At 56.2% G+C, this 137593-nt stretch overlaps 5 protein-coding genes across 7 annotated transcripts in view; 4 read left to right on the top strand and 1 right to left on the bottom strand.

The window, feature by feature from the left end:
• The first annotated feature begins 19285 nt into the window (after positions 1 to 19285).
• RPL38 (ribosomal protein L38) lies at positions 19286 to 24153 on the top strand. Its single transcript, XM_086687934.1, has 5 exons — positions 19286 to 19383; positions 19576 to 19614; positions 19786 to 19846; positions 23230 to 23352; positions 24079 to 24153. The coding sequence occupies exons 2-5, from the start codon at positions 19612 to 19614 to the stop codon at positions 24102 to 24104; spliced, it is 213 nt and encodes a 70-aa protein (XP_086544060.1). The 5' UTR covers positions 19286 to 19383; positions 19576 to 19611; the 3' UTR covers positions 24105 to 24153.
• Positions 24154 to 29225: 5072 nt separating this feature from the next.
• Positions 29226 to 67104, top strand: TTYH2 (tweety family member 2). 2 transcript variants are annotated; one of them, XM_086687936.1, is made up of 14 exons: positions 29226 to 29390; positions 36318 to 36490; positions 41035 to 41146; positions 45987 to 46207; positions 50708 to 50803; positions 51373 to 51445; positions 55897 to 55966; positions 56221 to 56276; positions 56572 to 56664; positions 56958 to 57050; positions 58814 to 58956; positions 59641 to 59826; positions 60335 to 60413; positions 65149 to 67104. In XM_086687936.1, the coding sequence occupies exons 1-14, from the start codon at positions 29262 to 29264 to the stop codon at positions 65227 to 65229; spliced, it is 1605 nt and encodes a 534-aa protein (XP_086544062.1). In that variant the 5' UTR covers positions 29226 to 29261; the 3' UTR covers positions 65230 to 67104. The 2 variants fall into 2 exon arrangements, with proteins under 2 accessions (XP_086544062.1, XP_086544061.1); XM_086687935.1 differs by lacking the exon at positions 29226 to 29390 and adding an exon at positions 35734 to 36046.
• An 8942-nt stretch (positions 67105 to 76046) lies between these two features.
• DNAI2 (dynein axonemal intermediate chain 2) lies at positions 76047 to 104170 on the top strand. 2 transcript variants are annotated; one of them, XM_086687937.1, is made up of 13 exons: positions 76047 to 76168; positions 81918 to 82111; positions 84332 to 84493; positions 85429 to 85550; positions 88797 to 88939; positions 89901 to 90014; positions 93435 to 93574; positions 94677 to 94799; positions 96822 to 97045; positions 99987 to 100122; positions 100646 to 100792; positions 101549 to 101773; positions 103453 to 104170. In XM_086687937.1, exons 2-13 carry the CDS (start codon positions 81929 to 81931, stop codon positions 103537 to 103539), a joined length of 1806 nt encoding a protein of 601 aa, XP_086544063.1. In that variant the 5' UTR covers positions 76047 to 76168; positions 81918 to 81928; the 3' UTR covers positions 103540 to 104170. The 2 variants fall into 2 exon arrangements, with proteins under 2 accessions (XP_086544063.1, XP_086544064.1); XM_086687938.1 differs by lacking the exon at positions 101549 to 101773.
• A 5479-nt stretch (positions 104171 to 109649) lies between these two features.
• Positions 109650 to 136627, top strand: KIF19 (kinesin family member 19). Its single transcript, XM_086687939.1, has 20 exons — positions 109650 to 110012; positions 111692 to 111772; positions 123101 to 123211; positions 123838 to 123925; positions 124210 to 124346; positions 125887 to 126012; positions 126361 to 126555; positions 127863 to 128009; positions 129200 to 129322; positions 130752 to 130917; positions 131647 to 131821; positions 131956 to 132154; positions 132775 to 133045; positions 133158 to 133279; positions 133758 to 133891; positions 134133 to 134238; positions 134432 to 134528; positions 135024 to 135418; positions 135603 to 135762; positions 136000 to 136627. The coding sequence occupies exons 1-20, from the start codon at positions 109974 to 109976 to the stop codon at positions 136128 to 136130; spliced, it is 3003 nt and encodes a 1000-aa protein (XP_086544065.1). The 5' UTR covers positions 109650 to 109973; the 3' UTR covers positions 136131 to 136627.
• Positions 136628 to 137178: 551 nt separating this feature from the next.
• The window catches only part of BTBD17 (BTB domain containing 17), a 4570-nt gene continuing 4155 nt past the window's right edge, over positions 137179 to 137593 (bottom strand). The window contains exon 3 of the mRNA XM_086687942.1: positions 137179 to 137593. This exon is cut by the window's right edge and continues 914 nt beyond it. Within this exon, the coding sequence (XP_086544068.1) occupies positions 137433 to 137593 (161 nt within the window). The 3' untranslated portion in view covers positions 137179 to 137432.

Raw genomic sequence — 137593 nt, forward strand, 5'->3', positions numbered from 1 at the left:
CAGGGTAGGGCTTCGGGGAGCTTCTTCCTAATAACAAGGAGCTTCAAAAAGAACTGCTTCTGAGGGCAGCTGCTTCTGGAATTGCTCAGGAGCTCGGGGCCAGAAAACAGACACCGTGGATCTGAGAGTTATTAAGCACTGGGCCGACCGAGCTCGGCACCAAGGAATACAAACGTGTTCTGCCGGCTTCTCTCTTCTGTGCTTCAGGCTCCGCCGCTGAGCCCCTCCGCAGGTGGCCTCTGGTTCTGGCTGCCTGCAGAAGGGGCACAGCTCGTTGATTCCGCCACAGCCGGAGAGGGTCTCTGGCGCCCCGCCCCTCCCCTCGCCTCCCTCCCCCAGATCCTTACTTAGAAAGATGCAAATACTCCCTGTCCATTAGGGGGATAATTTCGACAGATGCCCGCAGGGCGAGGGCCCCAAGCCTCCTCCCGCCCACGCCCCAACCCCCGCAGACTGTGAAGTCTGATGTGAGGTTCTGTGGAGGGGACCCAAGACAGCAAGGTGTCCTGGAGCCATCGCTAGCCCGCCTGCCCCCTGAAGAAGGGAGCCCCCTCCCCAGCCTCTGGCCATGCCTTCAGAGCATGAGGTTGAATCTCATCAACAAGAAATTTGAAGCCATTAAAATACAATAAAAGAGAAATTAAATGTAATCGCTCTGTAAATTATAACTAATTGAAACATCAATTGTAATTTTTATGATCTGCATTCGGAGTGAGTGATGTTCTGAGCCACGGAATAAAAGTTAAATGATGGCGGGGTGTCCTGAAATGCCCTCCCCCACCCCCAGCCTCCGCCCTTCTCTCCCTTCTCTTCCAGACCCTACCCCCAAGCACTCTTCCAGAAGCTTCCCTGGTGTAACTGCTCCTCACGCCCCCGGAGACCTCAACTTGCTCTTGTTTGGAATATTTCCTTTTCTTTTTTGATTTTTTTTTTAATGCTTATTTATTTTTGAGAGAGAGAAAGAGACAGAGTGCGAGCAGGGGAGGGGCAGAGGGAGAGAGGGAGACGCAGAATCCGAAGCAGGCTCCAGGCTCTGAGCTCTCAGCACAGAGCCCGACGCAGGGCTCAAACTCACGAACCGCGAGATCATGACCTGAACCCAAGGCGGACACTTAACCGACTGAGCCACCCAGGCGCCCCTGGAATAGTTTCTATGTAGGGCCCCAACAGGCGGCCATGATTCCCAGGAAACCCAAGAAGGACTGGGTCTCCTGTGTGCTCCCTGTCCCCATATTTGGACCAAAACCCCAGGTCCCACCCAACACACGACCGGTAGCCAGAGCCTAAGCATGGAAGTTAGGAGAGAATGCCTAGAAGCCACAGATGCCCCCAGAACCTCCTTTGTGCCAGCCACACAAAGCAGACTCAGGAGTCTGGAGGAACTGTAGGGTCATCTGGTCCACCCCCCTGCCTCCCTCCCAGTTGGGTCCTGGGGTTGTTCAGCACCAGCTCCAGCTCCCCTCCCACAGATCCGCCCAGGCGCGGCCGTGACAGGGAAAATGTGGGTGACCCTCCACGAGCACAGGAGCCCACCATACATATTCAGGGGGCTCTTCCTGCCTGATCCCCTCTGCAGACTTGCCCCCCTCCATCGGCTGCCCGCTGTCCACTCTGCGTGCGGGCACAGGAGAGAGCGCAGCGTGCAGACACACGGCCGACAGCCCTGCATCTGCCACAGCGTGGCTGTGGGACTCGCACGAGCCACTCAGCTTCCCTCAAAGACTGGGCTAGAGACAGTAGCAGCCACCCAGAGGCTTGGGGTCATTGTGACAGCGTTTGTAAAGCCCTTAGCACAGAGCCGAGCCTGGAGCAGACACCTGTAACTCCAGCAACCGTCGTTTATTGCCATCATTATTCACCCTGGCTCCAGATGCTTCCGTTCTGCTCAGGGACCAGCAGACCAGGTGGAGGGCGGGCAGGCAGCCTTGACTGTGGGCGCTGCCCTCACCTTCTCGTGGCTGCAGGCTCCTCTGGATTCAGCAGTGCTGCGGGAGCCCCCTCGGGGCAAAGAGACAAGCCCCCGGTCTCTGCTTCTGCAGGCAGCCTGGCTTGCCTTCTGCATGACGGAGGGAAGACGGTCTCTGGGGTGGCCAACTCCCAGCTGCCTCCCCCCCCCAAAAAAGCCTTTTCTTACAGAGCTTTGTTCCGAGGTGTTTGAGGGCAGGTGTAGAGGCCAGGACACTCTGTGCCCCATTGCTCATGAGCTGAGTCATGAGAACTGCCCATGGCAGAGCAGACACTGGCTGATGACCGCAATGCTGCGCTCACCGCTGGAAGTCGGGGACCCAGGCCCCCGCCATTACTCCCACTGGAATGAATCAGGGTCTCTCCTCTGCTTGGCTGGAAGTCAGTTGCCTCATCTGAACGTGAACTAGCCCAGTGCCTCTCAGCTACAGGCAGTGAAGGACCAGTTTTTCAGTTGCCAACCAGTGGTGGGTCGGTGATTTAAAACAAAATATTTTAAGATGTAATTCACCATGAAGTTTGCTCTTTCAAGGTGTGCATTTCAGTGGTTTTTAGTATATTCACAAGGGTGTGCAACCATCACCACTGCCTAATTCCAGAGTGTTTTTGTCAGCCCAAAAGAAAGCCCGCCCTCATTAAGCAGTCGCCCCCCTCACCCCCAGCCCCCAGTACCCACTAACCTATTTTCTGTCTCTAGACATTTGTCGATTCTAGACTTTTTACCAAACTGGAATCATACACTTTTTGGGTCTGACTTCTTTCACGTAGCACAATATTTTCAAGCTTCATCCATGCTGTAGCTGGTATCAGTGTTTCTTCCTTTGTATGGCGGAGAATATTCCGTGGTATGAACAGACCACATTTTTTGTATCCGTTCTTCAGCTGATGGACATTTAGGTTGCTTCCCTTTTTTGGCTCTTGTGGATAATGTTGCAATGAACATCATGTGCAATGCATATTTTCAGTTCCCTTGGAGATATATATGTGTATATATATATATATATATATATATACAGCATCATATGGGAGTTTTAAACAAAGAGGTCATATGTTTCACTTTCTTAGGAACTGCCAAACTGTTTTCCAAAGTGGCTGTGCCATTCCTACTCTGTACAAATACTATAAACATGAATTGTTAGCAAAATGACATTTAAATAACACGAAAAGAAGCCTGATTTTTATTACTATTAGATCCACAGACATAAAATTACCTTGTCAATTGCTATGGAAGTTTCTAAATGCTTCCCCTTGATTTCTGCACTTACTTGGTGGAGGACAGGGAAAGAGCAGCTCTGGGACCCCCACAGCACGCAGACCACACCCTCCCTCATGGCTTCTGCAGCTTTGTCTCATGCCCATGCGGCCCCCAGGTGTCCTGGTGGCCCCCTCCTCATGGTACTTAAGGTCTAAGCCAGAATATTTCATTTATTTATTTATTTATTTTTTGCAGTGGGGAGGGGCAGAGAGAGAGAGAGAGAGAGAGGGAGGGAGGGAGAGTAAGAATCCCAAGCAGGTTCTGCGATATCATCGCAGACCCCAAGGTGGGGTTTCAAACCCACAAACCATGAGATCATGACCTGAGCCAAAATCAAGAGTCGGACGTTTGACCAACCGCGCCACTCAGGCACCCTCAGAACATTTCTTAGAGTGGAAGAAGAGCTGCTAGTTATTAAGCCAGAACACTAGACATGAAACAGAGCTGCCCTGGGCAAATGAGGATGTGTGGTCACCCCATCAAGGAAACCATCCGAGGCCACAGCGAGGGTCTGTGGAAAGGACGTGGGGAAAGGAAGAGACAAGAAAATGGCGGACGCTGAAGGCGCCTAGAGCAATGGGCCCCTCACTCAGGCGCAACTGCTCCTCTACAGGCCTTTGGTCTGGTCGTCCTCCTCCAAACCCTTGCTGCCTCCATCACTGTGTGGAATGTGTCCCTCCTCCTGAGCAATGTCACCAAGGCCTACCTCCCCAGCAGAGACCCTCCTTGGGTCTCACCTGCACAGTTGCTGAGGGCTTGAATGTGGAGCCGGGGTCCTGAAAGTCACGGCCAAGTCTTCTGAGTCATGGAGAGCCCAATCAAAGAGAAGAGGGGAGGCCCCTGTGAGCCCTCCCTTCCGAAGGGGGGGGGGGCGGTGAGTGGATCGCGTACTTCAGCATCTGTTAGAACTGAGTTTTTCACCTTTGTACCACCGCGCCCAAGCTAGTGAGCACCTCGAGAGCTGGTCATATGCACGAAGGAAAGAAACCCTGAGGTCCCTGCAACAGCCAGTTAGACGTTCTAGAAGCTGGAGATTCTTAGGCCTCTCGGGAGCTACAGGGGGTCAGTCAGTCAGTCTGGAAGTCATCTTTTCCTACTGAAAACTGGAGAAAAGAGCAATGAAAAGCAAAAAACCGTAAAGCCAGGGGCTCCCTGCGTTCCCAGGTTACAGAATGGCAGGGTCTCCCTGGGGCTGAGATTTGTGGTTCTTGGTTAAATGCCGGCGTTTAATGGGCTTGCTAGGGAAAAATATTTTTTAGTGAGCGGTAAATGTCTCCCTGGTGCCTGGTGGCAGTAATTACATCCATGGGACAATCTCTCCTTAACATGCTCTTAGCTGGCAGGTAGTGGGGGGGGGGGGGGGGCCTCTGGACTGAGGGACTGGATCTGGAAGCCGTGCCAGAGGGCTCCTCCCTGAGGAACTGGAGGGAGACCCAGGTTGGCCCACACAGGGAGGATGATGGTGGCCTGGGGAACCAGAGCTTGGGGCAGCCACGGTGGGGGGTGTGCTTAGGTGTGTGAATGCTTCCAGTTAGATTATTCAGTCATTCAACAAACCTTAACTAAGTAGCTAATAGCACAGGTTATGTGCCAGGCACAGTGCTAAGTAAACACTTTATAGGCATTATTTAATTTAATATGAAAAAATACTTTAGGGGCACCTGGGTGTCTCTGTCGGTTAAGCACCAACTTCGGCTCAGGTCACGATCTCATGGTTCGTGAGTTCGAGCTCTGTGTCGGGCTCTGCGCTGACGGCTCAGAGCCTGGAGCCTGCTTCGGATTCTGTGTCTCCCTCTTTCTCTCAAAAATAAACATTAAAAATTTTTAAAAAAAGATTTTTTTTTACATTTATTCATTTTTGAGAGAGAGAGAGAGACAGAATGTGAGCAGGGGAGGGGCAGAGAGAAAGACACAGAATCCGAAGCAGGCTCCAGGCTCCCAGCGGTCAGCACAGAGCCCAACATGGGGCTCGAACCCACAAACCGCAAGATCATAACCTGAGCCAAAGTCAGACGCTCAACCAACTAAGCCACCCAGGCGCCCAACATTAAAAATTTTTTTTAGGGGCGCCTGGGTGGCGCAGTCGGTTAAGCGTCCGACTTCAGCCAGGTCACGATCTCGCGGTCCGTGAGTTCGAGCCCCGCGTCGGGCTCTGGGCTGATGGCTCGGAGCCTGGAGCCTGTTTCAGATTCTGTGTCTCCCTCTCTCTCTGCCCCTCACCCGTTCATGCTCTGTCTCTCTCTGTCCCAAAAATAAATAAACGTTGAAAAAAAAAATTTTTTTTTAAAGAAAAAATATTTTACAACTATATGCAGCAAATATCATTACTATCACCCCCTTACAAAGGAAGGAGCTGTCTCAGAGGAATTAAAGATTCCAGATGAAAGATACAGAAGACAGAGAGATAAGTAAGACAGTCTCTCCCTGGATGAGGTTAACTTCAAGGGCAGGGTGGGCCAGACTGAACAGAAACCAGATTTTTCTACTCTTTTTATTGAATTACAAAGTACACGCATAAGACACACAGATCCTAAGTGCAGAGCACTTTTCACCAAAGAGACAGCTCTATGAACCCACAGGAGCCCAGAAGCCCCCTCTTGACCTTTCTGTCACTACCTTCTCCAAAGGTCACCAGTGTCTGAACCTTTGTCATCATGTATTAGTATTTCCTGAACAATTAGATTTTGTAGGGGATGTTGAATGGTGTGGAAACCATACGCATATATATATATATATATATATATATATATATATACACACACACACACACACACACACACTCTGGAGGGACACAGCACACAGCGTATGGCACAGAGAAGATTCCAGAGGAGGTGATGTCTGAACCAAGTCTTGAAAAAGGGTGTGCGTGTGACCACCCACTCCTGTTGGCTCCAAATCTCTTACCTCCGGTTACTGATCTCCTTTCTGTTCCACAAAAAGAGAGGAGTTCAAAAAGGATTTGAGGGTTCCTCAACCCCCACACTACCCACTGACAATTTGAGCCAGATCCCTCGTGATGGGAGCTGTCCTGCGCCCTGTATGCTGCTTAGCACCATCCCTGGTTCTATCCTGGTTCTACTACACGCAAGTAGAAAGAAACCCTCCTCCCAAATCGGGATGCCCAGAAATGTCTACAGTCCTTGCCCAGTGCTCCTGGAGGAAGGGGACAGCGCCAGCCACTCCTCGTTGAGAACACATGGGTGAGGACAGGGAGAACTGTCCAGGGGCCAGCAGGAGCTGGGAATAAGGGACCTAGTGTGAGCTCTCAGGATTGTGCCTGGATGGCTGCAAGGAGATAAAGAAGCTTAGCTTAGCTCAGGGGGTCCCAGCACTGGTCTGCATCTCCCAGCAACCACAGGGCACCCGGGAATTCGCAGGGGGTCAGCCCTGGAAGCAAATGTCCCAGAGCTGGCAGCGAGCCAAAGGCAGGATTTTCTCCCTGCTCCAGGGAGATAAGAAGAAGCCGGCCACTCCGAGCAGCCTTCCCGCTGCTGGGATCGGATTTCAATTACAGCGATTAGCACCGTTTATTTAGACTCCGCATACAATCTACTGTGCATACAATCTACTGCGCTTTATGGGGAGTTTAAAGACAGCAAGGAGGGACGTGGGGGGGAGGGGAGACGATTCAGCCCAAATTGAAAAAGTCCTTCTGTAATTACGAGATTGGAGAATATCCGTGGAGGAGATCAATAATGGGAACTCTAAGTGGCACTGTTTGCCGAGATTACGGTTTGTGAATCGCTCCTTCTTGGATTTTAATTTCCTCTCTCATTGTCACGTCGCCTTGAGCAGTGATTCCAGCCTCGTCTCCCAGCTTGGGAGAGGCGGGCCATGGAGCTGAAGCAAAGCAGGGTCCATCCAGGCGTATCTGACCCTCTGTATGAATTTTTTATGGTTGTTTTACAAAATTACCACAAATTTAGTGGCTTAGAACAACACACAGGCATTATCTCACAGTTTCTGTGGGTCAGCAGTCTGATCATGGTTTGGCTTGGGGGCTCACCAGGCTGCACTCGAGGTGTTGGCTGGGACTGGGGTCCCCTCTGAGGCTGAGTCCTCTATTCAGACACATGGAGTTCTTGGCACAATTCATTTCCTTACAGCTGTAGAAGCCTGTCAGCTTGCTTCCTCAAAAGTAGCAAGAAAGCAAGCCTCGGATTTTCAGTCACCTGATTAGGTCAGGTCCACCCAGGATAATCTCCGTTTTCATAAACCTAAAGTTAGCTGTTTAGAGACCTTAATTACATCTGCAAAATACCTTCACCTTTGCCATATTCTATGGGTTAGAAGCAAGTTCTAGGTCCTAGCCACACTCTAGGAAAGAGGATTATACAACGGTGCAGGTCAATAGAGTCATTTTAGAATTCTGCCATCCACACCACCCCCCCCCCCCAGCAGAGCCAGGAGACAATTCCCAGAACCAGGCCATGGGACCACGTCCCGTCCTGAGCCAGCCTCACATCTACAGGCCACCCCCCCTCCAGTCCCAGCCTGAAGGACTGCCCCACAAACAACCCAGCAGCCAGCTGTGACCAACTGAGAGCCTTCCCACATGGGAGAGGAAGTGGAAAAAACAACCAGCGATCTGACACAATCTGACTCCCTGTCCAGTGCTCTTTGCTCCAGACCAGAGTTACACTCACTGGTCTCTGGTCTTCTCCATGTCCCAAGCCCTGGCAAGGATTCTTGGCTGCCTTGACCCAGCTGGCCTTGGCCAGCTACTTTCCTTCTTCCCAGGATGCTGAGCACAGGGTCGTGACGCAAGCAGGTCCTCCAGGCTGGAGGAGGGGAGGAGCCCAGGATTCAGGAGCCCAGTCACCATTCTAACAATTACCATGCCATACTATTCCTCACATGCCTCCGTCCTCCTTCAAGGTCTAGACTTAGATGTCACCCTGGATTCATGCTCAGCGCTAGCTTCCGTGGTCTGTGTTGTGCTGGTTTGCTCTTTATCTTTACGTTGGAATCTCTCTTTCACAGCGGTGCACATATTACTTAGGATTAGATTCAGCCGATCGTTGAAACCTAAAATAACAGGAAAAAGGGTTGGAAGTTAATTTCTCTTTCCCATTGCAGTCTGGAGGTTAGCAGCCCAGGGATGGTCTAGAAGCTCTGTTCTGCACAGTCTTCAAAAGACTTGCCCTCCTTCTGACATGTTGCTCCAAGCTGGCTGGCTCCCAAGTCTAAGAAGGCTGCCCCAGCTCCAGCCATCACCTCCATAGTTCAACCAACAGGAAGGAGGAACAGAAGGAGAGAGGCAGGGAAAAAGCATGGCTCCTCCCTTTACACCACTTCTCCACATACCCCATTGACTACGAGGTAGTCACATGGCCACAGATAACTACAAAGAGTGGTGGAATGTGCAGTTTTTATTCTGGATAGGCCTATATGATGGAAGAAGGGGATGTGGATGTGGGGATCTCTGGAAATCTCTGTTCTAATATCTCTGTCTTGTGTATGTGACTTAAGGGATGCGATATTTCATTTGCATCCAAATCCTTCCCCACCCTTTCAATAGCCTGGCCACGATTCCGTATCCATTGATCAATTCATCAAACGCATTATGCATGCATTCTTTCCCTTGCTCCTCTATCTACTCCTGTATTCACTGTTCCATCCACTCGTTCATCTGTCAAGAAGCTCTCTCCGCACGGCTTGCACGGTGCCGGGCATGTGGTCCATATTCAGGATATGGAGAGGATAACACACACCCTTGCATTCAGGTTGCTTACAAACCAGCAGGGAAAGCAACCAAGAAAATGTAGCATTTTAGCATCTTGACATGGGTGCTATGAGAATGGGCAAAGGTTGCCATGCGGACACCGTGGGCCCTGAGCCACACGGAACTGCGTGAAAGATTTCCAGGGGGAGGTGACCTACCATCTGAGTCTTGGGAAAACAGGGGAAGCAAAGGAGCATGAAGGGTGTTCCAGAAGGCGGTAGCATAGAGCAAAGCTGGCCCCTGTCCAAGGTGCTGACCACAGGCCCAGCCAGGAACCCCGTTTGGAGGTGAGGTCAAGCCACAACTCCCCCGCTCTGGACCAGCACTCCGGGTGGGCAGGTGGGAAGGCAGTGGGGCGGCACTTAGCTACATACTCATTTTCGTAATGACCTTCCCGTCTCCCCTCTCTGTCTCGCCTGTCAGTCTGTGACCATTAAATTCCTCATTAGCAAACGAGATTTGGATGGGCTCATTAAGATGAGGGATGGCCCCAAGGTGCGGCCGGCTGGGGGTGACTTAGAGCTCCTCTTTATTAGAAAATAATGCACCTCACATTCTGTGCACCCCTTCCCAAGCCTCATACCGGGCTCAGACTCCCTGGGGTTATTCGGGGGACCAGTTTAAAGAGAGGCACCCCATATAGCTGCTGATTCACACACACCTGCGGTCACCCAATCAGGGCCTGGGCTTCTGCCACTTCATCCGGAAGTTCAGGCTCCCGAATGTGGCATTCAGAACCCTTCCTGACTGTGTATCCATCCACCTCTCCTGTCCTCCCACATGTCCCCTGCATTCAGGCAATGGCACAGGACCTGACATGGCCCCTGCTGGAACCAGCTTGTGAAAGCGGCTTGCTGCATATTGAGACGTCGACATCACACAGACAGCTCGAAACCAGCCACGGCAGGAGTATTTACACCACAGGAATCGGCAAATGCTACAAATTAAGAGTTCTGTTGTCATCGTTAGAAAGCCGGGTTTTAAACATTTGCCAGCATACCCCTGTCAGAAGGTCGCTGGCCATGTCTTGAGTCCCTCCCCATCTTTGCATGCCCTGTCCCCTCTGCTGGGGTCTCCTCCTCTCCCCAGGAAGCTTCCTGACTCTCTTCTTTGTCTGCTGAGATCCCAGGCACTTGCTGAGGCCCCCAGGAAGGCGGCCAGTCCCCTCTTCTCTTCTTCTCTGTTCCTGCAGTAAAGGCATCACATGTGCCCACCAGGACCTCTACCTTAAAGATCATTCAGTTTCCGGGGCTCTGGAGTGGCTCAGTCAGGTAAGCGGTCGACTTCAGTTCAGGTCACGATCTCGAGGTTCATGAGTTCGAGCCCCACATCAGGATCTGTGCTGACAGCTCGGAGTCTGGCGCCTGCTTCAGATTCTGTGTCTCCCTCTGTCTCTGCCCCTCCCCCACTCACACTCTGTCTCTCTCGCTTTCTCAAAAATAAATAAACATTTAAAAGAAATTTTTTTAAGGATCATTCAGTTGCCAAAAATGGAAACGTGGGGAGGGGACCTCACAGTACCCCGGGGAAGAAAGTTCTGCTGCTCTTATGGGCACTAGCACCCAACAGCCGCTCTTCCTCCCGGGGCCACCCCACCTCTGACTTCTGCTCACACACATATGCACGGCTTCCCCCCAAAGAAGTGCCCTTTGCAGACTCATTTGCACGAAATCCCAGATCAACCCATCATCAACTAGAGCCTCTAGGTTCTGGTCCCAAAGCCAGAAGTGTCCCAGTTTAGTCCAATCATCTGAGGCCATGGGTGCAGTCATGCGGTCATGGGGAGCAGGGCACAGCCACCCTCACCTCCTCAGCAGGAGCTGCAGGGCTCGCTCTGAGAAGGGCAAAGGGCAGAGAGTCCATCTCCCAGGCTGGGGGTCTAGGACTGTGAGGACAAAAAACACGTCTGTGCCTCTCTAGACCCCCAGTCCCAGTGCAGACGAGGTGCTCGGTAAATATTTGCAGGTTAAATGAATTGTCTCACAGTTTTGGCCTGTCTTCAGCCACCTGTGGCCCAGGTGGTCCCTGGACAGGGAGGCAAAAGGCTTTCAACGGGAGAACATTCCATGCCCAAGAAACGAGGCAACCTCTGGCTCTCTAATTACCAACTATGTGACCTTGGGCAAGTAGCCTAACCTCTCTGTGCTTCATCAGTAAAAGGGAGGTTGGAATCCTGCCTCACTGAGCACTGTTGTAAGGATTCCAGGAGATGATCTTCTTGGACCAGCTGGGATGGCAACTGACACACAGTGGGCAGTCAACACAGAGGTAACATTTGTCACCTGGTCTACTGAAGCCACGGTGAGGGTTCCTCACGGCTCTCCCACCAGGCTTCTTCTCCAGGTCTGATGTGACTCTAGTCAACCACACACACGCTGAGGCTCTTCCAATCCCACCCAGGCCTCTGCTCTTAGAAGACTAAATCCAAGGGTTGGACCACATCGACCACAGACTGTGGCCACTCCAACCCTTTCCTTGGAGGTCTGGGCTGAAGACTTCAACCGCTGTGATGAACAAACCAACTGCACCTGTCTTGCTCCATTAATAGATCAGCCTATCGGGCAGGGGCCGAGAAATTCTAAACAGGAAGGTAGGAAAGAAGTGGCCAGGGGCCGGGGCATGACCAGCCAGCATCCAGCCTGCCCTCCACCTCCACCCCACCTTCTGTTGCCTCCCGTCCCTCAGCCCCTGAGGCTGCCTCTTTCCAGAGGCCACGGGCTACATCTAAGGGGAGTAGTGACAGAAGGAAGGAACAGCCATGTCCCCTCCGTGGGTAAGCACCAGGTGGGGTGGGGGGAGAAGAGAGGAAGCAGTCAGCACAGAAGGTATAGACTGTGAACAGCAGCCACGCCCCCTGTGGGAAGCCCCCTTCCTGGAGTTTCAGCCAGGCAGGAGGTTGGTCGGGGCCCCTTCTGCCTCTATCCTTCCTCTTCTAAAGATACTGTAATTCAGGCCACAGGAAGTGGTGTGGCTGCAGGGAGCCTCTGGGGAGATGACTGTGGCAAAGGTCTCTCACCATGGGGACCCCTGCCTGTTCTCAGGCATGCCACTTCCCCGAGCCCTTGGGATCGAGTATAGGTTTGTACAGATTGGTTTTCCCAGCTCACACACGGCAGAGAAGGATCCAGGAAGGAGACGGGAATAGTGATCCAGTTCCCACCCCAACTGTGGGGCTGCTGGCCTGCAGCAGTCCTCGCGTCCCCATCCCCCAACTCTAGCTCCCTCTGGGGGACTCTCACGTGCTCAAAGGCAGGCACCTGCACACATGCACCTGGTGCTCAGACACGAGCTGCCCGCAGGCCCCTGGAGCCCCTGCTTCCAGCCGCGCTGCAGCCTTGAGCGTTCTCTGTAATCTTGGGAGGCATTGCAGCTCCCATAATTGCTTTTGGAAACGCGGTCACCAGTTTAATTGGTAGTACTTGTCCTGGGTGATGTAACACCATGAAGCTTCGGGCCTGTCTCTCTGGAAGCGCAGGCGACTTGCATGGCTGTGTGTGCATGCTGGTGCACGCGCATGCAAGATGCGGGCGGGCGGGCTCACATGCACAGGATGATCGCCAGCCGGAGCATGTCTGCGCCGGTCGACAGGCACATTAACCTGGAGACCTGGCCTGGCTTTGGGGCGTCAGGGAATGTAGGGGCTGTTTGGATGGTGAACAGGATAGAAGAGAGCCATCTGAGCCCTGGGGGACCTCTGCCTTGCGACCACAAAAGAGACAGACAGTGACAAGGCCACATGAGGTCGTAAGGCCACCCCAGGGTGGAGCGGGGTCCTCTGTGGGAAGGATTAGCGGGCGGAGTATCTTCCGCTGTCTCTGAGGCCACACCTCCACCCTGCTCCGTGCCCCAAGGGAGACCGCCATGGACCTGTTGGGGTGCCCTGGTGGGAGACTGGAGACAGGGACGGAAGGAGGGCCAGGAGGAGGACAGACACTGAGCTCAAGAGACCGTCTCCAGCTCTCCCTGAGAGGTTGCTGTGGCTGAAGCTTCAGCTGGAGGGCTGAGCCTATCAGTCATGCAGCCCCCTCCCTCCGCACAGCCCCCTCCCTCCTGGCTCCCTCCCGGTTCCCTGCACCTGCCCACACCTTCGAAACCATTTCTTTTACTAAAATTATCCTCCAATCGCCCATTCTTGCTGTGCCTGTTCCCTGTCAGGACCTAGAAGGATGAAAGGTGGAAGGATTGGAGGGTGAGGCCGAGGTTGGGGGCCGAGGCAGTGGTGGGAAGTGAGTGGTTCTTTCCCAGAGCCAGCACTCTCCCCTCACTGGGGGCTGGCTCTGGCTTTCTTTTCTGTCAGCCCTCCCTGGAAAGATGGGTCCTGGGAGGGGGTGGTGGGGAGGATGTGCGGTGGGTGGCCGGGGACAGGCAAAGGCGGTGGGTGCTTGGCCCACTAGCTCATGTCCTTCCAGGAGCCTCCACAGCAGCTGGCCAGCTCCGGGAAGGATGTGGGGACATCCTCCGGCTTCCCCATAGGCTTGCCATCCAGGGGCTAGAAGGATGGGCTGAAGCAGGGACAGAGAAGGGAGGTGGACACAGGCAGGGGATGCTAAGAGGAAGCCAGAGCTTCTTGGGAGGGAGCAGTTAAGTAGCAAAGAGCTGCCCCCTGCCCCTGCCCCTGCAGCTCCTGCAATGCCACCCCCAATGCACAGGACCCCCACATGCACACACCCCAGGTTACAAGGGTATCATCGGGGTCATTCTGCCTCCCCCACCCCCCTCCCCCCATCCCTGTCTCCATTAACACCTCTAATCCAAGAGGCCTGCTCGCGATCCCTCCCCAGGGACTCCCACCTGGCAGAGGGGACCCCAGACCCAGGACCCCACTGCCGAGGGAAGGGTCTGCTGTCACTCTCCCCCAAGATGCTCCCTGGGCCTCGGGATTTATGGACTTTCATTTTCCCAGATCCTCAGTCGCATCCCTTCCTTCCCTCTGGTCTGCCGGGGTGTTTATCTCCCACCCCTTCAGCCCCCTCTCCCCCTCCCCTGGTTTTTAATTTGGAGCATCCGTCTGGAGCATTCTGAGATGGGGACGTCTGCAGTGTGAGCACGCTGAACTGCTGACAGCTCCATCGATTTTCTCTCTCCCGCTGCATAATGCAAGATATATACAAGCTGATAGGCTGGCCCCTGTCCCTTACTTGGAAGGGACTGCGCCCTTTCTCTCTCTCACTCCAACGTCCCCTCACCCCTGCCCACGTTGATATATAAGAGCGGTGCTTGTCTTTTACACTCTAGATGGATTCCCCTCCGCCCGATATTATTTTCCTCACTGGTGGACGACGTCCAATCCATCCTTTTTATGGTAGCAGATTGGACACCGTGGAAGCAGTTCACGGACTGAGAGGGGCCGGTGGAGGGAGGCAGGGGCGGTGAGGAGGTGTCATCAGCTGGTGCTCCCACCGAAGAAGCCCAGGCATGTGCCCTCTGCCTGCCCGCCCCCTCCCAGCGCTGGGGAGGGAGGACCCCGCCACTCGGGCTGACCAGCTCTTCTCCAGGTTGTGGCTGTGCATATCCACCCACAATTCCCGCCCTGGACTCGCATTCAATTAACAGTTACAGGGCCAGCTGCTGGGCTAAGCGTTTTCCGCTCCTCGTTCGTCGTATCTTCTGGTTTCTCATAAGCAGGGCAACCGCAAGACGGTTGCACAGCCTATGCACAATTGGCACAGTGGCCCAGAAGCCTTGGAAGGAGCAAATAATATCCCTGTTTGATAGAGACAGGCTCAGAGATGCCACTGAGGCTCAACGTCTCCCAGCCAGACACGGGCTCTGCCCTGAGATTGTCAGTCTCCAGAAACAGTTTTCTTCCCATCCTTTGTCACAGTGCCTCCTCCAGGAAGACCTCTCAGATTGCTGCCACCCAGTCTGACTGCTTCTTCCTTCCAGCCCCCCTGGAACACATTTGCCTTGAGGGTTTGCACATTCTGGCAGGCTGCTCCCAGGGTGCTGGGTGGGTTTTCTCCCTTGTGAATCGGGCATCATGGTTACTTCCTCCTGGAGGATTTTCCCTGGGCCTGCCCGCCCTCCCCAGCCTGGATCAGTCCCCTGCGGTCCCCATCGGGTCCCACAGTGAGAGGCACTACTTACTGTACACACAGCCCTGATGCGTCACTGACTCCCCTGCTAGTCTGGGAGTTCCTTGAGATGGGGATAGAGATTGAAAGGATCTGGTGTCTGTGTTGTCACAGCTGTGCGGGGTGGGGGCGCTGGCACAAAACTCGAGCGGCACAGACTTGTCCTGAAAGGTGTTGCTGGGACAGAGAAAGCGCTGACGCGGTGCCTGGTTAACGGCGGCCTCTCTAAAAACAGCTGGAGTCCATTTACTCCATCAACGAGCTCTCTGGGCAGGTGGTTGTTCGCCCTCTTACAGGCCCTTGCAGGTGCAGTTGGGGGGCGGGGGCTTTTCTCCCACCCCACCCTCCCCCACACCAGGCCTGCTGAGGGTCTGGCATCCGGTGGGTAGGGGGCGGGGGGCTGCTAACCATCCTACAACGTTCAGAGCGACTCCTGCCCGGGAAGCTCCTGCCCCAGCCCCGAAGGTCGGAGGTCGGTAGTGCCCAGTTGGAGAAACCCCATTCCAGCCTGACCAGTCATGCTTTGTGGCTTCTAACTCAGGGGCCCTGAGGTTCTCTCCAGCTGGGGAGGGCAGACTGGAGGAGGGGAGTCACCCATATTCCTTTAGTCTCACCATCCTGGGTCCCCCCAAAAAGCACCGGTCCCAACACCGGCCCTGGACTCTTTCCCTCCGTCCCATCCTTTTCCCAGGGAACCACGTTCAGCCAGAGACACGGCAGACTCTCCCCTCCTGAAAACACGCAGGGTGTATCTTATTTTTCATTTTTAAAATTTATTTATTTTTCTTTTGAGAGAGACAGAGACAGCATGAGCGAGGAAGGAGCAGGGAGAGGGAGAAGGAGAGGCGGGGAGAGAGAGAGAGAGAGACAGAGAGAGAGAGAGAGAGAGAGAGAGAATCCACACTGTCAGGGCAGAGCCTGATGCAAGACTCGAACCCACGAACCCTGAGATCATGACCTGAGCTGAAAACCAAGAGTCAGATGCTTAACAGACTGCACCCCTGGGTGCCCCCTGCAGCGTTTAATAAACAACTTCCTTCCGAGGTGGCTTGAAGGCCAAAGGTGCAGGCCACGCGCACAGGCCTCTCGGAGACTTAAACGAGATAGCACATCCGGAAGCACCTGTGCCTTCAGGGACAAATACCACACTTGTCCCTTCATACCCGTCCTGGGAGCCCGGATTTCAGAAGGCAGCAAGGGGCTGTTCCCTCACGTTCCATTTCCAGTCATGGCCTTGGCACGCCCACTGGCGGTTGTGACACTACACCCACGGGCAGGGGGTGGCTTCCAGACCTCCTGGAGCGAGTGGGGATAACAGGAATTCAGCTGTCATTTCAGTTATCCCAGGAAGCTTCGCAGCAGCCCCATGAGGAAAGAGAGAGGTAGGTGACCCCCCACACATCGCGTTTGAAGCAAGTAAGTGAAGGAGGCAAGCCTGGAACCGGCCACAGGCCATTGTGCCCTGATGCCTACGGTGGGCAAGCCCAGGGTGCCAGGCAGACCCACAGAGCAGCTTGGGGTGCCACTCCTCTACCCCTGCCCCCCCTCATGTAGACCATGAGCTCCCCCACTGGAGGGGGCCCCGCAAAGGCCCGAGTGGAAGCCTGGTTGGCCATCTCACCACTTGGTATCACCCTTGGTTCTCTGGACGTGAACCCCACCAGCCTTTCCCTGCTGACACACTGACTTCCTGCCCCTCCCAGTGGGTCCAGATCACCCATTCCCTGCAGGTCTGAAAGGATCTGGAGCCTGAGGTGTGGCTTTCCAGAGGGAGAGGACGGAAAGCTGTCTGGCTCCCCAAGGGTGCAGGGGAGACTGAAATGAGACCACCAGAGGGCTTGCCTCCCCCCAGCACCCCCTCCAACCTCTTCTCCCCACCCCCACCCCCAGACCGTAACTGCCACACTGAACTATTTCCAGAAACCAAGCTACGCCGGACCACGGAAGCCTAGCTCTCACGTCTGGGGGTCTTTATCTCCTGCAGGGCCTGTGCTGCAGAGCTTCTTGTGCTGCGTGGGTCTCAGCACCACCAGGGAGGATTCTGTCAAGTGCGGCACCGGCCCCCCACTCAGAGATGCAGACTTTGCTGTCCCACGACCATCTGGGGTCATCTGCCCGTGAAGCATGACGAACGTGCCTCTAGGCTCCTGGCCTCACCTTCCAGGAGCTGCTGTTTATTTTCCTAGTTGTGCCCCTTGGGGAGCTGGAGGGAACTTCAGGTACTTGAGCCAATCTGCCTTCGTGCTTTGTAAATACACCTCTATGTTCTCTTATTATACAGTTTAAGAGGGTGAGCACCTGTCTCTCTGGGACAGCCCCTCCCCTGTCCCCTATCCCCTACCCCTGTCCTGTAGGTCCTGTAGTGGAGAGAAACACCAGGCATTCACGCAAGAAATATTTTGTGGGCCTACTATGCGCCGAGCGCTGCTTTGTCCTAATTAATTCCCCCCTCCCTCCCTTCCCTCATTCGCACTCCATTTAGTGAGTGGTCTCGGAGGACAGAATCCTCCCTGGTGGTGCCGACACCCACGCAACACGGGAAACTCCACAAGGGGCCCAGGGTGGACCCCGCGGGAGGTGACGCTCACAGTCGGAGACCCCTGTGAGGTCAGCAGGGGCCACCCACCGTGCATGTATATACTGAATCTTGAGACTTATCAAATGACGCCGAGCCCCACTCTGGTCTTCAAAGAAAAGACGGCGCAAATGTCTCGAAAGGTTAACGCTGTCACACAGTCTATCAGGAGTGTGTCTGCTGTGCCAGTGACAAGTGACAGGGGTCAGAGGTGAAGAGTCCTGCCGGGCAGGACTTAGTAACAGAGGGGGCAGCGCAGACAAGACCTGGAGCCAGGAGGTGCCAGTTGGTTGGGCTGAAAAACCGGTTGCTTGCGGCTGAGCGGTGGGGGACAAAAGACCAGAAAGTCACCACCAGCCTGGGATGGAGGAGGGCTGGCAAAGTCAGGCTGAGGCACTCGGGGGTGTTTTTCTCAGGTCAGAGCTGAGGCTCCCATGATTCCCAGGCTGGACCCCAACCTTCAGACCATCTAAAATGAGGCTCCTGCCAATTAAGGTGTCCTACTAATAATACCCAGATGCCTCTGTATACACATAGTTTGGCTTCTTTTAAAATGCTCCCTAGCACAGTTGGAGCCCTTTGTGATTTCCCAGGGGCAAGGACTGTCGGTTTATCCTCCCCTGTGTTCCCTGGGAAGATGCTCAAGCTGGGCTTGTCTAACAGAAGGCAGGGAGGGAGGGACGGTCGGACGGATGGAGGAGAGTAAGTTCAAAGTAAAGTTCACGGCGAAGTACTCCTTCGCTTCAGGTGGGCTGCTCTATAATAACGAGCAGGCTGCAATTACATCCTGTCCTGCGGTTGTTAAATTGGGGGGAAACAAAATGTAATCAAATGTAGACATTTGTAGAGAGGTTGAAAATAGACGACAAGCGGAGGATAAAAATAAAATCGATACCCTCAGGCTTCCCATAGCCTGCCTGAAAAGACGTTGTGTGAGAGCTGAGGGTAAAGGCCTGCGGAGAAAACGAGGTCAGGCATGGGCTGGAGGCTGGGAGGAAGCAAAGGGGCAAAGGAAACGCTGCCTGCCCAGAGCTGCCCGCCCATTTCAGGGGCACCGCCTCCGAAAGCTGCGGCCAGGAGTCTGGGCTTGGGATCCGACCACCGTGGGTTCGAGTCCTGGCTTCACCTCTCTCCAAAAGGACAAACCTTCATTCGCCCCGTGGGAAAAACTGGGGTAACGACGAGAGCCACCTGTCACAGGTGCGCCTGGGGATCAGGGTTTCGCACAGGGGATGCCCCATGTTATGCGCCATCAATGTCAGCTACTGGAAGTATTAATTTACCCTTATTGTACACCAGTTCTTAAAGGAATTGGAAGCAGCATGACGGATTAGGCGTCCACAGGGAAGGCGATCAGACAGAAATGTGAGAAATCCCTAGAAAGTTCTAAAATGTACATAAGAGGATCCCCTTACTTAAATAGGAAAATCTCTGCGTAGATGCCCAACGCACAGATCGAATGAAAGTAGTCGATAATAAGTGTCCGGTCTTTCAACCGGATCTGAAAGAAAGCCTAACAAAGCCTAGGTGGGGGACTGCGGATGGGGAAGGTAAAGAGAGTGAAGGGAGGAGGGGGGCGGCCCACTTTATTCCTCGATCTGCACTATTAATATAGGCCAGAAGGGGGCAGAGATGCTGCAACGGGAAGGACAAACGCCTATGTAATTCTTGACCCTTTGCAGACACCGTACCCAGTTTCCTTCGGGGGAGGGTTTAACTGCCAGGAAACGGAAGTCTCGCTCTTTTCCGGCCTCCCTTCTTGCTGCTCGCCGCGAGTGTCTCCTGGGCGGTAAGCGGGGCTCTGGCGGGTAATCCGGGGTAATCCACGACCGGGGGAGAGCTGAGGAACCCGGGTGTGGATCGAGGGTGCGGGGGAGGAGGATGGAGTGCGACGGGGTCGGCATTTCGGGGTGGGGGAGAGAAGCGGGGGTCGTCGCGCCTCCCCGCGCCCCTTTGACGCTAACGCTTGTCTTCTCCGCAGCTGCCAGCCGCGCGCTCGCCTGCGTCCCTCGTAACCATGGTGAGTACGGCCCCTGCCGGGACCTTCCCGGGGAGGCGGCGGGGCCCCCGGGGCGGGCGGGCGGGAGCGCCTGAGCAGGGGTTTCCGATCCCCGCCAGGGACTGGTGGCGATGGTTAAGTCACAGCCAGAAAAAGCGTGTCTGTGCAGCTCATTGCCCGTTTGTGTTGCAGCCTCGCAAGATTGAAGAAATCAAGGACTTTCTGCTCACGGCCAGGCGAAAGGATGCCAAGTGTAAGTGGTCTCCCTGACCGGGCGGGAGGAGCGAGCGGGGGCGGGCGGGCTCGCGGGGCGACCCCTACCCCGAGCGCCGTCCCCCGGTGTGTCCCCGGGGAGGCTGTTCCCGTGAGCGCCCGGCCGCCGGGGAGCGGCGGTTCTGGCGTGCTTTCCGGAGGAAGACCTCGTTGGGCAGTGCGTTCCCTGCTCTGCCTGATGGTGAACGCTTTCAGAGCCGTGCTTAGTTCAGAACAAGGTGTGCGTTCCGAGCAGAAGCCTTGCTGGGTGGAGGTCGGGAAAGGCGGGTTTCCGGACCCTGACTCCAGCGCGGCACGTTGGGCTGGGGGCCCGCAGCGGTCAGGGTCCTGGCCCCGCGCCCAGGGAACCGCACGAAGTCGTCGGACTTGGTTTCCCGGCGTGTAAAGCAGGGAAAGGAAGCGGTGCGTCCGAAAGCTACAACAGCAAGCTTCGGATTGGTGAGGTCGCGGCCCGGGTGCCCAGTTCTCGGCGTTCGCACCACGCGTGGGAGGGAGTTCCGTTCTCGCTTTGTTGTCGCGCCGGAGGTTTGGGGGCTTGTGCTTAACGCGGGGTAGATGTAGAGTTCGTACCTTGGAGGGAGGGTGCTTTATATTTAGAGCGAGCGAAGAAGAGCGAATCTTAAGCAGGCTCCACGCTGAGCACAGAGCCCAACTCGGGGCTCGATCTCATGACCCTGGGATCATGACTTGAGCCTTTGGTAGCCGCTCAGGAGCCCCCTTGGGGTTTTTTATTGGGGGGGGGGGGGTTGTTTGTTTTTTAGCCCAGAGTCGTCTTCCTGCTACATCAAATACTCCTTAAAGCTTCCTTTTCCACTCAGACGTGTCATTAAGAGAACACGAGATGCTCTGAACGTGGCCTGGCGTCCTGCTGACCTGTTGACGTGGTTCAGGACCTGGTTGTCCTGTCTGGTGCTCTGTCCTTGGAGGGATGGAAGCGCACGTGGGTTCACAGTGTTGGGGGAGGGGGGTCCCATCTGTGTCCTTGTTACCTTTGCGCCTCTGGTACTTCTTGAGATGGTGGCCATCTGTGGGAACAAGTACCATCTGGTAGGGATGTCTGTCTGGTGGTTCTGGGGACCACAGGTGACCGCGTGTGTGTCGTGTGCTGTCGTGCTTAGAGAGGTTGTCTTGACGGTTTCGTTCAGACCAGGAGTGGTCACACTGCCTGCCTGAGTCGCATCCCAGCTCTGTCGGTAAGTGGCCGTCCTCAGCAGATTAGACACAGCACCCCCCTTTCCTTCAGTTGAAGATGGGACAATAGCATCTGTCCCGTGGGATTGGTGCAAGGATCACATCAAAGGGTCCTTTAGAGACCTCAGCATTTTGAAGAAGCGGCCCCAAATCCGTCAGATTGGTTTGCGTTTTAATTTGGGAGCGTGGTTTTCCTGTGGCCTGTGAGGTCGGGGTTGCTGCCCTGCAGACATAATAGGGTGTTCAGTGTCGGTTCAGTACATTTTTTAAAAACTGAATTTATAAATATGTGTAACATAAAGCTTATTTTTATTTTTTTTTAAGGTTATTTAGTTACTTGGAGAGCAAGCTTACGCACGAGTGGGGGCGGGGCAGAGAGAGACAATCCCAAGGAGGCTCTGAGCTGTCTGTGCAGAGCCTGATGCAGGGCTTGATGTCAAGAACCATGAGATCATGGCCTGAGCCCAAATCAAGAGTCAGACACTCAACCGAAAGACCCAGCCAGGCGCTCCCATAAAACCTGCTTTTAAGTGTGTAGTTCACTGGCCCGGAGAACGTGCTCGCTGCATCTTCAGAACTCTTGATCTTGTAAGACTGAAACTACGCTCTTGAAACAGTAACTCCCCGTCCTCTCTCTCCAGTCGCCGGCAGCCACCATTCTGCCTGCTTCGTGGACTGTTCTAGATTCCTCCTGTAGGTGAAATCAGCGGTGTTTGTCCTCTTGTGACTGGCTTGCCTCGTGTAGCGTAGGGTCTTCATGGCTCATCCACGTTGTCGCGTTTGTCAGAATTGCCTTTTTAAGGCTGAATGCTCGTCATACGGACGTGCCCCGTTTGGTTTCTTCGTCTGTCAGTGGGCATTCGGTGTGTCGTCTGGCTGTTTTGAATGCTGTTGCCTTGGACACAAAGGAGGCATAAAGTCTCCTGTTTCTGCTCTCGGTCCTTCGGGGTGCAGGACGGTGCCCAGAACAGAACTTCCGCACACTCTCATGACGTTGAGTAAACGTCTCTTCTTTAAGAGATGCACGGGTCTTCCCCGCACACGTTGAGCCTAATGTGTAGACATACAGCAGCTGCTAGGGGCAGTGCGGTGCCTTCGCTTTAAAGGGGACGTTAAGGTAGCAAAATAGGTTGGTTTGAATGAATACCCAGTTTTCTGGATTTACTAAAACATAAGCTGAGGCGGCCACTGCCTTGGGCGGGCTGAAGGGCTTCTTCCTGTGCCATGTCTTACTTCTCCGGCAGTTACTGGCAGAGACGGAGTTGTGGGTTGTGAGTCCGAGTTAATCTTGCGCTGCTTCTGCGGGGGCTGAGTGCTTGTGTAAGGTCAGGTATGGGGCTGAGACGCCAGAGCCCTGTGCATTCCCCAGCCAGCGGACTCCTGATCGATACTGATAATCCACTGAAACGATAATAACGAATTCTGGGGAGAGTCTGGGCTGTTTCTAAAGTTACGGTGGGGAGTTTTGATGGGCATGTGAAATGGCCGTAACATACGGGGAAGTGAGTGGCCTCCAGAGCAGACCACGCCATCCACAGACCACAAAACTTAGACCTTGCAGCGCTGAGTTTGAGTTACACCTGGGACTCCTTGTTGTCTGTGCTCTGGTCCTGGGAGAGAATTTGGCAGTAGGAAAGAGGCCGGAAAAGGAGTTTCATGAATTTAAGAAAAGCTTTAGCATGTAACTCACTGTGTAGGTGATGGGATCCTGAAGCAAGCAGTTCCCATTGGCCCAGGGGATGTCCTCTCTGGAAGGGAACTGAAGGGAAATGTAGTGGCTTTTGTTTTGAGAGAGAGAGAGAGAGCGCTCCTGGGTACAAGAGGGAGGGACAGAATCCCAAGCAGCCTCCCCGCTTAGTGCAGAGCCCACAGGGTTCAATCTCGTGAACCTGAGATCTTGAGAGCCAGAGTCAAGAGCTGGGACGCTTAACCGGCTGAGTCACCCAGGTGCCCCGGGAAATACAGGTTTCTGACAACTGTTTAAATACTGAAGTCTTAGAGGACCTCTTGTTTTCTCTTTCAGCAGAGGCACGGTACAGGGAGGAGAGCACAGCCCTGTCCGTGGTTGCAGTCCAGAGTGCCCCTTTCTGCATAAATACAAAGCAGGTGCGCTGCATGACATCTCTTTTCTGTGACACAGTTTTTAATTGCTCATTCTGGTCTGTTTGGTAGCCGTCAAGATCAAGAAAAATAAGGATAATGTGAAGTTCAAAGTCCGATGCAGCAGATACCTTTACACTTTGGTCATCACAGACAAAGAGAAGGCAGAGAAACTGAAGCAGTCCCTGCCCCCAGGTGAGTGAGTTTGGAATCGGCTGGGGGGTGGGGGGGGTAAGACCAGAAATGTGGAAGGTGCACGTGTCTCCATCTTGTTCCTTGAGTTGTCCCCAGATTTAGGAAAGTGCACGTGTGGCTTGTCCTAAGTATCTGCTTTTGCTGTTGGTCACGCAAGGAGTGAATGGTCGTGGTCCCCAGTGTCCATCCCATACCAGGAATCGTTTCCTTGGCCAGAGGGCAGTTTGTTTTGTTCCCGTTCGTGCTTTGCTAACGGAGTGTGGGGCACTGGTCCGTTCTCCCCACAGCCCTGCAAGGTGGCTATGGTACAGTGGTGCAGGTCGGGAAACTAACTGCTATAGGCCGTGAGCATAGGTTGGACAGGGCCCTTCCTGCTGGTGGGAGGACCGAGGGCCATGGGGGACACGGCCCGGAGCACAGTGCTCCCAAAGTCTGCCTGTTGACCATGAGAAGTTAACCGATAGGGCCTAGCTTTGTAAGCACCTCTTGAGACTTCTTCATGGAGGCTGTGAGGAGTGTGTTTTATTTATTATTATTATTACTATTATTATTATTATTACCATCGTCGTCAAACACTATTATTTTAAGCAGAACCACCTCGGTATGCTTAATTTCTGAGTTTTGTTAACCCTCTTTAGTTTTAAGTACAAAATCCAGACAAGCAAGAGTAACTCAAAATACAATGTATGTTTTGGGTGGCTCACTTGTGTATCTCTTTTCTCCTAGGTTTGGCAGTAAAGGAGCTGAAATGAACCCGGCACACTGATTGGAACTGTATTAAAGTTTTAAAAATTCCTAAAATGTCCTTTGTCTTTGAGAGCAGGAAGGGAAATATTACTTGGTCACAGGTCTTGGTGGGAACAGGCTGGGGGGTCCCGGTTGCTACCTACTTGGTGTCCCTCATCTTTGGCCGTGATCCCAGTGGACGAATAGAACCATCCTCTTTTTAGCCTAAGTTTGAAAATAAATAGATGGAAATAGATGGAAGAGCCAGGTATTTGTGGAAGTAAGCCAGCGTGCCCTCGTGGGATTTAGAAGTCATTTGGGTAAAGTGAGCTTCCTGATAATGAAAATGGTAGTTACAAGGTGGAGTTGATTAGCCGTCTTAGAAGTGCGGAGCCGGCCCATCTTCCCAGCAGGGCTGCGTTCAGATCCACTGGTGCTGTGGAAGGTCTCCCTCGACGCAAGGTAGGCATGAGGCTTTCATCAGACTGAAACACTTGTTTCCGAAGTGCTCCCGCTCAGGGTAAAGTGGAGCGGAAAGGAAGAACGTTGCGGGTGTAATGAGATCGTTGCCGCGAACAGAGGAATGTTAGTCTATGAAATGGGCCAAGCTTTCCAGGGAAGAGGGAACAGGAAACAAGATCCTGGGACTGAAAGACAGTCTGATAAACCCAGTTGATGGTTAGAGGGGAGGAGCCGGGGTTCCTGCCGCAAAGATCTGACCCTGGGCCTTACGGCAGTGGGGTGCACATCGAGTTCACAGGGGTGGGGGGGCATGAATGGGGCCCACTGCTCAGACAGGCCTGTAAGGGTATTCCCAGCGTGAGCAGTGCAGGCCCCAGCCAGCCTGGGCTCCTTGGGGATTAAATCCCAAGTTCTACCACTTGCCAATTAGCGTGATCTTGAGAAATCACCTCACTGAGCACCGTGTGCTGGTAACCAGTCCCAGGGAACTGCAAACCTGTCTGCCCACTGCACCTCGATCTCACAGTCACCGTGGACAAGTCCAGCAGGGATAGGACTGCTTTCAGAGAAGAGGCCGGGAGATGGCTTTGACAGTAGGCGGCAGTGTCCTGTGGTCAGCAGGTGTCTCCCTGTGCCACTGCAGGGCAGTGAGCCTCCGAGGATCCCCTCCCCTCTCAGGACAGTGGGGTTGGGCAGGTGCTGTAGGATGCACATATTTCAAGCAGAAAAAACATTGAGGCCGACCAGCAAAGTGCCTCCACGCGAGGTCCCTGGTAAGAGTTGTGTGGGCTCCCGTGTGCAAGGCCCATGCAGGGCTGGGTGGGGTTTGCGAGACCGCCTTTCCCAGCGTTGCCTGAGTTTCCATATCGTTAAGGCAAATAACTATTGACGCTTCCGTGGTTTATTGTAAGGGGAAAGGAGCAAATAGTAAAAGGTTTGGGACCCTATCTGGCACCTGGCCATTTTGAGATGAATGAGGGCCATATCTGGATAGGCCACAAGGTGGCGACACGCTACAGCAAATGAGCGGTCTCCAGTGCCTAGTGTCTCGAGTTGGTTGACCAGATCAAATCCATTCCCAAGCAGCTAAGTGCCTGAATTCATTAATTTTTTTTTTTTTTCCTTTTCCCTATAGAAACTCTAAAGCCGTAAGGGAGTTCTTGAGTCTAGTCGTGAGCGGGTTTCTTCCAGGAGGGGTCCACAGGCGCTCCGTGATCATTGACCAACCCAGAATGGAGCACCTTCCGTGGCTTCCAGTCTTCTCCATTCTTTGGGTGTTCGAGATTCCCAGGAAGAGGGCGGGCTTGCCACTTGGGCTCCCTTTGTCCCAGCACATTGTCCAGAGACCAGCCCCAGCTCCTAGGAGACAAGCCCCGTGGGCATTTGTCTGGCCTCGGAGTCTAGAGGAGGCACCCTTTCCTGCCGTGGATCTCCGCGCTGGGTTTTGCCTCAGAGCCATTTGGGGCACTTTTTCTAAATTCGCCATGATGGCCAAGGCCAACTGCAGAGATTCTCATTCGGCTGGTTTGAGGCCTAGGTGTGTTCCAAGCCCTCGGGTGGCCAGGGTCACCCGCTGCGTCGCTGAGGTCAGCTTGTAGGCTCGGGTGAGCCCATTCGTGTTGCACAGCAGATGAACGGCCAGGTGCGGGCCACGGCTGCCGGTTTGGAATGGGCGCGGGGGCTGTTCTCACGTCAACTCCATGAAGAGTTCCTGTTCCTGTTCTGCGGTTTTGCTTCACAGGCTAGCCTGCCTAGGTCAGCAGGCCCCTGGAGAAGAAGCTAGAAGGATCGCAGTTGATCACTGTCTAGCTGGGTGCAGACTGGCCCAGCAGGTTTGGGTGTTCCAGGCTGCACCCAAGTGGCTGCAGGGATGGCCCTGAGGGCGAGCTTTTGTAGTTTGTCAGGTGTGTGCAGGCCCGCCCCTTGCCCCGCCCCCTCCCTCTGGGGCCCAAGCCTCCACTCTGGCAGGAAGGTCCTGTACCGCGTTCAAGGTCAATTCCCCCAAGGTGAGAGGGGCCAGGAGGCAGACCCCTCCCACTTGAGGTCTCTGGCTTCTCTCCTAGAGCACTTAGAGTTCGCTGCTGTGATCTAATCTTCTGGAGAAATGCCAAATCCTCAAGCCTCCAAGGTGTTCCGGAGGCAGGGTCAGCAGCTAGAGCCTTCTGTGCTATTGACCGAGAGGAATGGGAGGGCAGCCGTGCAGGTGGCACCGGGCGGAGTGAGTTCCAAGGCCACATCCTCTTGTCTGCACCTGCCCTGGGCCCTGGGAAATCGCTCCAAGTATGTTTTCCTCTGCAAGCAGCTATGGCCACATCAGAGACCAGAATCCATGTGTGAAATGGCCCTTGTGTATCTCTCCCCATTTTTTTTTTTAAATAAAGGTATTTATTATTTTTTTTAATGTTTATTTTTGAGACAGAGACAGAGCATGAATGGGAGAGGGTCAGAGAAACAGAATCTGAAGCAGGCTCCAGGCTCTGAGCTGTCAGCACAGAGCCCGACGTGGGGCTCGAGCTCATGGACTGCGAGATCATGACCTGAGCTGAAGTCGGATGCTCAACCGACTGAGCCACCCAGGTGCCCCTAAAGGTATTTATTTTAAAGTAAAGCTTATTGAGGTGTAATTTACAGTGAGATTCACTTTTTTAGTGTGCAAGTCTATGAATTTTGACAAACGTTTATAGTGGCATAACCATCACTGCGATCCATATTTCCATCACCTGGAAACGTTCCCTCTTACCCACTCCCCCGCCCCGGTGGGGCAATCAGCCCTGATCTGTTCTCTGTCCCTGCAGTTCCCCAGTCTCTCCTTGCCACCACCCCCCCCCCAGAGGACTCTGGGATTGTCCCCTTCCACACCCTTACACCGGATATTGGCTCAGAACCCTCCCCCAGGACACCCCAAGTTAACAAGTCCCCCCTTCCCAACACCAGACTCTTGAGAGCACTGATCACTGAGTGGGGTGAAGGCCACCTCTCCTCCCCTAGTAAACTCGAGACCCCACGCAGAGAGGAACACGGGTGTTTCATCCATCACCGTATCCGCTAGAACAGAGAAGGGGCTCAAAGTTTGTTAAATTCATGAAAACCCCTATGAGAAAGGCGTGGGTCCGCAGCCTCCTGTGGCCCCCTGGGCGCCTCCTCTTTGGGCGTGCGTAGATGAGATGGCCACAGCCAGGCTCCGGGGACCGTCCCCTGACTACAGATCCGCATGCCCTCTCTGGCCCCTGGCCCTTTGATAGGGGTCACGGTAGGGACGTCGGTGGTCCACCAACCTCTAGCAGCCACGCTTTCAGGGCACCCAGCCCCCCAGCCAGAAACTCAGGAGTCTCTCGAGTCCCCTTCTTCACCCCTGTCTCTGGCCCCCTTACGACCACTCACAAGACCGTGTCCCAGCCCGACCCGTCCTTAACTCCTCCGCTCCCACTGAAACCCCGGCGGCCCTCCACCCTGACCTCATCCTCGCCTCAAGCCTCACCTCTCCTCCCCCGCCCCTGGCGTCCTGCGGTCACACCACACTGTTTGCAGTTCCAGAACCGGGCTTCTCACACCTGGGCCGCTGTGAGTGCTCGGCATTCTCAGGGCCAGGCGACCACGAGAGGCTTCCGCGGATCTCCGACTACCACCAACCCCGTCCGTGTCTGCTGACTCTGCTCCCCTTTGCTTTCCCCCGCAGCCCCCTCTAAGACGGCGGTCTGCAGATTTCTGTGTGCACCATTAGCAGCCACACCCTGGAGCGCAGTGCCCTCGGCCAAGGGTTTCCATCGGCCCTGTTCAGTGCCTGTGGTGCCTGGCACATAGTAGGTGCTCAGTAAATACATGCTGTTGACGGTTTTGTGTCCTCCCGCCCCCCCCTCCCCCAGATGTCCAGCCCTTCCCTCCCTCCTGGTCAGCTCGAGGATCCCTTCCTCCAGGACCTCCTTCCGCCTGCCCCAAAGAATCAAGCTGCTCTTCCCAGGCCCCAGTGTTTCCAAAGCCGCGTCAAGTCAGTTGTTTGGGCAGATGGCTGGGGGCTCCCAGGACAGAGCCACATCTCAGTCCGCGTGGTTTACAAAACGGATGCTCCATAAATGATGGGGAGTGAATTTAGAACTAGTGACCCAGGGGCAGACTGTTGTTCCCCGAGGCCCCAGTCTGTCAGCTTACTTAACTCTCCTCTGGAAGCCCTAGGAATGGCTGCGTCGACTCTCGGGCCGGGACGCACTGCTCGCGGTACTCCCTGACGCTCCACATCCTGGTTTGATAATAAGTGATGAGAACCCAGGGACCTGGAGACTGCTGTTAAGAAACAGGAGCGGGGCGCCCGGGTGGCTCTGTCGGTTGAGCCTGGGACTCTTGATTTCAATTCAGGTCATGATTGTAGAGTGTGTGCTAGCAGCTTGGAGCCTGCTTGGGATTCTCTCTCTCCCCCTCTCTGTCTCCCCCCGCCCCCCTCCAAATAAATAAATTAAAAAAAACAACAGGAGTGCTTGGGTGATGTTTTCACTTCTCCTTCCACCTCTTTGGCCCTCGGGGCCAGGACAGAAACCACAGAAGGAAAAGGCTGCTGACTGCCGGGCCGACCCCCTGCAGCCCGAGGGCGCGCCCAGGGCGAGGGTCGAGCCCGGGAGGAGCTAGGCGGGGCGGGGCCTGCACTGGGGCGGGGCCGGGGCGGGGCCGGGGCGGGGCGTCCCGGGCGGGGTAGCGGCGGCCGCAGCAGGCGGGCGCACTCGGGTCGAGCCATGCTGGCCGCGCGCGTGGAGTACGTCGCGCCCTGGTGGGTGGCGTGGCTGCACAGCGTCCCGCACCTGGGCCTGCGCCTGCAGCCGGTGAACAGCACATTCAACCCCCGCGATGAGAGTTACCGGGAGGTGAGTTCGCGCCGCCGGGACCCGGGTCACGGCCGGCGCCCCAAGCCCCCGCGGCACCCCTTCCCCCTCCCGGCCCGCCGCGCTCCATACGCCTCTCCGACCCGCCCCCACTCTCCCCCCGCAGCCTCGTCACCCCTCTCCCTTTCTCCCCCGGGACGCTTGGCCACGGCCTTCCCGTCTGGGAACCTCGTGGGCCGGGGAAACTGGAAAGATGGGAGTTATGCCCGGGATGGGATACGGGGAGGAAGGGCGCGGCGGCTGCGCGCGGGGGAAGGGGCCGAGCGCGGGGGATTGGGTATTTGTGGCGGTACCCGGGCAGCTCCTGAGCGAGCTCCGGGGATGCCAGAGGCGCCTCGGGCTTTTCCTCCGTCTGCGGTTCCAAGACGGGCGCTCTCTTTCCGGGTGTGTGTGGCCTGGGAGAAGTTTGGGCAGAAACTGGTCTCCCCGAGTTCAGCTCCGCAGCGCCCCTCCCTCCCCAGCCCTGCCTGCGGGGCGGGAGCCGCTGCCGACACCTCTGCCTGGGCCCCTCTTGGACGTCTGCAGGGCTGGGGGAGGCGGCTGAGTGGGCAGCTGGGGGTGATTTCCCTCCAAGGCCCTGGATTTCTGGGGTCTTGACTTCGTGGCCGGCCACTCCCCTCATCCTCGCGTTCTGCCCTTTCTCCGCTCGGCCGGCCCTCCCCTCTGCCGTTTCTGTACTGCCCTAGGGGGAGGGGCTCCCCAGACCTCCAGGCCCTGGCGGAGCTGCACATTTCTCCCAGCCTTCTGGGTCTGGCCAAGGCCACCCCGGCCTCCCGTGGCCCAGCTGAGTCAATTCACTGTTGGGTCAAAGATTCCGGCTGAAAAGCCCAGGACGGGACCCATCTTGGGACTTTGACCCCTGGTGGCCTTTGCCTGCAGAGTGTCAGGTTCTCAGGCGTGATCTGCCAGTGTGGGGCAGGTCGGGGCAGAGCGGGGCCTCTGCTGGGTCTAGAGAGGCTGAGCGGGAGGCTGAGCCTGGAGTCAGCTGTTCGCCTGTTCCCCCACCAGGCCTTTCTCCTGCAGGGCCCCGGGGATCCTGATCTGGCAGGGTGTGCAGTGCCCCCGTGGTGACGGGAGTCTAATAATAACGCCTAGTGTCCCTGTCGCCCTCAGGCCCTGGGCACATGGGGCCTGCCCTTCCAGAAAGAGGAGGCTATCAGGACCCCTTCCTGCTAAGACAGTTGGGCGGGTTAGCCAGGCTCCCTCCTAATATGTTTTTGCCCCTCCCTCTCCCGGAGCCCAGCCTGTGGAAGTCAGCCTTCCCTGAGAATGTGGCCGCCTGGGGATAGCTCCAGGGAATCTTCCGCTCCCAATGAATGCATGAAAAGAGGCGGATATGATTTCTGAGACAGCTGTGTTGTTGGGTGTGTGTGTGTGTGTGTGTGTGTTCGTGTGTTCGTGTTCGTTGCTGTGTCCCAAATCCTGCGCCCAGATCCTGCACCCAGGGTCTCCAACCATAATTTTATTCTCTCCACGGGAAGAAATCTAAACTGGCTGGGACAAGAAGCCCTGGGGGCAGGGGTAGGGTACTCTCCCTCCCCCTCCCCCACTACGACCCCAGAGACAGTGCCTGTCCAGCCAGCATCTGTGGCTGGCAGGGCCTGAACCTCCCCGACCCCACCGAGTCCCGTGGACAGGTGGCTGCTGAGCCAGCGGGACCCACTCACAGCCCCCTGCCCCTCTCGTCCCAGGGTTTAGACCCTGGCACACCGAACTGGGCATCAAATGACTCCCAGTGATGAGCGGCCCTCCTGGCCCTTCTCCTGAGGGCACCGAGTGCGAGGTGGGTGTGAGTGGCCAGGATGGGAAGTGTGGCTCGGGGCGTTATTTTAGGTGGCTCATACTTGGCTGAGTTCCTCAGTTGTCTGACCGTGGGTCTCTCCTGGAAGTCCCTTTCCTCCCAAGTGCCAGGTCAGTTACCACGGATCGGGCACCTTCTGCTGTCAGTCATCTGAGTGCTCCACAAACTAGATTGGGGCCAGGGCTGTGCTGGGCATGGGGTCACGTGATCGCCAAGGCCGCCAGGGCTTCTGGGCCAGGGCTTCTGGGCATCAGGCTACCGCAGCTGAGTAGGTGGGGCTGGGGCTCTGCCATCCAGCTGTCTGGGTTGGAATCCCAGTTTTATCACTTACCGTGTGTCATAGCAGGTGTCTGTCCGTCTCTGAGCCTCCCTTCCCTCATCTGTAAGTACCGAATGAGACGTTGCATGAGACGCACTTAGTACATAGAGGGACGTAGTGGGACCCAGTGATACAAATCATTAGATGGGCTGGGGGCTCAGTAACGTGTCCAAGGGCAATACTCCTCTCGGGCGACAGAGCACTGCATCCGGCTGTGTCTCTTTTCCAGAACAAGCTACTTGGGTTCCTTCCTTCAGCTGTGCCTTCACCACCCCACCCCCACCCCCCAGTGCAGGGAGACCAGATGAAGTGTCTTAGTAAAGTTCCAGATGCCGTGCAAATGTTCGCAGTGGCCACGGTCAACATGCAAGAGCCACACGTGTGCTTCCTGTTCCACCTTTCCTTTCCCTGCTTCTGTAGACCGGGTGTCCTTTCCAGATGTGCATGGTGAGGTGGAGGAGAGGTTTTCAACTTTTTGCGTTTAGACCGAGAGGTTTGCAACGTTTTGCATTTAGACGTGGATTTCCACATGTTAATTTTGGATGGTGCTTCAGTTCCTAGGCTCCCCAGAGAGTCCCAAGTGTGTGACCTCAGGCCAGGGGTGGGGACAGCGTGGGGGCCGGACCCAGAACTACAGGGCTTCCCCCCACCCCCTTCCTTGGGGGCAGCTCTCAGGAGGAAAGGCCCGGCTGGGAGCCGGGGAGCCAAAGTTGGAATGAGGAAGCCCCATTCATTCAGTCTGAACACTGAGTCATGGTCATGGGACAATCACGCTGCGCCCCCCTCCCCTGCTGGTGGTGGGGGGGCTTAACCCTTCCCTCCAGTGCTGCAGCTCCCCTCCCTCCGGCCTCACCCTCCGCCCCCGAGGCTCGCTCACTTTCTAGCTGTCTCCTGACCTCTTGGGGTGAGGGGGACCCAGGCTGTCGCCCCTTCCCCTGCCTAGTGCAGAAGCCCCTCGTGGTCCGCGTTCCCAGAGTACAGATCAGTCAGTGCCGCCTCAACTTGGGTCCTGGGTTCGTGCTCTGGGTTTCTCATTACAGAGTGACAAACCAGAACTAATTGAAATCACTTTGAGGGGGGAGAGACAGGAGCCCCGAGCCCTGCTGTGGAGCTGCTGTGGGCTGGTGTTGGGCAGAGTGGGGAGGTGGGAGCTGCCGGGCACTGTGGAGGTGGGACTGATGTGGGAAACTACTTTCCAGGCTCTGTGAGAGCGGGGGACTTGTGAGCAGAGCTCCCAGGTCCCTTTGGAAGGGAGGTTTGCTCTCCCCCACCCCCACTGCCACCGCACATAGGGACTTGCAGTGTTAATTAGGGGCAGGAACATAATTGTCTATCCCAGGGTGGCAGGTGACACCCAGGCGGCTGTGGGGTTCTGCTGGTTAGGCTTCCGCTCCTTCTTCCCTCCAGCTCCTCCTTCCTCCTCTTCTCCCTTCCCCAACTTCCTCCTTTCCTTCCCTGCCCTCCCCGCCGTCGCACCCTATCCCCCCAGCACCCAGAGAGACGTCTGGAGGTGAACTGCTAACCAAAGGGCCCCCCTGCATTTGGGTTTCCCAGGCCTGGCCTCTCCCAGGCTGGGCCGCATCACCGGGAACCCACTTGAGGCAGCTGCCCAGCTTGGGAGGCCCTGCCCCCGGAACTGGGCTCACAGGGGGCAGGGGGCTCTGAGAGCATGACCTAGGGGAGCCAGCACACAGACTAAGGGCAGCAGCTGGCTGTGGTTTGCAGAGACTGAAATGGCACCAGCCCATGTCTAGACTACCGCTTAGAGGTCCTCCCTTGCTGGGTGGGGACGCATGGCAGAGTGGTGGCTTTGCCTGTGTAGGGAGAGGTTGGGAAGGGGGCCGGCCAGGAGGCCAGCTAGAAGTCAAGGGTAGCTGGGAGGAGGTCTGGATGTGAACCGCTCTCTGAGGTATACAAAAGGTCTGTTGGGGTTTTGTATATACAAAAGGTCTGTTGGGGTTCCTTTTTTTTTTTTCCCCGGTAGGAACAACTTAAAGGAAAGTGCACACTCTTAAGTGTGCACCTCAATACGTGTATGTGATACCATCCTGAGAGAGTATTCCCACCTCCCCAGGGCTCCCTCACACTCCTTCCCAGTCCATACCCTCCCAAAGGGAATTACTGTTCCCACTTGTCACTATAGATAGGTACGCTTCTCTAGGGTGCCTGGGTGGCTCAGTTGGTTGAGCATCTGACTCTTGATTCCGGCTCAGGTCATGACCCCAGGGTCGCGGGATCGAGCCCCATGCTGAGTGTGGAGCCTGCTTGAGATTCTCCCTCTCCTTCTCCCCGCCCCCGCCCTTCCCTCTCTCTCCCTCTGCCCTTTCCCCGCTTGCTCACACACAGGCACATGCACTTTTTCTCTCTCTAAAAAAATAATAATAATAAAAACATAGGTGGGTTTCTTCGACGTTGAACTTTATGTCTGCCGTTTTGCCTGGCCTGTCTCCCCCACCGCTGTGCCCGTGAGATCACCGTCCGGCCGTGTGTGTAGCCGCACCTTTCTTCCCATGGCCGCGTACTATTCCAGCGTATGACTATAGCACGTCGCACATGTATCTGTTTTCTTGTTGGTGGACGTTTGCATTGTTTCCGCCCTTGGGCTGTTACCACTGCGGTGAACGTTCCTGTCTGTATCCTGTGGGGACACAAGCCCTCTTTTCTGTAAAGTAAATATCCTAGAGGGGAATTGCTGGGTTGTGGGCATATGCTCGTTGTGCAGTGGTTTGCAGATTGGTCAGGGGATCCCTGGGTTTTAGCAGAGGGGCCTCGGGGGCCTGCGAGAGGGTGGCCAGGACAAAGCGTGGCTTTTCGGTCCACTCCTCGGTGAGAGGAGGCCCTGAATAGCGGGGCTCCGCTAAGCAAGCGTGTTTGAAGCAAACATTAAGCTGCTGGAAGAGGTTTGAGAAAAGTCTGTCGGTGCTCATCAGTGCTCCCAGACTTGAGCGGGATACAGATCTCCTGGGACCGTCCCTAGATGCCGTTCTGACTCACTAGGGTCCAGAATGAGGCTTGAGACCCTGCATTTCTAACAAGATTCTGCATTCTAAGAGAGGTCCATGTTGAGCGGGTCAGTGAACTTCACTTTGAGTAGTGAGCCTCTAACATCCAGTCTTCCTTGGCCCCCTTCACCTTGGCCCGGGGCTGCAGGACCCTCCAGTGAGGACGAATGGGCTAGGGGCAGGAAGGGGGTCTCTCCTTTCTACTGTCTCACCTGGGTGGGGGCCTCCCGGATCAGTCACGGGACAGGCGGTGCCCGGCCACACCTTGAGGACTGCAGGGACCTTTCTGCAGGGGTGATGTGTTCAGACCCACTGGGCCTTCCCAGCTGCCTGCAGGTGGGCTTACCGTCCATGCTGCTGAGGGAGGGAGGCGAGCGGAGAGGCGAGTTCCCGCAACACCAGTGATGTATTTTTCCCAGGTGGAGATGAAACCACACTACGCCCTCCACCATCCCCATTCCCAAAAGAGCCATTGCCCCTGCCCGCTTCTGGACCGTCCCCACCACGCTGGCTGTTTGTCCCTAGGCTCAGAAGCCTGCAGGTGCAGGCAACGGGCAGAGCAGGTGGAGTCAGGGTCCCCGAGACCTCACAGGGCCAAGCAGCCAAGCAGAGAAAGACAAGGCGGACCCAGCAGGTGCCTCATTTCTCTGAGCCCCCGCTCCCCTCCCCCCTCACGCCGCCGAAAATGGCCCCCAGCCTGAGGACAGCAGAGCGCAGCTTCTGTGTTTCAGGGTTGTCTCCTATGGGTACGTGGCCCTGCTCAAGTCTGGTCTCCCACCTTAGACCAGGAGGTCCTGGGCTCCCAGCCCAACAGTCCCAGCCCGGACTAGAGGGCAGGGGGCTCCAGACCAGGAACACCCCCCCCCCCCCGGGGGCATGTGGGGAGCAGGGTGAGGCTGTCAGCTCAGGAGCCTGACTTACAGCCAGGTCCGGCCCTGGCTGGCGGCCACCAATCCTGGGGCCATCTGGTGTCCATCTGGCTGAAGCAAGAGACTGGAGGGCAAGGAGGGGAGTGCCTCCGGGCCGCCTGACAGACGGCAGCTCTCTTTGCAGGACCCCGAGGAGCTCGGCTGGCCTGAGACGGGCTTCAGAATCTTGGGCTTTGCTGCTGCCCTTGGCCCCTGGCGGACGTCTATCCCTTTACGGATTTAGTGAAAGGGACCCCCCCGGGTGCATGTTCTGACCTCTCCCCTCCCCCTCCAGCACAGCGCTGGCTTCTGGTTTCTCTGGAGGGACCCCAGCATCTAGAGCAAGGCTCAGAGGAAGCAGATGTACCAGGCGTCCCTTCCTGGCCCTGGCCCAGGTTCCGCTTGGCTTCTGAGACATCCTGCCCAAGCCCTGTGTCCTCCAGGAGACCACAGCCCTCGGACCCCCGGGGATGTCCCCCTCCTTGTCTGTCCCCCAGCCACGCAGCTCAGCACCCGCAGCCCCCACTGCCAGCGGGCGGTTCCTGCCTCGTCTCTTGGACATCTCAGGGCTGCTCATCAGGCAGGGCCTGGTCCCTATCTCCATGCAGGTGCATAAGCCACCAACCTGAGCCCAGCTCCTTCTCCCTCACATCCGCCCCCGCACCCCCCGCCCAGCCCCGGTGCCAGGCCCCGTGTGGACAGGGCGAGAACCTCAACTGTGGGAGGAGGGAGGAAGGGCAGAGGAGGGGATGGGTGACCGACCACGTGCAGTCACGGCTCCTACACTCACAGCCCGAGTGGGAGCTCAGGGCCCCGGGGCAGGGCGCCTTCCGGATCTGCCCTGGGACCAAGTGCTGACCCCAGGCATCTCCCCTATAGTCACTGATGTTCCTGGGGCTGGTGGCCGCCGTCTGCCTGGGCCTGAACCTCATCTTCCTCGCGGCGTACATGGTCTGTGCATGCTGCTGCAGGCGGGACGAGGCCATACAGACCAAGCGGCGCAACTCCTGCTGTGTCACCTGGACGGCGGTGGTGGCCGGCCTCGTCTGCTGGTGAGTGTCCCTGTGTGCACTGGGTGCCGCCTTGCAGACCATGTACCCTCTCCCTCCACCACCAGCCCCTCACCAAACCCCAAGGGGTTCGTCCGCTGTCTGGCCACATCCTCCTGACCGAGTTCCGGGTACCTTGATGGCAGAGCCCTTCACAGGGTGAAGGCGTTTCTTGCGAAGCAGAGGGAATTGGATTCGTGGGGTGGTGATGGGGGTCTCCCTAGTGCACCTCTGTCCTGGTGTAGTCCTGTGCATCGTGGCCGGGCACGTGCCTGCCCCCATCGGCAGCTCCTGGAGCAGTTTGCCAGATGGCATTCCCGGACGGAGGGGGTGTCTGCTGTTTGCATCCCGGTACCCTCCCGGCTGGTCTGTGAGGTCAGAGAAAATTTGGCTGCAGTCTCCATCAATTCCATCTTCTCAAGAGATCAATAGCTCTTAGTGCCTTCTGACGGCGCATGAGGGTTTCTAACTCTGTGCCAGAGCCCGCGCCCCCCGGGCCGTGTCCACACACACCCTGGGTCTGTTTTCGGGAGTTGCTTGTATGTTTCTTGTTTTCGTATCTGCAGAGGTTTTTCCAAAAGCCTCGGATCCACCCTGATATGCTCCTGGGGGTGGTCACCCTCGAGGCGTAGAGACCCTCATTGCCAAGTGTCCATTGTATCCAAGAACCCACAGTGGGACTTAGCTCTCTGCCTCAGCGGCAGGATGAGAGGCGGGCGGGACGCAGTGATCCTGGGCCGTTAGCCTCACTTCTCTACTGTGGTCTCTTCTCCATTAGAACATGGTCACGTCCCGTCCCGCCTGCAGCGTAAGGGTCCTCTAAGCCAAGGAAGGAAGGAACCGGAAGCAGGGTAGCAATGATGCCAACGTACTGAGCACTAGGGCTGGTGGGGGTGGGGGGGGGGGGAGAGCAGGGAACGTGCAGCTGGGTCCTAAATCATAAACTGCCTGAGTCAGGAGTTCAAAGACGAGTCTGACGCCCAGCAGAGAGGAGCTCCCACAAAGTAACCAGAATAAAGGCCGCCTGCTGGAGGGGGGCAGGGGGCAGGAGACAGTGAAGGAAACTGTAGTGCTTACCACACAGCGAGCCCTCTCTGTGAGAACTCAGAGTAAAAAAAAAACAAAAAAACCTCTACAAATGACAGAAGAATACTTTGGAACAGTGAGAATGACTTTACGAGGGTCAATCCCAATAAGCAATAATGACCAGCTGTGGAAGGAAAACTCAGAACAGAAATGTGACATGACTCATCCTTCAAAATTCTACATGCTATTTGCACCAGGCAAGAGCGAGCCGGCGGTGAGCACAGGTGCTAATTCTGCCTTCTGTGGCTCCTGGTCCACTGGGAGAGGCAGAGAATTATACACTTGTTTACAATTACAAACTAAATTGCAAACTAAGAAGTAAGTTCGGAGGAAAGGAACAAGCGTCAAGTTGGATGGCCGACTCGAGTCGGGCATTACTGGGTGATGGACGCCAAGATCCATAGGGTGACCAGGCAAAAGTGGGGGGCAAGGTAGGAGGAGGTACTTCCAGCCAGAAGGAAGAGGAGTGCGTGCAAAGGCCCTGTGGCAAGAGGGAGTACAGGACATTTAAGGAACTGGAAGAAGCCAGTGAGGCTAGAGCAGAGAGAGCAGATGAGGGGGCTGGGGTGGGGGTGCTACGGGGATCTTGGGGAAGAGCAGTAAGTAGAGTGGCTGACAGTCACCTTCACTGGGGTTGTGCTCAGATTGGAAGGAACTGAGGGGTAGAGTCGGGGGGGGTGGGGAGTAGAAAAAGCAGGAGTAGCGGGGTACAAGGTGAGGCTGGGGGGGTTGGGGGGGGAGATGTTGCGTTGAGCTCTGACAGTAAGGATCCTGGAGAAGAGAGGAGATTCAATCCATAGAAGAAAGTACCAGCAGCAGGTTCCCGAAACGTCAAAAGGGATATGAGGAGAGCTCCTTGTGTTTTTCTGTTTGGGAGACAGTAATTTTATAGCTGGGAAAGATAGGCAGGGCCATCATCGCATTTATTCCGTCTCTTTCCTCAAGCAGAATGGTCCACGTGGCCCAGGCAGGACCCATGACACCCGGCGGGAGCTGGGAGGCCCTCGTTAAACAGCCAGGGCCATTTCTGGTCTTGAAGACCAGGTGCCCTCCTGGGCCAGCTCCAATAAATCCGGACTAGGAGAAGGCGGAGAAGTAGAATACCTCCAGTCCCCAAAACAGAGCAAGAGATGGAAAGGTGTTGGCTTCAGGCCAAATCCCCAGAAAACACTAGATCATGACACAGGTGACTAAAGGAGAAAGTTAGAAACGCAAGGGGCAAACAAAAGGTGTTTTTCCGAGCATAATAAAAATTAAAAAAAAAAAATTTTTTTAATGTTTATTTATTTTTTGAGAGATACAGACAGAGCCCAAGGGGAGGGGCAGAGAGAGAGGGAGACACAGAATCGGAAGCAGGCTCCAGGCTCTGAGCCATCAGCCCAGAGCCCGACGCGGGGGCTCGAACTTACGAACCGTGAGATCATGACCTGAGCCGAAGTCGGATGCTGAACCGACTGAGCCCCCCAGGCGCCCCTAAGTGCAGTGAACTGGAATGAAAGCTGGTTGAACATGCAGTTGAATGAACGGAACACACAGCGGGACAGCAAACCGTGGCCAGCGTGTGTGTGTGTGTGTGTGACTCAGAGGAAGCGGTAGGGACTTCGCTGTCAAATAAATGCACGTGCTCAGAGCACACTGACACGGTGGGCGCAGGGTGGGCGCCCCTTACCTGCACTTCTAACAGGCGCTCCAGGTGATTCTGCCCTGTGGTCCATGAGCCACTTTCCGAGAAACACTGAGCTCGTGGCTGAGCCTGCCCTGGGAGGAGGTTTCTGTGAAGTCTTCCCTAGATCTTTGCTCTTTAAGGAGAAAAGAAAACACATAAGTGCGTGCCCATGTGCATTCATCTCCTGCCACCCCCCCCCACAGGTAGTGTTTGTTCTGGGTGAGATCTCGGAGGCTGCACAGTGAACCCCCAGTGGCTCAGGTCGGACGAAGTCCGGCACATGACGTCGGCGAGATGTGAGATGATGTGTCCCGGCTGGAATGTTGGATCAAAACCAACTAGATGCGGTTTCACAAGGACAGATTGAAAGTTCTGCTTTTGCTTAAAACAAAACGAAAATCAGAGCGGCGCTACAGGCAGGAGGGGAGAGCAGGCTTGATCTGGTGGGGGGGGTCGTAGGCGGTGGGGAGAGGGGGGGCTGCCGGGGCTTAGCCCCCCGGGTGCTCGGAAGCAAGCGGACACCTGGCCGTGGGTGCCTCACCCACAGGCCGTGGTTAGGAGCGCCGGTGACCGGTTGGAGGGGTTGAACCTGGTGGACGGTGATGATGTGGGCCGGGGTCTGGAGGGCACGTGTCTGACCTGGAGAGCAGGAGGGAAGAGGTGACACGACACGGAGCCACATTCTGATGCCCAAGGGGCGTCTTGCAGAATTGGAGGCTTTTTCTGGGCCGCCTCCCAGGACAGTCGAGAACCAGCCGGTGCGCGGTGTGAGGATGTGGGCTGCAGCTCCATGTCAGAAGGAACTTTCTACCAGCTGGAAGGTTTCAGTATGGCAGGCGGCCCCATGGGTGCTGTGGGGAAGCAGGGGGAAAGGGTAGAGGATGGTGGGAGGGAGGCCCAGCTCCTGGAGGTTTCAGGAGAGACCTCAGGAGTCCCCCAAGCCTCCCTATGACAGTCACCTGGGGAGCAGCAGAATCCCTAGGGCCAGGCCAGCAACCTTCCCCGCTTTGGAGCTGCTGGATTGAAGACAGCAGTAGTATTCTCTGCCTAAGGGAAATGTACTGTAGAGCTGGTCAGCCAGGCCAGGGACAAGGTGGCCGTGAACCTTCACCCCCATCTCCCTCACCTGCCGGAACTCCCTCCCCTCCCTCCCTGGGGAGGAAAGAGCTCCTTACTCAAAAACCTGCTTTCCACGGCTGTTCACAGCAGCTGTGTTCGTAATCGCCAAAACTTGGATGCAGCCAAGGTACCCTCGCGTAGGTGAATGGGTAAATCCAGACACTGGACTGTCACTCAGCACTAAAAAGAAATGAGCTATCAAGCCATGAAAAGACGTGGAGAAACCTTAAATGCATAGCACTGTGTGAAAGGAGCCAGTCTGAAGCGGATGCAGACTGTTTGATTCCAACCATATGACATTCCGGGAAAGGCAAAGCTGTGGAGACAGTGAAAAGATCAGGGTGGCCGGGGAGGGAGGACGGGATAGGGGGAGCACAGATTTTTAGGGCAGCAAAACCGGTCCGTAGGATACCGTCATGGTGGGTATGTTTGTCCAAACCCACAGAATGTTCCAGACCCAGAGTGGTCCCTAGGGTAAGCTGTGGATGCTGGGTGATAATGACGTGTCCGTGCAGGTGTTCTCAATGGCACGGGGGATGTGGGAAATCTCTGTACCTCTGCTCGACTTTGCTGTGACTCGAAAACCGCTCTAAAAAATACTGTGCTTGAAAAAACAAAACAAAAAACTTTCTCTTCTGGGTGTCACCTCTGACTCTGTTTGGGGTCTCGCCTATAGTGCCGCGGTGGGCGTCGGTTTCTATGGAAACAGCGAGACCAATGACGGGGTGTACCAGCTGATCTACTCCCTGGACAACGCGAACCACACCTTCTCGGGGATAGATGCACTGGTAAGGCTCACGGGCAGCACTGGCCGGGCCGGGCGCAGCCCGTGAGGTCAGCGTGCTCAGAACAAGGGCCCCAGTCACGGCCCGGCCAGCTTGGCTCGGGGGTCGGGAGGGGGGGTGGAGCGGACACCCCTTGGGGCTGCATTTGGTTCTGCTGGGAGTAAACAGGCAATTTCTGCTCTTCGGGCAGGGAGGGGTGGTGAGGACAAAAGGAGAAAGGCTGACCGGGTCCTGGGAGGACACGGAGATGGCCGTGGACTCCAATCCTCTCCACTTCCGGAGGGCTGACCACTTCCCCGTTTGTCCAAGGGGAGCCTGAACGTGGACAATTAGCCCCGTGGTGTTTGATGTTCAGTTCAAATGCTCCATACGGGGCACCGCGAGGTCCAGAAGATGTCAAGGTGTGAAACGCTTCAAAACCAAGTGAAGCACCCCGAGGGGTGGGAAGACGAGGTGTCCTCCGGGCTCTGGCATCCAGCTGGGGCTCAGGGTGGAGGATGGGGTGGGCTGCCAGAGGAGGGGTCGGAATTTTAGGGCCACAACCACTCTGCTGGGCCCCTGGCCTGAGTGAGAGGCCGAGCCACGGGATCAGGGTTTTCTCAAACACTGGCCTTGGCCCCCTGGCCTCCAAGTGCTTGTCACCTCTGCTGTAAACAGCAGGCAGGTGTTTGGGCCGGTTTCCAGGGAGTCCCCGTGCCCCTAGGAGCCAGGCTCCGGTAGAAAACCAAAGGACAGTTTTCAGGGAAGCCAGTCCCTGGACATCCCCACTGCTCCCAGTCCCCTCTGGACCATGTCCCCTGCAGAGGGGTGACCTCAGCCAACAGCCAGGTCGTGTCTTTGGGCAGCCTCAGCCACAAAGTCCAGCCCCAGCCAGAGCATTTGGACACTGCCCTGGGACCCAATTCTGGAAGAGGGTTCGACCTCATTGCCCGCTCCTTCTCCCTAAGCTCCTCTAAGACCTTAATCCCTCCGCAGCCCTTGGCAGGGGGTGGGTGGTGCCCCTTAAAGAGACAGCGCCCAGGAAGGCTGCTGGCGTGGCTCTGGCCTCAGAGAGAGCCCTTCTGGGGAGCTGAGGGTCACACGCCAGACCAGGACCCACCTGTCCTGCAGCGCCTGTCCATCTACCCTTTGCATCCACCAGAACCCATCCCTGGAAGACTGCATCGTCCAGACATGGGGCAGAGGCAGCTCTGTGGGGCGAGGGTGGGCAGCTGGGATGTGGGGCTGAGGGCAGCCTTGAGGCCGCACACAGCCTGGCCGGCCGAGAGGCATGGAGGGGTCCTCACTTTCTGGGCCCCCCACCCCACCTTTACCCTAGCGGGGAAGGGCCTCCGTGGTTACTGCCTCTAGGCTCTGCCTCCCCCTCTCTCTCCACCCACAGCACCAGTTCCCCCTAGAGGAAGAACCCAGCCCCAGAAGGAGAGTCCCTTGCCCGGGGAAGCCCCAGAGACATGACCTGCACTAGTTGACCAGTGCCCATCATAAGGAATGGCCCCTGTCTCCCCCCGCCGGGGACTGAGATCGAGAATGCCAGGGCCATCCTGATGGGAAAGGCTGAGTTCTTCCTGTCCCGTAGATGAGAATATACACACAAAAGGAGCTGGGAACAAACCCCTAGGCTGGCCCATCTGCCCCAAGGGCTGAGTCTCCAGGCCAGATTTGGACATTCCACAGCGAGCCCCACGTCTCCAAACTCCCCCATGTTCCCAAAGGGAAGGGTTCTGTGTGTCCCTGGACGTCAGGCCCTCTTCTATGCACCATGTCTAAAAGTTGAGGTCAGGAGCCTCAGGGTTTTGTGATGGTCCAGCCAGCTGGGAGCTGCCTCTATCCTGCCCAGGACCACCTCCTGCCTCCTCTGGGTGAGCCCACGGGGGGCCCTGGTGGAAAGGCAGGGCTCTGGGCCCTTGCCAGGTCCTGTGAGGCTGGTTTGGGCCTCGGGGTAGGCACCCCACATACTGGGTCCCAAGGGTTGCAAGGGAAGCAGCAGCTTTTGGAGGGCTCCCCAGATCCAAGGGATGAAGGCCTACATCAGGGAAATGGTGTTCAATGCGATACTGTTGATGAAAGTGTCCGGTAATCTACAAAGTCCCCCCAGATGAGGTGACTATGATAATGAGTGCCATTATTATAATTACTGTAATTATATATGTTCCTGTAATCACTGTGAAGGAGAGAGGAGGCTTGGGTGAGTGGGAGTGGGGAGGGCAGGACTCCGAGGACAGGTCAGGCAGCCAGAACCGGGCCAGAGCAAGATGAGCCCTTCAGGGCTTTCCTGGATCGGAAGTCCCTCCCCTGCACCCTTCCACTCTGAGGACCCCAGTGGGTGGGGGCCGCAGCTCAAGGCTCAGGCAGGCCTGGCAGGGTTCTGGGTCAGCCGCACATTTTGATTTGGGGGGTGGTCAGAAAGGGTCATTTGCGAGTGCTGGTCGGGGGGTTTCTCTCTCTCGTCCAGTGCCCCTCATCTACCTCCTCTCCTCCAGTGAAGGGAGCCTGAGCTCCAGCGACTCACCCAGGGGACCAGGCACACCTCTGACCCCTCAGGGTCTCAGCTTAAAATAAGGGCCCCATGAGCTTGGCCGATTCAGACTTAAGGCACCCATTCCAGTGGCCAGTGTGGCCGCTCTGGGCTGTCTCCTTAGAGCCCCAGCAAGCCCATGGCAGCCGCTGGGTGAGGAATCCGGGGCACAGGGTTTGAAGCTAGTGTGTTTGGAACCAGAACCTGCACCCAGGTGTTCTGGTCTCAGCCCCTCCCTTCAGGATCTGAGACGGGGGGGCCCTCGTGGCCACCTGCAGAGGCTGTACCCCTCTGCCCCCTGATGCGGCTGCCCTTCTAGAAAACCTCATTAAGCAGAGAAGCTTCCTCCCCTCTGGAGGTTTTCAAACTTGAGTGCCTGATAAACACAGATTGCTGGGCCCTTCCCCAGAGTTTCTGATTTTGTAGGTCTGGCACAAGGCTGAGAATTTGCATCTGATCACCCAGCCGGCGCTTGGGCCAGGGACGACTGTTCTGTCGTCTGGGGGTACACCTGCTTGCTTGCCCCAACCCCAGCCCAGCCCAGGGAGCTGAGCCATCCGTCCCCTGTTGTTCACAGAGCTCGTCACCGGGGTGGGGGAGAACTCTGTCCCAACTCCGGGACGTCCCTGGTCCCTGTCCCTTGGGAGCTCTCATGTCACCCTCTGAGGCCGGGGGATGGAGGAGGAGTGGAGTGGAGTGGGGAACGGGGAGGGGGCAGGGCTGTAAGCAGGTCAACGTTGTGGTTTTAATTTTTTTATTGTCGTTATCTTCGGGAGGACATCAGGAGGGAAGCGAGGGGCCTGGCAGATGTTTTCCCGGCTTTTCTCTTTTGCCAAGAAGAGATTTAAGAAATCAAGAAGTTAAAGCTACGGAGCTATGGAAGGAGAAAAAAAAATCATCTTACAGAAAAAGTTTACAGATCATTTTTAGCAGCCCTTTGCTCTAGAGCCGGTTTTCTATCATGTAGGAATATAAAGCATATCCTAATCTTGGCACTTAGTAATGGTGCCTTTTGGACAAAACACTTACACGCGGATCTTACTGAATTGAAACGGAGAGTTTATTAGGGTGAGAGTTAGAGAATCTGCTTGTATGTCTTTTTTTCTTCCGTGTGAAGCTATAAACTGCCCAATCTAGACTACCTCTGCCGTCTGGTACCTCTCAGTCCTTACTCAACTTGTAAGAACGGAGAGCAAGCCGGAAAATGGAACAAGCCGCTGACGTTGAAAAACAAAACAAAGGGGAACAAAGAGGGCCATTCTCTTTTCTGGAACCCGGAGCTCATGGAGCAGCGCAGATGCGAAAAGCCTCAAAGTTGCCCCACCGCTGGTGGCCAGGAGTGTTACCTAATGGGCCTTCCCTCTGGGAAGCTTCTGCCCCCTCTGCTGGCATTTTATCTTCCTTCCAGACCTGGGGGAGCTGAGGCGGCCCCAGGAGGATTAGCACATACTCCGCCCTCCAGCCGGTTCTGCTCGTTGGTTTGGCCAGCCAGTTTCCACAAGAGAGTTTTCCCCCTGACACTGGCACGCGGGCTCAGAGCAGGCTTGCGGGGGCGAGCTCGGGGTCCCCAGGCTGCGTCCCCGGGTCCAGCGGGAACCCTGAGTCCGGGCTGTTTGAGCCAGACCCTATTTGTGCTTCTTGTTTGAAAGCCAAGGACAGTTCAGTGCCATCGCCCTTCCCTCTGTGCCTTTGGAAAGAAAGCTGTTCCTGCAGGGTCCACTCAGCCCCGGGCCCTCGAGGCCCAGCCGAGAGAGGGAACCTGTCCGTCCACCTGGCTGGACGGCCGCAGCAGGGGCGGGTGTGCGAGCCCTCAGAGCGGGCCCCGATTTCCCCCTGTCACTTGGCCAGGCTCTTCGGAGGCAGGATCGTCCGTCTGTGTCATTTCAAAGAACTATTGTTCTGCCCGGGCCCGGGACACCCGGGGAGCTGTTGCTGGGTCCCACGACAAAGCCTTCCTCTGGTGAGGCGTTTAGAGATCCGACTGTAGGAACAAGAAGTCAGGTAGCAACAGAGGAATTTTTCAGTGAAATATTCTATTCCTCAGTCTAAAAAAAAAGAATTGATCCTCCAAGATGTTCAAAGATTTAAGAGAATCTGCAAGGAAGCGAAACAGGTTGTCCTGTTTGTTTCCCCATCTGGGAGCCCGGGGCCTGGTTAAGGCCAGATTGGGCCTCCCCACTCCTGGCAGATGGAGGGACGTGAGGGCTGGCTGGGGGGGGGGGGAGGGATCGGGGCCTCTGCCCTCCTGCTCGTGTCAGGATAGTTGTTACCTCTCCAGCTTCCTCCCACCCGAGGAGGCCAGACTTAACAACCCCGGCCCCTCCCCAGGTATCCGGAACCACCCAGAAGATGGAGGCAGACCTAGAGCAGCACCTAGCTCGGCTCAGTGAGATCTTGGCTGCCCGGGGTGATTATATCCAGACGCTGAAGTTCATGCAGCAGATGGCGGGCAACATCATTGTCCAGCTGTCGGGGCTGCCGGCTTGGAGGGAGGTCACCGCAGAGCTGACCGAGCTGGCCGACGAGACCGGCTACGTGGAGTACTACAGGTGAGGGGCCAGGGGGTGGGCAGCGGGGGCTGTGCGTCTTCCTTCAGCCCAGCTTGCATTTGGGGGCCAGGCGGGGACTCCCCACCCGAAGGCCTCAAGAAGCCATGCCTGAAATCGGAGGGGTGTTGGTGCTGAGTGGTGGTCATGTAAAGCACGCTCCTTATGTGGGCAGGCCCAGAGGCCCAGAAAGGGGCAAAGGGGCCGTGAAGTGCCAGGACCCAGCACTGGAGGCTGGGCCTGGCCTCCAGGGACTCCTCCAGGACCAGCATTCTCCATGGCTGGTGCTGGGTAAGACGTAAGGGCTTTATAGGTTCCTCGCCGGCCAGGGTTTCTGGAGCAGGCTTCCCTACACCTGCAGACTCAGCCACAGGGGTGCCGGGGGTCAGGGAGACGGTGGCCTATCCGCCTGCATAGAGCTTCCCCTCATGGCAACTTCTTTTTTTTTTTTTTTTAATTTTTTTTTAACGTTCATTTATTATTGAGAGACAGAGAGATACAGAGCGTGAGCAGGGGAGGGGTAGAGAGAGGGGGAGACACAGAATCCGAAGCAGGCTCCAGGCTCTGAGCTGTCAGAGCACAGAGCCCGACACGGGGCTCGAACTCACGAACTGTGAGATCATTGACTTGAGCCGAAGTCGGCCGCCTAAGCGACTGAGCCACCCAGGCGCCCCCCGCTCATGGCAACTTCTAGGCAAAGGCAGAGATGCCCTAGCTTCACTAATGCAGAACCCGAGGGATGGGGGGCTGAGGGGCAGCACCCCACCTCGGCCACACCCAGCTGTACAAACTCATACCTACGTCATCTAACCTTGGGGCATCCGTCTGTGTCTCCCCTGCCTCCCAGACCCCATCCCGGGTGAAGGCACTGGACACAGGCCAGCTGACCAGGGACCGGCTACCTCCCTGTACGTGCAGCATCTAGTGAAGGTCACTCTGGGGAGAGCCAAGGAAGGAGGCGGCAGTCTTGGCGTTGGGTAGCTCCCCGCCCGAGTCTTCCACTCACAAAGTGCACCTCGCTGTGCCGCCAGGGCCCAGCACCTTGCACGGAGGGAGGCCCTGGGGTCGAAATGAATAAATGAGTCCTGAAGAGCAAACAGCAGCTCTTGGGATCCACCCCCGCCCCAAATGTGTTGGTTCCCCCTCAAGGCGTTAGGTCAGAGCCTTTACCCACCGCCCCATTGCACAATTTACACCAGTTTTCTGGATTCATTTCTCCTTTATGAGAAAGTCCCACCCCGGACTGACTAATAAGAACACAGAGGATATGCTTCTGGCGGGACCTCCAGTCCAGGGCTCTCCCTTCCCCTGGGGTAAGATAAAGCCAGACCTTGTCAACGGAAACGCATGAAGTCCCCAGCCCCCGCTGGCACTCGCCACTAGTCCCTGCAGCCCATCCAGCCCCTGCATCCCCAGGATATCACGGATCCAGCTTCCCACCAATTTTTTTTTCCCCTCACATCCAAAACTGCCATTCTCCCAAGCCACAGAAACTTCTCGACTCTTAAGGCCTTGGCTGTGACCCGTGACCTAAAACAGCGGCATCCGATTAGTCCCGTGACCTGAGGGCCATTCACTGTCCGAACGTTTGGAACCTTGGTCAGGGGGGCTCGGGGGCAGGTGGAAAGCGGGTGTCCACTTTGACCCTGCCTTTCTCTGTGAGTGGATCTGGAACAGAACCTTGTACACCCAAGGGCCTCGTGTGGGCATTCGGTAACGACAAAGATGAAATAAGTTAGAGTTTTCATATCAAAAGGGGCTTCTTTTTAAGACGATTTCATTAAAAAGGGAGGAAGATCATGATGAAACTTATCACCTGTTTCAGTGTGGGTGACCGAAGGGTCCCCTCTGACCCCCGATCCCCAGCCCCCTTGCTCAGGCTGAGGTGGAAAAGGCCTAGTCCAAGGTTAGCACCCGTGCATGGCCCCTGGAAACCATCGTGTTCTGTCCCTTCCTTCACCTGCTCTTTGCCCATTTCTTCCCTTGCCTCAACTTCCCTGGAACAGAGGACGTATTCCTCGACCTAACCAGCTTTCTCCTCTGAACAGACTCCTCATCTTCTCTTTCCAGATGGTTCTAAAGCACAGCCATCCAGCTAAGCAAATATTTTTTAGCACTTGTAGCCACAGCCTGGCCAAGTATTGGAGACCATAAAAAGCCAAGCCTCTTCGAGAGGCTTATAAGGGGTGTGACCAAGGCATCAGCGGAGGCCGGGTCCGGGAGAGCTCTGGGAGTAAGGGCCCGGGTAGCTCCTTCCAGAGCCAAGTTCTTGGTTAGAAACACATCCCGGATCACCGCTGGGCCCCTCTGGGAAAACACATCCGCCCCACAGAGCTATTTCCAGGAATTCCTTACAACACGAGGTGCGGATACAGAGAAAACACATTGAAACACGATCATGGAGGGTGACAGAAGCGATCCTAACCTGATTTCCGCTGATGTGCAGAGCAGGGAGAGAGGTAATAAGAAACCTTTAGGACTGAAACATGAAACCAGGATGTTGAGAGGTGCCTGGCCATGTCTCTTGCGGGGAGACTCACAGATGTGGAGAGTCCAGAATTCCTGGGCCAGGCTCTCCTCCTGCGGGCCTCTGTCTGCTTTCCAATCTGCAGAATGGGGTCCTCACATGTGACGTTCCTGAGATTCCTTTCTGTCCTGACTCTCAGGAAACTGGCTCGTTGGTGGAGGGAGGGCCCTGCACTTGCTCCAAAACCCCAGCTCCAGTCCTGGGAGGCCCGGAGGCTGCTGTACGTCTCTGTGCAGGGAGTCAGGGGTCTTGATTAGCCCCCTTTCTCGGCACTCAGCCTCCACTCCCAGAGGCGGGAAGAAGCGCCCTTGACTGCCTGGTGGCCTCAGCATGCTCTCTCCTCCCTCTGGAAGCCACTGTCACTTTCTTCCAGCTCAGTCCGCTCCCACCCAAGCTTCACATGGGTTCTCAGCCTCCTGACGGTGCTGGTGAAGCAGCAAATCATTGCTGGAGAGGAGGGGGACCATGAGTTTATCTGCCTGTTGCATCAAGAGAAATAATCATGATCAAAAGCGTTCCCGCTGTGGGGGCTTGGAGAAGCCCTTTCTGTCTGTCCCTCAGCTGCCAGGTGAGGCTGGCACTCGGTTGTAAGGACCCCCTTGGGATCCTGTTTGGAAGCGAAAGGAACTAGGGGGCTCTGCTTAGGATTGGATCAGTGCCTTTGGACTTTGGACGCTCTGGATTCCTCAGCCCATGCTTTGGAGAAGCAGGAAAGCAGGGACTTTGAAATCCCTCAATGACATGCCTTATTAACCTTTGCATTTAGTGAGCATTTAAATTTTTTTTAATGTTTTATTTATTTTTGAGAGAGAGAGAGAGAGACAGCGTGAGCAGGGGAGGGGCAGAGAGAGAGGGAGACACAATCCGAAACAGGCTCCAGGCTCTGAGCCATCAGCACAGAGCCCGAGGCGGGGCTTGAACCCACGAACCGTGAGATCATGACCTGAGCCGAAGTTGGACGCTCAACCGACTGAGCCCTCCAGGCGCCCCTAGTGAACATTTAATTTTTCATCCAGCCCTGAGAGACGAAGGTTCCTGCAGTAAAGGTTTGGAAACTGAGTCTTAAAGGAGGGAGGCAGCTTGTCAGGGTCTCCCAAATGGTGTGTGACTGCCTGTCCCCGTCAGTGCAGCCCTGGGTTGGAGCAAAAGGCCTGAAGAATGAGGGGTGCCCTGGGATGACCCGGCCCGGGGCTCCCTTGCCCCCTGCTAAGCTCCCTGGTGGTCTAGAAATGAGCCCCCCGCCTCAGGCACCCCTGGCACTAAACCCAGGGTATGGCACAAATATTGCTTACATGAACCTAACTGTGCTAAGTGGTGCATCCCAGGCCGCTGGGACGATGGGAAGCCAGGCTGAGCCCTCATCACAGAAGCGGCATCTTAGCGGCTTTCGTAGATCTGTGGACATAAATGTTAGCTGTGATCTGACACTGGTGAGAGTTCTCGAAGCAGCAGGAACCGGGGTCCAAAGACGTGCCTGCTGGGGGGCTGCAGGGAGACCATGGCGACCTGCCTTGTCCAGCGAGGGGCCTCTCGCTGGGATATAATTTAATCAAAAGCAGCTAAGGTTAGAAATGAGTCTCCTCCGCTGCTCAAACCATATCTCAAGTTCCCCGGAGCCACGCGTGGGCAGGGGCAGATACAGTGGGCAGTGCAGAGATTGAACGTGTCCATCACTGCAGAAAGTTCTAGCGGTCAGTGCTGGTTTAGGCCCTCGGCCTGGGCGGGGGAGGGTGGCCCCTTTGTCCAGGGAGAATTGGGGGGTGCAGCCCCGGGAGCCCCTGAAGAGCCCATCTGCTGCGCACACTGGTGCTTCCTATCCAGGGTAGGGGGCACAGCCTTGTGCTCTGCTGCTGGCCCGGGGCAATTTGTCAGGGGGGTGCCTCGGAGTTGCCGTGCAGGCTTCTCCGTTAGGCACCAGGTGGGGTGACCCTGGTGGGGTGGTACCTCCCCCTGACCGTCCCAACCCGTCCACCCAGATGGCTTTCCTACCTCCTCCTCTTCATCCTGGACCTGCTCATCTGCCTCGTCGCCTGCCTGGGACTGGCCAGGCGCTCCAGGGGTCTCTTGGCCTCGTGAGTATCCCCGTCTGTGGGCCAGAGAGCCGAGCAAGCATCAGGGGTGACGGTGCCACCGTCTGAGAGAGATGGGGGCCTGGCCGGCTTCGGAGGGTGTGGTGGGGAGCAAGAACCTGACGCCACCTTCTGACCCCTCCTCAGCCCCCAGTCGAGAGAGACAGCAGCCACTGACTTACCATCTGGACACGGAGTGAGGACTGGGCTTTCCTCCCTGGGCCCCCTCCGTCCCTGGGTCTATCTACTGAACAGCTGAAGGAATGTGGCCCAAGCCTTAGAGCCTCTGCCGTCTCTAACCAACACCTCCTCGTAGCTTGTGTCCTCACGGCTCGTACTCTGCTGCTGGCCAGGGGCAATTTGTCGGGGGTGGGGGGGCTTAGGGGTCCCCTGTTCGGCCCAGGGGTCCAGCCTCCATGCCTCTCTCCCAGCAGTCAGTGGGCTGGTATTAGAGGCCACTGCAAGAGTTTCAGGGCCGACAGGATGGTGGCGAGGAGGAAGGGCACTGGAGGTTGGTGGGGTGACAGCCCTCAGTGTTCCCACCTGCCAGCCTGTGTCTGTGCCTCTCCCAGGATGCTGTGCTGCGGGGTGCTGGCTCTGCTCCTCAGCTGGACGTCCTTGGCAGCCGACACGGCTGCAGCAGTGGTGAGTTCGGGGTTGGGGGGAGGTGGGTGGTCCGACCAGGACTGTCTGTCTGGTGGCTTGTCGATGTGTCGTGCCCAGAGCCCCCAGGGCAGGGCCAGCTTCTGGTCTCTGTCCCTGACCTAGAATCCCTGAACTGAGTGAGCTTGGATCGTCCTCACCGGCCCCCTTGCCCTTCCCAGGGGGACGGAGGCCCAGAGAAAGGAAGAGGCTCACCCAAGGTCATGAGGTATTTAGGGGCAGAACCAAGATAAGATGCCTGATCCCTTTCCCGCCCCACTGGCCCATTCCAGCATCCCAGCCGCTGCTAGTAAGGCCAAGCTGGGATGGCCAGGCGACCTCTCTGGGTGTGAAGAACTAACGGGGTCTGGTGGGGATGGGCGGGATCTCAACCTCAGGCTGGAGAAGCCTCCGGCCTCAGAAGCACACTGCTTGGCCAGCTTCCCTGGTCATCGGGAATGTGGAATGTGGCATTTAGCTTGCCTTCCGGCCCGTTGCCTTGAACTCGCACACACAGCCTAAAACACAATGGTGTATGTTTCTGGATGCGGTGCCTGAAAACGTCTAAAAAGAAACACACAAGGTAGGGGAAGCTTCCTGTGTAGGTATGCTTGGTCTTTAAACACACCTAACGCTCAATTTAAGCTGTGCGCATGAATCATTCGTTCACCGACTTTCTGGCTCTGTGGCATCTCGTGCCAGGTGCCCAGGGATACAGAGACCAGGAGGACATGATGTTTGCTCTTGACATGGTCTCAGCCTGCAGAAGAAAGACTTGTAGGCAGATCACTGTGACGTCGTGTGAACGGATGCCATGGAGGTGCATTGCTGTGTGTGTGTGTGTGTGTGTGTGTGTGTGTGTGTGTGTGTGTGTAAGTGTGAGAGTTGGGGGGGGCAGGCAGGATTGATGGGGGGATTTCAGGGAATCCCTGCCTGATTCAGGGGCCACAAACTAAGGCCCTAACCTGCGTCTGTACTGCCCTAGCTACCTGGGGATAAAAGAATGGTCAAGGGCACTCTCCCCAAACTCACGCCTTGCCCAGGGACTTGGGGGCCGGCTAGTCGTTCTGGCTTTGGGCATTTCACCGCCGTGATGCCCACAGTATGAATGGCCCCTGGTGCTGCTTAGCTCATAGCAGCTTCTGGCAGAGCTTGTCCGGAAGGGAGAGGAGGTGCGTGTCTCCTGTTTTGTTCCCTGCCCCCACCATGCAGTGTCCACTTTGGGCATGAGAGAGAAAAAGCAGATGGGAGCCTATGTCCCGAGGGCCGGGTCCCCTCCAGATGCAGGGAGGGGCAGGATAGGAGGGCCCAGGTCCTGCTCCAGAGCATTCTGATGTCCTCAGGAGCTGAGCGGGTACATAGTCCAGGGGAGTGGCTGTTGGCCCGAGCCACATGCACAGCTGCCTGGCCGACAGCCTCTCCTCCAGGGACAACTGTAAGCACAGGGAGACTGCAGAAGGCAGGCTTTCCGGGGGCCCATCCTGCCCCTTGGGCAGCCTCTGCCTTCTGGAAGCAGCAGAAGCTTCCATCTTGCCGCCATGAGCTGCCCTTTGGGGGACAGCTCCCTCCCAGCGGGGGCTTCTCCCTGGCACTGGGCTTCAGTGTTCGGGGAGACCAGAGGCGGTTTAATCCCCCAGCTGGGCGCCCTGGGCTGCCAGTTCTGGCGAGAAAGGCCATTTCCCCAATTGTTGAGTCAGGCCTGTGTGAGGGAGTGCTGTGAGGGAGCTGAATGCGCCTTTGAGCGGGCTGTGGGCCCTGCTGCATGGTAATGGGAAGCAGGGTGATGCGAGGGAGGCAGGCTGTTGTGGGAGCCTTTGTGTGGTCCCGCTGCCCTGCCCCGGGAGGCCGCCTTTCTCTGAGCCAGTGGGGCCGAGGACAGACCCCGCCGAGCTCCTCCCGCCCCGTCCCTTCCCTGTCCCCAAGAGAGGACCTCCCTCAGGAAGGAGCTCTGCCCACCCCCACCCCCACCCCCCGAGAACCTGCTCAGAGTAGAATTTGGGGGAACTGAGCTCTGGGCTTTGGGTGACGCCAGCGGGCAGCTGAGCAGAATACTCCCTGCCAATCCCGCCACCCCGGGGGAGGCCGGCCCCCCCTTACCCCTTCCCAACAGGACCCCTGGGAAAGTTACTGAAGCTCCCCAGACCTCAGCTTCCTCGAGTGTGGAATGGGGAGAGGGGATAGCACTTGCTCCAGAGGAGGAGAAGGGCTGGTTAACCCCCGGGGTGGGGGGGGGGGGGTGGGCGTACAGGAAATGTTCAGTAAGCAGTAGCCGCCATTGCTTTGCTGTGCATTTGTGTCATCAGGCGAGGGGCACCGGGGGACTCCTTCAGACCGTCACCTGTGCTCTCCAGAGCTGCCTCAACGGGGCTGGACACTGGGCTTCTCCGGTGCTCAGTCCCCACCCGTGCCCAGTGCCCCCTGCCTCCCCCCACCCCATCCCCACTGTGTGAATAACACACGTGTGGGCCTTTGTCTCCTTGGACAGGAAAGTTGAATCCTCACTCGGGTCTGAAGAGCAGGCAGGCCTGAGTGGGCTGGGAGGGGGCCTCCTGTCCCCCTTTGGATCCCATATTTTTGCACGGGGCAGAGGTGACCCAGGCCAAGATGGCAGCCTCACTCTATCTTTCCCAAGGCCTCCCATCCCCCACTCAGGTCTGGCTCCTCCCTCTCTGCCACTCCAGTGACCGGGTAGGGGTGCCCCCTGGCCTGCTGGTGCTGTGGCTCTGATTGGTAGTAATAAATCAGTCTGATTGATACATGTTAGTGATTTGCATATAGAGTAATTCTCCCAGGGTCCTGAGCACGTGGCTGTGTGTGGGCACATGAGCACGTGGACACGTACAGATGTGTCCTTGTGGAAGCTCCGTATCTAAAGGGGCATCTAGGGGCGCCTGGGGGGCTTAGTCAGTTGAACGTCTGACTTCGGCTCACATCATGATCTTACGGTTCGTGGGTGCGAGCCCGGCATCGGGCTCTCTGCTGACAGCTCAGAGTCTGGAGCCTGCTTCAGATCCTGTGTCTCCGTCTCTCTCTCTTTCCCCTGCTTGCTCTCTGTCTCTCTCAAAAATGAATAACCATTAAGAAAAAAAAACGTAAAGGGGCATCTTATTCCCCAACCCTACCCAAAGCCTGTAAATACCACAATGCAGTTGGCCACTATACTCGTGCCTAGTGTTAGCAGCACAGGGCATCTGATAGGTGCTTTATAAGTAGTTATCGACTCTGTGAATGAATGAACGAAGCAGCCCCAGCTTGCAGCTGCTCCTGAAGGAGGGCAGGGCACCAGCAGTGCGGGGGCCGTGGGGATGGGTCCCTGCTCAGGGAGCACTCCCTGGAGCAGGGGAGCCCCTAGGAACAGGCTGGAGGACCAGAGCTTACTCTGACTGCTCTATAAGAGGGGAGGCCTCCTTTACCCAATGCTCCACCATACCCCCAGGCTGGACCTGGGAAAGGCCTGGCTCAGAGGATGCCATCCTGGCCGCTCCCTCTCCCAGGGCCCCCGGCCTGCCCCTAACAGTCCATGGGCCCTTAGCGGTCACCTCTCCGGGCCATGCTGGGGGGCCCAGGCCCTCGGGTTCGTCAGAGCCCGAAGCCCCGTAGTCTAACTCTCCTTCCCCCCCTTCACATCTTATCCTGAGCAGAACCCGCACCCAAAGGCTCAGAGGTGGATCCGATGCCAACAGAATCCTTTAGGAAGAGAGTCCGGGGGACGCTTCATAGATTGACACCCCAAAAGCATGTGGGGCTTAGTAACAGCAAGACAAAACTACAACAGAGGTCAGCAATGGCCATGGTGCAGGAAATCCCCATCACACGTCTTGCAGGTTCACGGACCCCTCAGGTCCATCCCAGGCACTGAGAAATAAAGAGCAGTAACAATGCCAAGTGCTGGCTGTCCGCCAGTCACTTTTCTGGGTGTTGGATTGATGGATCGATTTTAATTTTTTGAGAGAGAGGGCGCAAGTGGATGAGGGGCAGAGAGAGCAAGAGGGAGGGAGAGAGAAGCGGGGCTCACCCGAAGCGGGGCTCGAACTCACGAACTGTGACGTCGTGGCCCCGGGCCAAAGTCAGATGCTTAATGGAAGGCAGCTATGCTCACCACTATGCCACCAACGCTGCACGGCCTGGGCCATGTCAGACGCTTAATGACCAAGCCAGGGTCATTAAACACCCGGGGTGTTTTACACAGATTAATTCTTAAGGTGGATAGCGTTTTCCTCTCCGTGTTATTGACGAGGCAGCTGAGACACAGAAAGAGTAAGTCACTGTCCAGACTTACCGAGCTAGGAAGGGGCAGAGCCAGGATTCAGGCCCAGGGAAGTTGGCTCCTGCCTGTTGCTTTCCACCCAGGACTGAGCGGAGGGGTCCGAGCGGCTGGGGCCGAGGGTGCCTGACTCCAGCCGGGACCCCGGTGTCGTAACTTTCCTCTACCCTCCCGTCTCTCTCTGGCTCAGGGCACCAGTGACTTCTGCTCAGCTCCCGACACCTTCATCCTGAACATCACAGAGGACCACATCCGCACAGGTAACCCCCCCTCGGGCCCTGTATTGTCAAGAGCGGCTCTAAATACTCAGACCAGGCCTACGGCGAACCGTACCTTTCGGCCCTGTAGTCCTCTACCCTTCCCCACCCCCCAACCTCAGGTCCAGCTGGACCTCTGGGCCATTTCATAGAAGCGCCCTCCTTTGGGAGTTTGGGGGTTGGCTTCACCACTGAGGATGGATGACGGTCCGGTCACCTGTGAGCTCCTGCCTGATGCCGACGCCTTTGCCTTGCAGAGGTGACCCGTTACTACCTATATTGCAGTCAGAGCGTAAGCAGCCCCTTCCAGCAGGTATGCCCACCTTGCCCCGTCCTCGCCCTGCCTACCGCCCCCCCCTTGACCCCAAGCCCCAACACCAACCAGTAAGGTGTAGGTGGCTGTGTGCTTTTGGCTTCATTGCGAGGCCGATGCCGCTTATCCAAGGACCACACCTTGAGTAGCAGGAAGCCAGGGGACCGTGCTGCTCCCGCGAAACCTGAGGGATGAGGGGAAGGGCCGGGATCAGGGACGCTAGGGGGCAGGACTGCCGGGGAACAGCGCCTGGGAAGGGGAGTCTCACGGCAGGGCTGCGGTCTCTCCTGGCCAGGCACTGACCATCTTCCAGCGCTCGCTCACCACCATGCAGATCCAGGTGGCCGGTCTGCTACAGTTTGCCGTGCCCCTCTTCCCCACGGCGGAGGTAAGGCGGCTGCCTCCCCCCGGATCCGTGCCGGAACAGGGGGAGCCCCAGCTAGACCCCGACAACCCTTCTCCCCTCCTCCCCGCTCTACCTCACCCCTTCTGGACCCCATGGCTTTGCAGAGCCAGGCTGTGGAGAGCACTCCCCTCCCCAGGGGTCTAGTCCCCCTCCTCCCTCTGGCTCTAAAGGCCTCTTTGCACACGCCGCTCTCTGAGGTTTTATCCACAAGCCCTCCCCCACCGCTCATTCTCCGTCTCTCTGCCTGTCCGTGTGTTTGCCTCTTCCTGCTTCAGAAAGACCTGCTCGGAATCCAGCTCCTGTTGAACTCGTCGGAGTCCGGCCTTCACCAGCTGACAGCCATGCTGGATTGCCGAGGGCTGCACAAGGTGCTGGGGTGGGGGGGGCACTGGGCGGCAAGCAGGACGGGGGCACCCCCGCCGGCCACATTCTCCCAGAGAGCAGCCCATAGAGACTCTCCATCGGCCAGACTCCCCGGCCATCTGGTCAACCGTCCATCTCCCCGGCTGCAAGTGAACATTCCTTGCTCATTTCCAGGGTTGCCTCTCCAAGAATTGGCATATCACACAGCCCCGAATGCAGGGAACACTCTGGGGGGGGTGAGCTCCCCTCACCCCAAGCACTAAGCCAGGGTGTGTGGACACTTCTCACATTCCATATGGATTTAGCACGGAGAGTCCTATAACGATCACAGCTCCATGTAGTGAGCCCTTGATTCTGCGCACCCTTGTTCCGTACAGTCTGTACCCATAAGCCATTCAGTTGTCACGGTTAATATTGTCAAATACGGGGGCGCCTGGGTGGCTCAGTCGGTTAAGCGGCCGACTTCGGCTCAGATCACGATCTCGTGGTCCGTGAGTTCGAGCCCCGCGTCGGGCTCTGTGCTGACAGCTCAGAGCCTGGAGCCTGTTTCGGATTTTGTGTCTCCCTCTCTCTGACCCTCCCCCGTTCATGCTCTGTCTCTCTCTGTCTCAAAAAAAAAAAAAAATTGTCAAATACGTGTTATTTCGTGGGCAGTCTTATAGAAAAGGAAACTGTGCATGTGCGGACAGATAGATATTTATATATGGATATCTTTTTTTTTAAATGTTTATGTACTTTTGAGAGAGCCAGAGGGACAGAGTGCGAGCAGGGAGGGGCAGAGAGAGAGGGAGACACAGAATCCGAAGCGGGCTCCAGGCTCCGAGCCGTCAGCACAGAGCGCGATGTGGGACCGGAACCCACGAACTGTGAGATCATGACCTGAGCCGAAGTCGGATGCTTAACCGACTGAGCCCCCCAGGCGCCCCTATATGCGTGTGTATTTGTAAAGTGGCTCACTGAAGGTTCCAGGCTGTTAGGTCAAGGGCTTGGGTTTGGACGTTGGCACGTACCCTCTCTCCCTCTGCACCACCCACATCCATTCCCTCAGCAAATCCTAGCATCTAGACTCTCAAGTATGCGTTTGCACCCGTCCACTTCTCTCTCCCTCCCCGCTTCTGCCACGACCCAAGCACCGCCCTGCTCCCCTGGGTGACGGCCGTGGCCTCCTAACTGGTCTCCAGCCTTTTCTCGCCCCCTGACCTTCCATGACCTTTCACACACAGCAACCACAGTGGTCTTTGTAAAAGCCAGTTGGGTCGCGTCCCTTCTCTCGAATCTCATCACTTACTGATAAAAAGCAAGCTCCTCACTTGCCTGCAAGGCCTAGCAGGAACTGGCGCCCCCCCCCCCCATCCCGTCTCCTTCTGGCCCTTTTTCCTCTTTCCCAAACATGTCACCCGTGCCCCCTTCCCCCATCTGCTCAAGGCACAATCCACTCCTTCTGGCCATGCTGGTCTTAGCATAAATGTCTCCTGTCTTCTGGCTCTCCCGTCCTGCAGCCGTGTCTGTCTTCTCGCTCGGAGCCGACCCCGACCCTCACGTGCCTAGCACACAGTAGGCGGTCAGCAGACGCTTATGGAGTGAACCCCAAAAGCCCTTCTGTCGGGCTCCAGAGTGTGGACCCTTAGTGGCTGTACAAAAAGCGCTCGGGATAGAGACGATCCCCGGCCGAGGCTCGGGGAGAGGGGCCACCAGAAGTGAGCTCAGACCCCAGGCGTGCCCTGACCCGCCTTCCAGCAACGTGTCCCTCCTCCTCCTCCTCCTCCAGGACTACCTGGACGCTCTTGCTGGCATTTGCTACGACGGCATCGAGGGCTTGCTCTACCTCGGCCTCTTCTCCCTCCTGGCCGCCCTGGCCTTTTCCACCATGATCTGCGCGGGGCCGCGGGCCTGGAAGCACTTTACCACCAGGTGGGCTGCCAGGGGGCTTCCTGAGGGAGCACGCAGGAGGCTCTGCTCTGTGACTGCGCCCAGAGCCGATAACCTGGGCCGAACGATGGCCGCAGGGGTTCCAGGCATTCAGCCCCAACAGGCTGGCTGGATTTCTGCAGAAGCTTCCCTGAGAGTCCAGACAGACCCCCAAAAGGAGGTTCCAAGGGCCCGGGGCAGGAGCGGAGCCGAGAGCATGGTGACAGTGTCATACCCCCACCTGGCGCCCCTTCCTCGTCCTCTCTTCCTCTGAAGGGCTTTGTGACGCGAGATCATGAGGGCTCTGGATGCTGGAGGGGCGCTTCCAAAATACCCAGAAGGGTAGATTATAGCCCCGGTAGTGGGGCACCTACATTTTCATGAAGCAGATAGAGATGAGGTCTTTCAGTGCCTGTGGGCAGATTGGACAAAAGGAAGCAGGGCAGGGAGGGTCAGTGTGACGGGGTCAGCATGGCGGGCTGCCTGGAGGAGGTGGATGTGAAGCTGGGAACAGGTGGAGTGATCTGTGTGAGGCAGGCCTGAAGACCGTGTGTTTCAGGAACCTGACGGAGACACACGCGTGTGGCAAGAGAGGGTCCTGGGAGCAAAGCCTGGGAAGCCAGCCGGGACCCCGCTGCCTCTGAGTCCAGGCTCTCACGGCCAGTCGTGTCCTGTATGTCGTTCTAGGGACAGAGACTATGATGACATCGACGGTGATGACCCTTTCAACCCCCAGGCCCGACGCATCGCCGCTCACAACCCCCCTCGGGGGCAGCTTCGAAGCTTCTGCAGCTACAGCAGCGGCCTGGGCAGCCAGACCAGCCTGCAGCCCCCAGCACAGACCATCTCCAACGCCCCAGTCTCGGAATACATGTACGGCAGGGCTCCCCCTGTACATGTCTCGACACATCGCAGCTGGGGCAGCACCGCCACCCCTCCCCCCGCCCCAGCCCTAGGGGAGCTGGATCTGGAGCACATTTGGGTACCAGAGAACCGGGTTGGGAGGAAGGCATCCAAGGCCAGCCGTGGTCCCCCGGCTGCAGCCAGAGGTGCCTGGTGGGAAGGCCCCCGGGGGCCATCTAGCCACCCCAGTACATGTGCACCCCTGTAGATGCCAAGCCTTGCCCTCAGGGCAGATCGCAGGGCCCAGAAGCTGCCTTTCTCCGGGCCACGATGCTCCTGGCCCCTGGTGCCCCACCCGCAGCTTCTCCCCTGGGCTCTCTGAGGGCTCTTTCCCTTATATTCCTGCCCACAGTTCCCCCAGGTCCATTTCCACCCCGTGCTTGCACATGCGCATCCGCGGGCCCCTCCTGGAGAAATCCAAGTGCCCCCACCCCCACCCCCGCGCCTCCCCGTCCTGAGCTGTCCTCTCGGCCCACAGGAACCAGGCCATGCTCTTCGGCGGTAACCCACGCTACGAGAACGTTCCGCTCATCGGAAGAGGCTCCCCTCCTCCCACGGTAACCTGGGCTCCCGGGCAAAGTCAGAGCTAGGCCCTTGTTGGGGAAGTGACGACAGATAAGACCTCCCCTCAACCTGGTGAATCCCCTCCCCAAAGGTAGAAAAAGTGAAACAATTTTGTTACTAAGTAAGCATTAAACCTGGACTGCCATGCACATCGCTGGCAATCTGCTAAAGACATTGCAAAGACAGAAAGCTCACCCCCATGTAGCCAGACAGCCTCACCCCCGTGCACGCTTGTCCCCAGGCAAGAGGACCGCACAGCGCCTCTGTCACACTAGTCCATCCCGAATGGATGCCAGTTAGGGTGGCCCTCAGCGTCGCTCATTGCCACAGAGATGGGGGCAGTCCTTGATGGTTACCTTCCAAAGAGGTGGCTCCCAGGCCCTTAAGAAAACATTCCTGGATTGCAAAGCTGGCAAGAGCCTGGTTTAGCCCTTAAAAAGGTTTATATGCATCTCAAAGGGACAGAGAAATAATTTGCAGTGATGAGTTTGCTGAACGAAATAATGTAAGTAAGAGAGAGCGTCCCTTTCTGCTCCAAGGAAATTGTTCTGCTCTCCGATGGTGTTTAGCCTTTCACCGTGGGCTGTGGGGTGGAGCCCTGCGGTGCAATGTCTGGGACACCAGCCTTCCTTAACCCTGCTCAGCTGGTACCTGAATGGGGCCTGTGCCTCTGGCCCACGCCCGCTTCCAGCCAGGGGACCGAGACTCAGCATCGGGAAAGGAGCCTGTGGCGCGAGGGGGTGCATATTGGAAAGAAAAGACTCTGTCCTCTCCCAGAGAAGTGTGGGGGCCGCAGGAATCCTGGCTGAGACAGATAGATCGCTTCGAGCAGAGCCAGTAGACCATGGGATCCAAGGACACAGACTCCTGTGCCAGATGCCCGGGTTCACACCAGCTCACTGCTTCTGACCTCTGTGACCTTAGACAGGCACTTCGCCTCTATGTGCCTCAGTTTCCCCACCCGTAGAACGGGCATGATAATAGCACACACCCCACGGTGGTGGCGGGCGTTGGAGGACTCGGTCACTGTAAACGCGTGTCTGTGTGGTGCGTAGATGCTCTAAGAGGGCTCCGCTTGCTCCACCCCTACTCTCCGCCGTCCCGCCCGCTCCCTCCCGCCGCCACCTTCTCCACTAGCTGCGGCATCTGTAAGAGATGGGGGGCCGGGGTGGCGAGTGGAAAGCAAGGCCGGAAGTCTGTGATGGGTGGGGTTGCAGCACAGTTCTTGAGCCCGGTGTCCGTTAAAGTGTCCTTTGCCTCCACTTGGCTGGAGAGGGCATTTACTTATTTTCTTAATGTTTATTTTTTGAGAGAGAGAGAGAAAGCGTGTGCAAGGCGGAGGAGGGGCAGAGAGAGTGGGGGACAGACGATCCCCCAAGCAGGCTCCGCGCTGACAGCAGAGAGCCCGACCCGGGGCTCGAACTCACAAACCGTGAGATCATGACCCGAGCCGATGTCGGATGCTCAACTGACGGAGCCACCCAGGCGCCCCTGGACAAGGCATTTTAATTCAAGGGGTTTGGAAGGGGCCATCCAGCCGGTAAACTAGAGCGGCTGCTGCTGGGGACCCAAGGACATGGGGCCAATGACACACGCCCGGGCCCTGGTGCTCACACACGCGCATATCCAGCAAGTCAGCCCCAAACACAGGTGGTGCTTGCGGTGGAAACCACAGTGCTGTTCTGGGGGGGGGGAGGGGGGCAGGGGAGAGGTGGGGACCCAGCCGGGTCTTCAGGAAGTGCATAACCTGCAGCGGGACGGGCTCAAAAACGCGGCTCTTGTAATAAGTGCTTTGGGACCTGGAGGTGGGACCTGTCCCTGCTGCTGTGTGGGATCCGAGGGAGTCCTGTGCAGCAGGTGGCACTTGAACCATAGCTTTGAGCGGCTCACCCTGGGGCAGTTCTGCCCCCAGGGGACATCTGGCCTGTCAGGAGGCATTTGGGGTTGTCACAACTTGGGGGTGGTGGGGGAGGGGAGCAGGTGCTACCGCCACCTAGTGGGCAAAGGCCAGGGATGCTGCTCAGCCCAACTGAGAATGATCTGGCCCCAAATGTCCACTTTTGGGACATTGAGAAACCCCGCCCCGCCCACGGCCCCACCTTGCTCTTTTTGCCCAGAGCACCTCACCTGCCCTCCTTTTTACGCACAGCCCTAGACCCAGGCCTAGCTCTCGCTTCTGGGGTCCTCAGGGAGGGACCGCGGGCTAATGGAAGCCAGCATTCAGAGTAGGCACCGTTTAAATCTCAACCTGGCTTTCTCTACCCAGAAGCCTCCTGGGTTCCTCTTCCTCCTACCAGCTGCTGTAGACCCAGGAATGCAGATTGATATTAATTGTAATCTCAGCGAAACATAATTAGGGGCGATCTGCTGCTGGGAATGAGGAATTAGTCCGTGCGCTGTGATGCCAAATAAAAATGATTTGGGGATTACCTTCTGTTTTGAAAGATCCGGGCCACTCTCCCTGCCATTAGCAGAGATAATCAAGGGCTGACTTTATTTGCAAGGCTCAAGGACAGAATTCACCTTCCTCCCTAGAATTAAGACCTGCTTAGGGCCTCTTAGAGCTTTGGCCGAGTTGGCTACCCAGCCCACCCAGCTCGACCCCCACCTCCTGCCGTGCAAGTGGCAAGGGGCACGAGGAGGCATCTACAGGTGCTGCCCACCTAGGAACCCCCAGCGTGTGTGGACGTGCACCCCCATAGACCTCGCACCTGCCACTCCCTGCCCTCCCCCTGTGCCTGCTCCAAATATTCATCAGCACTCGGCTAATGGCGAGTTTGACGTATAGATGCACCCCTCCCTCTGCCGGCTCCAGCTCTGGGACAGATGGGGATTTCACTGCCCGGGGTGATAGCAAGCAAGACAGTCCGAAGGTACAGCCTGTTCCATTGGCTGGAAATGTGCCTTTCCCCAGGCTCCACCTTCCAGGAATCCCTGCTTCCCTCTCAGGCACCGTGTCCTCGATTTGACGGACACAAGTGACCCAGGCAATTGTGAAAAATACTGATCCCAGGACTTCAGTCCAGACTCACTGATGCAGACTGTCCAGGGAAGGCACCTGGGAAGTTCTAAGTGCATCGAGCAGCCAGGTGATCCTTATCATCAAGGAACTTCGGGAAACAGTGCTTCGAGGGAGAGATGCTCAGACTCGAGTGTGCATCAGAATCTCCCGGGGGACATGTTGCAACACAGGGTCCTGGGCCCAGCCTGTTTTTTGTTTTGTTTTTGTTTTTAATGTTTATTTTTGAGAGAGAGAGAGAGCAGGGGAGTGGGGAAGAGAGAGGGGGACAAAGGATCCAAAGCAGGCTCTGTGCTGACAGCAGAGAACCCGACACAGGGTTCGAACTCAGGAACCGTGAGATCGTGACCCAAGCTAAAGTCAGACACCTAACCTCCTGAGCCACCCAGGCGCCCTGATCCTGGGCCCAGCCTGTTTCTGATTCGGGAAATCTGCGTTTCTAATGGGTTCACGGGGAAAGCTGGGGCTGCAGGTTGGAGAAGCCCCCACAGTCTGAAGCAGGCTTCCTCCCCCACTCTACTGACGGGCTGGGTCCTTCTGTGGGGGGCGGCTGTCCTGGGCGCTGTAGGATGTTTACCTCCATCCCTGGCCTCTGCCCACTCTCCCTACCCCCCAGGTGTGATGACCAGAAATGTCTTAGACGTTGCGAAATGGTTAAGAACCGCTGGGTTAAAGAGCCCCAGCACCCATCCCCGCCGCCCCTCCAGCTGGAGGCCTGTGCTCCCCGAGCAGTCGCTAACGAACGTCCGTTGAGCACACTTTGTGTTAGGTCACTGCTTCTCCGACTTGGCTGCATTTGGAAGAGCTTTTTGAAAACACGCTGATGGCGGGGCCCCTGGGTGACTCAGTGGGTTAAGCGTCCGACTTCGGCTCAGGTCGTGATCTCACAGTTTGTAGGTTTGAGCCCCGCGTCGGGCTCTGTGCTGACAGCTCGGAGCCTGGAGCCTGCCTCCGATTCTGTGTCTCCCTCTCTCTCTCTCTGCTCCTCCCCCACTTGTGGTCTCTCTCACTCTTTCTCTCTCTCTCAACACTAAATAAACTTTAAAAAAAGTGCTGGTGGCACTTGAAGGTGGTTAATTTTGTTATGTGGGTTTTACCTCAAAAACAAAACAAAACAAAACAAAACTGGTGGGCGTGGCCCGAGCATCAGGAACTGTTAGGCTCCCAGGTGTTTGTAACGTCGGGCCAAGTGTGTGAGATGCGCTGTGTGAGGTGTCTTGCCTGTTTTATAGTATCTCGTTCTTGCACGGTTACTGCCTGGTGCTCTTAGGTCCCTGACTGCAGATGTGGAAACTGAGGCTCGCAGAGGTTGGAAAGCCTCAGCCAAGGTCAGGGGATGAGTAAAATGCATAACCGGGATTTGAACCAGGTTCCCAGTGCCTTGGTGCACCCCGACGCTGTCCCCAGTGGCGGTGGTGTGGCCTGGAGTGGACGTGGCAGCCATAGCAGAGGGAGGGTGGCTGGTCTGTGTGTACATCTCCCATCTGATGCTGGAAGCCAGACGTCCTGATGGCCCCGGGACCGGAAGCATGGCCAGCAGTGAAGCCTGCCCAAGCCACTCTGGTGTCGGCCAGTCCCCACGATGCCTGTGATAAAGACTGGCCCGGCCCCCGCTCCCTGAGAAGCCCCGGCCCCTTTGCTAGTACGATCTGATTTCACTGTAACAGGTGACCCTGTTCTGACTCGTCCCCTCCCCCTCTCTCCCACAGTATTCTCCCAGCATGAGGGCCACCTACCTGTCCGTGGCGGATGAGCACCTGAGGCACTACGGGAATGAGTTTCCAGCCTAACACGCGTTCCGCAGACGTCCCTGCCTCCTTGATCTGTTTTGGTTTTTAATTAATGCCAACGCACGCATTTCTTCAATAGAAACCAAAGGCGTCTGGAGACTGGACGCAGGACCACGGGATTGGCAGGCTCCTGGGGCTGCAGAGAAGCAGGGAGAGTCAGCCCGGCCTTGGCTGAGATTTCTGACCAAAGGCCCAGGCGGACAGAAGACCCGTGACTCGGGCCAGCCCCTCCCTCCTCTGCCCTCCTGTCCACACCGGAAACGCCCGCAGGTGCTTCGCCACGCCGAAGCGGGGAGCCTCGTTCTGCTCACCCCCACATCCCACCCTCGCCAGTTGGGGAGCGGCAGTAAAGAGGGTCGGGCGTCACCACCTGAGAGCTGTATGGTTCTCATTGCCAGGACCGTGCCTCTTGCTAACACGGCCAGAAGTCCGGGTGACCACCCTCCCTGAGTCCCTCTCTCCCCTCAGCGGCCCGGCTGATGGGCGGCATTTTCCCGGGGATAAAAACGGAAGAGCTGATCAGGAGATGCCTCTAAGGGAGGTGATGTCCCTGATGAGACGAGACACTGTCCAAATCAGTGCCCCGGAGCCGCCAGATGGACTCTCCCTGGACCACAGAGGGAAGGTGTTGGAGAGGCTGTGTGGTGGGTGGTCCCCGGGCTGGGGGACCACAGCTTCGTCCCTCGTAGGCTCCTCGTAGGTGAGAGCCGGGGGCAGTGTGGGTAACAGCAGCCACTCTCTGCTCACCCTTTGCGCCCTTCCCCGCCTCTCCTCCGTTCCAGAATCGATGCTGTGAGTTGGTTCGCCGCAGGTAGGGACAGTCTCAGGTATTAATAGACACTCTGAAAGCGACTTTAACTTTTTTTTCCTCCCAGTGTTTTGAATACTTTGATTATCCAAAGAATTGAAGCTCACAGCACATCCAGTTTTTACAGTAGACTTGGGGCTCACTCCTTACCCCCGGCTGCAGATTTGTCTGGCATCAGCCAGGTCTTTAAGCATCTGCAGGGAGGGAGGGTTTTGAAACAAAGTACAAGATAAGTGAGACACGCTGTCCCGAGCTGCTGCTCGATGGGGATGTGGGTTCATCCCAGTCGGAGAGGAGGCCCTTTAAAACAGGAAGGAAGCAAAGAGGGACAGCTGACCAGAGTCCCCTGTTCCGGGGAATGCCCATGTGAATTTGCCCCTCCCTTTTGTCTTTGAGCAAGTTTGCGGTAAAAGGTTTTAGCAAAATGAGACGACTGTGTCTTGACCTGAGACGGGCCTCTTTAATCCCCCCAACCCCGGACCCATCCCGTTGTCCTGGGATGTACCTGCTCGCTGAGAAGGAGCTTGTTGGCCAGGAGGAAATAATGACCCACCATCCTGCCTGCTGAGGATCCAGGGTTAGGGTCTCTGGTGCTTCTAATCTCCTGTCAACTCAGAGTGCGAGACACTGAACCCCCACAGCCTTGCCCACCCGAAGCCAGGGGCGTGGGGAGGCGTGGCTTGGAACCAGGGCTCCATTTCCGTTTGGGGAGAGCCACTTTGCCATCAAAACACTCACAGCAGAGTGGCTGTCCACGCCCAGCCCCGGCCCCAGGACAGAACAGAGCCACGGGGCATCCAGGACTCCTGTCTTACCTGCGTTAACCTCGACATCCCGTGTACCGTAAATATATCTGTGTGGGGCCACGTCGCACGCAGATAGGAACTCCGCGGTGTCAAGATGTTGCTTCTTAACATTTTGTGGTTGGCAACTGTAGAGTTGTTTTTAATGCATGTAAACTAAACTAGAATCCTTCGGGTGGTTCCTGAAGGAGCCAGGTGGGCACACTTCTGCTTGGTACATGTGCGCCCTCACCTGGGGAGAAATAAACCACTTGTACTAAAGCATGCACTCCGTCTAACTGCCTCTGCTGCGGGAGTGACAGGGGCACCGAGCGCTCCCTTCCAGCTGGGTTTTGGTGGGGAGGGCTTCTCGGCAGATTTCAGTGACTTCAGTGCAAGGATTGAAAGACGGGATGAGGGGCGCCTGGGTGGCGCAGTCGGTTGAGCGTCCGACTTCAGCCAGGTCACAATCTCGCGGTCCGTGAGTTGGAGCCCCGCATCAGGCTCTGGGCTGATGGCTCGGAGCCTGGAGCCTGTTTCCGATTCTGTGTCTCCCTCTCTCTCTGCCCCTCCCCCGTTCATGCTCTGTCTCTCTCTGTCCCAAAAATAAATAAAAAACGTTGAAAAAAAAAATTAAAAAAAAAAAAAAAAAGAAAGACGGGATGATTTTTTTCTTGAACGTTATTTTTTTTTCAACTTTTTTTTTTTTTTTTTTTTTTGGGACAGAGAGAAACAGCATGAATGGGGGAGGGGCAGAGAGAGAGGGAGACACAGAATCAGAAACAGGCTCCAGGCTCCGAGCCATCAGCCCAGAGCCTGATGCGGGGCTCGAACTCACGGACCGCGAGATCGTGACCTGGCTGAAGTCGGACGCTCAACCGACTGCGCCACCCAGGCGCCCCTTGAACGTTATTTTTTAACTTGTTTTTAATGTTTGTTTATTTTTGAGAGACAGAGCATGAGTGGGGGAGGGGCAGAAAGAGAGGGAGACGCAGAATCCGAAGCAGGCTCCAGGCTCTGAGCTGTCAGCACAGGGCCCGACGCGGGGCTCGAACTCACGACCCGTGAGATCATGACCTGAGCCGAGGTCGGGCACTTAACCGGCTGAGCCACCCAGGCGCCCCAAGACAGGACTATTGAAGGAACGTCACAGGACCTCTCGTGTGGCCTCCAGCTACTCTTCAGGACCAAGGACAGGCCTTGTTTCCCCCGCCCCAGTCTTTCTCCCAAGTTCCCCCTGAAGGTCAGTGCTCTTAATGTTGCTAGTAATAAGTAGTGGCATTTATTGAGCACCTGCAGTGTACTGAGGACTGTCCCAGATAGTTATGTGAATTGTTAATTAAACTTCACCATCCCTCTGGGCTGGAGCACTGAGATGCTCTGTACCCTTCATAGGGCAGGCTCCAGCTCTCTGCCCGTGGCCCTGTGTCGCTGTTGACCCTTGTGTTCGGCAGCTAGGCTCCCAGAAGTGGCTGCCTTGCAAGGAACTTCCTGAAGGGAGTAGATTATGCATCCTTTGGGAGCACTTGAGGTGTGATACAGAGGGCTGTGTACCACAGAACATGCCAGACTCAGAACTCTGCATCCCTCAAAGCTGAGCATCAGGACTAGGGCGTTTCTCAAATAGGAATGTTTCCCCCACCCCGTGTAGAGTCACCTTTCTCCCTCGTCTCAGGAAACCAAGAGCACTGGGGAAAAGGCTTGAAGCAGTGGAGAAACCAATCTGATTTCTTTTAAATGTTTCTTTAGTTTTGAGAGAGAGAGAAGCACACAAGAGCGAGCACGGGAGGGGCAGAGAAAGGGGGAGACAGAGGATCCCAAGTAGCCTCTGTGCTGCCCGCGCAGAGCCCAATGCGGGGCTCGATCCCACAGACCTTGAGATCCTGACCTGAGCTGAAATCAAGAGTCAGATGCTCAACCGACTGAGCCACCCAGGCGCCCCCGCCTCCCATCTGATTCTTTCTTTAAAGGTAACTGCAGTTCAATGCTCAGATGAGATTCACTTTGGGGGCTTTCGTTGTCTCTGGGAGCTGCAGAGAGACCCGCGCTGCAGGCAGGCCCTGCATGAAGTGGGAAGGAGGCCATGTGGGGATGCACAGCTGAGGGTGGTTTGGGTCCCCACGTGTGTCACCCGCTCACCCCCGCATTCCTGCCTTGGCCTGCACCAATCTCTCACCAAGGGAAAGGGGTGGGGTGAGAGGGCCTGGGTGCCCAGCACGCCCGTGTTCCGCCCGCCTGGCCCACCAGCGCAGCCTTTAGCATTTCTAAACACCTCTGAACAGCACTGACCCCAGACCCAGGAACCTGCTCCCAGAGAGGAAGTAATGAACATCCGGCCCTCTGTAAGGGGAGCCTCTGCCGGGAACAGGTGTGCGTTTGAGTCTGTCGTTCAGGGCCAACTCCCCCGTGTAGAGCGGCGACCGCGTGGTCCTTTCTCCAAAGCTGACTCCTCTCCAGGAGCCCTGAACTGTGCTGTGCCGCGCTTTCGCCCCCTCTAACGTTTCGGGGTCTCGTGTTTCAAAGAACTGGGGGCAATATCACTGCCTCTGGGCTCTACAGTGTTGGTGGAGCCGTCAGCATTCAAGAGGCCTCGGGTGCCCCCTGACGGATGTACCCAGGTCAGGAGAACTTACTTTCCTTTATTCTCCCTTTCAAATTTCAATTTCCCTCCTTCAAAAATGCATTGATTGCTTATCACAGGAGCCAGCAAACTACCTCCCGTGAGCTTAGTCTGACCTGTTGCCATGTATGGCCTCTGTGAGCGCAGTTTTTGTATTTTTTAATGGTTTTTTTTTTAAAAATCAAATACTTGCAACTGATTTTGACAGTAGAGAATACTAATCCTGAGTCTCAGTGAAACAAGGTGTTGTCCCCCCTCCAGAGAATTTCGTTCTCATCAACAGTCCTGTCCTACAAAAAAAAAGTATACTCAGCATAATATTTTGAATTTCACTAATCAACAATGGGGATGTTTTTCTCTTGTCGTATAAGTATCTACGAAATGTCTTTGATTTTTCTCCTTAACCTGCAGCCTAAAATATTTACTCTCTCTTAAAGTAGTTTGCAGGTTGCTCGCCCCTGACCTAAGCACATCACCTTCTCTAAATCCTGGGACTACAGAAGTCTCTAAGGCAATCGTGGCCTTGACTTCATAGAGTTTACAAATAGACAAAGCTTCCTGACTCCTAGATGGTGCCTCTTCTCTGTTCTCACATGTAGAAAGGGCTAGGGAATTCCGTGGGGTCTCTTTTATAAGGGCAGGAATCCCATTTACAACAGTTCCACCTTCCTCATGACTAATCACTTCCCAAAGGCCTCACCTCTGAATACCATCACACTGAGCATTAGGATGTCAACATATAAATTCAAGGAGGACATAACCATTCCAACCATAGCAGGGGTGTATGGGAACTCTTTGCACCACCTTTACAAGTTTTCTGTAAATCAAAACTGACAGTGGACAATCTGAAAAGGAAATTTAAAAAATAATTATGTTTACAATAGTATCCCCCCCCAAAAGCCCTTAAGAATTAGCCAAAGAAATGAAAGTCTTGTATAATGAAATCTATAAAACATTGCTGGAAAAAAATTAAAGGAATAAATAAATGGAAAGACATGCCATGTTCGCAGATTGGAAAACAATATTGTTGAGACGTCAATACTACCCAAAGTGATCTACAGACTCAACAAAACCCCTATTGAAAAATGACATTTTTTTTTTTTGCAGAAATAGAAAAACCCATCCTAAAAATCCATATGGAATCTCCTCAAGCCCCAAATAGGCAAAAGATCTTGAAAAAGAAGAACACAGCTGAAGGACTCACACTTCTGATTTCAAAACTTACTGCAAAACTACAATAATTAAAAGAGAGTAATGCTAGCATGATGTCAGACATAGAGACCAACAGAGTAAAACAGAGTCCAGAAATAAACTCTCACATGTGTGGTCAAATGATTTTCAATAAGGTCAAGGTCAAGGTAATTCAATGGGGGAAAGGACAATCTTTTCAACAAAAGGTGCTGGAAAAACTGGATATCCAGGTCACCTGCGTCGTTCAGTTGGTTGAGCAACCAACTCTTGATTTCGGCTCAAGTCATGATCTCACAGTTTACGAGATCAAGCCCCACATTGGGCTCTGTGCACTGAGGGCACACAGCCTATTTGGGATTCTCTCTCTCTCTCTCTCTCTCTCTCTCTCTCTCCCTTCCTCTGTTCTCTCTCTCTCTTTCAAAATAAATAAATAAACTTAAAAAGAAAAAACTGGATATCTACATGGAAAAGAATTAGGTTGGTCTCTTAACCAAAAAGCAAATACAGCAAAAATTAGCTAAAAATGGATCAAAGACCTCAAAATAAGACCTAAAGTTATAAAACTCTTAGAAGAAAGCATAAGGTAAAAACTTCACAACGTCAGATTTGGTAGTGATTTCTGGAGCATGACCCTAAAGGCACGGACAATGAAAGAAAAAATAGACAAGTTGGATTCATGAAAAAAAAAATTTTAATTTTTTTTGTAATGTTCATTTATTTTTGAGAGAGAGAGTGCAAGCAGGGGAGGGGCAGAGAGAAGAGGGAGACACAGAACCTGAAGCAGGCTCCAGGCTCTGAGCTGTCAGCACAGAGCCGGATGGGGGGTTGAAGTCACAAACCGTAAGATCATGACCTGAGCTGAAGTCAGACATTTAACCGACTGAGCCACCCAGGTGCCCCTAATTCATGAAAAAGTTTTAATTGGAGGCATCAGAAGACACTATCAACAGAGCAAAAAGACAACCCATAAAATGGGGGAAAATATTTGCAGATCGTGTACCTGATAAGGGATTAATATCCAGAATATATAAAGAGCTCCTACAATAACAAAATAAAACCTGATTCAAAACTGGACAAAGGACTTGTGTAGACATTTCTCCAAAGAAGACACACAAACAGCCAAGAAGCACATGAAAACATGTTCCCCATCACTAATCGCTGGGGAAATGCAAAGCAAAGCTATGGTAAAGTCCTGCCTCCCATCCATTAGGATGGTGACTATCAAGAAACAGGAAGGAGGGGCGCCTGGGGGGCGCAGTCGGTTAAGCGTCCGACTTCAGCCAGGTCACGATCTCGCGGTCCGGGAGTTCGAGCCCCGCGTCAGGCTCTGGGCTGATGGTTCAGAGCCTGGAGCCTGTTTCCGATTCTGTGTCTCCCTCTCTCTCTGCCCCTCCCCTGTTCATGCTCTGTCTCTCTCTGTCCCAAAAATAAATAAACGTTGAAAAAAAAATTAAAAAAAAAAAGAAACAGGAAGGAACAACTGTTGGAAAGGACGTGGAGAAACCGGAACCCTTGTGCTCTATCAATGGGAATGCAAAATGGCACAGCTGTTGTAGAAAACAGTATGGTGGCTCTTGGAAAAATTAATAAATTCTATTAAGCAGATAAAGTTGCCATAGAATCCAGCAATTCTCCTTCCCAAAGATTTGAAAGCACCGTTTCTTTTTAAGATTTTATTTTATTTTTTAATATTTATTTATCTTTGAGAGACAGAGAGAGAGACAGAGCACGAGCAGGGGAGGGGCATTAAGATTTTATTTTTAAGTAACCTCTACACCTCACGTGGGGCTCAAACTCACAACCCCGAGACCAAGAGTCACAAGCTCCACCGACTGAGCCAGGCAGACACCCCAAAGCACACTTTTGAAGAGAGGTTTGTGCATCCACGTTCACAACACCATTATTCAGAGTAGTAAAAAGCGGAAGCAATCCTAGTGTCCATCTGTGGATATAAACAAAATGCAATGCATACATGCAATGGAATATTATTCAGTCTTTAAAAAGGAAGAAAATTCTTAGAAAAAAAAATTTTTTTAATGTTTATTTATTTTTGAGACAGAGAGAGACAGAGCATGACTGGGGGAGGGTCAGAGAGAGGGAGACACAGAATCTGAAACAGGCTCCAGGCTCTGAGCTGTCAGCACAGAGCCCGACGCGGGGCTCGAACTCACTGACCGTGAGATCATGACCTGAGCCAAAGTCGGTCGCTTAACCGACTGAGCCACCCAGGTGCCCCTAAAAAAAATTTTTTTAACGTTTATTTATTTTTGAGAGAGAGAGTGTGAGCGAGGGAGGAGCAGAGAGAGAGAGGGAGACACAGAATCTGAAGCAGGCTCCAGGCTCCGAGCTGTCAGCACAGAGCCCGACGCGGGGCTCGAACTCCCGAACCTGAGATCATGACCTGAGTTGAAGTCGGATGCTTACTGACTGAGCTGCCCAGGCACCCCGAAAATTCTTTTTTTTTTTAAGTTTATGTATTTATTTTGAGAGAGAGTGCGAGTTAGGGAGAGGCAGAGAGAGAGAAAGAGAGAATTCCAAGCAGGCTCTGCACTGTCAGCCCGATGCGGGGTTCGATCTCAAACTAAGATCATGACCTGAGCCAAAGTCAAATGCCTAACTGACTAAGCCATCCAGGCGCCCCAAAAGGAAGAGGATTCTGACACCGGCTACAACCTAGCTGAACCTTGAAGACATTATGCTGAATGAAATAAGCCAATCACAAAAAGACAACGTGTGATTCCACTTCTGAGGTGCTGAGAGTAGTCAAAATCATAGGGACGGAAGGTAGGACTGTTGGGTGGCAGGAGGTGGGGGAGGCGGAAATGGGGAGTTAGGGTTTCATGGCTACAGAGTTTCAGTTATGCAAGATGAAAAAGTTCTGGAGATGGTCAGTGGCCCAACGTTGTAAGTGCACTTAATGCTGCTGAACTGAACTCTTAAATATGGTTAAGGTGATACATTTTGTGTTCTGTGTATTTTACACTGATAGAAAAAAATCGGAAAAAGAACAGGTGGGGGAAGACAGCAGTGCAATGGATTGTGGACTGGCCTGGGGGGGGGGGGCAGGATATGGGGGGGGCGCCTTCAGCCAAGGATTCCAGGAGTCCATTGCCCTGTGATTGGGCAGAGATCAGAGAGAATTGAAAATTGTTTTTAACGGGATCCCTGTGCAAACTCCTAATGATACGACCTCATGCTGGCTTTCCCGGCCGGCGCGGCTGAGACAGACCTGCCAAGGGGTGACGGCTGTTCTGCCAGAGAACAGAGGTGCCCAAGGCTGTTGGAAGCACTGGATGCCTTCTGAGTGCAGGGAAGGATGGGGGGAGGGAACCTGTAATAAATCACTGCGATCCCAAGAGAAAGGTGGCTGCAGGTACGCTGCTTCCCACTTCCCCACCCAGGGAATAATGTGTGCACAGAGGGTCTCCTCTTTCCAGGGCTGGGGGTGGGGGAGGGGGAGGAGGATGCCTATGTTTCCAGCCCCAACCAGCCAGCGCTCCATTGTGGAGCCGATCTGTTTCTTCTGGACGTTTTGTCTGGGTCTGATTTGCCTCCGAGCACACAAAGCCAGTTCGGTGGGGCTTTTAGACGCTCCTGCACCCAGCCGCCAACAACACCCTCAGCGCCCACCCCGAGGAAACCCTTTGCTTAGAGACGCTGGTGGGAGCAAGGGCCGGGGAGAGGGGAGGGGGGGTTGGTGGCAGCTGTCACTGTGGGGCTTGTTAGTATGTTTGGGCAAAGTGCCATCGTGCTGGGAATTCTGTTGCACCTGCCCAGTTAAAGGCAGGTGACTAGTGGCGAAGACACACTATGGAGAAGTTGGGGAGCCAGAGTCGGGGACATTTGCTTTCTTCCTGTAATCTGACAGCTCCAAAAACCCACAGGGAGCTGTCCAGATGCCTCAGCCTTCCTCTCAGGACACCCCACAAACTGGCCCCAGCTGGCCTTTGCAAATTCCTCTGATTTTCTCCCCTACAGGGACCGTCAACTCCTGCCACAATGATGCGTCAACCTCCCCCAAGTGTCTTCCTTCCATCACAAATGCCCCTCCCTTGCATACACCATGCCCTCCTCCCAATCTGGAATGCTCTCCCCACGCCTTCCCCTGCGACTTACCGCCATTTGTCAAGACCAGTTCCAACCCCAAATCCCACTTTTGGGGCTGACACATCCCCTGTCTACCCCCGTCCGGATCTCCAGCACCCATCCCTACACTTGGTTAGCCTGATTCCCTGAGATGGGAAGTCCAGAGCTGACAGCCATGGGCACCCTGCTGTGTTGTCTCAGTTGTGTCTCCCAATTCTGTCACTGTCTGCCCCAGGAGTCTCGGGGCGCCTGGGTGGCTCAGTTGGTTGAGCGTCCAACTTCAGCTCAGGTCACAATCTCACAGTTCTTGAGTTTGACCCCCAAACGGGCTTTCTGCTGTTATCTCCCCTGTCCCCCCCTCCGCCCCTCCCCCGCTCGTGCACCCTCTCTCTCTCTCTTTCAAAAATAAACAAACATTAAAAAAAAATTTTTTTTTAAACATTTTATTTTTTTTTTCAACGTTTATTTATTTTTGGGACAGAGAGAGACAGAGCATGAACGGGGGAGGGGCAGAGAGAGAGGGAGACACAGAATGGGAAACAGGCTCCAGGCTCTGAGCCATCAGCCCAGAGCCTGACGCGGGGCTCGAACTCAGGGACCGCGAGATCGTGACCTGGCTGAAGTCGGACGCTTAACCGACTGCGCCACCCAGGCGCCCCCAAAAAAATTTTTTTTAAAGAAGGTTGAGTCTTAGAAAGTAACTCTCCCAAGGTCATAGGATCAGTAAATGGCCCAGCTGGGATTCAAAACCACGTGAGCTAGCTCCGCCCCCCCCCACCCATACCCCGCTCCCCGTTTACATTATCTTGCTTCATTGCCTTAACCCCAGGAGAAACTTCGTCGTATTCATTCATGCATTCAGTGAACACTTACTGCCTGTTTACAACCAGCAGCTAAGCTGTGGAAACACCCCGCCCCACTTTCCGGGGCTTGGTTATTGCACGAGGTGCCCGGGATAAGGTAGCACAGGGGTGACTGGGGGGTTTTAATTCCCAGTGAGTGGTTGAGGGACCCGACAGAAGGGACAGGAAGACAACCTGCCAGGCGACAGGGAAATAAGCAGAGCCCGGCATCACCAACCAGGGCGCATGACTTCCGAGGCGCTGTCTACAATAGTTTGCATCGTCTCAGGATCTTGCCCGGTGCGTTTTTTGTAGACTTGGATAAGCACCTTCGCAGAGATGACACAAACGTCTATTCTTGCCAGTGTTTGATTGGCTTGGTTAATTTTTCTCCCGACTCTGGAGACTTCCACAAGAGGGAGTGCTTCCGACGCAGCGGGATGGGCAGTCACGTGCTCTGGGGAGCCCTCCGCCCCCGCGTCCTGGCCCAGCCGGGGGGGTTGCTAGGCAACGGGTAAACGCCGTACTTCGGAGCCGTTGGAGAAGCCCGGTGGCGGCGTCTCAGGTGCTTCGCCCGCGGCCAGGCGGCGACGCGAGCGAGCGGACGAGGGTAAGGGCGCGGGCCGGGAGGAGGCCGAGGCTGAGGAGGAGAGGAGAGTGAAGCAGGGAGCCCCTGAGGGTAATAATCAGCGACAGTGCCAGAAACTCTCCGTGGGGGCAGCCTCCTGGGACAGCTCTGCCGGAGGGTGGGGGGCCAGGTGTCCGCGCCCCATTCCTCCCGGCTGCCCTCAGTCCTCGCGACTCCCCAAACCACGCAGGCTCTGGTCACCTTGCCTCCTACACCCCCTGCTCCCAGTCGGTCTGGCCCTGATCCCCCCGGGTCTCTTGGAGGGAGGGAGACCTCTAAAGGGTTCACAGCTGGCTGGCGGGGTCTCTTGGAGGGAGGGAGACCTCTAAAGGGTTCACAGCTGGCTGGCGGGAAAGTAGAGTCTGGGCTGAACTGGCGGGAGGTGAGCTTTCTCTTAAGAAAGGAGGGAAGGGCAGGGGCGCCTGGGTGGCGCAGTCGGTTAAGCGTCCGACTTCAGCCAGGTCACGATCTCGCGGTCCGGGAGTTCGAGCCCCGCGTCGGGCTCTGGGCTGATGGCTCAGAGCCTGGAGCCTGTTTCCGATTCTGTGTCTCCCTCTCTGCCCCTCCCCCGTTCATGCTCTGTCTCTCTCTGTCCCAAAAATAAATAAATGTTGGAAAATAAATAAATAAAAGATACATTAAAAAAAAAAAAAAGAAAGGAGGGAAGGGAATTCAAAATTACTGAGCACAGACTAGGCAGCAGGTCCCCTAAAATGCATGATTTTATTTACTCCCCAACCTGAGGGGGACATTTTTTTTTTTAGTTTATTTTTATTTTGAGAGAGAGAAAACGAGCAGGGGAGGGGCAGAGAGAGAGAGGGAGACAGAATCCCAAGCAGGCCCCGTGCTGTCAGCACAGAGCTGGATGCAGGGTTCGAGTCCACAAACCGTGAGATCACGACCTGAGCCGAAATCAAGAGTCGGATGCTTTTAAAGGACTGGGCCACCCAGGCGCCCCTTATGCCCACTGGGATACCACGTTCAAGGTCACACGCTTAGTTTCACCTTCCTGCAACACGTTCGAAGTTGATCACGCTCTCTTGAACCACAGAAGTGCATTCCCGGGCGTTCAGACCCTGTGATTCCCCCTGTCACCCCTAGCTCTGCTTTGTTTTTCCAATCAGAAAAGGAAGAGGAGGGGAGAGAGAGTTCTAGGAGAGAGCCCTGGGACCCTGCTGGCCCTCAGCATGCTCACAGTGGGAGTGTTGGGCTCCTTCTTGCACCAGGCACTGGGGATGACGATGGATGAAAAGACCACAGTCTGCCCTCAAGGAGACAGTGTTGTAGTGGGGAGAGCAGGTTACCACTAACACAGCACCCTTCGGTTCTGGGGACCTCGTCCCACCTCTGCCTGTCCTCCCCCTCCACCTGGAGCTCACCCCAGGTGGACCCCAGTGTGCCTAGCATTGCCCTGGTGGGATGCCCTGGTGAGGGAGGGCAGGGTGGATTCCTAGCGAGGTCTGTCTCATTTGAAGGACCCCGTATTCCAGAAGGTGCACAAGGACATAAGAAAGAGGGAAGGAAGCTCTCCACCTGTGTTCCTCTGCCCAGCCAGGGGCACATAGAGGCCACATAGAGGCCACATAGAGGCCATCAGTCCCAGGCACAAAGACTAAGGGCTGCCCCAGGGACCACAAGGAAAGGGAAAATGTTCTTGTGTCTATATCGCGTGGAGTCCAGCGCGGAGGGAAGGCCAGCCACCTTCCTCTTGCCTCTACACTAAGCTCCCAAACAGAGCCCCTCCGCCCTGAGGCTCCCTCAGCCCCACCCAAGCTTGGAAAACACACTTTCTCTTAAGTCGAGGGAAGTTCTTTCCAGGAATCACGGTGCGCCTCATCATTACGCGAGAGGAGTTTTTGTTAACTGCTGGAGGTCCCAGTCTGACCGTCCTGGCACGCGGGAGACGGTTGCAGTTTTGATGTTCACGCCAGCACGTCCCCAGCCAGACGTGTTCTTATGTTTGGGACTCACTGCAGAGTCCCGCTTGCCCCTGGGTCTCTAGGTTCCCACGGGTGGGAGACCCTCCTCCCCAAACTCCCAAAGAGCAGCAGTACTGCCCCCGCCTCCCTTGGAAGCCCCCCCTGCCATCCCCCCCCCCCAACAGGCAGACAGCTCTGCAGCCGGCGGCCTCTGTCTCACCAGGGCGGGGAGAGACCTCCTGAGACCCCCGCTCTGACCTCGCTATTCATCTTCGGGCCCTGCCGGCTTGGGAGAAAGAGCTCACTCTGGGTCCCTGAATGAGCTGTCTTCCCGTCACCGGGCCAGCCTTTAAATGTCCCCTCTGTCTGCCACCAGATAGAAAACAATGCCTCCGTTCTCGCCCCTGGCTTGGCCTTGGGAGGAACCAAGGAGGAAAGCGAAGCTGTTTCACATATGATCTGGGCTAAAGAGCTATTTTTGCGCCCCTGGAGTTTCCTCATGTTCTTAAGCCTCCTTGTGTCCCCAGAGAACTGGCTTTTGCAGCAAGTGTCTTTTACCAGAAGGAGAGACAGGCAGCCCGTCGTCACTGTGGGGGCCCAGGAGCAGTGCTGTGGCCCCTCCGCAGGGCGCTGGTGAAGGCGAGAACTGACCGTCGTCTTCACAAGGCCCTACCCTTGCCCATGTAGAATGGACACACTGGGGCAACTTCTGCCACTTGTGTTTCTGTTCCCATCCTCTGCTGTCCGAGCCATGGCCTCTACCTTTCCCGGGTTACAAGAGAGTTTCCAGACCAGGAGAAAGAGCGGGAAATCCTGTTTCCTGTGAGTCTGACTCAGGTCGAGCAGTTCTGGGGCTGGAAGCAGGCTGGGATGACGCTGCCTTTGAGGAACATCATACGTGGATGCAAAGGGGCCTAGGATAACCTTCACTCCCTCACTCCTACCCCAGCGGCTCCAAGGCCCAAGGCCACTCCAAGCAAGTGCTTCTGGGCTGTCACAATAACTCTTGGCCTTGCATCTCAGGCGCCAGTGGCCATGGCCCACTGGTCTGGCACCTTGCAGCCTTGGAGGTAAGAGGAGGCAGCTTAGACACACGTCTGGTCGTAATATTCACCCAGATTGTGAAAAGCACAAATTGCCAGGCCCCGCCCCAGACATACAGTCCACATTTGCAAGAGGGGCCTGGGAACCTCCATAGTTTGAATGAACATCCCAGCTTTGGAGCATGCTGGCTGAGAAATTAAGAACCCTCACTTTAAATCGGTGCTCCTCAACCTTGGCTGTACGCTAGGATTCACCCAGGAGTTTAACACCTACTGCCGAGAGATTCTGATTTCGTTTGTCTGCAGTTTAACCTGAGGGTTGTGATTTTGTAAAGCCCTCTGGGAGTTTCTGTGTAGCCAAGGCTAAGAATCACTCTGCGGTAGAGCCAGACGTGTCTGGGCCCCAGCTCTGCCTCAACTTAAGACCCACCACCTTTGACAAGGTGTTTGAACTCTCCGGGTACTGTTTCTTCATATGTAGAATGAGAATTGTGAGTTTGGGGGGGGGTTGTGGGGAGCATGCAGTGAGGGAACCTCTAAACTGAAGTCCACGGCGCCTGGGACCCCGCAAGTCTCTGTGTATCCTGGATGCAAGTCCTTTATCAGACCCAATATGCTGATATTTTCTCCAAGTCTGTGGCTTGTCTTTTCATTTTCTTGATATTATCTTTTGAGGTGCAGAGCTTTTAATTCAAAAGAAGTCCAATTTATCATTGTTTTTTGCTTTTATGGACCATACTTCTGATGCCATGTCTAAAGAATCTGATGCCATGTCTAAAGAGTCAGCGTTACGGAGATTTCCCTCTACGTTTCTCTCCTTAGTTTTAGCTCTTATGCTGGTGCCTAGATCCATTTTGCGTTAATTTGTGTGTGTGGCGTGAGGTAGGGGGTCCACGGTCATTCTTTCGCATGGGAACATCCAGTTGGCCCAGCACCATTTGTTGAAGAGACCGTCATTTCTCTGATAAGGTGCCTTAGTGCCTTTTTCAAAAGTCAGTTGGCCATGAGTATCAAAGTCTATTTCTAAACTCTCAATGCCATTCAATCGATACATAGGTCTATTCTGATGCCAGTACCACGCTTTCTTGATTATTCAGCTTTGAGTGAATGTTTGCCAAATGAGTAGGTGAAATAAGGGAAACTATGAGAACAAATGTAAAGCATGAAGTCTGGCATTCACAAAACCTATGCATTCCTAGAAAAGTCTATGTAATTCGGGGCGCCTGGGTGGCTCAGTCGGTTAAGCATCTGACTTTAGCTCAGGTCATGATCTCGTGGTTTGTGGGTTCAAGCCCCACGTCGGGCTCTGTGCTGACAGCTCAGAGCCTGGCTGCTTCAGATTCAGTCTCCCTCTCTCTCTCTGCGCCTCCCCAGCTCTCACTCTGTCTCTCTCTCTCTCTCTCACACACACACACACAAACATCAAAAAAATTTTTTTAAAGAGAAGTCTATGTAATTAGTTTTTTTTAAGTTTATTTATTTTGAGAGAGAGAGAGAGCACAAGCCAGAGAGGGGCAGAGAGAGTGGCCTAGCCATGGTCAAGCAGCTGGCAAGTGGCAGGGCCAGAACTGGAAGTCAGTGCCCAGCCCAGCCCGCTTTCCAGTTCCACACTGTGCCCTGCCCAACCAGTCTTTCAAAGGCCCACTATTCTGCCTGTGGAGGAAGTGGTCTGGCAGTCTCTCCCCTTCTCAGGCAAACTCCCAGCCCCATCGCAGTCGGAGTGATGTAGAGGGGAGTCTCCGGAAGGGCCCCCCAGGAGCGGTGAAGGGTAGCGCCCAGTAACCTAGAACTCTGGGAAGGGGTGGGTGGCCTTTTGGACAATTGGGTGGTTGGGTGGGAGAGTTTCCAGAGAGGCCTGGGGCTCTCCAATCTGTGTGCTGTAGGGTCAGATCCAGGGCGTGGCCAGAGATTTAGTTCAACATAATCACCATGAGTGTTTCTCCCTGCCTCCCAGTAAACATGTTAGCTCGGTAAAAACTGCATCATTTGGTGAGTAAGAGCTTTGGAGTCAGGCAGAGCAGCTGAACCGCTTACTAGCTATGTACGTGGTCCTGGGCAAGACACCCAGGGTATCGCTAAGTATGAGATTCCTGAAAGGTAGAATGGTGATTTTATTGTCTACCTCAAAGGGCAGTTGCAAGAACTGAACACGATAATGCTTAGCAGGTACTCAGTACTCAATAAATGATCTTTTATTATTTAAGTTTATTTGTATATTATGAGAGAGAGAGAGCACGAGCAAGGACAGGTCAGGAGAGACAGGATCCCCAGCGGCCTCCACACCATCAGCACACGGCCCCATGCGGGGCTTGAACTCACAAACCGTGAGATCATGACCTGGGCAGAGATCAAGAGTCGGATGCTTAACCGACTGTGCCACCCAGGCGCCCTTCCGTAAATGATTTTTTAAGTTTATTTATTTATTTTGAGAGAGAGTGCACCCAGTAGGGGCAGAGAGAAAAAGCGAGAGAGAAAATCCTGAGCAGTCTCCGCACTGTTGGCACGGAGCCTGATGCGGGGCTTGAACTCACAAAACTGTGAGATCATGACCAGCTCAAATCAAGAGTCGGATGCTCAACCGAATGAGCCACCCGAGCGCCCCAATAAATGATTTTTTAAAAGTGCAGACGCAGCTTCTGAACAAATCTCCTAGGACCCTTCCCCCCCAACCAGACTAGGAACCTGCAAGCCGCCCCCGGTGAGGCCCGGGGGGACAGGGAAGCAGCCAGGTGGGGCCCCTTCCCTCACACCCTCCCTCTGCCCCTGCAGCAGCCGGGACCATGGAGATCGTGTACGTGTATGTCAAGAAGCGAAGCGAGTTCGGGAAGCAATGCAACTTCTCCGACCGCCAGGCCGAGCTGAACATCAACATCCCGCCCAACCCGGAGCTGGCCGAGCAGTTCGTGGAGCGGAACCCCGTGGACACGGGCATCCAGTGCTCCACCAGCATGTCAGAACACGAGGTGGGTCCCTGGCCCCGGGGCCTGGGCCAGCGAAGGTGGGGTCTGGCAGGGTGGCCAGCCAGGGTGGTCAGTGGGACTGGGTGGCTCCATCTGGGTGACTGGAAGCCAGTTAGAATGGCCCAGGGCGGATGCTGGAAGTATGAGGACAGAGACGCCCCCATGACCCACCACGGTGCCTGGGGCGGGAAAAGACCCAGCAGCAGCCACTCCCTGGGCCAGGGAATCAAGATGTTCTCTCTCCCATGGGCTCTGGTCTCACCTCTAAGTCGTCTTAGGCATGTGGTACAGCTGGGACAGGTATCCTGAGGGGGCAACGATTCAGATCGGCAGGCGCCTGCCCAGCTGGTGGAAAAGAAAGGGTGCCGTGGAAAGTTCTGGTCAGGGGGGCTGATGATGTGATGAGAGAACTGGGCGTCACGCTGCAGTCGGAGCTCCCTGCCTGTCCAGAGCCCACGACCCGCCTTGGACTATGCCAGGCACTGCGGAGACAAAACTAGTTTCCAGGAGAGAAGAACCCGCTTTGTCATGTCCCAAATCATCCGGGTGAAAATCACACTTGCTCCGGCCAAACCACGTTGTGGGAGGTTCCAATAACTCACGGTTCAAACACACTGAGTCTCTTGCTCTCCCAGGGCTAATTGCTGTCACGGGGACCGGGGCGATTTTGTCCACAGCGTGGCTGACTCAACAGGATGGCCACCGCGAAGGCCACACGCGCTGGGGGTCTCTTGCCACATCTCCATCCCGGGACGACTTAGAGCTTTCGTGAGCGCTGGCTTAGAAAGGAAAAGAGGAGGGGGGGTGACCGCTTAATGGCTTTGGGGGCTCCACTTAGGGTGATGAAAAAGTTCTGGAACTAGACAGTGTTGGTGGTTGCCTAACAGTATGAATTGTCCTTCATGCCACAGAATCGTACATTTTTAAATGGTTAAAATGGGGGGGCGCCTGGGTGGCGCAGTCGGTTAAGCGTCCGACTTCAGCCGGGTCACGATCTCGCGGTCTGTGAGTTTGAGCCCCGCGTCGGGCTCTGGGCTGATGGCTCGGAGCCTGGAGCCTGTTTCCAATTCTGTGTCTCCCTCTCTCTCTGCCCCTCCCCTGTTCATGCTCTGTCTCTCTCTGTACCAAAAATAAATAAACGTTGAAAAAAAAATGTTTAAAAAAATAAAAAATAAAAAAATAAATGGTTAAAATGGGGGGGCGCCTGGGTGGCTCAGTCGGTTAAGCGTCCGACTTCAGCTCAGGTCATGATCTCACAGCTCGTGAGTTCAAGCCCCGCGTCGGGCTCTGTGCTGACAGCTCAGAGCCTGGAGCCTGCTTGGGATTCTGTGTCTCCCTCTCTCTCTGCCCCTCCTCTGCTCATGCTCTGTCTCTCTTTGTCTCAAAAATAAATAAACATTAAAAAAAATTTTTAATGGTTAAAATGGGAGGTTTTATATTGTATGTCTTTTACCACAATCTTTTATTTTTTTTTTTATTTTTTTTAACGTTTATTTATTTTTGAGATAGACAGAGCATGAACAGGGGAGGAGCAGAAAGAGAGGGAGACACAGAATCCGAAGCAGGCTCCAGGCTCTGAGATGTCAGCACAGAGCCCGACGCGGGGCTTGAACTCACGGACCGCGAGGTCATGACCTGAGCCGAAGTCGGACGCTTAACCGACTGCGCCACCCAGGCGCCCCTACCATAATCTTTTAAATGGGGGAACAAATGGAAAGGAAGCAAAGTGGCAAGTTTAAGGGGTAAACGTCCATCTGCACATACTATCCTCCCTACTACCGAGAACGGGCAAAGTAATCCCCAACTTTTCATCATTTCTGTGTTTCGAATCCTATGACATTGCAAATGGTAAGGCAGAGCAGGACTAGTCACTTCTTTTTCTTTGGGATCGCACAGAATGGCCGGCGGGGGTGGGGGTGGGGGGCTCCTCTGGTGCATTAGGGTTTCGATAAAGTCAGAACTGGATTTTCCACAGCCAGAGGCATCAGCTTCGAAGCTGCTAGCTCCATAGGGTGGCACTTCCGTGGCTACCCAGGACCCCCCCGAGGACCACAAAGTTCCTTGCCGGAACCTGAAAGTGGCTTTGGCCAGGGGCACCTCGCTGATCCCTCCCTGTGTGCTCAGGGCCCATGAGCAGGCAGCCCCAGGATCCTGGTTTGCGGACATGGCCTAATGTTTACACCCGGGGCAGGCAGATATCTTCTCACCTGGGGCTTTGTGTAGGTCAACACAGAGCGGTTTGAGATGGAGTCCCGGGGGATTAACCACGTGGAGGGGGGCTGGCCCAAGGATGTGAACCCCCTGGAGCTGGAGCAGACGATCCGGTTCCGAAAGAAGGTGGAGAAGGACGAGAACTACATCAACGCCATCACGCAGCTTGGCTCGGTAAGGCTTCCATCACTGTGGTGCCCCACCTGCCTGGCCCCGGGCTCCGCTCCTGCCAATACGCGGACAAACATTGCTAGGTACCTTAAGGAACCTTCTGTCTGGGAGCAGGCAGACCAGTCCACAACAACAGACCAAAGGGGAAGATGGGAAGGTACCAGGGCTGAACAGGCTTGAGGAGGAGTCTGACAGGTGCTCCCCTTGAGCAAGAAGGACTCCAAAGAACCCCGGCAGGGATCATTCATTCATTCGGCACATTTGGACTGAGCCTGTAGTCTCTGCCAGGCACAGGAGAGATGGCAAAAAATAAAATTCACATGCACCCTGCCCCAAAGAGTTTATCATAATCCATTGGAGGTCAGAGACAAATACAGAGATATCACCGTGTAATGTAGAAAGACATGCTATGAGGGATGACTCTTGCCATTTTGCTCCGTAAAGAGGGAGATTCAGTTTCCCACTGAAGGGATCAGGGAAGGCTTCCTGGAAGAGGAGACACCTGAGCTTGAGGTTTTCCCTTGGTGGACATTTGGAAAAATGGAGAGGGCCTTCTGGGTGGCAGAAGCAGAAGATTGGTGCTATATATGGAGCGATTACCAGTTCTGTGCGACTGGAGGCATGTTTCTTCACCTTTTTTTCATTGTTGTCCCCCAACGAGTCTTTTCATGTTTTTCCTAATTGCCTCCACCATGAAATTTTAATACCATTGGCATATTTCTTTATGTATGTACTATATGTATATCTGTGCTTTATGCACGAAAAGTAATATTTCACCCTCCAAGACCAATTTTCCCTTGGAAGCAATGCCGCCCCCACTGAAAATGCAACGGGCTGGAAGGTTGGGAAAGACCATTAGATATTTCTTGCCATCTCAGCCTGGTCAGGCTGCAGGTCCCTCTCTTTCCTGCTAAGAACTCCTGATGTTTTCTCCTCAGATCATGGAGCACTGCATCAAGCAGAATAATGCCATTGACATCTACCAGGAGTATTTTGATGACGAGGATGCGGTGGAGGTGACAGATGAGGCCCCTTCAGCTAAAACCATCAATGTTTTAAGGTACCTCCCTAGCTAGGCAGGTGTCGGGACGCTCTCTGCCACCCCTGTGGCTGTGTGCTTCCCAAGGTCACTCTTTGCCGATCACTCCATGCCGTGGGTGCAATGCCCTCTGTGCTCTGACCTTTGTAGGGAGCAGAGCAACAGAGCACCCAGCAACCAACTGGTCCCCACCCTGGGGGCGGGTCGGGTTGATGGAAAGAGAGGACAGAGTCCAGGGAAAGACTAAGCGAATTTGCAAAGCCGTGTGCAAGCCGGGTTGAGTCACGCAGGGCACAATGAGTCCAAAGTATGGACCATCAGTGACCCAGCAGCACTGTGGGCACACAGGACCCTCATCCCACACTCGTGGGAGTGTACCTGGTGATGACCTCCAAGGACAGAAGCTTGACAACAGGACTTGATCCCACAGATACATGTGTGTGAAGTCACCGTGTGTGTGGACGCTCACTGCAGCAGAAGGCACTCTAGCCAGAGGCTGGAACCAAGCTAAGCCCATCAGTAGGGGAGTGCTTGTAGCAATTCTGGCACGCCTACCCGGGGGATAGCACGCACGTGTCAGGATGAAGGAGGCAGCATGCTGGGGAGTGTTTCCAAGATTTACTTTGTGAAGCAAAACAAGCAAGGTGCAGAACAGCATGTAGCGTAGCACTATTTTTTTTTTTTGTTTAAAATACGTTTATGTACCTGTGATTTTGGAAGGGACTAGTCTCAGATGCCAACTCTGGGGGGATTCCTTTTGCTACCATGGCTCACTGAGGGTCCTGGGAAGTACTTGACCCAGTCCCAGCACAACTAGGAAGGACTGTTTTGGGATCCAGGGCTGAGTTGTGGTGTGCAGAGTAGGAGCAAGCACTTCTGGGAGAGGGGCCAGGGGGGAGGGGCGAGGGCTGTCCTCCCTGCTGCCCCAGCCCTACTGGGGTCTGACCTCACATATGGATACCTTAGCAGGATGATGGATTAGAAATCATCTCACAGGGGTGCCTGGGTGGCTCGGTCGGTTAAGCGTCCGACTCTTGATTTCAGCTCAGGTCATGATCTCATGGTGGTGAGATCTGGCCCAACGTTGGGCTCTGTGCTGAGCCTGGAGCCTGCTTGGGATTTTCTCTCCCCCTCTCTCTGCCCCTCCCCTGCGTGTGTGCATGCTCTCTCTCAAAATAAATAAACACTTAAAAAAGAAAAAAGAGGGGCGCCTGGGTGGCGCAGTCGGTTAAGCGTCCGACTTCAGCCAGGTCACGATCTCGCGGTCCGGGAGTTCGAGCCCCGCGTCGGGCTCTGGGCTGATGGCTCAGAGCCTGGAGCCTGTTTCCGATTCTGTGTCTCCCTCTCTCTCTGCCCCTCCCCCGTTCATGCTCTGTCTCTCTCTGTCCCAAAAATAAAAAATAAACGTTGAAAAAAAAAAAATTTAAAAAAAAAAAAAAAAAAGAAAAAAGAAATTATCCCATTCAACCTGTATGTTTGACAGATGAGGGGACTGACTTTCAGGGAAGGGCGGGTGCCCAGGGCACACGGGAGGGGGAAGGGGTGACCCAACCAGGGACGGAACTAAGGTCTCCTGGATCCCAGCCTTCTAACCGTGCTCCTGGGGAGGAGTGAAGTGGAGAAATCACAGGGCAAGAAGGTTATCTTGCTTTCCACTTTCCTTCATCCCTTCTGATTACTTCGTGGGCAAAGTCTCAGTTTGGGCCATTAAGTGCTTAATTCTTTTTTACTTCTTGCTCATTCTCCTTCTTCCCCTCTTTTTTTGAAGTAAGAGTTGATGTTTCAGAGCAGTTTTAGGCCCACAGCGAAACTGATCAAAAAGTACAAAGAGTTCCCACACGCCCCCTCTGCCCTGAGCCTACACAGCCTTCCTGACCATCAACACCCTGCCCCAGGGTGGGGCCTTTGTCACCATCAGGAACCAGCATTCTGGTACTGTCTTAGTACCATAACTTGGGTAGTTTATAATCAACAGAAGCTTACTGCTCACAGTTCTGGAGGCTGGAAGTCCCAGATCAAGGTGGTTGGGTTCTGTGTCTGGTGAAGACCAACTTCCTGGTTTATAGGCGGCCATTTTTTCACTGCCGGAAGTCACATGGCAGAAGGGGTGAGAGGGCTCTCTGGAGCCCCTTTATCGAGGACTAATCACTTCCCACAGCTACCCCCCTAACACCATCACATTGGACATTAGGTTTCAACATATGAATCTGGGGGACACAACAGTCAACCTGTGGCACCCCAAAGTCCATTGTTTCCATTAGGGCTCACTCTTTGTGTTGCATACTCTGTGGTGTGTTTTTTTAATTTTTTTTCAATATTTGTTTATTTTTGAGACAGAGAGAGAAACAGAGCACAGCCGGGGAGGGACAGAGAGAGAGGGAGACATAGAATCTGAAGCAGGCTCCGTGCTGTCAACCCAGAGCCAACGCGGGGCTCAAACCCACGAACCGTGAGATCATGACCTGAGCCAAAGTCGAACGCTTAACCAACTGAGCCACTCAGGCACTCCACTCAGTGGGTTTTGCATCATATAGAATAGTTTCACTGCCCTAAAATCCCACGTTCCTTTTAGTCATCCCTCCCTACCCCCAAGCCCTTGGCTAACGCTTGATCTTTTTACTGTCTCCATGGTTTTGCCTTTTCCAGAATGTCACATAGTTGGAATCATACAGCATGTAGCCTTTTACCGACTGGTCGCCTTCACTTAGTGACGTGCATTATGTTTCCACTGTGTCTTTTTATGGCTTGATAGCTCGTTTCTTTTTAATGCTGAATAATATTCCCCTGTCTGGATGGACCACAGCTTATCTATCCATCCCCCTCCTGAAAGATGTCTTGGTTGGTTCCAAGTCTGGGCAGCTATGAACAAAGCTGCTGGAAACATTCACCTGCAATGTTTTGTTAGACAAAAGTTTTCAACTCTTTTGGGCAAATACCAAGGAGGAGGATTGCTGGATTCTCCTCTTCCCCTTTCGTTGTAATAGCGATGGGAAATCAGGCCTCAGGCTCAAAACTTTCAGCAAGTGGAAATACCGGACTGGAATTTGATATTTTGTTCCCACTGGTTTAGTTTTTATTATTACCTTCTATTTATGGCTGGTGAGATCCGGGTTTGGATTAAGGGCTCTTCTAAACTTTGTTCTTAAAAATAACTTTCTCCGAGTGAATGTGATTGCTTAAATACGTTTGAATTTTTTAGACATATAACTGAGTAAGTAAGAGGTGTGGGGAGCCTTCCATGCCAGTGTTCTGCCCTCTCCTGTAAAGGGATCCCCAGGAAATCAAGCGGTCAGCCACGCACCTCTCCTGGCACCCTGATGGCAACAGAAAGTTGGCAGTGGCATATTCTTGCTTGAATTTTCAACGTGCGCCCGAGGGCATGAGCCATGAATCGTACATCTGGGACCTGGGTGAGAAGCGGAAGGGTCCGGGGGTCCAGGAAAACTGAAGGGGCAGGGCAGAGGCCAGCAAAGCACAAGAGTGGAAGGTAGAAGCCACAGGCAGGGGACTCTCACAGGGCCGGTCCCTTCTAGGGAGGGACCAGGGACCCCAGGAAGCTGCCCATCCCTTCCTTGTCTGGGTTCAGGAGCAGCCAAACCAGAGCCATATCAGAAGCAGGAAACGCCCTTCATTTCCAGATCCTTGATCAGGGCATTCAAGACCAAACCCCATGGAATCCCAATCCCAGACTCCACAGACTCAGATAGAGTCCCCAGCGGACTGAGAAGGGGACTCACCTCTGTCCCACTTTCCTGGCATTGGTCCTTAATTCATGGCCAGTAGGGGCAATGCGTCCACTTGGGAGCAGGGACCATTGTTGACAGAAGCACTCACTCTAAGGGCACGAGCCTTGTCAGGTGGCCAGCGATGGTGGACGATACGCTGTAGGACATCCCGTCACTGTGGCCATTGTGAAAATAAACGTTAGCCGTTATTAGTAGGTGTGAGTGCCAAGCTCAGAACTGAGCACATTATGCTTTTGAACAGCTCTAGGGGGCAAGGGGGGGTGGACTCCTTCATTAGCCCCACTATACAGACAAAGAAACTGGTTTGGAGAAGTCAGGGAGAGTTGGATTTATGGAAAAACCTTGGGGTCAAAACCCGGTTTCCTACCGAATCTCCAAAACGGGTGCGCGTGCACACGCACACACACACGCTGCTGATTACCAAAAATAAAACCACTAAAAGAGCCCCTAGGGCCAAGAGTGCCAGATTCTGGCCCCCAGGACCTAGAGGTTGCAGCCTGGGGAAAGACAGGAGGGACTTCCAAGCATCCCCCTACCATCACCCATCTCAGGAAGGGTTAAACTGTTTGACCCCGTTCTTTTCTTTCCAGACTTGGCGGGATCAATTTGTTTGTTTGTTTCATAGAAAATCCCAACAAGCCTGAAATCGTCCTGAAGCCATCGTCACCTCTTGTCACCTTGGAGTACAACCCCAAAGATTCCCACGTGCTTCTGGGAGGCTGCTACAACGGGCAGCTGGGTAAGGAGGGACCCAGGTGCTTAACCGGGAGCAAGCCCAGCCCCCCGCTGCTGTCTGCCAGGGCCCAAGTACCTGGCCGGGCTTCCCAGGGAGCACAGAGTGAGGTGGGGACTTCCCACAGAGGATGAACTCCAGACATCCGGGTAGTCAGGCTTTGCTGATAGCTCAGCAGTGTCTCCAATTGTAACAGTTCAAGTAAGTCTAAGACCAGTTCAGAATAACAAGTTTTAAGAAAACTACAGGTCAAGGGACGCCTGGGTGGCTCAGTCGGTTAAGGGTCCTACTTCAGCTCAGGTCATGATCTCGCAGTTTGTGATTTCAAGCCCCGCATCAGGCTCTGTGCTGACAGTTCGGAGCCTGGAGCCTGCTTCCGATTCTGTGTCTCCCTCTCTCTCTGCCCCTCCCCCACTCATGCTCTGTCTTTGTCTCTCTCAAAAATAAACATTAAAAAAATTAAAAAAAAAATAAAGAGATCCTGATGTAATAAGAAAAGAATTAAAAAAAAAACACAATGATTTAAAGTCTTTGTCTAGTAAGTCCAACAGCTGGGCTCCCTTGGGGACAGTCTCTATTTATTGCCTTTTTTCCTGTGTATAGGCCACACTTTCTCATTTCGTTATATATCTTGTAACTTTTTTGTTGAAAATTTCTCTCTTTACACAATATAAAGTGACAGTTTTGGAAATCAGGTACTTGTACCACTGTAGGCTTTGTGTTCGTTGCTATTTGCCGCTGTTTGTTTCTTCAGTGAATTGTCTGATCTAATTCTGTGAAGTCTGCACTCTATCATGCGTGCCCGCCATGCTCTCTGCTTGGTTAGCTTAGTGGCGGGACAGAGATTTCCTCAAGCACCTGCAGGCAACCAGTGTTTGCCGAGAGCCTCTGTGTGCTTGTTTGAGCATGGCTGCGACACTCCGTGGGGCAGCTGCCGGCCCCACCTGCGCCTCTGCACAAAGCCTCAGGGTCAGCAGAGGCGACAGCTTAGGGCCTCCTCAGTTCTTTCCTGAGAGAGTGCACAGCTCTGGGCATGCACACAGCCCTACCCGGGCATGTGGCCTTCCAGATCTCCAGGCAAATGGTGGAGCTTTTCAAAGCCCCAGGGGACATCCCAATGGACACCTTGTTCTCCAAGCCTGTCCTTTTTTTTTTTTTTTTTTTTTTTTAGTTTACTTATTTGTTTTGAAAGAGAGAGAGTGAGTACAGGGGAGGGGCAGAGAGAGAGGGAGAATCCCAAGCAGGCTCCACATTGCCAGTACGGAGCTTGACACAGGGCTCAAACCCACGAACCGTGAGATAATGACCTGAGCTGAAGCTAAGAGTCAGACGCTCAACCAACCAGCCACCCAGGTGCCCCTCCGGGCTTGCCTTTTAAGCCTTTTGGATAGTTTGCTATTACCTACCACTTCAGGAAACTGCAAAGTTAATCAATTGCCTATAATTATTATTTTCAACAGTTGCCTCTTTTTTTCCCACGGAGCAAGCTCTAAGTCAGGTTAAATACAGATAACTTGCAGGGGGTGGGGAGGGACATGGTCATCCAGGGATCCACTGGACAGTTCATATAGTCACCGTTCTTTGGTTGGAAGACTGTGAATGAACTTCAGCCGGATTACCCCTCCTGCTGCTGTGAGGCAGCCGGTTTTCACCGGGAAGGCAGAATGTTATTTTTCAAAGCTACCGTGGGACTCAGAGAGTGTGGGGTCTTAACTAGGGCAAGTTAAAAACATCACAAAACTCAGTGTCCTTACCGACGTTCAGCTGGTTCTCCTGAACAAGCATTCTCTGGATGACTGCAAGCCTTTGACTAAGTTGTCTTGAAAAAGTTGACTCACTTTGTTGCCCGTTTTCTCATTGCTTTTATGGAGAAGATTTTCAGAGGTCCTTGCTCGGCTGATTTTGCTGATGGAACACCTAGAAAACTGGGATTTGGATCCCTAGGGAGCTTGGAAGGAAACTGCCCCCATGGGCCCTGTCTGCCTGCCTGCCTGCCACATTGGCCCCCAAGCAGTGGACGCTCAGCCTAACTGCATCCCAGGCCTGACTTGACCTTGGGCATGAAAAGAGCCCCCTCCCATCTTACCCTCACATGTTTTTTATTTACCCTTATTCCTCCCAGAGTAGGAGCTGGATGGCTGGGAAACTTCTTAGATACTCTTCTGAAGCCTCTGACCCCCCTCTCAGACCTGCCACCTCCTCCCACACATCTCCCTGCCAAATTACCTGGGTGCCAGGGCTCTAGAAGACTGGAGCTGAGCCACTGTGCCATGATTTATTCAGGAGGCTTGCCTCGCTCATTATTCATAACCCCTTTCAGGGTTCTTTGTGCCAGTTCAGAGCAGCCGGGGCTCCGGGGCTGTGCCACCTTTGAGAGAGGCTGCCAGGGGGCCCACCCCCGAGTGCTGCTCTGTCCCTAGCCGAGCAAACTTGGCCAAGAAAGCTCATCTCTGGGCCAGTCCTGTCCAGGGGCAAAGGTCTCGGACTTGGAGTCCGTAAATCAAAACTTATGGATTGAGTTATTTTGTTGCTCTCTTTCAAAACTAGCTTCTCCAGGGCGCCTGGGTGGCTCAGTTGGTTAAGCATCCAACTCTTGATTTTGGCTCAGGTCATGATCTCACAGTTGTTTGAGCCCTGCATCGGGCTCTGCACTGACAGTGCAGAGCTTGGGATTCTTTCTCCCCATCTCTGTCTGCTCCTCCCCTGCTCTCTCTCTCTCTCTCCCCACCCCCAAATAAAAAATCTGTCAGGACAAAAATGAGAGAAGCTTCAAGGCTTTCTTGGTAAAGCAGAAGAGGTGAAGTCCTTGTAACGGATCTGAATAAAGGGTCTGTGATCTGCATTCCCATCCAGGGCAGCCAAAGTGCAGAGGGTAAAAGGGAGTTTATGTAGCAGAAGAGATTTGCTGCAGTGTTTTTACCTTTTACTTTTTACTTTCAGGAACCTTTCTTTGGGGGTGGAGACACTCTTCTCTCTGGCCGCCCCCCCCCCCAACTGCCATCCCAGGCTCCTCCTCAGTCTGTGATCCTTCTCACTCCTTCCAAGAAGCTCTCCCTGACCACCCCCATGTGTTCCCCACCAGGAAAATCACAGCAGGTCCCCCTTCCTGCCTCTCAGGGACAGGGATGGTCTTATTTCCAGTGGCTTCCCGAGGTAGTGTGGTGCTCAACACATGGTAGGAACTCAATGGAATGAGTGAAGCTTGCACTCTGGGAGTCTTTCCATAGAGATTGTGTGGGAACTTCAGGGGTTGGGAGGAAACTCAGGCAGGTTAAGACCGAGCCCTGCTTCTGAAAAAAAAAGAAAACAAAAAAAACTACATACCTGCCAAACCAAGAGAAGCAGCATCCCTCCATCCCCTGCTTCCTGCGCGGAGGAAGAAGCCTGGGCTTCCGTTCACCTTGCCCTCACTCTCCTCCCTGCCAGCCTGTTGGGACACCCGGAAGGGCAGCCTGGTGGCGGAGCTGTCCACTATTGAGTTCAGCCATCGAGACCCCGTGTACGGCAGCATCTGGCTACAGTCGAAGACGGGCACTGAGTGCTTCTCAGCATCCACGGACGGGCAGGTAGCCAGCCGGCCACAGTGTGGGGAGCAGTGATACTTCCCCAGTTCCCCTCCAGAAGCCCCTTGGGGATCGTTTTCTTTTGCATTTTATTTTTAAATTGAAGAGTAGGTAATACATGCACATGGAACAAAGTCCAGAAGGCAAAAAGGGCAGACGGGGAAACACCTTCCTCCCACCTCTGCCCACAAACCTCCCGGCCCCCCTCCCTGTAGGCACCCACCTTCATCTGTTTCTCATGGCCGCCTTCAGGGACCGCCGCTGGAGACAGGAGCAAATACATCTGTCTTCCTCACTCTTTCTGCACACCACGTGCATTGGTCTGCATTTGACGTTTTTCATTTAGTGTATCTTGAAGATGATGTCATATTTCACAGAGCACTGCCTCGTGCCTGTTAGGAACTGCATTAGGTATGCCAAAATTTATTTCAGTGGATTTTAATGTCATGATTGTGTAGCAGAGTGTGTTTGTATCTAAGTTTTTGCACACATGTGAAGATACATCCCCAATGTACAGTGGGACTTCTTGATCAAAGCATATGGGCATTTATAATGTTTCTATATATTACCATATTGTGGGAGGCTTTTAAGAATTCAGATTCCAGGGGGCACCTGGGTGGCTGTCTATTAAGCATCTGACTCTTAATTTCGGCTCAGGTCACGATCTCACGGTTCATGGGGTCGAGCCCCTGCATCTGACTCCACTATGACAATGTGGAACCTGCTTGAGATTCTCTCTCTCCCTCTCTCTGTGCCCCTCCCCCACTCCCCCACTCTCTCCCTCTTTCAAAGTAAGTAAATTAAAAAAAAAAAAAAAAGATTTCAGATTCCAGAGCCCACGTCAGGCAATTTTGAGGCAGTAGGTCTGGGGTGAGGCCCCAGCATCTGGATTTTATGAAGCTTGCCCATGACCCTGATGAATGGCCAGGTTTGGGACTGTGGGGCCAGAGCAGTGGTTCTCCAAGTGTGTTTGTCCTACGGATCGCTGGTCATCTCTAACACACACCCCTTTGGCCCCAGTGATTGTCCCCAAGAAGGTAGGGAAGGCAAAAGCTAGGAGAATCAAGGGACTTCCGGTCTCAAAGTTGCCCCGCCCTCCCATTAGGTCATGTGGTGGGATATCCGAAAGATGAGCGAGCCCACCGAGGTGGTGATCCTGGACATTGCCAGAAAGGAGCAGTTGGAGAATGCCTTGGGGGCTATCTCCCTGGAGTTCGAGTCTACTTTGGTGAGTGTTCCCGGCTCTCCCTTCCCCGACTTCCAATGCTGGGGCAGCCAGAGCCCGGTGGAGCCAGCGTCAACCACGTGCACCCAACAGCGGCATGGAGCGCCCTCCCTCCTGTGGTCGTCAGGCTTGTGTGTGGTCTTTCCAGGAACTTTCCAGCAGGGGGCAGCAGAGCTTCTCGAGGAAGGAAGCCAGTCCTCATTCACACAAAGTAACTGCTTGGGTAGCAGCTGTGCTGAACAGAAGGCAAGCTTTCTCAGAGGACAGGATTCCAGAAGGGCCCCATTCTGTAGGAAGAGCCCCGCCCAGAACCAACATGGAGAGCCCAGGCCCTGCCCCTGCCTAGTGTGGGTCGCTTCACAGTCTGAAGGGAAGGAAGAGGTGTTGGAGAGGGAAATGAGGTCAGAGGAGGCTCCTTGGAAAACCAGAGCACAGGCACAATTAGAGCATCTAGCAATGGGAAGGAATGGTAAAGAAAGATCAAAGTTGAACAGTAACATGAAAGAGTCAAAGGATGGAAGCTTCTAGAAGCAGCAAATGAGGATTCCCACCAAAGCAAGAAAACAACTTTCCCAGATGACTCTTGGCTTGGGCTTGTTCCCGGCTTATGTGTCACCGAAGCCCAGGTCTGGCTCCCCCTTGGGATCATCTCTTGTTTGTTTTCAGGTCATGTGACATCATTCCCAGGCTCTTGGGAGCTGGAGATGCTCTGGCCTCACCCCTGCCCTGGGAGCCCTCACCTAAGGCTGGGGAAGGAACGCTGGGGAAGTCAGGTGGAAGACAATTTAACTGACCCCCAACGCTGGGCATGAGAGTCAGTGTGGGGCGGATGCAGAAAAGCATTCTGTCCTGAAATCAGGGACTTCTAGAGCAAGTGCCTGATGTAATGACAATACCACCAGTAGTCCCCCAGCTCTCCTATGCCTGTCACTGAGCACACTCTGTGTGCTGGACACTTGTAACTCCCTCCAGTGATGAGCTTGCATAATCACCCACGACCATCTTGTACCATAATGTTATTGTCCCTCCTTTCCAGACAAACAAATGAGCCTTAGTGTGGTAAGTCATACGCTCTAGGACACGGTGCAACTGGGGCTCAAACCCAGGGCTCTGACTCAAGGTCCAGGCTCACCATTCCAACCCCACCGAGAAGTCCAAGGGTGGAGGCATGGCAGGCCATCTGGATCTGGGTACTTCTCTCCATCACTAGCTTGCAGGAGCCTTGCGTTTTACTTCATTACTCGCTTTTCTGGGCCTTTCGAGCTGTGTCTCTTCACATTCCATTTCTCCTCTCCTGGCCCCTCTACTTTCCATCTCTACTCTTCTGGTATTCATCCTTCCGTGACTGGTTTATTTCATTGAGCATCATGTCCTCAAGGTTCACCCACATTGTTGTGTGTGTCCGAATGTTCTTCCTTTTTAAAGCTGTGAATTTCCTTCCTTTTTATTCCACTGTAGGTATAGACCACATTTTGTCAATCCATCCATGTCACTTGGGTTGGGACACTCAAGTTGCTTTTTACCTCTTAGCTGCTGTGAATAAAGGTGGGATGAATATGGGTATGCAGTATAGCCCAGTTTCTCAGGAAGTAACTGAAGGCTGGGGGAGGGGACTTTTTAGACTCCTGTTTTACATTATTCATTCAATCATTCACGTTTTCCATAAACAGACATTCGGGATCTTTATGGCAAAATGCCTAGTGGACACAATGATGCTACGTGAAGAGGTGTGTATCACATAGCTGCTGATGAGTTTCTCCAAGGTCTAGAAGAGTCGAGAGGGCTTCATTAAACATGGCGCCCTTGAGCAGGTTCTAACAGAGGATGGGGTCTGATGAAGCCAGGAAGGGCAAGGCCAGCTCCTTAGGAGGGGCTGGGCAACAGCCTGAGCATAAGCTTACACGAAGGTCCCTTCCAGCACCTTTAGATGCATCCAATCTGACTCCAGAAGGCTGCTAACCATGACAATAAACCCTGAGTTGACGTTTCATGGAACCTTTCGCTCCTGTGTCACCCCTTCCACAGCCAACCAAGTTCATGGTGGGCACCGAGCAGGGCATTGTCATCTCCTGCAACCGCAAGGCCAAAACGTCAGCCGAGAAGATTGTGTGCACCTTCTCAGGCCACCATGGCCCCATCTATGCCCTCCAGAGAAATCCATTCTACCCTAAGAACTTCCTGACTGTGGGCGACTGGACCGCCCGCATCTGGTCAGAAGACAGCCGGGAGTCGTCCATCATGTGGACCAAGTAAGAGGGAGGTTGGGGCTGGAGGGGAATGTAGGAGGGTGGGAGGGACAGAGGGAGCCAGCCCAGGAGTGCCCTGAGCCTCTACGTGTCCACCCAGAACACCCCTCCATGCACTCCTGGGAAGATTTATTTAAAAAAAAGATTTATATACATATATATATGTATATATATATTTATATATGCACACACATACATATTCAACCATTTTGTTGAGGTGTCATTGACACAGAAAAGGCTGTACATCCTTAATGCCTACAGCTCTGTGAGTTTGGGGCTAAGTTACACCTGTGAAACCATCACCACCATCAAAGCCATAAACATGTCCCATCACCTCTCTCCTACCTCCTTGATTGTAATTATTCTTGTGGTGGGGGGGCAGGGGTCACTTTACTTGAGATCTACTCTCTTAGCAAATTTTACTATTTGGTCTAGTATCGTTAGCTAGAGGCACTATGTTGCATGCTAGATCTCCAGAACTGACCTATGTTGCATAAATGAAAGTTTGTACCCTTCGACCATCACCTTCCCGTTTCCCCCCCTCGCCCCCGCCCCAGCCCCCGGCAACCACTGTTCCAGTCTCTGCTGCTGTGAGTTTGACTTTTTTTTTAGATTCCGCATATACGTGAGATCACGCAGGCTTTCTGTGTCTGGCTTACTTCGCTTAGCAGAATGTCCTCCTGGTCCATCCACGTTGTTGCAAATGAAAGGATTTCCTTTTTTAAGGCTGAATAATATTTCGTTGGATATATACCCCATTTGCTTTATTTGCTCATCTGCTGACGGACGTTTAGGTTGTTTCCATATCTTGGCTGTCGTCAATAATGCTGCAGTGCGCATGAGGGTGCAGATATCTCTTTGAGATTCTGGTTTTAGTTCCTCTGGATAAAGACCCAGAAATGGCATGACTGGACCAGATGGTAGTTCTAGTTTTAATTTTTTGAGGATCCTCCTTACTGTTTCCCACAGTGGCTGCACCAGCTTACAATCCCACCAACAGTGCACAATGGCTCGCTTTTCTCCACATCCTCACCAACATTTATTATCTTTTGTCTTTTTAAGAATAGCCGCTCTAGGGGCACCTGGGTGGCTCAGTTGGTTGAGCCTCCTACTTTGGCTCGGGTCATGATCTCAATGGTTCGTGAGTTCGAGCCCCATGTCTGGCTCTCTGCTGTCAGAGCCTGCTTCAGATTCTCTGTCTCCTTCTGTCTTCTTTACCCCCGCTTGCACTCTCTTTCTCTCTCTCAAAAATAAAATAAACATAAAAAAAAAGAATAGCCACTCTAACAGGTGTGAGAAGCTACTCCTTGGGTTCTTGATTTGCGTTTCCCTGACGCTGAGTGATGTTGAGCACTTTTTCATGTACCTGTTGGTCATTGGTAGGTTTTCTTTGGAGAAACACCTGTTCAAGTCCATTGCCCATTTTTAAAAAAAATTTTAATGCCTATTTATTTTTGAGAGAGTGACAGTGTGAACCAGGGAGGGTCAGAGGGGGAGAGAGGGAGACACAGAATCCAAAACAGGCTCCGGGCTCTGAACTGTCAGCACAGATTTTTAAAAAAAAATTTTTTTTAATTTTTTTAAATGTTTTTTTATTTTTGAGACAGAGCATGAACAGGGGAGGGGCAGAGAGAGAGGGAGACACAGAATCCGAAGGAGGCTCCAGGCTCCGAGCCGTCAGCACAGAGCCCAACTCGGGGCTCGAACTCACGAACTGTGAGATCATGACCTGAGCCGAAGTCGGTCGCTTAACCGACTGAGCCACCCAGGCGCCCCTTTAAAAATTTTTTAATCCTTCTTTATTTTTGAGAAAGAGACAGTGTGAGCCAGGGAAGGACAGAGAAAGAGAGGGAGTCGATCACCCATTTTTTAATCGGGTTATTTGTTTTCTCACTATTGAGTTTTTTGGAATGAATTCCTTATATACTTTGTATATCTTGGATACTAACCCTTCATCACACATATGATTTGCAAATATTTTCTCCCATCCCATGGGTTGCTTTTTCTTTTATCTTCTTTTTTTAATTTTTTTGCTTTTTCAGTTTTTGACTTTGCTGTGCAGAAGCTTTTGATGTCAATATACCCCCCTTGTTCATTTCTGCTTTTTCTCTTGTGTTTCTGGCATTATGTCTACAAAATGGCCACCAAAACCAAGGTCAAGGAGCTTTTCCCATAAAATGTCCAGGAATTTTATGTTTCGGGTCTTATGTTTAAGTCTTTCATCCATTTCAAGTTGACTTTCGTATATGGTATAAGGGTCCAATTTCATTCCTCACCACAGAAGGCTTCGAAAATCTAGATCCCCCACCGAGTAGGAAGCATAACGTTCTTCTAATGTCGATATTAGGAACTTCTAATATTCTTCCTCTGGGCATATTCTTGGGGCATATGCTTCCTTGGGCATATTCTTCCTCTGACTCCTTTCCGTGAGTCCCATTGCTGGGAGACTGGGCCCGGATCCAGCAACATGTGCCTGTCCCCTGGAGTTAGCTGTAGAGAAACTCTAGTGGCTCAGCCCCTGAGAAGGACCAGAGCCTTTAAAGGGCATATTATCAGGGCGCCTGGGTGGCTCAGTTGGTTGAGCATCCGACTTCAGCTCAGGTCATGACCTTGTGGTTCGTGAGTTCGAGCCCCGTGTCGGGCTGTGTGCTGACAGCCTGGAGCCTGCTTCTGATTCTGTGTCTCACTCCCCCTCCCCCTCTCTCACTCTCTTTCAAAAGTAAATAAACATTAAAGTTTGTTTTTTTTTTAAATAAAGTGCATACTGCCCACGACTGGTGGGCGAGGCTGGCATGGCTGGAAGTCAGACACAAGGAAGAACTTCCTGCCCAGCGACGAGACCCTAGAGCCCAGGGGGCCTGGATGAGCAGAGCGGTGGCTCAGCAGCCTCTCTGTGCCTCCCGACCACAGTGGGCCTTGACCGCTGGCACCTGGCTCCCCACAGGTACCACATGGCTTACCTAACCGATGGCGCCTGGAGCCCAGTGAGGCCAGCGGTTTTCTTCACCACCAGAATGGACGGGACCCTGGACATCTGGGACTTCGTGTTCAAGCAGTGTGACCCTGCCCTCAGCCTCAAGGTCACGTGTATCCCACTCCCCATGCATCCAGGCCCTTGGGCCCTGGTGGCCCAGCAGAATTACCTGGGGGAAATTGAGAAAGAAAAGAAAAGCGGAAAGCCTGGCCTCTCCTCCCACCAGACCTATTCCTTCGGCAGCCCCGGCATGGGCTCCTGGCAGCTGACCCTTCCAGCCTACGCTCAGGCCACATCGGCATAGCTACACCCGAGCCCCGCTGGCGTGGGCCATGGAAGGGCGTGGCGTTTGGGAAGCTGCAGGATGGACGTGGGCTGGACTGAAGGGGTGAGGCGTGGCGGGTGGGGTCAGGTGTGGTGGAAGGTGAGGCCGGCGGGGGGCAAAGGGTCTTGACGGCCGATCTCAGAGCGTGAACTTCTGAACTTTGTCTTGTGAGTCAGGGGAGTCCCCGAGGGTATTCGAACACGGAGCCGGGCCAAGCGCCCCTCTCCCCAGGGGCCGGGGACTCAAGACAAGCTGCTTGGCTCCTCTCTCCAACCCAGCCGCATCTGCCTGGCCCCTCCGACAGGTGTGCGACGAGGCCCTCTTCTGCCTCCGGGTGCAGGACAACGGATGCTTCATCGCCTGTGGCTCCCAGTTGGGGACGACCACGCTGCTGGAGGTCTCGAATGGGCTGTGCACCCTCCAGAAGAATGAGAAGAACATGGCTTCTTTGGTAAGTGCCCGGCGCCGACCCCGGCCCCGTGGCAGAGCAGGCCAGGCAGAGAGAGAAACGCATGGGCCTTTGGGGAGGTGGCGTGGGGTCCCGAAATGAGCGCATAAGTGGGGTCAGGAGTGTCTGACTCAGCCCTGGCTTCGCCACTCGGGAGCCAAGCCGGCCTGGGCAAGTCCTGTCACCTCCGCAGGCTTCGGCTTTCCCGCTGCCCAAGTGGTTTGACTAGGTCAGTTTGTTTGGTCCCAGAGGTCACTTTTGTGGCAGATGAAGGTTTAGCAGATGCCAGAAGAGAAGACGGAGGGAAGGTGGCCACACTGGGGCAGGAGGCTAAGGGGGCTGGGAGGCTGAGAGCCATCATGACGCCCCCCCCACCCCACCCCAGCACTGTGGGCACACCGTGGCACTGAACCCCCCGGTGCCGAGGCCCTGGGCGAGCCCCCTGGCTCTGCCCAAGGTTGTGGGCCCACCACTGAGCAGGTACTCCCCTGACCCAGGGCCCCACGGTGCACGGCTGTGTGGCTGTTCTGTTCCACGTCTTCTCCATTCTGGGGACCTCTCAGAACTGGGTGACATGGTGGCTCTGCTCCTGCCTCCTGATCTCGATGTCCAGCCCTCCTTTCTTGCCGTTAGCGCTGAGAACAGACCCCTGCCTTGTGCTGTGAGTGAAGCAAGAGAGCTAAACCCGGCCCCGTGCTGGGAGCCGGCCGCCGGCTGCCACCCTCTCCCCACGGGCCTCCCTGTCCCCGTGTACCCCAGATATTTGAGCGGGAGACCCGGCGGGAGAAGATTCTGGAGGCGAGGCACCGGGAGATGCGGCTGAAGGAGAAAGGCAAGGTGGAGGGCAGGGATGACTCCCTGAGAGAGGAGGAGCCCACCTTCCACCTGGAGGAGCTGGTCACCAAGGCTGAGGATGAGTTCTTCAACATCATCTACTCGGAGCTGAAGAAGAAAGAGACGGAAGCCATGAAGAAGACAAAGCCTGTAAGGGTCCCGAACGGGGGCTCGGGTGGCCCGGGTGGGAGCCCTGGCGCCTGGGTTCTGCCTGCTCGCTGCCCTCCTGGGTGACCTTGGGCAAGTGGCCTCAGCAGGTGGACCTTAACTTGTCCATCTGGCTAATGGGAGCAATTACTCCCTTCCTCCTGAGAAATCCTGAGTCTCCACGTGGACTGTAGGCTGCTTAAGGGCAGGGGCCACGCTCCACGCTTCTCGTGGCCCTCCTCCCCGCCGACACGGCCGGCACTGGGACACACGCGTGGCCACTGCCACAAAGACCCGGGGCTGCGTGAGCTGGCAGCTCAGAGTGAGCCCCGAGGCCCAGGGAGGGGGGTTGGGCTGGGAGGTCCGAGGCACGGAGGCCGGCTGCTGACCCCACCTGGTGTCGCAGGGGTATGGTTTGTGTAGAGCTCACCCATCCGTGCTCTGCTCACCCATCCGTGCTCTCTGGCTCTAGAGCACTTTCTAGGGGTATCGCCTGGGCCGGTCGCTTCACTTCTTGGCTCCTTCATTTGCATCTGGAAAAGAAGGAGGTTGAGCTATAAAGGGGGTGCCCGGTCACCTTCTGGGCCCTCTTCTGTACCCAGGGATAGAGGAAGAAGAAGGCATTGTTGGCATGGGTCATGGCCTTCAGGGGCCTCCAGATGAGAGGCCAAGGGTGGCAAGAACACCACAGCGGGGGAGTGCGAGCCGGGACCTACCCCGGGAGCAAGGGCGTCAACACGATTCAAGGGCTCAAGGGCGTGGGCTGGGGCGGAATGAAAACGTAAGTGCAGGGCACCTGCCCGCAAAGCCAGGCCCGCTGGCCTCCTGGGTGCCCACCTCGCAGACAGGCTGGCGGAAGACGGGCGAGCACGCGGACGGGGTGACTGGTTCCATCCCAAGACCTCTTCCCCCTCTGCCTCCCCCCACTGCAGCCGGTCACAGGCTGTGACATTTGCCCCTCGTGTTGCATTTGGAAGCACCTGGATAGGAGGGGCCTTGTTCTCACACCATCGTCGGTGTGGCAAGGTGGGGCAGAGACCTCCCTCCACTTATGGCAGAGACGGGACTGGAGTCCCAGCTTCCCAACCCCCCCCCCCTTGCCCTCCAGAAGTCAGTGCTGGTAGTGGCCACCTCCCACAGCGCAGTGCGCCTGACAGACACCCAGCCTGGGGCTGCAAGTCCCGAAAAGCACTGCTTCCCGCTGCTTGAACACTCCAGGCAGAGAAGCTGGGCCTCAGAAGGGAGTAAGGTGCACAGAACAACCCGCTTAGCCTTAGTTTTCTGCAGTTGGCCAGAACCTCTGGGGTCAGAGCTGAGAAAACAGTGCTAAGCCATTACACCTGTATCTCTAACCTGGGCCACAGCCCTGAGAGGAATCGTGTCCACTTCACGGGCGAGGGGACCAAGGAGACTCAGGAGGAGCGTTAGCCCGAGGCCACCCAGGCAGCAAAGCGACCGAAGCAGGACTTGGACCCCAGCCTGCGAGATGCCCGAGGCCGTGCCCGCCGTCCACGCTCGCTGGCTCGCTCTGAGCACCCACTAGGCCCTCAAGGCCACAGAGCCAGGAGCACAGTCTCCTGGGCCTCCACCAGTTGGCTGGTTTGGGCCTCAGGGGATCAACTTCGCAGGGTGCAGGGCGGGCCCGGCCCCACCAACGGTTCTGCACTGTCTTTCTTTGGCAGAAACAGCCGGGTCTGGAGGCAGATGAAGAGGTGGAAGGACAGGACCTTGGTGAGGAAGAAGGCGACGGTGCCCAGGCTCCGACCTAGAAGGGGCAGGCCAGCCTTGCCCACGGCCCCTCTCGCGCCGCACCTCCGTCTCCCATCCCCTGGCACCGCCCTGGCTTTGCACGTGGGCGCTGAGCTCAGGAGGCAGGGAGAGAGGGAGGGCTGGGGGAGCAGAGGGGTCCTGACCCGACCCGAAGCCCCACCAGGTGCCGGCCCCCACTACTCACTGAGCCCAGTCCCAGGGGACCTCTTGGAGGGAGGGAAGGGGCAGGGCTCGTGCCCGAGCTGGGTACCCGTCGTCTCAGCCGCCCAAGCACACCCCGAGGGGCTCCACACTGCCTTTCAGCCTGGCCCTGCCTCTTCCCGTGGGTTCTGCTTCCCCGGGGTTTTTCCCGGCGATCATTTTCCCTCAAAGCTTGCAGAGCCTCTGACGGGCTGGCCTCAGCCTCAGAAAGACCTGTGGGCGGGGAGAGGGGCTTCTCCTCCCTTCCTGACCCTCCCCTCCACACACAGCTCAGAAAGGCGGTCTGTCCACTTCTAAAATGTCTCTGAGCACCACCCCCCCCCCCCAACTCTGAGGGCAGATGGACGAATGAGTTTGCTCCTTCCTGTACGCCTGTGAGCTTTCTACTGGCTTAATTCTTAGATTAAATTAACGATAATAGTGCTATAACAGTGCTTATTGGATACCCTGTGCCGAGCGCTTTCCGTGTTAACCTCGTCCAATTCTTTTTATAAAATCCCTAGAAGGGTCTGCACTCTGATGACCCTTACTCTGCAGAGGAACAGTCTGATTCCGGGGCAAGCGTGGGGACTTGCCTGGGTCACAGAGCTAGCGCAGGGCAGAGCAGGGACAGGAATCCGGACGGCTCAGTCCCCACCCTGCACAGCCATCGATGGTAAGCCAGGCACTTGCAGGACCCACTGGGGGCTCCAGGAAAGGCAGTGCTCTGGAACCTTTAGGGACCATTGCCGGAAACGTCTGTAGGCAGGAGGGCACCTGCGAAGTCCCTCGACCACCGTTCCTTCTGTGCGTGTTGGATGGTCCTAACAGGGACCCAAAGTCCCCTTTTAAAAATTGCCTGTGTTAAGAATCTTATCGGGGCGGGGAGGGCGCCTGGGTGGCTCAGTCGGTTAGGCGTCCGACTTCGGCTCAGGTCATGATCTCATGGTTTGTGGGTTCAAGCCCTACGTCAGGCTCTGTGCTGACAGCTCAGAGCCTGGAGCCTGCTTCGGATTCTGTGTCTCCCTCCTTCTCTCTCTCTCTCTCTCTCTGTCCTCCCCTGATTTGTGCTGTCTCTCTCTCTCAAAAAAAAAAAAAAAAAAAAAAAAAAAGAAAATTAAGGAAAAAGAAAGGAAAAGAATCTTATTGGGGAGGGGCCAGCTATCCTTTGTGACTAAAGGAAAACCATGAAGTTGCCACTGTGGCTAGACTGATAAAATAATCATCGAGGAACATATTTATTGGTGCTTGACCTGCACAAGAGCCCCAGAGGGAGTGCTGTCCCCATCCTCGATCCCCAAGTCACTGATGTGCCACATGAGACAGAGAGAGAGGGAGGGATGCCTGAGTCCCAGGAAGTGGGGTGAGCCGGCCATGTTTCTGCTCCTTGCCCAGCACTGACCTCTGAGCAGAGGGTGCCCACACATCACGTACCTCATTCTGTACAGTCCTGTGATAGGTGCCTCTCTGTGTGGGGACATGGGGAGCCCCGGAGCTGTCTGTAGAGCAGTGGTTTCAGCTGGGGGAGATTTTGCCCCCAATGAGACATTGGGCAATGTCTGGGCACATTTTGGATTGACGTGAGTGGTTGGGGGTGCTCCTGGCATCCAGAGGGTAGACGCCAGGCATGCTTCCCAACATCCTACAGTGCACAGGACAGGCCTCACGACAAAGAGCGGTCCGGCCCAAATGTCAATAGTGCCGAGTTTGAGAAAAAAAAACCTATACAAATGAAATGCCCCAGGAGGAAGTCACAGCTCCCTGTTGCATCAACCCCCGGGCACACTGACGGACCTCTTGATGAGTGACTGGGACCATCAGCTCCAAGGGAGAACATTCTTTTGCTCTAGTACGATTTGGGCCTTTGATGTGGGCTTGCAAAGGTCCTGCTGGGACCTGGTGTGGGTACAGAGAGCGCCCCCAGGCAGGGATGGGGAGTGGGCGTGGCAGAGGGGAGGAGGGCTCCCGACATCGCTGTGGGCAAAGGGCAGTGAGAGTCCCGTGGATGTGATGCCCAGCACTGCCCGGCCTTACAGCCATGACCTTCACCTCCTCATAAACCAGCCTCCTCTGTTGTTCAGTCTCTAACAAGTGGAGCAAAACAAAACCACGAAGCATCACTGGAAAACCAGAAGCTGCTGCAAAAACCGACCCCGCCGTGGACGCAGAATGTGAAATGTAGATAGCGGGGCCTGGGTACAGGAGTACATCTGAGCAGGGTCCAAAAGTGGCAGAAGCAGCGGCTGGACCCCAGGGACCACAGGACAGGTCCCCCTGTCAGCGCACACCTGTAGGAGAATGTCGTTCCCCTGGTTCTGTTCTGTCCAGCTGACTTGACTGATCGCTTCATCGGCCACTTGCTGATGAAACCAGCCTGTGGCTACAACAGCCCAGGGGGGTCACTGTCCCACATTCTCTTCTGGCTACTGTGGGGTACTGTTGGCCCCCTGGCCCTTTGTTAGAGACCCCAGGGCCAGACCACCACCCCTTTAGCTCTGGGAGCCAGAGACCCAGGAGCCAGCACCTCTGAGTGCTAAGGGCCTGCGGGATGGAAACGGAACGATGGACAGAGGCCGTGTTTTATGGTGCTTCCGGGAAGGCGGAGCGGGCTGGGCTCTGAAGTGTGCACTCAGCTCAGGCACTTGCCCTCAGCTCAGCCCCGTGCCAGCCTCTGACCACGGAGCAGCGTGCAAGCCGGACACGGACTCTGCTGTCCTGGAGCTTGCACGCTAATGGGAGAGACAAGAGCTGACAAATGCACACAGAATGACAGTTGCACAAAGTGACATCTTACGGGAAGTACAGAGGGCTCGGAGAGGGGTCCTAGCGGGAAGGGCTTCTGAAGAGGAAAATCCTCCGTGGATGTCCTGTTTCCTAGTGGCTCATTCATTTCCACGCACCGCCCCCCCCCCAAGTTATAAGTAGCCACATCCCCTCACAAGCAGGGGCGGACTTCGGTCCCGCGGGCCCTAGAGTGTCACAGGGCTTCAGAAAGCGCTCGGGGCCCATGGAAACCAGTGGCTTCCAACTGCAGACGGGTTTGGAGAGAGGTGGAGAATGTCACCTATCTCTGATAGAAATTAGCATGGAAATCATGGAAACAATGGTCACTGATGACATCAACACTCAGGAGAGCAGCAGCGGCCTTTTTATTCTATTTATTTTTTAAATTTTTTAGTGTTTATTTTTGAGAGAGAGAGGGAGACACAGAATCCGAGGCAGGCTCCAGGCTCTGAGCTGTCAGCACAGAGCCCGACGCGGGGCTCGAACCCACAAACCGCGAGGTCATGACCCGAGCCGAAGTCGGACGCTTAACCGACTGAGCCAGCCAGGCGCCCCAGCAGCGGGGCTTTTTAAAAGGGAGCTTTTGTGCACTGGAAGCTCCAAGTATGTGAATGAAGATCTCAAGAGCTCAGAAAAGGGGGAAAGGACACGTAAGATGAGTTTTGAAAAAGCCATCTATCTGTGTGTGCTAGCCAGACAAGCGGAGGATAGACCTCCAGGACAGGCAGGCCAGAAAGAAGCCAGGGACAACCGAAGGGGGCGGCCCATCCGGAATGCTGCCCGTGGTGGAGCACAGCCAGAGCAGGGGTGAGATGAGGGGATGGGCCAAAGATGAGGCAGGGAAGGCTGGGACTCTGGGCTCAGGGGTGCGCTCTGTGTGGAAGACAGTGGGGAGCCATGGCAGGATCTCAAGTGGGGTAACGATGCTGACCTGGCTTTTCACGGCGGAGGTGGATTGGAAGGCAGAGAGGCCAGACAGGCTGCTGTGGCCATCCAGATGGGACATAGTGAGGTCCCAGCCTGTGGGCAGTGGCGGGGGCGGGGGGGGGGGGGCGGGAGGGTGTGATCAATTTCTGGGGCGGTACTAATGTGTGCAGGGTGTGAATTGAGCACTCACCAGATGCCTGGTCCCTGCCCTCCTGGAGCTTACTCTGATGGGTCTTTAAGGGCACACGTCAGAGTTTTATAGAGGAGAGGAGGGATCTGATACGCAGGAGGAAGGGAAATTTGGCCGAAGCTGGAAAGGGTGCAGCGGGCAGAGGGACCTGAGTGTGCCAAGGCCTGAGAGTAGGACCCAGCACCAGCGTGCCTTTGGGAACAAACAAGCAGCCAGCGTGGGTAGGCACCCGAGTCCGCGTCGGGGACCTGGGAGATGAAGCCGGGCAGGAGGCGGGAGGAGGTGTGGAGAGAGAGGAACCTGCATTTGCTTATGTGTTAGAGCTGCGCCCCCTGAGAGCGGGGTGGGGGTGGGGTGGGGGGGAACCGTGGGCAGCGGGCACAGCGAGAGGCCATGTGTTGCCCAGGTGAGAAGACGTAAAAGCTGGAGCCAGGGCTGCGGGCGAAGAGGAGAGACACTTGCAGAGGTCAAAGCCCCAGGGTTTGAACAGAGAGGATGAGGGGGAAGGGGGAGTGAATGATGGCTTAGCGGTGTCCTTGACAGGAACCCGGAAGGTGAGCAGAGGCCTCAGTTTGAGAACAGGGACGACTTTGGGATGAGTTTCTAAGTAAGATGAGCTGTGGCCTCCTGCTCAGAAGCTTCTCTTATCTTGAGCCCCATGGGCCATCCTGGGTGGGATTTATGCACGTGGAGGAACAGAAAAGAAAAAGAAAACCAGCTATAAGACAAATGACGGGGGGTGGGGGTGGGGGGAGGGGGGTCCCCTGTGGCTGATCCCAATAGATCAAATTCAGGGTCTGATATGCAAGCTCGGAGGGTGTTTTCTATGGGAAACTTAACACACCTTCAAACTTAACCTGATTCTCATTTGCAAACCAGCCAGCCTCGGTGCGCAAAAGCCTCGGGGAGGCAGCCTGGACCGGAGAACAGAACTAAACCTGGGGGCCCTCCCCCCTGCCCCCCCCCCCCCCGCAGGAGTGTTTGGTTTCCACGAGACTTCACTCCGTTTGTCTCTGTAGCGAATCCAAGGCCACGGGTGGCTTCCTGCCGCTGTTTATTAATAACTACACCTGGCACAAGCCCCTCGGGGGCAGCCGGGGAAGCCAGTCCCAGGGCACAGGCTGGCATCATGCTCTGCCCCTGGATGTGCGCCAGGCTGTCTGGGACAGCCCCGGGGGGATGAGCGGCTCTTCCTCACCCAGCTCCTTCCATGGGAAGAGATCCCCAGTGTGCTTCCCTCACCCCTGTCCTTGCCGGGGGTGGGCCGCCCGCCTCTGCTTCACTAGGGGGAGGAGACAGGGAAGGAGACAGGGAAGATGGACCACCAGGACCCGGAGGCGGGCGCTCCACCATCACCATCAGGAGAGTAAGGCCCAGAGCCCGGACGGGAAACACTGGCTCCAGGTGGTTCAGCAAGTTGGATGCAGACCTGGGACCGGAGCCCTGTTTGCCTAGGGCCCCCCGAGGCCAGGAGTCTATTGGCGGTGCTCCTGCCGGCGTGTAAATTCTTCACCAACAGTGGAGACAGCAGCGTCCCCCTTACGCTTTCTTGGCCAGGATTGCGGCTCTTTCCGCGGGCCGGGAGTCAGAGGGGCACACAGACGCCACTGTCTTGACCTAGATTCTGGTTTGCCCCCAAGGCCTTGGTTGCTAGTGGGGTACACGGAGGCGGGCTCTAACGTGAAACATCCCGAGTCGTATACAGGTGCTCCCCTGCAGCACTCGGGCGGGCAGCCCGGGCGAAGACAACTCTGCACCCCCTCTGCCTTTGGACAGCGGGTGAGGAAACGGCGCCAGAGACCCCAGCCGCAGCCACGATGCACGCTGTGCCCTTGGAAACACCAGGCAGCCGGCCGCCGCCCCGAGACGCCCAGACAGACAGACACCGGCGGCAGAGGCCGCCACGGATGTGCGCGGCTGCCAGCGGGAGCCCGCCGGGCGCCCCCTGGAGGCGGCGGGAGAGGGACCCTGGGCACGAGCCGGGGGCCGCAGGAGGAGCCGAGGGGCTACCAAACGGACGCGGCGGCGCCGGGAGGACGCAGGGCCGCCCTGCAGGGGCTGGAGGGACGCACGGGCGGGCAGTCGCCCGCGGAAAGCGGCGCAGGCTCGGGCGCCTCCCCGGCGGAGGCGGCCAGCTCTCGCCAGCAGCGCGGAAGGGGCGGGGGCGCAGAGGCCCTCCCCTTGCCCCGCCTCCCGGTCAGCGCCCTTGGCCGCGGGCGCGTTGTTGGTTTCGGGTTGTCAGGCAGCGGCAGCGGCAGCGGCGCAGGGAGCCTGCGAGGGACCCGGCGGCGGTGGGGGTGCGGCTCGGCCATGCCCGCTGTCGTGGCCTGAGCCCCTCCACCCGCCGCAAGCATGAAGGACAGCAGGGACTCCAAGGACCAGCAACTCATGGTGAGACCCCGACACCCTCCTCCTCCTCGCCCCCGACACCCAGACCCTGACTCGGCGTCACCACCTGTACCCTCACCACCACTAAGAGGACACTGAGGACAAGGGATGGGACTGTCCAGGGCAACTTTCCCCAAGTCCTGGACGGCAGAAGGAAGGCACCGTGGCCATCCCGCCGGGGCCTGAAAAGTCAGCCTGGCTTCAACCCCACCCTCCCTTTACACCGTCCCGCCAGGGGACCCACCCCATCCCCAAAGCTTGTGCATATGTCTCTGGGGCAACCCTGCTCTCTGATCTAGAAAAGTCAGGTCTTGAATCCACCTGCCCAGAGAAGGGAAAGTGGGGGTTTCCTCGGGAACCAGAGCTGTCCCCTGGCCTCGTGGGGTTGGGAGTTTAAAGGGATTGGGAGTCACAGGTAGACAAAGAGCCCCCACATACCCGAGGAGCTGGCGTGGGGTTGAGAGTGGCTGGTCACTGGCTTGCCACACAGATACCGTCCAGTATTTCCCAGAAGTGCTGGAAGCAGCCAGCCCTCTTCCTTGAGTCCTGGGGTCTGGGGCAGATGAAGAGCAGGTGTCTGGGAGGCAGGTAGAGACCGAAGGCAGACCCCTGGTTATCAACGATGCCGTGTTGACACGATGAGGGGGAGGCTCAGTGACCCCAAGGCCACCACCCCTCCCACCTCTCTCTTCATCCCCTAACTTCTGAGGCCTGGGAAGGGAGGCTTTCGTCGCCAGCAGGTGGGTGGTTATGGAACCGGAGGATAATGTCACCCCCAGACACCCCGCCTCTGCAGAGTGAGCTTGTGGCTCCAAAGAGGAGCTGGACCCCAACCCCAAGAAAGCCCCAGGCTCTGGAATATTCTCTCTGGCGGTTTAGAATGTGTCTCTTTGAAAATGGCTGCCTTGGCCCACACGGGTGACGTGCCCCCAGGGCAGCGATGGAGAGCCTCCCGCTTCCCCCCTCCCCACAGAGGCTGAGGGGGCCGGTAGAGATGATCTGGCAGACAGCAGAGGTCCCTCGGAGGGTCTTATTAGCAATATGTACGCATTCAGCAGGCATTTCCCCTTGGTCAGAAGAAATGCACCCCCTTGTACTTTGGGGGAGACCCATGCACAGGATGAAGACCCATCGTCTCTCCCTGGCTGTGCTCTCTCGGTGCCCTGTGCTCTCTCACTCTCACGGCGCTGTGCTCAGTGGGAATGTGGCCGCGGTTGTCGGGATGTCACGGTGAAGTTCCCTGGGCCCAGCCCCAACCTGCCCACCAGCCAGCCCCGCGCCTTTAGCTGCGGTGCATCATTCACACACGCACAGACGGGCTGCTCCAGTGCCGAGGCTCCAAGTTCAAAGCCTTGGGGAGCTGCAGGTGCCTAATTTGGGCGTGGGACTGATGCAGGCTGGAGAAGCAGACTGCTGTCTCCCCTGGGGCTCTCCCTGAGGCCCCGGGCTCCCTGGGGAAATTCGCAGACTCAGATGCAACCTGCATGCTGTGGTCCTGCTCCCCTCCACGCAGGTGGTGGCCTTGAACCCCCGAGTTTTCCTTAAGACCAAGGAGGCCTGGGATGCCTGCACAGAGGAGAACCCAGGGGGCTCGCCCAGGGGAATCCTGGGGTCCTCTCATCTTTCTGTCTGTCCAGCCAGCTCCCTCCATCTAATCTCAGGTGTCTGGCCTTCCCTCCTAGGTGGCGCTCCGGGTCCGGCCCATCAGCGTGGCAGAGCTGGAGGAAGGAGCCACCCTCATCGCCCATAAAGTGGATGAGCAGGTACCCGGGGCTGTGGCCAGGAGCTACAGGGCAGGGCAGGGCAGGGGTCTGCTGATACCTGGCGGCATAGGTACCTGCTCACCGGAGGGGAGGCGGGGGAGGAAGTGTCCACGTGGCTTGAGGCATCATCCTTCCCCCATCCACTGAACTCTCAGTTGTTCATGGATGACATCGTCAAGCAAACTAGGGTTCTTCTTCCAAGAAGCCTTTTCAGATTGATCCAAACGCAGCTGAAAGCTTCCCTAGCCTGGATGGGCCCTGAACTCCTCAGTCCGGCCATAAAATTTTCACACACTTTTCCACGTGCCCATGACGTGACTTCCCCACCTCGACATGCCTGCTACCCACAGAGCACATATTTACGTGGTCTAGGGCTAAAGCCTACCTCTGGTTCATGTTTTGCAAAGTCCTTGGATGCCTGCTTGTTCTCCTGGTCCTCATGTTATTGTGATGAGGTGAGCGGGGCAGGCCCCATGTCGTCTGCACAGGAGGCAGTAAATATTTATCACGTACCCACGACACATGGGGGGCAGTGCTCGGAGCTGGAAACCCTGCCCTCACTCCGTTACTTTACAGTCCAGCACAGGGAGACAAAGTCAAAGAATTAACCCCAACAGGGGCTTCAAGGAAACGCATAGTGCTGTGAGGGGGGACTTGACCCAGCACAGGGGTCGGGGAGGGCTCCCGTAGGAGACGGTGCTTGAGGTGGAGAAGGGAACTTAGGTTGTGCATGAAGGCAGACATTTCAATCAGAGGGCCTTGCCTGTGCAAAGGCCCTGTGGTGGGAGGGATTGTGATGCCCTTGGGTAGCAGGAGAAGCCCGTGTGGCTCAAGCAGGAGAGAGGGCCGAGAGGTGTGAAGTGAGGCAGAGGATGTGGCAGGGGCCAGACCACACTCTCTTAGACCATGGCCCAGGATGTCTGTTTGGGGAGGCAGGGGAGGGCTCGGGAAGCCCGAGGGCCATGAGAAGTGAGCTGGAGGCAGACTGTGGGGCCTCTGGGCTCCCCTGGGGACAGGCACCTACTCCAGCCTCTTCCTTCAGCTCTGATGGGCACAGCAGGGGGTGACTGGAAGGACCCCATCCGTCTGGGGAGGCCCCGCGGGAGTAGGATGAATACACCCAATAGTCAAGTAGGCTCTGCCGTTTGCCAACTGTGTGGCCTTCGAGCGGGTTGCTTCTAGAAGCCTCAGTTGTCTCATCTGTAAGTGGGGGGCAGCAACCATGATGTCCTCTCTAGAGGGTCGTTGTGGGTTCAAGTACGCTCAGTGCTTCCCGGGTGCCTGGTAGGGGCACACAGTAGGGGCTTAATAGCTGTGAGCTAACATCATCGATCAGCGACTGACAATTCCCCAGAGCTGTCGGACCGTCCGAGTGAGAGGGGCCATCCTGATGAGCCAGAAGCCTCCTTCCAGGCAGGGGTCACTCCCTGTTTGTCCAACTTGTCCCCAAGAATATCAGGTCCTCGGGGCTGGGACAATGATGGCTCTCTTTCTCTGCGGCTCCTGGCTCCTGGCCGGAGTGGAGGCTGACAGATATTAACTGTTGCTGATGGAAAGGCTCTGGTCTAGGGAACAGCCCATTGTGTGCCCACACATGGCAAACACTGGCTCCTTTCTGTCCCTGCAAGTGGAGAGGGAGGGTCCGGCCTGATCTGGCCAAACCGTGTCTCTGAGAAGGTTCTGGGCCTGGGCCATCCTAACAGGGCTGCCCCTTTGTCAGCTTACAGATGCAGGGAGGGTCGTCTGAGTGGCGTAGGCTCGGGGCTGTCCACATAGACACTGGGTCCTGCAGGGAGAGCGCTGGGCCTCTGGCCTCTAGTTCCTTCTATCCGCACTGGGTTCAAAGGTGGCTCGCCTGGCCTGCGGTTTGGGTGTAGCCACAGCAATCGGCAGGCCGGGGACATCCTAAAACCCAGCCATCCCTCCGCTGACAGAGAAGGCCCTCGCAAGTAGGAGGTGAAGCCACGGGGTCCAAGAGACAAAACGGACAGCCCTCTTCCCTTGCCTCCTACTCTGACCTGTCTCCCATCTCCAGACCTTTGTCCCTGTCCAGTGACCCCCACGGTCTGTCTGCCAGGCCCCGAGGGAGGTTCGGGGACGCAGCTCCAGCGGCTTCACTGATGGGCCAGCGGGTGGGTTTAGCGCTGTCCATTCCTCCTGAGTTCTGAAGCTGGAGGGCCAGTGGGGTGACTTTGGGAGCGCCCCCAGGCCACCATGGCGGGGAGCAAAGATGCACGCGGGTCCAGGCGGCCTCCCAGTGTCCTGCCTCCTCGAAAGCAGATGTGTAGTTGGGATGCAGAGTCTCCCTGTACCCACTGCTTTCCGTCGCTCCCCTGCTTGTGGCCGCCATGACCTGTGTGGCCTGGCCCCACAGAAGGGCTCCCCAGCTCAGCTTCCTCTGGCCTGGGGTTCCGGGCTCTGCCTTTTCTCTGTGTCGGGTGGGCGGCTTTTCCCCTGCTGGTGCGGTCACAGGCTTGGGGGTGGGGAGCCCAGAGGTCACTGTTGAGGGCCCAGCCTCCTGAGCCTCAGCAGGGAGGCCGTGCGGCAGGGAGGTCCTGAGTTGGGAGAGGTGGTCCGAGAACTCTGTCACCCATGGGCTTGGGCCACTGTGAGGGGTCCGAGGACAGCCTCCCTTAGAGCTAGGCATTGTCCTCCTGGAGACGCGGGAAGTTATAGCAACAAGAATCTGCAAGGGGGACCCTCCCACAGGCAAAGTGTCCTTGGGGATCAGAGGCCCGTGTGCCCGGATTCTGGGGAAGCTAGGCTGAGGGTGTAGATTTGTAAAGGGGACGGTCTGGGTGCCCTGGCAGGCTTGTGGTCTTAAGGCCCCCTTTTTAATCCAGGACCCAAATCGTAACACCTTCTTTGGAGGATTTTGTGGGCTGATGGACGCCCGGCGCTTCCCCAGTGCCTGGCACACAGTAGGGGTTTAACACGTGTTAGTCTGTGTAAGGGCTGAAATGTAGGATGGTTTCCAGCCTAGAGGTGACTCCTGGCCCACTTCCTCCATCCCTGCCTCCGGTGCCAGACAGAGTCTCAGCCCAGGGGTCCCCAGATGGTCACCTCCCCACATATGTGTTCCTGGAAGGCTTTTTGGAGGAGCTTGGTCTCCTAGTAGCACGAGGGTGGGACTGGACCCTGACACCAGACCCCTCGGGGATGCTATGGATGAACACAGACGGAGAGCAGGTGCAGGCTGAGAGGCTGCAGGGGGCGGGGGGGGGGGGGGAGGGTGGAGGGGCGGAAGCTCCACCTCCTCCCTCCCACTCCCCACCCCCAACCAAGCCCGCAGCCTGCTGACCCTCCTCCAAGCCTTCCAGGCTGTTTACCTACAGGATTTAAGTCACCTGATAATATGTGTAATCCCATAATTAGCCTTTATCTGCTCCAAGCCGCATGTCACCCCTGCGCTCCTAGGGTCCTATCTGAGGGGCCACGCCCGGGGCCCTCAGGTCCTGGCGGGGACCTCTGTCCTCATCAGAAGACAGGGAATTAAGAACCTGCCCCACCCCACCTCAGAGCTGTTGAGATGCTTGTAGGAGATGGAGTAAGGGAGAGCCCCAGCCACACACACAGCTGCTGTGCAGGAGAAAGTCCAGGGTGACAGGTGCCAAGGGCCACCGAGTGCTGTGGGGGCAGCTGGCCTTCCGCCCACTTCCCTACACACACACCTTCCAGATGCTTCTCGGCCCCGTTGCCCCAAAGAGCTGAGCCTGGTGGGGGGTGACTGGGAGGGGGTCTGAGGGCTCCCCAACCCCTCCACCCTGCCCCGTGCCAAGCCATCTCCCCGCCCATCTTTCCACCCCCTCCCTGCCCCAGCCAACCACCAATCTACTTTCCGTCTCTATGGATCCGCCTGTTCTGGACATTTCGTATACATGGAATCTTGTACTCTGTGGTCCTTCGTGTCTGGCTTCTGTCGCTGAGCACTGTGTTTTCAAGGGTGGTCCCCACGGCAGCAGGCGTCGGCACCTCCTTCGTTTCTGTGGCCGAGTCCTCGTCCATGGGATAGATGCGGCACATTTTGTCGGCCCCTCATCAGTTGATGGGCGTTTGGGTTGTTTCCCACCTCTTGGCGAATGGGGACAAGGCTGCCCTCACGTAAGGGTGCCCACACTTAGCGGCTGTGTGGGTGCCAGGCAGGTGTGCTAGTTCAAAAGGCAGAGACGTGGGCCCCATCTCCCCAGAGATGCTGCTTCAGCAAACCAGGGGTGTGCCTGGGAGTCCACCTCCCGCACGGCCCCTGAGGGACTCTGCTGAGGGTGTTTGCAGACCCGTGAGAGGTGCAGCCCTATCTGCGCCCTGTGGGTCATGGTTCCCTTCATCCTTGCCCTCAGGGCCCCCAGAGGCCCGTAGGCAGGTGGCGGCCTGGCCTAAGCAGCCAGCTGAGCCTTGGTGGATTTCTGAGCTCCGCAGGCTCCTTTCTGGTCTTTTCTGTCTAGCCTGAAGGGGACACCCTTCTTGGGAGCAAAGTCTCCCTTCTTGGGTCCTCACAGGATGGTACATTTACCACTAGTAATATGACCAGCAACAAATCCTCCTTCTTAAAGGAAAAGCAAACACAAATCCAGAAACAGCCTGACAGGGGTGATACCCACCTGGCATCAGGCTTCTGTTTTGCTCTGCCTTGTTTGTGCCCCGAGAATAAAGGGGCTGCACGCCGGGATCTGGGGGCCTTCCCAGATTCTGCTTCTCTGCTGGGCCTTCCCGAAGAGGCTGGCAGTTATTGGTATGGTTTCCTCTTTCAAGGTGATGGCCCTGTTGGCCCTCCCCGACTTCCAACTAGGAGGAACTTGAGGCCCAGAGAGGTGATGCAGCTTCCTCAACGTCACACAGCAGGGTCGCCCCTAAACCCGATTTGTGGCACCCCTTCCCTTGGAGATCTTCATTGCCAGCCTTGGAGGCTTGAGAAGGAAGGGTCTGGGTCAGAGGTTTTCAACTGGGGGCGATTTTGCCCTCCAGGGGACAATCTGGCAATGTCACAACCGGGAGAAGGTCACGTTACTGGCATCTAATGGCCAGTGATACTGCTAAGCAGCCTGCAGGGCACAGGACAGGTCCTGTCATCGCGATCCAGCCGAGAGTGTCAATAGTGCCGAGACTGAGGAGCTCTGGTCTGGGGTGCGCCATTTAAAGGCCAGAAAGGGGGCGCCTGGGTGGCGCAGTCGGTTAAGCGTCCGACTTCAGCCAGGTCACGATCTCGCGGTCCGTGAGTTCGAGCCCCGCGTCAGGCTCTGGGCTGATGGCTCAGAGCCTGGAGCCTGTTTCCGATTCTGTGTCTCCCTCTCTCTCTGCCCCTCCCCCGTTCATGCTCTGTCTCTCTCTGTCCCAAAAATAAATAAACGTTGAAAAAAAAAATTAAAAAAAAAAAAAAAAGGCCAGAAAGGAGCCAGTTAAAACTGCAAAGCTGAGCGCCTGGGGGGCTCAGTCGGTTAAGCAGCTGACTTCGGCTCAGGACATGATTTCAGGGTTCGTGAGTTCGAGTCCCGCATTAAGTAAACTTGAGCCCCACTTCGGGTAAGGCCCACTTCTCTCTCTCTCAAAAAAAAAATAATAATAGTAATAAAATAAAAAATAAAACTGCAAAGCTGATCCGAGCAGCTTAGTGGTTTGTAGCAGGAGGAATTTCTGTTATGCTTTGTTCGAGGTATTTCTCACCTAGGAGATGCTGGGGAGGAGCCTGGTTCTTCATGGGACATGGTTTACAGATTAGACAACCCTCCGCCCAGCCTGAGGCCCCCTACGTCCCCATGGGTCTTGGGTTTCTGGGCTCACAGTCTGGGACAATGGAAAGGTCAAAATCTGCACTGACTTAAGAGCAGGTCTGGGAGGGAGGCAATGGGGGCCTCTGATGAGTTAGTGGGGGAACTTCCCCCAGGCCACTTCCCCCACTCCTGGCTTGGCCTCCTGCCTCCCCCCAGCGTTAGGAGGCCCCCATGTGCACTGTATGATCAATGTCCCCGTTGACGCCTCCCAGAGGCAGGTGCCCACCCGGGGATTATGAAGGGGAGTGCCCGTGCTGAGCCCGCCACTTTGGGGCCGCGGGAGGGGTTGGCCGAGGTCCCAAGTGGGTTCCAGAAACCCGCACCACCCCCCCATCCCCCCCCCCCCCGCCTGCACCAGGTGAGCCCGGTTGGCTGGTCTATGGTTTGCAAGGCTGCTGTAATGAAGTTCCACAGACCGGGAGGATTTAACCACAGAAATGGATCTTTCCACAGCCCTGGAGGCCAGAAGTCCAAGGGGTTGACTCCTTCTGAGGCCCCGAGGGAGGGATCCGTCCAGGCCTCTCTCCCCGGCTTGCAGATGGCCGTCTTGTCCCTGTGTCTCTTCACGTCGTCTGTTTCCATGTGTGTCTGTGTCCAAACCTCCCCTTTTCAGGACACCAGTCCCCCTGGATGTAGGGACCACCCTACTCCAGAGGGACCTCATCTGAACCAATGACATCTGCAATGAGCCTATTTCCAAATAAAGCCACAATCGGAGTCTCGGGGGAGTTAGGACTTCAGCATTTGAATTTGGGGAGGACACAGTTCAACCCGTACGAGGCGGGCATTCGCTCAGCCAGGCTGCCTCTGGCCGGTCCATTCCCCGGGAGGCAGCACTAGGCAGCCTGGTGGTTGGGACCCTGGATTCTGGGACCCAGCAGCTCTCTGTCAAACCAGCTCTGTCCTTGTCAGGTGCAGCTTTGGCACCTTACCTATCTGATTCCTCGTTATGACAAAAGGATCACGGGAGTGTCTGAGAAAATGTGTGCAAGGCACTCGGCACTGAGCCTGGAACACACGGGGGTCCTCGGAAAGGCAGCTTTATTCAGCAAACATTCCTTGGGCGGATGCTGGGTGCCGGCCAGGATGACATTTAGGGGGCACGTTGGAGGCCGCACAGGGGCCTCTCACAGCCGGGGACAGACAGCGTGTGCTCACGGAGGGGGCCCAGATGGCTCGCCTTGTGGCCATCTCGGGCCTGTGCTCTGGAGATTCCAGGAGGTGAAGACAGGAGGGAAACTTCTTTTTTTTTTTTTTTTTTTAAATTTTTTTTTTTTTCAACGTTTATTTATTTTTGGGACAGAGAGAGACAGAGCATGAACGGGGGAGGGGCAGAGAGAGAGGGAGACACAGAATCGGAAACAGGCTCCAGGCTCTGAGCCATCAGCCCAGAGCCCGACGCGGGGCTCGAACTCACAGACCGCGAGATCGTGACCTGGCTGAAGTCGGACGCTTAACCGACTGCGCCACCCAGGCGCCCCAAGGAGGGAAACTTCTTGAGCTCTCTTCCCAACCCTGCAGTTCTCACAAGAACCCCCCACCCCCAGGGCTTCTGAGCTGAGAACCACTACCCACAGCTCGCCTCTCACCCCACATAGCCTTGTTCACGCTTTTCTCTAGAATGTTCGCCTCACCTGCCATCTCTCCGCCAACTCCTACTTGTCCCTTCTCTCTCTTTTTTTAAGTTTATTGGTTTATTTTGAGAGAGACAGAGAGAGTGAGCGGGGGAGGGGCAGAGAGAGAGAATCCCAAGCAGCCTCTGCCCTGTCAGCGCAGAGCCCAACGTGGGGCTGGAACTCACGAACCAGGAAATCATGACCTGAGCTGAAACGGAGAGCCCGACGCTTAACAGACTGAGCCACTCGGGCGCCCCGCCTGCTCGTCCTTTAAAACTCGATTCTGGCACCACCTCTTCTAGGAAGCCTTCCGGTAGTGGTAAGGCTGGATCAGTGTCCCTCCTTGTGCTCAGACTGCCTCCTGTAAAGTCAGACATGGGGAAACCACATGTCACTTTCTCTCTCCCCAGTTTACTGCCTGGTACGTAGAAGCTTCCCTTGACCTGCACTCCCCGTGCTGCTCTCTGGGGCGGCAGCCACGAGGGCCCGTCCCCAGCCCTCCCCATGGCTCAGCTCACCTGGCCGAGGGGCACAAGGGCTCCATTGTGTGCCAGAGTGGAGAGGGATAGGGGGCGATGCTCGGGAGCGTGGGGCGTGGGCCGAGGCCCGGGCAGATGGAGACCCAGACAAAGGCCTCTTTAAGAGGGGTCAGGCAGCTGTGCTGACAATGTACTGATTCAGGAGCCTGGATATCAAAGGAACCAAATGTCCAGGGTGCCATGAACTTGTGGTGCCCGGAGATTGTTTGAAGGTGATCGGTGGGCGATGAGCCTCGGTGCGTGCGCCCCGCTGCGGGGGGGGGGGGGGGGGGGCGCCCCTCAGGCAGCCGGCCCTGCCCGCATCAGCAGGAGGGCTGGCGCCCGAGGGGGGAGACCTCCTTCAGGTTCCTGTCGCATCCCCCTGGGACCCATGCCAGGGGACTCAGAGGCAGCTTTATCTTCATTTGGATCTGCAACTTGATCAGGGCTCATGCTGCTGGCTTTAGAGCCTCACACAGGAACTGGATCCTGGAGGAGGCTGATAGGGCATTCGGGCCAAAGCCCCGAGGGGGTGGCTATGGACAGGTGGGCACCCCAGTAACAGCACAGGCCCAGGCACCCCGCACTCAGCTTGCTGTGCCCACCTCGGCTTTGGCAAGCTATGAGGGGGCCAAGTCAGTGACCCCATTCCTACCCGGCATACAGCCCCCCCCACCCCCCAGCCTTCTGGAGCTGTTCCAGCCTCCGTCCCCGCCCCCCAACCCCCACTGGCTTACCTGAAATTACCTGGTTGGATGAGACTCCCGGGTGAGACTCCTGCAGCCCGGCCTCCTCTGGGGGCCCTGCGCTATCTTCCCTGTTCTCTCTCTTCCGTGAGACTCCCAGGAGAGGGCCCTGCTGGGACCCCAAGGGTCTTAGACCAGTCTGCACGCAGTGAGCACGGGTGTGTACCTACCGCAGGGGTCCAGGCGGTGAAGCATCATACACCTAAGTGATGACAGGAGTGTGGCAGGAGTCCCAGGCTGTGGCCTTCCCAGGACTGGGCCTCCTAAATCCTGGTGCTCAAAGGGGGTGCACCCAGAGGGACCCACTGTGGATCTCCCAAATCCACGGAGCTGGGCTGGGCTCCGGGGCGTGCTCCTGCTGCCTTGCCCTCAGCTCCCTCTGTCCCTCAGAGTGACCGCCCTCCCCCCTCCCTGCCGCCCCTCCCCCCCCCCCCCCCCCCCCCCCCCGCCTTGTCTGTTCTCCAGCCCTTTTCAGGGCTGGCGGTGGCCCTGGCTCTCCCGCTGACCCAGGAAGGGAACGCAGTCACTGTACAACCTGGGATGGTTCTAGGACAGCCCGTCCTCCTCAGTGCCTTGTCCTGTGTTAGGCCTCAGTTTACCTCCTCGGTGAGCATCTCATCTCCAGAGTCTGGTTAGGTAGGGCTGATGTGCGCAGTGGGGGGTGCTGGGGCCTCACTGGTGGGGAGAAGCCCTCCCACTGCCACACCCCACCTGGCACGGCCCCCGAACGAGCAGGTGGCGTGTGTCAGAGCAGGTTCACAAAGGTGCCCAGGAGCACAGACCACCAGGGCCCCACCGTTCCTTAGCTACGCGACTTTGGGCCTCGATGTCCCCATCTGGGAGCAACAATTATGAATTCATGGGAAAGGGCTCAGTGGAGATGAGCCGATGTTACTACGTACCGGGAGGAGGGGCTGGGTGTAAAGGCGCCCACGCCGTCCCTCATTATCACCTGCCCTCCCCTTGCAAGTAAAAGTTGCCGTGGGACCGTCATGCTGGCTGTAACCACAGTCCGGCCCTGGAGCGCAGCTGAGACGCGTTTCCCCCTGGATGTCCCTCCCAAGCCGAGGCGCTCCCCGACACAGAGTCGCCTCGCAGGGGGCACCTCGATGGAGCGGCCGGGGCGGGGGACAGGGACCTGACCTGGAGGCTCCGCTCCTGGGGGGACTCAGGCAGGCGCAGAGTCGGTGGCGCCCTGGTGGCCCCCTCCACGGTGAGGGTGGGGTGGCCCATTGCCTGCGTCACCCACACTGTCCCTTGAGCACTTAGTCTATGTCTGGTGCGGTGCCAATACCCGCCACACACATTATCGCCTGGGCTCTTCACAGTCCTGCAGGCGGTTGATGTACCTGTCCCATCTGGTGGAGGAGGTGACCGAGGCCCAGGCGGGTTAAAGTGTTCACACAAGGCCATGCCGCTAACAAGACGTAGGATGGGCATCCAGACCTTGCCCTGCCTCGTCCTAAACCCACCCCCGACTCCAGCCCTCCCACGCATCTTTGAATGTCTTCTGGTATTTCTGTGAGTCTGGGAACTGTCTCTTCCCGCTCCTACCCTAGGCCAAGAGCCTCTGGCCAAGACCCAGTTTTCTTCCTCTGCACCTGTCCTCAGAGTCCGGGACCAGGCTTAGCACACCCAGGACACTTGGGCCGAGGGAGGGGCAGAGTGGAGCTGGGTGTGGAGTGGGCTTGGAGGTTGTTCTGGAAAATGGGCCCCTTGATCACCCTTGGAGCAGAGGAAGAACCTGGTGAGGTCCCTTGTGTATCCCCCAGCTACCCCACCTTCCCCCACACACAGAGCACAGATGCCCCTACCCTGCAGGGAGGGAGCCCAGAATAACCAACCTGTACCCTCATCCTCGCCTCCAACCCTGGGTCCCTCCATCCACCCCCAGCTCAGGGTCAAGGCTGCAGGCACCATTGATAAGTCACCCCAAACCCCCCTCTCTGACACAAGTGGGCAGTCCCCAAGCCTAGCCCACTTCCCTCACCTCTGTCACCCAGCAGCCAGCGGCCCTGTGCTCCACCCCTGGGTCTCCCCACTGGCTGGGGGCAGGGCGCAGAGGGGTGAGGCAGGCAGGGTCTCAAGTACCACGCAGAGGCAGTGAGGGGGCTGCAGGCTTTGAACCCAGATCCCAGGTTTTGAGTCCAGGGTTCCCCCTCCTGCTTCTGGTAGCTGAGCTTGGACAAGTTACTCCTCTGGGCCTCGGTTTCCTCATCTGTAGAGCGGGAATAATTATGGGCCTTACCGCCTGGCCTTGGAGTGGGGGGTTAAGCAAGTCCCTGCACCTAAAGGGCATAAAGTAGGTCCTGCCCCAGAATAAATGTACAGCAAATGTACCAGTTGTTACTGGTCCTACTTCTCTGGTAGAGGGGCCTGGGGCACCCAGGTCTGGGGCCTGGCTGGCTTGGGGCACCATGACGCCATCAGCTCCTTTGACACATTGTCAGTTGTTAGGGAGGCTTCCCCTCTGGGCATCCAGAGCCCAGCGCCCAGATCAGACGCCCGAGGGGCTGAGCCTGGGGCTCAGGAGCCTGGGGCTGAGCAGCTCCAAGACCTCCAGGAGGACCCCTCCCACTGCTCAGCCCGTGTGCTGGGCCAGGAGAGCTGAGGTCAGTGTTGCCATTGGTGTGGGCCTGGGGCTCCCGGGTGACTGCCAGAGCCCCCTCGGGGACCTTTGCAGATGGTGGTTCTCATGGACCCAATGGAGGACCCCGATGATATCCTTCGAGCACACCGTTCCCGGGAAAAGTCCTACCTGTTTGACGTGGCCTTTGACTTCACCGCCACCCAGGTGAGGGAGGGCCCGGGCCTAGGGACATGCAGGAGCCCCTCTCCAACCTTTGCCCCACCCGGGAGGGAGCCCTCAGGCGACCCGGCCGTGGACCCTCAGCCCTCTCTCTACCACTTGCTCCCTGGCCTCCATGGTACCGCGTCCCCGTGCGTGCAAATGTGTGTGCGCCTTTGTGCCTCAACACATAGACAGACCTGAGTCAGTGCACGGACGCCACCCTCCGCAGGCACCCACACGGCACACCCCCAGGCTGGCCCCGCCCCCAGGAGCTGGAGGAAGGTGCTTGGAGCCCATCTGGCGCTGGGAGGAGAGTCTCGGGGAAGCCGACACCCTCCCAGATACCCCTCTTCTTGTCCATCTGGGGGATGCTCCCAGGAGCAGATGTAATGCGTCCTTGGGGCGGGGGGCCAGGAGCCAGCAGTGGGGGCAGGTGTCTCAGGTGTCCTGAGCTCTGTTTCAGGCTGGTGAAAGCAGAGACACCCACCCCCCACTCCCCGCCCCTACTTCTCGGGCTGAGAGCCCCAGAAACAGAACCTGCTCCTGCCCCGGGCCAGGACATGCCTGTGGCTGTGTGTGCTCTGTCCTGCCTGTACACCAGGCCCCTGACAATCTCCTCTTCCCTGCAGGAGATGGTGTATCAGGCCACCACCAAGAGCCTTATCGAAGGCGTCATCTCAGGCTACAACGCCACTGTCTTTGCTTACGGCCCCACAGGTGAGGCGAGACCCTGGGACAGGACCATATGCCCCTTCTGACCCCCTGGCCTCAGCTGAAGCAGGAGTCAAGGATGTGGCTTGATCCAAATGCCTGCAAGGCCCTCTGGCCAAAGAGGCCCCATCCCCAGCCGAGAATGCCATCCTCCTCGCCCCCCTACCTCCCTGGCCATTTGCGGAGTCCGGCCTTGGGGACAGACTCAGGTGTGGCAGGGAGAGCCCTGGTCCAGCTGAGCCGTGCTTCCGGCCCCCAAACAGCTTAACCACCACCTTGTTCTGCCCCAGGCTGTGGGAAAACCTACACCATGCTGGGAACGGACCGTGAGCCTGGCATCTACGTTCGGACCCTCAATGACCTCTTCCGTGCCATTGAGGAGACCAGCAATGACATGGAATATGAGGTGTCCATGTCCTACCTGGAGGTGAGCCCTCCCCTGACCCCAGCTTCAGCGAGAGGCCCGTAGGGCAGCCACACGCATTCCGTTGGCCCCATTTTGCCAAAACCCCGAGGTTCAGAGAGGTTACACAACCAGGCCAACATCACACAGTAAGTGAGGGAGCAGGGAGTCAAACTCAGGATCCTAGAGCTTTAAAGCCAAGCCCTGCCCCTTTTGCCACAATCCAAAGTAGCCTTGTCCCTGAGCAAAGACCTCAGCCACCCTCCCAGACGACGCCACACCTCAGCACCTCGCCACACCTCAGCACCTCGCCATCATCAAGGGCCCCTGCCTTAAAGCAGTATCTGCCCTGCCAGGCCACCTCCAGGAACCCTGTGTGCATGGGTACAGGTAAGACCCGAGTACCTGGACAGGCTTGAGCCCACTGGCCTGGGTTACCTGGCCACAGCCCCTCCCGTGCCCACCCCGCGGGAGTGCGACTGCCAGGCACCGATGGGACAGCAGTGGTGGGAGCGTGCAGAGGCAGAAGAGCCAGTGGGCTGCACTCCACCTGGCTCCGGGCCACCCTGGCTCCCTCCAGGAGCTGATAATCTCCTGGGTGACAGCTCAGGAAGGGCAGTGATTGCTCCCAGCCACTGCTCCAGGGGCATGATGTTGACTCAGCCAGCAAGATGCACTTGGGGGGGAGGGGAGGTTGCAGGGAGAAGTAGCATAAGGGTTGCCTAGCAACAGGCAGGGCTGGCCATCGGTCAGGTCCCCGTCTTCTGCCCGGTGCCCAGCCCACCTGCACAGGGGATCCCACTTGTTTCTGAGGGTTTCTCTATCCGAGGTTCTGGCAGCCGGATGTTTCCCTGTGGACGCTGAAGTTGCCTTATCCCCACCCCATAGAAAGGAAGGGGTCTTTCTCCTTTTTAAAAAAAAAATATTGGGGCGCCTGGGTGGCGCAGTCGGTTAAGCATCCAACTTCAGCCAGGTCACGATCTCGCGGTCCGTGAGTTCCAGCCCCGCGTCGGGCTCTGGGCTGATGGCTCAGAGCCTGGAGCCTGTTTCCGATTCTGTGTCTCCCTCTCTCTCTGCCCCTCCCCCGTTCATGCTCTGTCTCTCTCTGTCCCAAAAATAAATAAAAACGTTGAAAAAAAATTTTTTAAAAATAAAATAAAATAAAAAATAAAAAAAAATATTTATTTTGAGAGAGAGAGAGTGAGCATAAGCAGGGGAGGGGCAGAGAGGGAGAGAGAGAGAGAGAGAGAGAGAGAGAGAGAATCCCAAGCAGGCTCCCCACTCAGCGCAGAGCCTGATGCGGGGCTCCAGCTCAGAGCCGGGAGATCATGATCTGAGCCACAATCAGGAGTCAGATGCTCAACTGACTGAGCCACCCAGGCGCTCCAGGGGTCTTTCTCCTTAACCAGTTACCCTGAAAGGAGCCTGGGGCTCCCAGGCTGGGGCTAAGAATGTGTGAGCTCCTGTCCCCTTCTTGCTCAGGAGGGATGGGGAACCTGGTCCTTGCCTGGACCACCTGCCGTTAGTCTCCATTAACACCCCTCTCCCCCCCCCCCCACATCAGATCTACAATGAGATGATCCGGGACCTGCTGAACCCCGCCCTGGGGTACCTAGAGCTGAGGGAGGACTCCAAAGGGGTGATCCAGGTGGCTGGAATCACTGAGGTCTCCACCATCAATGCCAAAGAGGCGAGTCTCGTGCAACCCTTGGGGCAGTGGAGAGGGACATTCACCCATGTGGGCAGGAGGGGACGGGGGGACTGCAGCCAGGGCGCCACTGGGGGCTCAGCTGGGGCTGGGGTCAGGACAGATGCAGAGAATCCTGTATGACTGCGCAAGCAGGGGGCGCTTGCCCCTGACTTCATGCCCTTCCTGGCTGCGCTGCCCCTGGGGACTAACCAGATAAGCAGCCTCCCAGCCTGCCCACCCGCCCTGGGCCCCTTCACAGCCCCACCCTGGGCCCCTTTGCAACCTCTAAGAGGAAGGACGTCCTTCCCAGATCCGCAGGAGTGACGTCCTTCCCACCTCTCCACGCAGATCATGCAGCTGCTGATGAAGGGGAACCGGCAGAGGACCCAGGAGCCCACGGCGGCCAACCAGACGTCCTCCCGCTCCCACGCTGTGCTCCAGGTGGCCGTGCGCCAGCGCAGCCGGGTAAAAAACGTCCTGCAGGAAGTGCGGCAGGGCCGCCTGTTCATGGTTGACCTGGCTGGCTCTGAGCGTGCCTCCCAGGTGAGGTCAGCTCCCCCAGGACTGGGGAGAATGTTTGGGGGGACCTGGGGGGAGGGCAGGGATGCTGAGCTCCTGGCTTCCCAGGAGATCAGGTCGGGGAAGCCATCTAGGGAGGGTAGGCATGAGGGCTCCCGCTCGGTAAGGGACTGAGGAATGTCACAGAGGTGCACGAGGGGAAGGGGTGGGGGTGGGGTATCCTGGCTATTTGTGGGAAAGATCCTGGGATGAGGAGGGTTTCCCCAGGCAAGGAGACCAGCTGCCCAGGAGGAGGGGCGCTGGAAATGAGCGAGTCCACATAAGGAGCTGGGGCAGGGGAGACACACATCCCCGGACTCAGGGGGCCCTGCCGACCACGCTGGGGAAAGAGGAGGGTCCATTACCCTTTCTCAGAACACCTATCCTCACCCTGCCAGCCTGGCACTGCGGCCTCGACCCAACAGCACCCAGTACCCAGTAGGTAGGCCAGGCCCCCCTCCTTCAGGCAAACTGGGAGGTTTCACAGTCACCCAAGTGATGAGGCCAGGTGATGTCACTGCTAGCAGATGCAAGGGACAGGATATCGGGCCGGGGAGAATTCAGAGGGTTTCATGTTTGAACTTGTGGAATTGGGTTGAAACAGAAGGGGCGGTTCAAGAAACACACCCCTCTCTGCCAGGAAGGCCTGAGGGCTTCCTGGAGGGACCCAGGGGAGGGGAGCAGCCAGGGAGAGGAGGTGCGCCAGCTTTGGGGGGCCGGGCAGCTTTGAGCAGGGCTTCTTCAGCATTGACAGTGTCCCTGCAGGCCAAGGGACAGGAGGGGGACCCCACACACTCACACACATACACACTCGTTTCCCTAGACACTCTCTCACACGTACACACATTCTTTCTTACACACGCACATGCGCGCACGCGCACACACACACACACACACACACACACTTCCTCCTACCCCCACCCCCACCCCACCCCCGAAGCCTGGGGCGCCCTCTAGAGCCACGTGCCTGTGGTCTCGCCAGCTCTCAGCCTCCCTCCACGTCTTCCTCGGTGACATGGGGCCAGTCTTTGGGGGGGGGGGGGGACAAAGAGCCAGGCTCTCGGCCCTCCCCTGAAGCCTCCAGTCTGTCACTCTCCCCTGAGGCCTTCCTGTTCTCTCACCTTCTTGAACCCTGAAGAGACCAGGCCCTGGGGCACCTCCACATTCCAGGCCCCTGGTGGGGGGAGGGGGGAGGGGCTTGTGGCCCACCCAAGACCACCCAGGGCGCAGGTGAAGCCCCTCCCCTTGCCCCACAAGGGCCCTGGTTCTGCCCGCTTGCTCACCCCCCCCAGACACAGAACCGTGGGCAGCGCATGAAGGAGGGGGCGCACATCAACCGCTCCCTGCTGGCCCTGGGCAACTGCATCAACGCGCTGAGCGACAAGAGCAGTAACAAGTACATCAATTACCGTGACAGCAAGCTCACGCGGCTCCTGAAGGTACCAGCTGCGGCCCCGCCTGGGCACTGGGCCCCCAGAGCAGGGCTGCCCGCTTCAGCAACTAAAAATACAGGACGCCCAGCGACATTGGAATTTCAGACAAACGACGACATTTATGTGAGTAGAAGTACATCCCATGCAGCGTTTGGGATATACTTGTACTAAAAAAAAAAAAAAAAAAAAAATCGTTCATCGTTTATCTGAAATTCAGATTTAACCAGGTGTCGTGTATTTTCCCTGGTGACCCTAACCAAAGAGTGGGCAACGGGGAGGGAAAGGCCATGCACTGGACGCCTCCCTTCCCCCGCACCGGGCTGCAGGCCTGAGGGAGCCAAGAGCTGCCTGGGTTGGGGGGTTCAGGTGTCTGCTATTTGGGGGCCCGCCCCTGGCTTCATTCCACTGGCTTCTATCTTCCTGAAGCAACCTCGTCATTGGGGAAATACTATTTCCATTTGCAGATGAGGAAACTGAGGCACAGAGGGGTTAAGTAACCTTCCCAAGGGCCCCGGATAATACAGGCTGGAAGGAGGATCCAGACAGAGTCTGTGGCCTAATATCGCAACTGCGGCGTTAGCCAAGCCCCATGTCAGCCCGCCCCCATTGCTGTGCCCACAGGCCACCGGGAGGTGGGGATGGTGACACAATTGAGCCTCAGCTTTCTCCCCACTCCCCCCGCCCCTCCCCAGGGCTGTTCACACGGAGCAAGGGAGGGGGTGGCCACAGGCCACATTCAGACTTCATACAGGGGTCCCCATCCCCCATCTCGCACTCCAGCTGAAACAACTGTGCCATCAGCAGTCAGAAATGGGGGGCTGGGGGGCCCCTTGAAAGGCCAGAGGTGATGGGAAGGGGGGGGCACCTCTCGCTGCCTTTCCTCATGAAGGGAGGGAAAGGGAAAGCCGGGAGGCCCTGACCTGGATCAGATACTTGAAATCTGCAAATGGGAATGTGGAGAAGAATCTGGAAGTGGGGAGGAGAGACAGCAGGGGGACGGGAAACATCTGGACCCAGGGGAGACCATGTGAGGCCCAACACCAACACTTGTGGGTGAGTGCGAGCATCTGTGAGTGTGCGTGTGACAGAGCGAAGGAGAGCACACCTCGTGGAGGGCATCGTGGACAGCCCGGCAGGAGCAGGGTCCCAGGGAGGTGGTCCCCGGCTGACAGCAGCCCGCCCTCCCTGCCATCCAGGATTCCCTGGGCGGGAACAGCCGCACCGTGATGATCGCCCACATCAGTCCCGCGAGCAGCGCCTTTGAGGAGTCCCGGAACACCCTGACCTACGCTGGCCGGGCCAAGAACATCAAGACCAGGGTGAGGGCCCTGCCAGGAGGGATTCCTGCCACCCCACCCCATTCTCTGGCACCAGCCACCGTGGCACTGGCCTCCTTCCCTAAGTCCAACGTCACCCCATGCCATTCCCCACACCCTCAACACCTGCGTGCCTGCCGGGAAGCGCAACGCTCCCGAGGGCCCCCTTCTCCTTGTCCAAGGTCATGTGCCCCCTGCCCCATCCCCTTCCATCTCCATTTTCATCTTCAGATACCCGTTCAGACGTTTACATTTCAAAGCCCGTAACCTAACAGGCCAGCAGAGGCAGCCGATCTGAGCGCTTTCACATGTCACCTCATTTGTTGCTCAAGTGAGGCCAGATTTACTATGCTCCCATCTCGTGGTTTAGGGAAATGAGGCTGAAGGAAGTTAAATGACTCCCCAGCTGGGCACTGAAACTAGAAGTGGCCCTGCCTGGTTTCGGAGTCACCCTCAGGCAAATGCATTAGAATCCCCACCACCTGCTATAGGAAGTGTCTTTTTTTAACATGTATAAAGTTTACTTATTTTTGAGAGAGCGCGAGTGGGGGGAGGGGCAGAGAGCGAGGGAAAGAGAACTTGAGACTCTGAGCTGTCAGCGCAGAGCCTGATTCAGGGCTCGAACTCATGAACCACGAGATCATGACCTGAGCCGAAATCAAGAGTCGGACGCTCAGCCGACTGAGCGCCCCCCGCCAAGGCGTCCTGGAAGTCTCTCTCTACCCGCGTGGGTGGAAGGGTGGGAATGTTCGCCGCCTGAGAGCTAGAACTTAGCGAACGCTCCCCCGACCCCGCACTTTGTCAGCTACTGTCCAGGGGCTTTCGGTTTTATTCCAATCCTCAAGGAACTTAATGGGAGGAGGAGGCATGTCCTTGAAAAAGTTCACTGATAATTCAGAATGTTACTAAGACAACAGTACCTGCTGAGGCCACTAGGGAACAGGGAGGTGGGGGTGAGCTGGCAGAACTCATTGGGGCACTTTGGGGACTGAGAGTGGGACTCTGAAGGATGAGGAGGACAGTCCAGAAGGGCCAGCAGCAGTAAGAGGAGAGGTGTCAAGGGCAGGAAGGAAACGGTGTCTGTGGTAGTGGTGGGGACAGTAGGACAGTTCCTCAACCAAAGCAGAACATTCATGGAACAGTGCTTTAAAAAAAAAAAAAAATCGAGATAGCAGAGGGCCCCAGTGAAGGAACCAGAGCATTTCTCCGGAGCAGTAGGGAGCCAGTGAAGGTTGATGAGCAGAAGCAGCATTTTAGGAGCACGGGTCTGGCAGAGGCAGGGGGTGGGATAGGTTGGGGGGCTGGAAGCAAGGGTGGGGCCATTATCATCATCCAGGAAGACTAGGGAAAGAAGAGAAAGGAAGACCCTGCAGGCAGGCCCCAGTGTCTGGGGTGACTGTACCCGCCCTGCCCTGTTCCGTGCTCTCCGCAGGTGAAACAGAATCTGCTCAACGTCTCCTACCACATCGCCCAGTACACCAGCATCATCGCGGACCTGCGGGGCGAGATCCAGAGGCTCAAGTGCAAGATCGATGAGCAGGGTGGGCGGGGCCAGGCCCGGGGCCGGCCGGAGCGGGGTGACATCCGCCACATCCAAGGTGTGTGCTGGGAGCCCAGCTCAGGCAGCCCTCGGGGAGGGGAAGGGGGGGGCGGGAATCAGGCGGTGCTGGGTCTCAAATTCCTCGGGGAGGGGAAGGAGTGGGGGGGGTCAGGCGGTGCTGGGTTCAAATCCAGACTCGGGCATTTTCTGGCTGGGCGCCTTGGGCTACTCACTCAACTGCTCTGAGCCTTCCGTCCTGCAACTGTCAGGTGGAATCCTCATCTCCGTTTCAGAGACTTGACAGTAATTAAGACTGGGTGAGATCACACAAGTGACAGATGTGTGAGCATTTAGCTGCGGGGGGCACCACTCTGGGGCTACAGCGTAGGGCTGTGAGGCCGCGCCCAGCATCACTGGACCGAGTGCCATCCTCTGGTAGATTTGTGGGTTGGCTCTGATGGCTGTCCAACAGATGGCAGTAAAGGGTCTAAGGGGCACCTCTTTATAGTTGACATGAAGGTTCTGGAAGGACGAGCGGCAGCCCGGTTCACACAGAGGAGCTGAGAATCACCTTTGGGTCACAGCCTGAAGCCTCGATGTGGGGGTGGGGTGAGGGAGGAGGCAGCAATCTAGGAGGTCTTTTGGGAGGAGGTGGTGGGACAGGAAATGGTTTGGGAAGAAAGGGATGAAGGGGGGGGGGCGACCCAGGCCCAGACTTCCCCACCTGACCGTCCCTCCTCCACTCACTTCCTCTGCCCCCTCCCCCCCCATCCCATCCTCTGGGCAGCCGAGGTCCAGCTTCACAGTGAGCAGGGCGAGCAGGCCGAGATGGGACAGCTGCGGGAGCAGCTCATCAGCGCCTTCCAGGAGCAGATGGACGTTCGGAGGCAGCTGCTGGAGCTGGAGAACCACGCCATGGAGGTCCAGATCGACACCTCCCGCCACCTGCTCACCATTGCCGGGTGAGCACCGCCTGCCCGGGCGCCGTCCAGGTCCCAGCCGGGGCCTGGGACAGAGGGGGCTGCGGCTGCGGGCTGTCCCCCCACCCCCTCCCGTGGTCTGACTCCCCCGTTTCCGGGGGTGGCGGCTGCGGCAGCTGGGAGCACGAGAAATCACGCAGGGCGCTCAAATGGCGGGAGGAGCAGCGGAAGGAATCCTACACCAAGGACGACGGCGAGAAGGACTCAGACACGGGCGATGACCAGCCAGACACCCTGGAGCCCCCGGAAGTGGCCTCGGCCCGGGAGAGCATTGCTGCCCTGGTGGGCGAGCAGAAGAAGCTGCGGAAGCAGAAGGTGTCTGGGGCTGGGGGCGGGGCAGGGAGAGTCCAGAAGGGGCTGGGGGGGGATGGGGGAAGAGGGAGACGGGGGAGCTCGGGCCTTTGCCCCTCTGTGACCTCCCTGAATTCCTTCTTTGTGCCTCACTTACTCCTCTGTAAAACGGGAGTAGTCACGCTGCGGTCTTAGTGGGGTTGTTGGAAAGACGAAATCAATGCCTTTCGCATACCCAAGACTCAAGAAGTGGTCGTCCCGTTTTAATTAGTGTTTTCCAGATAACAGATCTTTTCCTTCTGTTCTGGCGCACGCCCTAACCAGGGGCTTCACGGTGCCATGAGCCCCGAGGGCATCGGACGGGCCGGGGTTGGGGCAGATATCCATGGGGCTGGCCCCAGGCGCAGGCCTCGGTCAGGGTGGCAAGGAGGTGGGCGCGGAGGGGCCATTTACGACCAGCCCCTGGTCGCCAGGCCCAAGACGCGGCTTCGAGGGTTGGCCTCAGAATGGAGCTTCGGCCCAGGGGGGAGCTGGGGGGTTTGGAGGGACGCCGACGGGCTCAGCGTGGGGGCAGCGGCGGCTCGCGGGCCCGGCCGCCTGGCGCCGACCAACACCCCCCCCCCCCCACCCCGGGCCGCCCCTAGCTGGCGCTGGAGCAGCGCTGCCGCGAGCTGCGGGCGCGGGGCCGGCGCCTGGAGGAGACGCTGCCGCGGCGCATCGGCTCGGAGGAGCAGCGCGAGGTACTCAGCCTGCTGTGTCGCGTGCACGAGCTGGAGGTGGAGAACACGGAGATGCAGTCGCACGCGCTGCTCCGGGACGGCGCGCTCCGCCACCGCCGCGAGGCCGTGCGCCGCCTGGAGCAGCACCGCAGCCTCTGCGACGAGATCATCCAAGGCCAGCGGCAGATCATCGACGGTAGGCCCCGCGCGCCCGAGCCACCCAGGTCCCAGACGTCCCGGACGCGCGGAGGGCCCGAGGGCACGCGCTGAGCCCCGCTCCTCCCCCCCCCCCCCCCCCCCCCCCGCAGACTACAACCTGGCCGTCCCGCAACGCCTGGAGGACCTATATGAAGTGTACCTGCGGGAGCTGGAGGAGGGCAGCCTGGAGCGGGCCACCATCATGGACCGGGTGGCCTCTAGGGCCCTGCAGGTGGGCGCGTGGGCAGGCCTGTGCGCATGCGCGCGAGCACATGTGCTGGCGGAGGGGCTCATGCCCAAGGCAGTGCCCGCAGGTAGCTGGGGTGCCAATGGGACCAGGCTGGCGGGGACCCCAGGGAGTTCACTCCCCTTCCTTCTTACCCCAACCCCATCCTTGCCCAGCCTGAGTCAGGTCCCCGTCCTGGGGCATTCTTCTCTAGCACTTGTCCCTACCCAGGGTGTGAGGGTCAGGGCTGGCTATCTGAGGTATCACAAGTGGTCCCAGATGCCCTCCCAAGAGACCAGGCCATCAGGCAGTGCCCCCGGAAGTGACCAGAAGACCACCGTTTATCCCTTGTGAGCCAGAACACGAACCCACTGCTCTCCCCAAACTCTTGGTCACCTTGTGTGCCCTTGTCACCCTGTGCTGTCACCTGGTCCAGGACCAAGTCTTCCGACTGCCCTCCCCCGCCTCCACCTTCCCTCCCCAGGACAGCTCCTTGCCCAGAATTGCCCCAGCAGGAACCGCGCTGACTCCAGAGTCTGACCCGGAGAGTGTGAAGACGCTGAGCTCTGAGGTCCAGCGCCTGCAGAACAGCATCCTCCCGCCCCTCAGCACGGAGAGGTGAGGCCAGAGACCACGTCCAGACAGTCCTGCCGGCCTGAGCCACCACCTGCTGAGCCGTAGCCCAGGGATGCCAACCCAGACTAGAGCTAATTGGGGGAGAAGGAGCAGGAACGAAAGGGAGGGGGAGGCACATGTCTGGAGCCCGAACTCCTGGGTTCTTTCTCCCCTCGGGGTGGGGGTGGGACCTCAATGGGACCAGCCTGGCCAAGAGCCACTCGTCCGCCTCTGCCAACCTCAGTGAAGCCAACCGCGTGTTCAAAGCCAGTCCCCGGGCCTGGCACGTGAAGAGCTCCTCTGTGCCCACCCCACCCCCCATCCAGATCGGCGGCCTGGTGACCCAGGAGGTGAGCACTGAGCACCACTGGCCCTGGGATCCTCTGCTGGGGGGAGGGAGCACAGGGTAGACCGCCCGTGGTTGGGATAGAGCCTTTCCAAAATGGCCATCACTGCCCCCCCCCTGCCCCCCACCGAGGCCGCACTGTCTCTGCTGAGTGGGGCGTCTTAATGCCTTTCTCTTCTCAATCACTTCACCTGCAGGTGCCCCCTGAGGATGGCCCGGTCAGCCTGAGCAGCCGGATCAACTCTTCCCCCGACAGCAGTGAGAACCTATCAGAGATCCCCTTGTCCTACAAAGGTGTGCCCCCTGCCAGCCTGAGCCTGGCACCATTGAAACTTTGATGCTACCCATTCTGTAAAGAGAGGCACCAATGCCCAGAGAGGATTATCCACCGGCTCAAGGACACACAGAGAGCTGACAGCACAATCAGAAGTTAGAACGGGGAGTACATGGCACTTAGGATCATGTCCCCCCCCCACCCCGCCTCCTCCCCCGATAATAACTATAATAGCAAATATAGATGGAATCCCTACCCTCTGACTGCAGGCTAAGCCCATCTTCTCAGTTAATCCTCACACTGACCCTGTGGGGTTAATGTCACCATCCCCACTGTACAGATGAAAGTAAGGCTTGGAAACTTGCCCCCCGGTTTCTTAAACAGCAAGCAAGTGGGAGAGCTGGCCTTCCGGCTCTACTCATTTCCTGTCGCGGCAGAGGAGGGGCGTTGGAGGTGAGGGAGGGGGAGGAATATGTGATCCTGACCCCAGGTTGGGTGCTCCTTTCCCGCTGCAGAGAAGAAGGAGATCCTGACGGGCACCAAGTGCATCTCAGTGAAGGCGGCCAGGCGGCGCTCGCGGGCTCTGGGCGCCGAGGGGCGCCACCTGCTGGCACCTGCGATGGAGTGCAGCAGCCTGTCTCTGCCCTCGCTGAGTGAGGCCGATTCGCAGCCCCCGGGCCCTCTGGCCTGCAAGCGGCCACCCAGCCCCACGCTGCAGCACGCTGCCAGTGAGGACAACCTGTCTAGCAGCACAGGCGAGGCCCCATCCCAGGCAGTCGGGCCTGTCGGCGACGGCCCCGGGCCCTGGATGCGTGGCCAGAAGAAAAGCCCGGGCAAGAGACGGGAGGAGTCCCTGGAGGCCAAGAAGAGGAAACGGAGGTCCCGGTCCTTTGAGGTCACGGGGCAAGGGGTGAGGCAAAAGACAGGGCATGGGGTGTCTGCGCCCCTTCATTGTGGATGAGAGCCTGGACTCCTCCAGAGGCCCCAGGGCACCTCCAGCCCTGCGCCACCCTCCATGCCTCTGTCCCCCGGGCTGGCATGGGGGTATACACCATACGGCTCCGACTCACCCCACTGTTCTCCAACCACCGCAGCTCTCCCGCCCCAAGACACACCTCCTGGGGCCCCGTCCCACAGAGAGCATCTTGGACCACAGGGTGCCCGTGTGTGGACACCCAGCACCTGGTATCCGGCATCTGGGAAAGGTCACGCTGCCTTTGGCCAAGGTCAAACTCCCTCCAAGCCAGAGCACGGGTCAGTACCAGCGAGGGACGGAATGGGGAAGGGGAGCCCTTGGCCACCCCAGGAAGGAGGCGTGTTGATTTCCCTGTACCTACGGCTGTCCACAGTTGGAAACCGGGCTCTCACAGAACATCTATGGGACTGGCCTCTTGGGCTTGTGCCCCTGAGGAGTTCAAGGCCACTAGGATGACCAGAGAGGGAGTGGGAGGAATTCCTAACCCCCTGCTCCTGGCCCTTTCTCTGTTGCAGGCCCTGGGGACTCCTCACCCCTCGCCGTTCCCTCCAACCCAGCTGGTATTTCCCGACGGGCTGCCCGTGGGCCCCGCCTGCCTCATGGCGCAAGCACCCATGGCAAAGACGGATGCTTCCGGCATACCTGAGGGGACTGGAACCTGCCCTCCTGCCCCCAAGGCTGGATGGGGTGTAGCAGAAAATAGGAGGTGGAGGCTGGGCGGATGGGGGTGACTTGCGAACAGGAGCTCGGGATCTCAGAAGGCTGGGGCTCCTGAGGCCCAGGAATCATGAGGGTGCCCGCCCAACACCTCCATGCTTTTGGTGCCACTAGGGAAGGGAGGTGAGCCCAGGAAGCATGGCCAGGATGACAGGACTTCCTGGCCTCCCTGCCCTGAATAGAACCCCGTTGCCAAACCCTGTAGAGACGTGCGGCCAGACTCGGCCTTGGACGTGGAAGGGTGGTGAGGTGAAGGGAGCTGTTAGTGGGACAGGGCCCCTGGGCTCGAGTCTGGGGCAAGGCCATCCTGGATGGTTGGGGAGGTCACTTCAGTCACCTCACATACTATGGTTGGGGCAGAGAAGGATATCTGGTTTTGTTACTTGGCAGTATAATAATAAAATCCCATTTGGGTCTTGATGGTTATTTTGGAATCTAGACCTTGTCTGGAATGTGGGGTGCTCGTGACTGATAAAGAGGCAATCCGACTCCCTTCCTCCCTCCCCAACACCCCATCTCCACCTGGCCAGTTCCACTGCATCAACCTACAAATACCTGGGAGAAAGGAGTTTTTCTCTAGACCCTCCCCGGGAAGGGTGGGGCTAGCAAGGTCCATTCATGCCCCCTCCCACCAGCCTTCACACCTGCTCAGGGTGGGTCCCATGAAAGATCAGAGTCTTTTGGTGGACAGAACCATACAAAGCCTAATTAGCCAAATTGAGGGGAGGGGGGCACCCTCTGGAAGTCAGGGCTCAGAAATTGCCCAGCTAAGCCTCTTGAAAAAAAGTCCAGCAAGGGGTCCTGGAGGCCCCCAGATTTCCCAGGCTGGCCCATTTGGTTGCCCTTACCTGCCCTGTTCCGTGTGGGGGTGGGGACCTTCGAGAAAACCTAATGAAAGGTGGGGGAACCCCGCACCTCTGGGACCATCCTTGGGCTGTTTTTACCCGGGAGCTGGGTAGTTCAATCATCCCCTCGGCTCGCTGAGCATGGGTTTATTCAACCAAGAGCACTGCCTTCGAGGCAGCTGTGAAATCAGCTCCTGAAACCAAGCATCTGGTCTACCACCCCTCCCCTGGACGCCACCCCAGCTCCAAGGCCACCAGCACCTGGCCGCCCAGGGGACCAATGGAGGCACCTCCATTCGTGGCACGCCTCCCACATGCCTAAGGCCATCAATGCCAGGCCTCTATTTCCCACTCCAGAGGCGCCCCCCGCCCCCCGGCCCACTTGGCTACTTGGGGGTCCGGATGAGGGTGTGGTAGACCGGCTTGACGATGAGGTGCAGGTGCAGAGCGTTCTCCACCAGGTACTCGGAGTTGCGCCGCTGCAGGTCTGCGTGCGCCAAGAAGTCACCGGCCTCCTCGCTGCTCTGGTGGAAACTGTAGGCGTGGC

Source organism: Puma concolor, chromosome E1 (genome assembly GCF_028749965.1).
Source record: "Puma concolor isolate L17-30 chromosome E1, mPumCon1.1.hap2, whole genome shotgun sequence".
Lineage (NCBI taxonomy): Eukaryota > Metazoa > Chordata > Mammalia > Carnivora > Felidae > Puma > Puma concolor.

Excerpts from the sequence above, each read along its gene's own strand:
- RPL38 (XM_086687934.1), top strand. Across the intron at positions 19,847-23,229 it reads CAGGCGAAAGGATGCCAAGT|CCGTCAAGATCAAGAAAAAT; the intron begins GTAAGTGGTCTC and ends TCTGTTTGGTAG. Across the intron at positions 23,353-24,078 it reads GAAGCAGTCCCTGCCCCCAG|GTTTGGCAGTAAAGGAGCTG; the intron begins GTGAGTGAGTTT and ends CTTTTCTCCTAG.
- TTYH2 (XM_086687935.1), top strand. The coding sequence starts at position 35,909 with ATGTCCCCCTCCTTGTCTGTCCCCCAGCCACGCAGCTCAGCACCCGCA. Across the intron at positions 41,147-45,986 it reads TCTCGGGGATAGATGCACTG|GTATCCGGAACCACCCAGAA; the intron begins GTAAGGCTCACG and ends GCCCCTCCCCAG. Across the intron at positions 55,967-56,220 it reads AGAGGACCACATCCGCACAG|AGGTGACCCGTTACTACCTA; the intron begins GTAACCCCCCCT and ends TTTGCCTTGCAG.
- DNAI2 (XM_086687937.1), top strand. The coding sequence starts at position 81,929 with ATGGAGATCGTGTACGTGTATGTCAAGAAGCGAAGCGAGTTCGGGAAG. Across the intron at positions 94,800-96,821 it reads TGGAGTTCGAGTCTACTTTG|CCAACCAAGTTCATGGTGGG; the intron begins GTGAGTGTTCCC and ends CCCCTTCCACAG. Across the intron at positions 101,774-103,452 it reads CCATGAAGAAGACAAAGCCT|AAACAGCCGGGTCTGGAGGC; the intron begins GTAAGGGTCCCG and ends TTTCTTTGGCAG.
- KIF19 (XM_086687939.1), top strand. The coding sequence starts at position 109,974 with ATGAAGGACAGCAGGGACTCCAAGGACCAGCAACTCATG. Across the intron at positions 128,010-129,199 it reads AGCTCACGCGGCTCCTGAAG|GATTCCCTGGGCGGGAACAG; the intron begins GTACCAGCTGCG and ends CCTGCCATCCAG. Across the intron at positions 135,419-135,602 it reads TTGAGGTCACGGGGCAAGGG|CTCTCCCGCCCCAAGACACA; the intron begins GTGAGGCAAAAG and ends CAACCACCGCAG.